Genomic DNA, 142883 nt, shown 5'->3' with positions numbered 1-142883 from the left:
TTTCTGGAACTCTCTTGCTTTTTCCATGATCCTACAGATGTTGGCAATTTTATCTCTGGTTCCTCTGCCTTTTCTAAAATCAGCTTGAACATCTGAAAGTTCACGGTTCATGTATTGCTGAAGCCTGGCTTGGAGAATTTTGAGCATTACTTTGCTAGCATGTGAGATGAGTGCAATTGTGTGGTAGTTTGAGCATTCTTTGGCATTGCCTTTTTTTGAGATTAGAATGAAAACTGACCTTTTTCAGTCCTGTGGCCACTGCTGAGTTTTCCAAACTTGCTGGCATATTGAGTGCAGCACTTTCACAGCATCATCTTTTAGGATTTGAAATAGCTCAACTGGAATTCCATCACCTCCACTAGCTTTGGTTGTAGTGATGCTTCCTAAGGCTCACTTGACTTCACATTCCAGGACGTCTGGCTCTAGGTGAGTGATCACACCATCGTGATCATCTGGGCTGTGAAAATCCCTTTGTATAGTTCCTCTGTATATTCTTGCCGTCTCTTCTTAATATCTTCTGCTTCTGTTAGGTCCATACCATTTCTGTCCTTTATTGAGCCCATCTTTGCCTGAAATGTTGGTGTCTCTAATTTTCTTGAAGAGATCTCTAGTCTTTCCCATTGTTTTCATCATTAAAGAAATGCAAATGGAAATTGAAACCATAATGAGATACTACCTCATATTCATTAGTATAGCCATTATCAACAGAACAGAAGAGACGTATGGGTAAGGATGTAGAGAAACTGGAATCCTTGTACACCACTGGTGAGAATGTATGATGGTACAGCCATTATGGAAAACAGAAATTTTCCATAACACACAGATTATAGAGTTTCCTCAAAAAATTAAAAAATAGAATTATCGTATCATCTATCAATCCCAATTCTGGGTATATATCTAAAATGATTCAAAGCAGGATCTCAAAGAGCTGTTTTGCACACCCATGTTCATCACAGCATTATTCACAATAGCAAAGAGCTGGAAGCAGCCCAAATGTCCATCTACAAATTAGTGGATAAAGATAATGTTGCTTATACATACAATGGAATATTATAAAGCCTTTAAAACAGATGAACCTCAAGATACTATGCTAAGTGAAATAAGCCAGTCACAAAAGGACAAATTCTGTATGATTCCACTCATAGGAAGTATCTAAAACAGTCAAAATCATAGAAATTAGAAAGACAGTTACCAAGTCAGGGGGAAAGAGAGAAAAATAGATGAAGAGGAATTAGTGCTTGGTACATTTTGGTTTTGCAAGATGAAAAAGTTCTAGAGATTTGTGCACAACAATGTAAATATATTTAGTACTACAGAGCTGTACTCATAAAAATAGGTAAGATGGTAAATTTAAATTTTTTTAATTACAATTTTTAAAACTCAGTATGGAAATAGTTAAATTAATAATGGTGTGTTTTTATGAAAAAATGCTATTCAGCCTTCAAAAATATTGTTTAAGAATTATTTTTAATAACATGATACAATACTTGTGATATAGGGCAAGTATTTTTAAACATATACAGTAGTACTGACCAATTAATTAATTCATGAATGAATAAACTATGTTTAAAAAACATGAAAAAAATAACTTGAAGGAAATATCTCAAGGTATTAACAGTAGGTATCTTTGGATGGGGGATTATAGATGACTTCTATTTTAGTTTCTTTTCTGCAGTCTTCCATACTTTATAATTGCTTACAAATAACATATTTTTATAATCATATAGAAGTTAAAAAATTAAATTTTTATTTTTTACTTTCATTTTATTATTATCTTAATAAAGGTTTTTCTTTTTTAATTTCTATATGCTTATAAAGTACAAAGTCCTGGGGAGCAAAGATGAAAAACATAAAGAATATAAAACTGGAGCTCTCCATGGACACAGTCTAGCCAGATCATAAACTCCTTCCTTTTGGCCTCAGTAACTAGGCCAGTGCCCCAACCTGGACCTGAGCTCTGTGGAGTTGAAACCCAGGTCAAAGTCATTTTCTCCCATCCCAACTTGGCATTTTTATCTCTCCTCTCCCTCTGCTTAAGCAGCAGTCATCTCTACCCTGATTTAGATCAAGTCAAACTTGCTCTGCTGAGGTAAATTACCTTATCATGAGGTCATATTTAACAGACTGATGAATGGGTCATAAAAAATTATGAAGATCTGAACTATCACTCAGTGTCTCTGAGTTAGAACAAAAATGTCTGAAACCTGATTTTTAGAACCTTGAAACCAGCGCTGCAAATTTAATCCCTTTCATTGAATACTCTCATTCTGGCTCCCCTCTGGCTGCTCCCTGTCCCTACATAGCCCACCGTCTCCCGCTCCCACTGTCCCCTTCCCTGCCACTGTGTCCTCTGAAACCCTGCTCCACTGTGGATAGGCAGCTTTCCTCCATCAAGAAAATCCCTGGTTGCTCTCTCCACATCCTCGCCTTGACAGAGCTCCAGCTTCCCCTGAGCACTCCACTTCCTCATGCTCCTGTCTTTCATATGCAGGCTCTTTCTTTTCAACCTCCTGTGAACTTCAGAGCCTGGTAAGATCTCAGGACTCCCTTTGTTCTCCACCATAACTCCCTCACCTTCACATATATAAAGTGTTTCCTTCAAGGTTTATGCTCTGACCTTCTGTTTGCTGTTACCAACAACGTGCCAGTTGTTTATCCACATTCTGTGAGTTGTCTGGAATCCAACCTGAGGTACTGATGACTTTTGTGCTCAGGTAATGAGTAATCCTACACCACATCCTCATACTAACTTGATGTTTACAGTTCTTTACAGTTCTATAATCCCTCCCTGACAAGGACACACCCTGGGCCCCATCAGCAGTCACAACAACTCCACCTCATTCCAGGACCTTTTATTTTCTTCACAACTGTTCAGCTCTGACCTTGACATCCGTTCCTTTCCCTTCCAGTTTATACCTCATGATCCCTTCATTATACTCACACTGCTACCCAAGACATACTGTTTACCCATCTCGCAAAATCTAAGCCCAAGATAAATCAAAACCATTTTACTCTTCACTCTCAATCTGCTCCTGAATCAAGATGAAGAAGGGGAGGGGGGGTCACTGATGGACTGGAGGAACATGTGGGCTGGAAGAATAACAAGTGGGGCAAAAGTCCACCTGTGATTGAAACAGTAAATTTGTAGAGACACCAATTCACATAGTTGTGTGATCTTCTCTACTGTCCCAGGGTAGGAATGAAATACACAAAGGGCTGGATTGAGGGTTTTGCAGTACAGGAGAGGAGAATGACAAGACAGTGGAGGAACTGAGACTGAAGCAAAGTGAGCGAGTGAGAGTGAAAGTCGTTTAGTCATGTCCGACTCTTTGTGATCCCATGAACTATACAGTCCATGGAATTCTCTAGGCTAGAATACAGGAGTGGGTAGCCTTTCCCTTCTCCAGGGGATCCTCCCAACCAGGGATCAAACCCAGGTCTCCCGCATTGCAGGCAGATTCTTTACCAACTAAGCTATCAGGGAAGCACTTTTGAAGCAAAGGACCATAATATCTAGGTAGAAGATGAAAGGGAGTAAAAATGTGACAACTTCTGTTGTTTCTAGTGGCTGTGTCCATCAGGTTTTTTTCTTTTCTTTTTGGTGTATGAGAACCTGGCACAGTTTTAAGATCCAGAGTGTTCAAAAGAAGACCCTACAGATCAGCCTAACTAAGTTGTCAGGATTGGTTCCACCTTGCCTGGACCATTCACCACCAACAGAGATGTGACTATAGTGATATGAAACCTAAGGAGACTGAATGCAGTCAGTTGGTAAAGGGCGGGGGATAGATCTCATTTTTCAAAATAATATGATTAATAATTAATAGTGTAGACTTGAGGTAGACCAACCAGAGTTTTAATTTGGCCCTGCCACTTAACTAACTGTAATAACTAGGTGAATTACTCACTTTGATTTCTTTATCTGTAATGTGGGGACAATAAGAATATCTTAAGCAGTCACTGTAAGGACTAAATGATATCTTGGGCTATTGTTAGTATTATTATTGTAATAATACAATAGCAAAGAGGGTTGATACTTTTCCAGGAGTTTCTAATTTCTAACCAGGCATCTAGCTCAGAAGATTAAGATCTTCAATAAACTCATATTACTCAAATTTAACTCAGTCAAAACTTTCTGATATTTTCCTATGAAACCTGACTTCAGTATGACTGTATCCTATTAGGAGACCTATGTGTTCCTATGTATCTTCTCTTCTGGTTGGTCTCATATAGACCCATGGTTATAAATACCATCCACACATGGATAACTCTATACCTCATTCAGACCTCTCCTATGATCTTCAGACTCATATGTCCAACTATCTTCAAATTTTACACTTAAATATTAGTTTACTTTTATATTTAAAATAAAACTCTTTTGCACAGGCAACAAAATAAAATATAGATAAAATTGAACTCCATCAAAACTTAAAACTTCTTAACATAAAGGGATCTAATCAACAGAGTAAAAAGGTAACCCATAGAATGGGAGAAAATATTTGGGAACTCTACATCTTATAAGGGGTTAATACATAGAACATAAAAAGAACTCCTACATCACAATGACAAAAAAATCACCCAATTAAAACTGGCAAAGAATTTGTATAGACATTTCTTCAAAGAAAACACACAAATGACCAATAAGCATATGAAATGATGCTCAACATTACTAACCACCACAAATCGCAATGAGATATCACTTTGTACCTTATTATTAATAGAATAGCTACTATTTTTAGAAAAGGGGAAAGTAACAAGTCAAGGAGGATCTTGTTGCACTGTTGATGGAAATGTAAAATGGCGCGGTCCCTGTGGAAAACAGTATGGCAGTTCCTCCAAAAATTAAAAATAGAGTTACCATATAATCCAGAAACTCCATTCTGGATATACACTCAAAGAATTGAAAGCATGGACTTGAAGAGATATTTATACACCTATATTCACACAATACACGACAGCCAAAAGATGGAAGCAACCTAAATGTCCACTGACAGATGAATGGAAAAACAAACTATAGAATATCATACAAACAACGGAACATTATTCAGTTTTAAAAAGGAAGAAAATTCTGACACACGCTTTAGCACAGATGAACCTTGAGGACATTATGCTTACTGAAATGAGCAGTCACAAAGAACAAATACCATATGATTCCATGTAAATGAGGTATATAGAATGGCCAGATTCACAGAGACAGAAAGTAGAAAGGTGCTTACTAGGGGCTGAGAATCCCAGGGACGGGGGAGCCTGGTGGGAGGCCGTCTATGGGGTCACACAGAGTCGGACACGACTGAAGTGACTTAGCAGCAGCAGCAGCAGCAGGGGCTGAGGAAGGTGGGGAATGGGCAGTTATTGCTTAATGGACACAGAGTTTCAATTCTGCAAGATGGAAAGAGTTGGTGATGGTTGTAAAACATCATGAATATACTTAATGCCACTAAACTGCACACTTAGAGTCACGATGATAAATTTTACATTATGTGTATTTTATCACAATAAAATTTTTAATTAAAGTAAATTCTTAATTTCACAAGTCTCCCACCCCACCCAATTTCCTCATTCCAAAAACTGGCACCAGGTTCAGTTCAGTTCAGTTCAGTCGCTCAGTCATGTCCGACTCTTTGCAACCCCATGAATCGCAGCACGCCAGGCCTCCCTGTCCATCACCAACTCCCAGAGTTCACTCAGACTCACGTCCATCGAGTCAGTGATGCCATCCAGCCATCTCATCCTCTGTCGACCCCTTCTCCTCTTGCCCCCAATCCCTCCCAGCATCAGAGTCTTTTCCAATGAGTCAACTCTTTGCATGAGGTGGCCAAAGTACTGGAGTTTCAGCTTTAGCATCATTCCTTCCAAAGAAATCCCAGGGCTGATCTCCTTCAGAATGGACTGGTTGGATCTCCTTGCAGTCCAAGGGACTCTCAAGAGTCTTCTCCAACACCACAGTTCAAAAGTATCAATTCCTTGGCACTCAGCCTTCTTCACAGTCCAACTCTCACATCCATACATGACCACAGGAAAAACCATAGCCTTGACTAGACGGACCTTTGTTGGCAAAGTAATGTCTCTGCTTTTGAATATGCTATCTAGGTTGGTCATAACTTTCCTTCCAAGGAGTAAGCGTCTTTTAATTTCATGGATGCAGTCACCATCTGCAGTGATTTGGGAGCCCAAAAAAACAGAGTCTGACACTGTTTCCACCGTTTCCCCATCTATTTCCCATGAAGTGATGGGACTGGATGCCATGGTCTTTGTTTTCTAAATGTTGAGTTTTAAGCCAACTTTTTCACTCTCCACTTTCACTTTTATCAAGAGGCTTTTTAGTTCCTCTTCACTTTCTGATAAGGGTGGTGTCATCTGCATATCTGAGGTTATTGATATTTCTCCCGGCAAGCTTAATTCCAGCTTGTGTTTCTTCCAGTCCAGCGTTTCTCATGATGTACTCTGCGTATAAGTTAAGTAAGCAGGGTGACAATATACAGCCTTGACGTACTCCTTTTCCTATTTGGAACCAGTCTGTTGATCCATATCTAGTTCTAACTGTTGCTTCCTGACCTGCATACAGATTTCTCAAGAGGCAGGTCAGGTGGTCTGAGTCATTCTTAATTCCTCCTCTTGTGCCCATATCCAATAGTTAGTAAGTCACGTAACCTTTTGCTTCCAAATTGTATTCTGAATTCACCCACTTATCTCTTCCACAGATACCACTCCACTTCAGGCCATCCTCCACTCTTGCCTGTGATGCTCCAAAAGTTTCCTAACCAGTCGACCTGTTTTCATTCTTGTCTTCTATGGTCAGTTCTCCACATAGCAGCCAGAGTACTCTTTTTAGGATAGAAACCACACCTTATCCTTTCTCTGCTTAAAAATACTCTGATGGTTTCTCATTGCACCAAGTATAAAATTCAAACTCCTTGACACCGTCTACAAAGCACTAGATGGTCTGGCCTCTTACCAATGTCTCTGACCATATGTCTCATCAGTACTCACTTTGATCACTATGTTCCAGTAACATAGGTTACTGGAACTTCCTATGCTGACCTTCCCTCTGTTGCTCAAACACCCTAAGTGCAGGTCCTTACCTCACAGCCTCTGCACTTGTTCCTCTGCTTGGAAAACTGTCTTCCAGTTCCTCACATGATAGACTCCTTCTCACCCCTGCGTCTCAGCTCAGATATCACCTTCTTAGAAAAATATTCACTCACCATTCAGTCTAAAGTAGCCACCCACTGACTGTCACTCTTTACACCCTTATGCTCTTTTATCTCTACTTGGCACTTAACCACTATTTGACATTCATACTTATTTTCACAAGTTTACAGTTGGTTTCACCATCCTCCAATTATCTCACTATCTGAGCTCCCTGAGAACAGTGTCTTTCTCAATTCCAGAACAAGGTTGGGCATATAACCTAATTTGCTGAATGAATGAAGAAGTAAATAACATTAACAATCCAATTTTCTTTCTATGTCCCAGATGCTCATAAAATCCTTTGGGGTAAATTTGTATTTCTAATATTAGCTGTCACCAAGGTCTCTTCCATCTAGTCTAGAATGTGCTAACCAGCCTTTAAAATGCAAGCAACCTATTTCACATCTCATTCTCTGTACGTGTACCTGAAGGGGAAAAGTTTATATTTCTACCCCCACTTTTGTGGCAGTGAAATTTTTAAACTCTCTTGTGTTTCTTGAAGCTAGATTGTGGGTTTTTGTATTGGAAATTACACTCATTAAAAAAAAAAGTCTGGATATCTGATACGTCCTTTGAAAACTGTTCAAAGTATTTGATTATATAATTTTTTTGTCTGCAGAATGTTTCAAGGTCCATTCTCTTCATGATTAGCTACCTATCTGTCCAGGACAAAATAGTCTAGCACAAATGTGATTTCTCTGGCCCTTCTATTTGTGAAACTCCAATATCCAACCACAGTTGGGCTCATGAACATAGACTTCTCTTTTTTTTTTCTTCCTGAGATGTGTCTGTAGTAGACACCTGGATAACAGCACAAAAGTGCTGATACCCACTGACAGCTGAAGTCCTGCATGCCAAGCTCAGCTGCAGCTGCTCTACTGTGCCCCAAATGCTGATATACATAGGTGATGACATGCCACTTGGGATGGTGTCTGATGATGTGGATAGAGTCCTGTTCCTTCACTCGAGTCACACTCTGGTGTTTTGAGGCCAAGGCAAACAATGTCTCACAGAGATCTTGGGCAAAAAATAGCTATTTAAAATTTTACTCATGGTCCCCTTTCTATAAAATCCATACACAGTCTAGGGGATCACCTGAAGAGGCTGGACAGACCTTCTGCATCCTCCTCTATTCTGATGCAGAAGCTCTAATATTCGTCTAAGCCTGGACCCTCTACTCTGTTTTTTCTCAAAGGAGTTCTTTAGAGCTTTCCTCTTCCTCAGGCAAGTAAGTACTGACTGCTTCATCCCACACAACCCACAGACACATCCAAAGGTGTTTCTTTAAAGTCAGTTATCAAAATAAAACCATTAGTTATGGCTAATATTTATCTCACACTTAATGGGTCCTAGGCGCTGAGTTAAGCACTGCCCGGAGTTAAGCACTATCATCTGGGAAATTGAGGCTTGGAAAGCTTTAAAAACTTGCTAAGCTAATACTTGAAGGAGTCAGCAGTTGAATACTGATCTTTATTCAGAGGTTATGCTTTTAACCAATACACTATGCTATCTCTTATCAGGGAAATAAATTATAAAGCTTATCTGTAAAATTCTATTCTGTCATTTAGAAGGTAAAACAAATCAAGGAGTTACAGATGTTTATTCTTCCGTATTTTAAGTCAACATATTGTTCAATAATCTATGTATTAGTTATATATTGCTGCATAACAAGTACCTCAAAATTTAGCAGCTTAAGACAATGAACTTTTATCTCTTACAATTGATGAGGCTCAGGAATCTGGGAGCTACCTTAGCTGGGTGGTGCTAGCTCACAGTTTCTCATGAGGTTGCAGTCAAGCTATTGGTTAGGGCTGCAGTCATCTAAAGATTCAACTGATGCTGAAGTTGCCCCTCACAAGCTCACTTATATCAGGTCAGAGTGCCTTGGTTCCTCATTGGCTGCTGGCAGGAGTCTTCATTCTTTGCCATCACTTGGGACAGTCAAAGGGCTGTTTACAACATGGCAGAAAGCTTGCTTCTCCCAAAGAAAAAGACAGACAGAGAAAAGGGTGGGAGGGGTATCTAGGAGGGAGATCACTTTAAAATGTAATCACTGAAGTGATGAAATATCACATGTGCTATATGCTGTTGGTCACAAAGACCAATCCTGGTACTAAGTGGGAGAAGCCTACACAAGAATATGAATACTGTCAACAACAACAACAAAAAATTAGAGGAGGCTATAAATAAGAATATAGTTTACCTGGGTCTTAAGAATTACAATTCAGGAGACACAGATTACGGTTACCCTGAAGGAGTGTTCCATGGAAGAGAAAGAGTCAGGGACTTATAAAGATAAAAAGGCATGGAAGTTGTTAAAAGTTGCCTGGCAAAAGGTGTAACTGACTCTGATGCAAGTCAGAAAGCAATTGCCTTTAAGGAACCATGAGCTGTTTTAGGGTAGGAGTCTGAAAAGTAGATAGCTTATTACAAGTTAAATCAGAGTAAGGGTCCCAAACCGATCACATGGACCACAGCCTTGCCTAATTCAATGAAACTATGAGCCATGCCATGTAGGGACACCCAAGATGGACGGGTCATGGTGGAGAGTTCTGACAAAGTGTGGTCCACTGGAGAAGGGAATGGCAAACTACTTCAGTATTCTTGCCTTGAGAACCCCATGAACAGTATGAAAAGGCAAAAAGATATGACACTGAAAGATGAACTTCCCAGGTCGGTAAGTGCCCAATATGCTACTGGAGAAGAGTGGAGACATAACTCCAGAAAGAATGAAGAGATGAAGCCAAAGCAAAAACAACACCTAGCTGTGGATGTGTCTGGTGATGAAAGTAAAGCCCGATGCTGCAAAGAACAATATTGCATAGGAACCTGGAGTGTTAGGTAAATTGCATGTGTCAAGGTATGTATCCATGAATCAAGGCAAATTGCAAGTGGTCAAACAGGAGACGGCAAGAGTGAACTTAGACATTTTAGGAATCAATGAACTAAAATGGACTGGAATGGGTGAATTTAACTCAGATGACCTTTATATCTACTACTGTGGGCGAGAATCCCTTAAAGAAATGGAGTAGCCCTCACAGTCAATAAGAGTCTGAATGCAGTACTTGGGCGCAATCTCAAAAACAAAAGAATGATCTCTGTCTGTTTCCAAGGCAAACCATTCAATATCACAGTAATCCAAATCTATGCTCCAACCAAGTAATGCTGAAGAAGCTGAGGTTGAACGGTTCTATGAAGACCTACGAGACCTTCTAGAACTAACACCCCAAAAAGATGTCCTTTTCATTATAGGGGACTGGAATGCAAAAGTAGGAAGCCAAGAGATACCTGGGGTAACAGGCAAATTTGGCCTTGGAATATGGAATGAAACAGGGCAAAGGCTAACGGAGTTTTGCCAAGAGAACACACTGGTCATAGCAAACACCCTCTTCCAACAACACAAGAAAAGACTGTACACATGGATATCACCAGATGGTCAATACCAAAATCAGATTGAGTATATTCTTTATAGCTGAAGATGGAAAAGCTCTACACAGTCAGCAAAAAAGAGACTGAAAGCTTACTGTGGCTCAGATCATGAACTCCTTATTGCCAAATTCAGACTTAAATTGAAGAAAGTAGGGAAAACCACTAGACCATTCAGGTATGACCAAAATCAAATCCCTTATGATTATACACTGGAAGTGACAAATAGATTCAAAGGATTAGATCTGATAGAGTGCCTGAAGAACTATGGACAGAGGTTCGTGACATTGTACAGGAGGTAGTGATCAAGACCATCCTCAAGAAAAAGAAATGCAAAATAGCAAAATGGTTGTCTGAGTAGGCCTTAACAATAGTTGAGAAAATAAGAGAAGTTAAAGGCAAAGGAAAAAAGGAAAGATATACCCATCTGAATGCAGAGTTCCAAAGAATAGCACGGAGAGATAAGAAAGCCTTCCTGGGTGATCAATGCAAAGAAATAGAGGGAAACAAAAGAATGGGAAAGACTAGAGATCTCTTCAAGATAGTTAGAGATACCAAGGGAACATTTCATGCAAAGACGGGCACAATAAAGGACAGAAATGGCATGGCTCTAACAGAAGCAGAAGATATTAAGAAGAGGTGGCAAGAATACACAGAACTATACAAAAAAGATCTTCATGACCTAGATAACCATGATGGCGTGATCACTCACCTAGAGCCAGACACCCTGGAATGCAAAGTCAGGTGGGCCTTAGGAAGCATCACTACAAAGCTAGTGGAGGTGATGGAATTCCAGTTGAGCTATTTCAAATCCTACAAGATGATGCTGTGAAAGTGCTGCACTCAATATGCCTGCAAATCTGGAAAACTCAGCAGTGGTCACAGGACTGGAAAAGGTCCATTTTCATTTCAATCCCAAAGAAAGGTAATGCAAAAGAATGTTCAAACTACTGCACAATTGCACTCATCTCACACACTAGCAAAGTAATGCTCAAAAACCTCCAAGCTAGGCTTCAACATACATGAACGGTGAACTTCCAGATGTTCAAGCTGGATTTAGAAAAGGCAGAGGAACCAGAGATCAAATTGCCAACATCTGCTGGATCATCGAAAAAGCAAGAGAATTCCAGAAAAACACCTACTTCTGTTTTATTGATTACACCAAAGCCATTGACTGTGTGGATCACAACAAACTGTGGAAAATTCTGAAAGAGATGGAAATACCAGACCACCTGACCTGCCTCCTGAGAAATCTGTATGCAGGTTACAAAGCAACAGTTAAAACAGGACACGGAACAGCAGACTGGTTCCACATTGGGAAACGAGTACGTCAAGGCTGTATACTGTCACCATGCTTAATTAACTTACATGCACAGTACATCATGGGAAATGCCGGGCTGGATGAAGCACAAGCTGGAATCAAGATTGTGGGAGAAATATCAATAACCTCAGATATGTAGAAGAGACACCCTTAGGGCAGAAAGTGAAGGAGAACTAAAGAGCCTCTTGATGAAAGTGAAAGTGGAGAGTGAAAAAGTTGGCTTAAAACTCAACATTCAGAAAACAAAGATCATGGCATCCAGTCTCATCACTTCTTGGTAAATAGATGGGGAAACAATGGAAACAGTGAGAGACTTTATTTTGGGGGGGCTCCAAAATCACTGCAGATGGTGACTGCAGTCATGAAATTAAAAGATGCTTGCTCCTTGGAAGAAAAGTTACGAGCAACCTAGACAGCATATTAAAAAACAGAGACATTACTTTGCCAACAAAGGTCTGAATAGTCAAAGCTATGTTTTTTCCAGTAGTCATGTGTGGATGTGAGAGTTGGACCATAAAGAAAGCCGAGCACTGAAGAATTGATGCTTTTGAACTGTGGTGTTGGAGAAGACTCTTGAGAGTCCCTTGGACTGCAAGGAGATCGAAGCAGTCCATCCTGAAGGAGATTAGTCTTAAATATTCATTGGAAGGACTAATGCTGAAGCTGAAGCTGCAATACTTTGGCCACCTGATGTGAAGAACTGACACATTGGAAAGGACCTTGATGCTGGGAAAGATTGAAGGTAGGAGGAGAAGGGGATGACAGAGGATGAGATGGTTGGATGGCATCACTGACCCAACGGACACGAGTTTGAGCAAGTTGCAGGAGTTGGTGACGGACAGGGAAGCCTGGCATGCCACAGTCCATGGGGTCGCAAAGAGTCGGATACAACTGAGTGACTGAACTGAACTCAACTCAACTGAAGGGTCCCCAAATCAGCTTGAGTTTCTGGTAGGTGTTTTGGATGACTTCATCAGGTCAAAAGGTCAGATTCCACTCAGATTAAGACGTTCATAAATCACACTTCTTTAATGGCCTCTGATTCAATTTATAAAGCTCTCTTAGCAATACTGACTCTGTTTTGATTTTTGTTTTGTAATAACACAGGACACAACAATCATTGTGTACTATCCTGGAGACCAACTACCACATCTGCTAACATTTTAATCCATTTAATATAGGGTTCTAATCCTGAATCTGCTATCTATCAGAAAAATCAGTTTTATTTTCTTTTATTTATAAAGTAAGAACATCCTAATTCAGAATCTTGAGGGTTAAAGGAACTCAGGTAACTGATTCAGAGTTCAATCTCTTTTGAAAAGATGCAATTCAAATAATAATAACATTCAGAGAGTAATCCCTGCCCCACCAAGAACTGGAAGGCCCTGAGTTGCTCTTGGCTTTGTGCATTTGGATAAGCCATACACAAGAAATGGTTTTTCTTTTCAAGATCTGCAACCTCTTTGGTAGCCTATTGAATTGTTTCTAAACCCTTTCAGGTCTGTTTTCTGATGCCCAACTGATTATTTCTTAAATAAGACTTTTTCACCTCCTTTGGTCTGGACACAGGTCAGCATTTTTCTCACAGAAGCTTTCATTTATTTTGCAATATTAAAACAATTCTGAAAGTTGATTAAAAAAAGTTTATGTTCAAGAAGCATCGTTTTCCTTTCTGTTAGTTCCAGCAAAGGACTGTTACTTGAGATAAGATGCTGCTGCTAAGTCACTTCAGTCGAGTTCGACTCTGTGCGATCCCATAGACGGCAGCCCACCAGGCTCCCCTGTCCCTGGGGTTCTCCAGGCAAGAACACTGGAGTGGGTTGCCATTTCCTTCTCCAATGCAGGAAAGTGAAAAGTGAAAGTGAAGTCACTCAGTCGTGTCCGACTCTTAGCGACCCCATGGACTACAGCCAACCAGGCTCCTCCATGAAAGGATTAAGTACATTTAATCCTAGCCAGGCATCTTCAGGAGGCAATAACAGTAGTAGGTTACCAGTCGGTGTAAACAAGCAAGACCTGTTTAGTAAGACTAAAACCTGTATTAAGAATTTGAGCCTAATTTTTTAAAAAATCCTTGCATTTTATGGAAATGTTTATTTCTTTGTGTAAAACATCCTGTCAAGGATAGCTTCTCCTCTATTTTTATTTTCAATGTAGAATCCATCACAATTGGTTTATCCAACAGGTTATATTTAAAAGTGCAAGTTTAGTTCTCTATCACTAAGCCACTATTATTACAAAAAGGAAAATGCCCCAATGTTAAATTTAACAACCCTAATTCTTAAAGGCCTTAGAACAGCTCTGTCCAATAAAATAGCCCACAAGCTACATGTGGCTACTGAGCTCTTAAAGTGTGGCTAATCCATACTGAAATGTGCTATAAAATTACACACTAGATTCTTATGATTTAGTATGAAAATTATAAAAATATAAGATCTTATGTAAAAATGTAAATTATTACAATAATTTCTATATCGATTACTGCCGGGAGCCGGCGAGAGACATTCCACTCGTGACAAAGGTCATGAGGAAGTAGGCTCGGCATACGCAAAGGCGGGATTGAGCCTCAGGAGTCCCCCCGGATATTCTCGAGCATCTACCCCCCAAAAAACCAGAGTCTGCCTACTTTATTGCTTTGTGCTCTCACCTCTGACTTTACTGGGGGCTGTCCCCTACCACCATCTCGCTCTCTCTGTCAAAGAGTTAACTTACAGCTCCAATTAATAAAGTTCCTGGGCAATTAGGAGTGTTTAAATCCAAACCCCTCAGATGGCTCTCTAACTCGCCTGACAAGTTTACCCGGACTCCTGCAGCTATGCATACGATTGTTTACAGTCTCCCAGCCTTGAGAGGCACGGGAAGCTTAAGATATTCAAATAGCTTAGAGCTTCTCAGAGAGTTAGAAACTGTCAGAACAAAACTAGTAAAAGATTTCATTGATGAGCCAATGCTTGCTGCCAAGTTTTCACATCCCCTGAATTGTATCCTTGAATATGTATTAATTAATAGTTGGTATATAGAAAAAATAAGTAGTGGCCTTGGTGTTAGTAACTTTAGATCCTTAAGGTAATAAATTCTTTCCTTTGTTGTAAGCCCATTACACATCCGCCCTATAGGAATGCAATTTTATCTTCGGAAGATGGCGCCAAACCTTAAAATAATTACTCTTAGAGAAAATAAGTCTTTGTTGATAAGTCCTTGTCAAGAGTCATAAAATGTTAATAAGCCTTCTGGCCAGAAGATGATGTAAATCACCTAAACCATTTGTATATGATAAATTTGCAGGAAAGAAACCCTGGTTTTTGATAAGGATCAAAGACTGCTGACTTTGCATCCCCTATTATCCTCTATGTGTACCTTAGGGTATAAAAACCCCTGTTGAAAATAAAGCTACGGGCCTTGCTCACCAACGCTTGGTCTCCCCATGTCATTCTCCCCCTTAACTTCCAGCTGAGTCTCCATCTGGAGCGTGGATATCCTCTGCGACCATTTATTTGCCTGGGCTTCTAAGACCCACTCGAGAAGGTGTCTAAGGTGGGGCACCTTCCGCTATTCGAGAGGGCACCTGCGGCCTCCGTGGTCAGAGCTAACCTGGTGTCATGGGTTATATTGATTTTCCACGTTAACCAAGCTACTCAGCTTCTTTTCTCCACTGAATTTTCCTACTGAGCTATCCTTATTCTATTACTCTTTATATCTTTGATAAATAAATAAATAAATAGGTCACCGAAGCCGTCTCTCCTTCGAATACCCTGGATCAGCCGGGGCTGGACCCCAGCAGATTACATGATGAAATATGGGTATATTGGATTAAATAAATGTTATTAAAGTTAATTTCACCCATTTCTTTTGACTTTATTATGGAGGTTTGCTCTACACAATACATTTGAATTTCATATGTCCCTGTGCACATTTTATTAGTTTAAAATTATTCATTGTTTGCGAGTTCTCTAGTGGTCCAAAGCTTAGGATTTCCAGCTTTCACTGCCGTAGCCAGAGGTTCAATTCCCTGATCCGGAACTGAGATTCCACAGGCTTCACGGTTTGGTCAAAAAAAATTTCTTGTATATAAGAAATTCAAATTTTAACTGGGTGTCCTACACTTTTACCTGCTAGATCTGGTAACTTAATTAAAATGACTAGAAAACTTTAAATTACAAATGTAGCTACTTATTCTATCGGACAGCGAAGCTTTAGAATCACGTAGTTGCTTTTTAAAATTACCCTCCAACTCTTAACTCTGCAGAAATAACTGATCTGAGGAACATTTAATCCTAGACGGAGATCGTCAATAACACTGAAGTTAAAATTTTACATTTGCTTGAACAAGTTAAAGGACAACAAAAAGGGCTTGTTACAGACCACAGTGTGAAAAGCGCATGTGGATTAGAATTAGGTCCTTGTTCCCAGTCTCTCCATTGGGGTAGTTAACGGTTCCGGTTTCAAAATAATCACGGTCTCTTTTACAAAAATGGGCGGTGTCAAGGGCAGTATAGTAACTACGAGACCCTGGGCTAGTCACCCACCCCTTTAGGCCTCTGTAAAGGGAGGGGTGGGGAGAAGGGACGTTGCAGTATTTTTAATACCTGAGCCTATCAGCCGGCTCGCCCACTCGGGCGCTCCCCGGGCTCTGCGCTGGGCCAGCGAGCTTGGCCTCAGACGCCGGCGAGGTCACAATTCTCGCGGCCTTCCTCCGCTCAGCCAGGGCTCCTTCGGCTGTAACCTCAGGGCTTGGCCTACAGAGGCCAGCGGAGACCGAGAGCGCCCGGGGGCAGGGACCAGCCGGAGCCCCAGGTGCGCCGGCGGCCCGAGCCCGCCCACCGCCGTCACGCGCGGTCCAGCTCCACCCCCGTCCGCGCCGCGCCACCGGCGGGCTGGGCGGGCTTGGCGGCTCAGGCTCAGAGCCCGCCCCGGCCTCGCGCACTATGTAAGGCCAGTCGCTTCGGCCGCGGCGGCGGCAGGAGCTTGCGAACCTGTTCAGTCAGCTGGCCGTCCCCAAGACCCTTGCTCGGTCGCATTGTGGGGATCCGCCGCGCAGGCGCGCAGGCTCGCCACGCTCCGCCCCCGCGCGCCGCCGCGTCCTCCGACCCCCGGCCGCGGGCCGCGCGCCGCGCGCCGGCAGCTGAAGGCAGCATGCAGGACTACGACGAAGTGACCGCCTTCCTAGGCGAGTGGGGGCCCTTTCAGCGCCTCATCTTCTTCCTGCTCAGCGCCAGCATCATCCCCAACGGCTTCAATGGCCTGTCGTCCGTGTTCTTTACGGCCACCCCGGAACACCACTGCCGGGTGCCGGACACCGCGAACCTGAGCAGCGCGTGGCGCAACCACAGTGTCCCCATGCGGCTGCAGGACGGCCGCGAGGTGCCTCAGAGCTGCCGCCGCTACCGACTCGCTATGATGGTCAACTTCTCGGAGCTCGGGCTGGAGCCGGGGCGCGATGTGGACCTAGAGCAGCTGGAGCAGGAGGGCTGCCTGGATGGCTGGGAGTTCAGCCAGGACATCTACCTGTCCACCATCGTCACCGAGGTGGGTACCAGCTCCGCGCCCAGGGCCTGAGACCTAGACGTAGGCAGGACCTTCACTGTCTTTAAAGTCGCGCACTCCACCCGCCAAGGTGCGTGCTGGCTACTGTCACTCCCTCGCCGCGGACTCACTACATACTGGTGATGGACATCCTCCAGCCAGGTGGCTCGGGAGCCCTTTTCGTGGTGACTTCCAGAGAGATCGTGGCCATCGCAGCACGGTTGTCAGTCTTGCCACCCCTCCTTGTTAGCTACCTTGGAGAGGAAGCCAAGAAGGACCTAGCAATTCCTTGTAAATACTCATTTACTTTCCCCATAAAAAGTCAAAGTCATTCCCCATAAAAAATTGTTTACTTTTTACTCATGGTCAGTTATCATTAGTCTTTTAGGATTCTGTGCATCTGAAGATCCATTTGGAGTGACTTCTTGACTTGGAATGTTTTAGGGTATTCTAAGGAAATGTCTTTAGCCAGATTTAGTTAAAGCATACAGCCTTAGTTCATCGGAAGCAGGGGGAAAACCTTTCTCATTCCCCAGCCCCTTGGATTTTCCTTTTGGGTGGCCTTTTCTATCCCCGGTGACCTTGTAATTATTAAAGCTGGATGTATGATGTGGTATTTATGGATGCATGCGGTTCTGCTTTGCATCTTACTCCAGCTCTGGCACTCTGACTCTGTGTAGTCTCAGCAAAACTGAGCAAGCAGGACATTAAAAAGAGCACTTCTGGAAAGACTCTCGGGTGCCCAGGTTCACTGTGTGTCAAGAACAGGGGTTTGAGGAGTAGGCAAGGCTTCTTGGAGAAGGAGGATTGTCGATGAGTCTGGGGTGTATAGCTCAACAGAGACAAAGTCTGGAACAGTAAGACACAGCCTGGCATAAGGTCAGGATTCACAGGGAAGAGGCTGAAGGGAATGGTCCATAGTTCCTGTTATGGCATCAAACCCTACTGGAGCCTCAAGGAGGCTTACATGGGTTCTGGAGACTGTGTGTGTATGTTGCTTCTGGGGGTTGTCACCCTTCAAGGTAGTCTGAGTGCTGCCTCAACAAACGTGTGTGTGTGTGTGTTGTTTTTTGTATATTTGGACATTTGATGTCCCCAGCATCTGTGCCTCCTTACTCCACATGTGTGTAGTAGGAGTGTGAGAAGAGCCCCACTGGGATCTCAGCGAGTGACAGCATTCCGGTGTCCTCAGGCACTGCTGCGTGAGAGGAGAGGCGCTGGTTGGAGGTAGTTGACTGTGATCTGTGGCCGAAGCGTGCACGGAGTATTAAAACTTACAGTCATCACAAATCCTCTATCCCAGCCTCCCGAGCGAGTCTGTCACCCTCCTGGAAGCCAGTGAGCATTGTGAAAGTAGAGGCTGTCCCTCAGATTGCAGGCAAAGACCACGGAGGGGAAGCCATACTCCATGACCTAGAAGTCCCTGCAAATTCTGCATCTGGCTGCCTGCGGAAGGAGAAGGCAGTGAAGTCAGGAGCAGCTCGTGGCATTTCTTAAGACTTTGCCCTAACCCCTATGTTTCTGGCTTACTCTAATCATTTGCTCTTTCTTTGCTGTCCCCATCCTGCCTTTGGATGAGAGCAGTGATGGCATTGATGAGCTCCCAAAGGCAGACTGTTCCAGAAGGGTCCTTGAGCTATGTTGCTACCAATATCAGCCTTTCCTTTTGTATATTTAGGCTGTTTCTTTAGCTGTCTAAACAGTTTCGAAAGAGCTCTGTGCCCTTTCACCTACTTCCAGGTTGTCAGTCTTTGCAGGGAGGCAAGATTAATACATTACTTAGCTCTTTGTTTGAGGATGCTGGTATGCCAGACTTTTAGGTTCAAGGCTGCTCATTCTCTTCTGGTGAACAGTCACTGTTGGAAGCTGTTACATTAACATTCTGATGGCTCCATTTTTCTAAGGCCCGTTTTCTTTCAATCGGACCTGCCCGGCTGACCACTGCAGCTAGTCCTGTGCCTGTTAAATGACTTCAAGCCCGCCCTCTGCCCCAAATCATGCCTAGAGGTATTTGTAAGTACACTGGTATGGAATTCCTATTCATGGTTTTCAGCAGAAGATGAAAACCCCCAGTTTCCTGTTTGATTTTTTTTTTCTTTGTGGAGTTGAGTGCACACAGAGTACTAAATTTTGTGGTGTACTTATATCTTGCAAGTCCTGACATTGATGCTGGTTGCAGATTGAGTACTCAGGAGCATTTTTGTTGAATGGATTAATGAATATTTTGAAATCTTCTCCACCGTGGGAGAACTGAAGAAGAAAAGGACAGGTTTAACTCATAGAAGAGGAACTCAGGGATGGTCAAAAAGCATTAAGTGGAATATTTCAAAGTAAATGTAACCCCGCACTCCAGAGACTGGGGCTTGTGCCCGTGTGGATCTGCAACAAGGTGTTGGGATTGGCAGAAAGAAGGGGACACTGTTTATGAGGTGAAAGAGGTTGTTCTCCCATGTTTCTGGAATAGGTGGTTCATGAGCTTCTAGGCTGAACCCTTCTGTAGCCCTTCCGCCACCCCAGGGGTGCGGGGGCATCAGCCACTCCACTATGCAGTGGCGCTCCAATCCCTGAGTGTTCCTTGGCCCAGCGTTGCCTCCTTCTCTGGGAACATGGGTGATTTTCAGGCTGCCTGGGTCACCTGCTTTTTGGTGTTGCCATAACACAGCCTGTGGCTGTAGAGTTTTCCTTTGGAAATGTCTAGCTACTCCAGCACTCATGAGTTAGGGTCTCTTCAGCCAAAAATCCAGCAGTTCTCTGTGTCCCCTTTTCCTCTGCTTCCCAGAAGCCCCCTGCCCTGGCCTTTGGCAACACTCTTACTCACTCCCTGTTGTCCTGGAAAGCCTCTTTTTCTCGACCAGCTTTTCCATCAGCCTTATCTCGTAAGTGCATAGTCTTAGAAAATAGGAGAGCACCCACTGTTATCTCCGCATCCACCCAAAGAAAAAGCTGCATCAACTGGGGAGGCAGGCCCTGGGCTGACTAAAGGGGTGGGGAGACCAAAAAGACCTGGAGCCAGGGCCTCACTGCTCTGCCTTTCTGACTCCCCTCACTCTAGGGAAGTGCGGACCCTTTTCCCTGCCCCTGCAGCTCATGGCAAATCCCTGAGGGCCCCTGTGTACATACAGTCACAGCAGACCCATCTGACCATGAGCGGTCAGATTGAGACTCTAGCTAGCTGAGAACCAACACCCTGGGTCAAAGTTCTGACAGTGGACCCAGAGAAGGGATGAGGGAGAAAGGAAAATAATCTGTTCTTGAGAATGAAGTTCAGGGTTCATCTGGGCTTTGGGCAGCCAAGCCCAAGGACGAAACCCAAGGGATAGTATGGTTTGGAAGGTTAACAGTCCTTTATCCATCGAGTCACTCACTCACCTAGGTATCAAACAGGTACTGAGTCTCTCCGCTGCAGGGCTCTGCCAGGCTTTTAGAGGATGTGGTCGCAAATTGTTCTCCTTGCCCTGACAGCCTTGGGTCAAGGATTCACCATTAACTGCAACAGGAGGCAGGATGAAACGTGTGTAGGACTGCATGGCCTTCAGTAACAGATAGTGCTTACCAGTGTGTTTGACCACTGATGCGGTCAGGCTGGGTGCATCTTAGGAAAGAGCTTCTGCCCTGTGGGCACAGGCTCTCTCACTTTTTTCTCCCAGTCAACTCACAGGTAAGAACATTTAGTCCCAGGGAACTACATCATCTCTGTACTTCCCATAACTGAGAAGTAGCACCAACTACGTGCTGCGTTCAAGAGACACAGTTCTCTTTCTTTTTAAAAATTTAAACAGCTTTATTGAGGTATAAATTACATAAAACAAACTGTGCCTAACTAAAGTATGTAATTTAAAAAGCTTTGTATATATAAGCTATCTCCAAGAAGCCATCACCGCTAGAAAGGCACATTTCTAACCAGGAAGGGTAGCAAGCCTAGGCCCTTTGCCAGGGTTACTCTCAGATTTTTTTTTTTTTCCTAAGTTTGCTCCTGCTTTTATAGCTCACCCAGCTGAGGAGTAATGATGCTAGACTCATGACATAAATCTTAAACCTACACATTTAGTTCTAAGGTTAATACCTATTATCATCAGCCAATACAGTTCATCCTTCATACCAGGTGGCGTCTTCAGTGAGCTGGTCTGTAGCTGCCTTAGTCACGGCTGCCAAGCCAGGAACTCAGTATAGAAATACTAGATTCCTTTTGCTGTAAAGACAGCAAACCTTGGGTCATAACCTGGACTCTATGGGCTTCTCATCCCACCCCTCCTTAGGGGGGTCAGGCCAAGTCCTAGAGCCCGCTGCAGTCCATCTGGTGGTTGCCAGGTGGGTGGGTTGGGCTGGCTGGGTGGAACCCAGTCCGTGCTTGCCCTTCTGTTCATTTGTTGAAACCTAGTCCCTTTCCTGACCCTATATACAGGCCCCTTGTGGCCAGTAGGAAGGAACTGCTAACCCTTGCTTGCTTTTGGAGGGCCCAGAGCCAGGCCATGAGGATTGTTAAGACATGTCGGTAGTAGATGGAGAGCCCAGTTACTTCAGGTAGTTACATGCTTGCCCAGAGTAAGGACACTGAACCAAGTGGAGGGGCTGAGGCTGCTGGAGCCGGAGAGATGCTCTGGGGATCCACTTGATGAGCACTTCAGTCACCTTATCTCCTACAGAGCATTGTTTGACCTAGTTTCAGGTAACATCTGGCCTTGCCAGTCGAGAAGCCCCTAGAAGCCTATACTGGGAGACCCGACATGAGGTGGGGGTTTAGAGGTGCCACTCCAGAACTCATTGAAAATGCCCCTCTGGACTTCTAGTCTGGCTCAGCTGTATCAGACCCCAGCTCTCATGAGAGACCTATTGAGAAGCAGCTAATGACTCTATTCAGTCTTTTTTAAAATCTCTGTCACTACAAAAGTAGTGCCTGCTAGCTGGGAATAGATCCCATCATATTCAGTTGTGACCATAACCATAATCTAACACCCAGAGGCTGGCACGCCCTCACCGAGTCCCTCAGCTCTAACTCCCTGCCACTCCTATTCTGACTTCAGCAGCCGTGTCTGGATGGCAGCTGCCCTAGGAGCACACACCCTCCTAGAAGGAAGATGGTATCTGGGTGCTGGCACCACTGAGACTGCAGAGATGAGAAGGCTGCCATTGCCTGAACCTTTGGGCCTTAGTGCTCCTTGCTTGTCCCCTGCTAGTCTGGGCTTCCTCTAGACTCAAGAGTTGGTGACCCCCAACTCTTCCCTGGAGTGGGGATCACCACCCATTCTCAGTCCATCCAAGGCACAGGCTTGCTCCAGAGTGGAGAGCTAGCTTGCGGCTGAGTGAGCCTTATCATCTTCTGCAGGGGTTCTTGATCCATCCTGCTGCTGCTGCTAAATCGCTTCAGTCGTGTCCGACTCTGTGCGACCCCATAGACGGCAGCCCACCAGGCTCCGCCGTCCCTGGGATTCTCCAGGCAAGAACACTGGAGTGGGTTGCCATTTCCTTCTTCAGTGCATGAAAGTGAAAAGTGAAAGTGAAGTCGCTCAGTCGTGTCCGATTCTTAGTGACCCCATGGACTGCAGCCTACCAGGCTCCTCCATCCATGGGATTTTCCAGGCAAGAGTACTGGAGTGGAGTGCCATTGCCTTCTCCGATCCATCCTGAGGGCTGCCCTTCTACCCATTCTGAGGTGCCTGGAGGCTTTCTGCATGCACTGCCCAGCAGGGCTGAGAAGCAGACTTGTTTTTCCCTCTGACCTTGACCTGGAAGAGATGCTTTCTTTTTGGAAACCGTGTACTTCCCCAGGAGCCAACAGGATCCATGGAGGGCAGGCATGCAGCCTGTCACCAGGCAAGCAAGGGGCTGAATTCCCTGGAAGGTGGCCTTCTTGGTTATTACAGAGTACCATCTCTCTGTTTTGGGAAACATTTTTCTGGGAACCAGCAAGCTTCCTATTTTGGTTTCTCATCCTTCTCTTGGCCCTTGTTAGGCTGGAGCAATCTCATGTGTGCTTCCCTGTGCCCGCAGATCTCTTCCCATGCCAACTGTGGGTGAAACTCTACACCAGGTTCCGGGAACCAAGCACTGCAACCTGTTCCCACCCCCAGTCACTGTTTCATAAATGGGGAGATTAAGGCACGATGGGCTTGGGTAGCTAGTTAACAGAGTAGGAGCTACAACCCAGCTTCTTGGCTCCCAGCTCAGTGCTCTTGGCTGTACTCGGGCCTTATGTTGGCACAGCATCAGGGATACCAGCTCTAACTGTCAGCAGGAGCCAGGAGTCATTGGCCCAGAGTCAGGACCTGAGCAGAGCTGAAGGAACAGATCCAGAAGGTGCATACTAGGCCTTCTGGCTGCATCTCCTTGCTGGATGCCCTGACCCTTGGAGCTGCAGAGCCCTGCTCCGGAACCACTCATATGCCATCCGTGCCAATGGCCTGGACCCCACTGAGAGGTTGCCTGCTCTACTCACAGTCCCAGCCTCAGCCCAGATCCTTAGAAGTGACCATGTGAAGCCTCGCCCTTCCTCTTTGGTTGGCATGTGGGCAGAGTACTTGCTCCCTGCCTGTCTCCCCTCCTGAAACTGATAACAAAACAATGAGGCTAAAAGCTATGAAAAACAAGATGGCCAGTCTCCCCATTGAGGGGAAACCTGTGCCATGCCTTGCTGCCCAGTGGGCTGTCACCTGCCTTAGTGAGCTCACACACCCTTGCAGTCATGTAAACAAAGCATGCAAGGATATGGGATGTTCTGATTTCATTTTCCAAGAAGCTTAACATTTAAAGCACTTTGAAAAAGAAGTAATATATCCTTCTCTCCTCTTTCAGTGGAACCTGGTGTGTGAGGACGACTGGAAGGCCCCGCTCACAATCTCCTTGTTTTTCGTGGGTGTGCTGATGGGCTCCTTCATTTCCGGGCAGCTCTCAGACAGGTAAGGTGGGTATCTGTCTCCTGCAGCTGCTGGGGCCCCCAGCATAGAGCCAGGTAGTATCCTCTCAGCCTGGGCTGTGTGTTTGAAAAGAGGGAAGGCACATCAATACTATAGACTCCATTCCAAGTAAGGAGAGTCAGCAGCCTCCTCTCACTGATGCTTGCTGAGCAAAGCAACCTCAGCTGAGTGTATCCATGATCCAGTTGACCAGGAAATATGCCTTGATTCACTTCTGTGGCTCCTGGCTGGCCTTCCCTAGGTAAGCATAACCCTTTGGTGTCTTCACACATTAGGAGAGGGAGACACCACACACAAGCACATGAGCTGTATTGTAGATCTTTAGTTCAGTTCAGTTCAGTCGCTCAGTCGTGTCTGACTCTTTGTGACCCCATGAACCACAGCACACCAGGCCTCCCTGTCCATCACCAACTCCTGGAGTCCACCCAAACCTATGTCCATTGAGTCGGTGATGCCACCCAACCATCTCATCCTCTGTCGTCCCCTTCTCCTCCTGCCCTCAATCTTTCCCAGCATCAGGGTCTTTTCAAATGAGTCAGCTCTTCATATCAGGTGGCCAAAGTATGGGAGTTTCAGCTTCAACATCAGTCCTTCCAATGAACACCCAAGACTGATCTCCTTTAGGATGGACTGGTTGGATCTCCTTGCAGTCCAAGGGACTCTCAAGAGTCTTCTCCAACACCACAGTTCAAAAGCATCAATTCTTCAGCACTCAGCTTTCTTTATAGTCCAACTCTCACATCCATACATGACTACTGGAAAAACCATAGCCTTGGCTAGACTTAGGGCGTTCCATAGACAGTTGCCTCTGTGTTCCCAAAAACCATCACTCTTTCCTCAAGGTAAGAGGAGGTCTCACTAGCCAATGGCAGTGTGATGGGCAGAACTCTTATGCTCACAGGGCTGATTCCCTTTAGCTAACAGGCTTGTGGTTATCGTACTTCACAGCAATCAGGAAGTGTGCTGTTTCAACCCATAAGCAGGTTATTTGTATAATTCCAGGGCTCTTGACTCAAGGTCTGCGGCTTAGGGAGTTCATCTCCGCTGGAGATTACCTACAAAATTTTAGAGGTTGTATGCGAGCATTTTTCTGGAGAAAGTTCCAGAGTTACCACAATATTCACAGAGGGGTTTATGATACTGTGTCTTTTTATCTCAGGACTTCAGGGTCTGTGAGAGAAGCCTGTGGCAAGGAGAATAGCCTTCAGCAAGCTCCTTGGCCACACCGGATCACCCAGTGGAGAGGAGTCCCAGCATCCTCCCAGCAGGGGGAGTCTCTCATAGAGAGGTTCAAGCTGAGGATGTCGTCCTGCTTTGAGCACACAGCCATCGTACCCTGTAGCTTTCATGCAGAGGGATGTTCGGGCATATTGCATCTATGGATTAATATCTTTACCTGAGGAGTCTTTCCTCATAAGAAATATGTGCGTTTTTCACTAGATTTGTCTTTTCCAGTGTGTCATCTAGTGATTTTTGAAAGGGACAAATTCCCACAGTCACCTGTAAGTATTAAAGAGTTCAGTAGGCCGTGACCACTGACTGTTGATTCTAGATGAGCCTGAGAAACTTGCTCCTTTAGGGGAAAGGCCTTTGCTTCCCCAGACTCTTAACCTAGCAGCAAGTATCAGTTAGTTACTTACATTTATTTAATAAGCATAGAGGATCTGAGAATTCCTTGGTAATCCAGTGGTTAGGACTCTGTGCTGTCATTCCCAAGCTCACAGGTTCAGTTCCTACTGAGGGCGGGGAACTAATATATCTCAACATTTACATACTTAAATACATATTTTAATGAAACTTTTTTTTCCTGTTTATCCTTTATAAATACACTTAGAGCATAGCAGTATTTACTGAAGGTGAATATACACTTACTATATGACTCAGCTACCCCACCCAAGAGAACTCTTAACCTATAGCAAGCATCAGTTAGTTACTTACATTTACTTAATAAACACAGAGCATCTGAGAATTCCCCAGTGGTTAGGACTCTGCACTTTCATTGCCGAGGTCACAGGTTCAGTTCCTAGTCGGGGCAGGGAGCTAAGATCCCATAAGCTGCACAGCACAAAGTAAATGAATAAATAGATAAATACATACATACATACGGAGCTTCTAATATGTGCCGTTCACTCTTACAAGTACTGTACAAATAAACAACAAATAATTTGATCTTTGTAACCCTATGATACAGGAAGTATTATTCTTTTCATTTTACAGATGGGAAAAATGAAGCCCAGAGGGATTAAATGACTTGCCCAGAGTCACACAACTGGCAAGTGGCAGAGCTAGGATTAGGGCCCAGAGAGTCCTGATCCTGTTTCCTGTGAACTACCGTTCCAGGTGCCCACTCTTCTAGAACTTGCCTTCTAGCAAGGCAGAATGTATTAAACAACGAATTGAGGGAAGTACTTATTACCCTTTGTGATGGTAGGTGATACAGAGAAGTACAAGGTACTCAGAGAGGGTATGACAGAGGAGGCCTGAGATGATGAACCATGTGCTAGGGGTTGAAAAATGAGTAGGCATTAGCCAGCTAAAGGGCTGGAGAGAGGAAAGAGTGTTCTGTGCAGGAAAGCTGAGAGTGCTTAAGCCTAGACTCAAGAAAAGGCATGGTATACCGCAGGAGCTTGGAGACAGTGCTCTGGAGTGGTGTGGAGAGTGGAATAGAGACACCACAGTGAGGCAGGCTGAGTCCCAAGCAGAAGAGCAGCCGGGCTGAGCAGGTGACAGGAGTCTGGGCTTTCAGCACGTAGCAGAGTGGAGCTTTTGAGAGTGTGACATCATCAGCTTTGCATTTTTTAAAAAGTTGTTTGATAACTTGGTGGAGAAAGGATTGAAAGGAAGCAAGAGGGATGGCAGAAAGACCAAGTGAGAGGTTATCACAATAATTTATACAGGAAATGAAGGTGACTTGGACTAGGCTGAAGGCAGTAGACACGGAGAGGAGTGGAAGGAGGTAGAACCGACAGGGCTTAGCTCTGTGTGCACAGGAAGTGAGGGGAGGGAGACTCCTGGCCTGCACAACTGTGCAGGTGGTGATGCCCTTCCCAAAGACAAAGCCCTGTGGAAGAGGACAAAGTTTGTAGGAGAAGGTACTGAGTTCCATTTGAACATACTTAATTCAGGGTGACTATGAGACTTCGGGTCTCATAGGAGTAATTGAGTATGGAGTTGGATGTATGGATAGGGTGCTTCATGAGAGGTTTGGGCTAGAGAAACGCATTTGGGAATTGTCAGTTCACAGAACCCTCATCAAAGCCCGGAAAGTGGATGGGAACAGTGTAGAGTGAGAGGAGGGCATACCGTGGACTGAGCTTAGAGGGCCTCCTGGAGCGGAAGTGGGAGTTCCTCCTCACAGGGTGGGGTGGCAGCTGAGACTCAGAGTAATTACCTTGATGTGAAAAACTAGGAGGAAGTACCCTAGTTTCAGAGTTGAAACCCAGCGCATTTCTCTGGTCAGCTGTGTCATAGAATAGATAGATCACTGTGGGTCAGCTTCGGAGCCTGATGACCACGTAACACCATGATGATCTGAGGAAAGTGTTCAAGTTTCAAAAGGTCTGCTCCCAAGGAAACAATAGAAACAAAGTTAGTGACTGTGTTGAAGGCTACCTTATTCTTCAGAAGGGCTAGTACAGTGCTTCTCAAACCTTTAAAAAAATTTTTTTGCTAGCAGACGTCTTCTTTTAAGTAGGATCCTTTAAGTCCAGTAAATGAAATAGCCAAAAATGTGGCTGTTCTGGCTGTGGCACCTGCCTTCAGCTCCTTGTACCACCCAAGCTTGTCTGCACCCTGTTGGGCGGCCCCAGGGCTCTGTGAGGTGGACAGATTTCTCCTAAGTGAGCCAGGTCAAAAACCTTAGCCTAACAGATTGCCTTAGAGCAGTGCATTCATGCCCTCCAGTGTTGTCTGTGATATCAACAGTAACTTTTTATATAGGACTCCTTTCAGGAATATGAATAAGCCTAAAAGTCAAGAGCAATAACGTAATCCTGGGTTGCCAAAGCATTTTATCTGATGTCACTGAGTTACCTTTAAGTGCAGAATTATAAGGGAGGCACAACCCTAGGGAAGAAGTAGCTGATATTTTTATTTTTGTGGACATGTGTATGTTTAACCTTGTGTTGACAAATTTTAAAAGTGAGCCTTTCTTGCAAATCAAAACTACAGTGACAAGTATCACCTCATACCAGTCAGAAGGCCATCATTAAAAAGTCTACAAATAACAAATGCTGGGAAAGGGAAAAAAAAAAATGCTGGAGGGGGTGTGGAGAAAAGGGAACCCTCCTACGTTGTTGCTAGGAATGTAAGTTGATGCAGACACTGTGGAGAACAGTGTGCAGGTTTCTCAGAAAGCTAAAAATAGAACTACCACATGACCAACAATCCCACTCCTGGACAAAACCGTAATTCAAAAAGGTACGTACACCCCTGTATTCACAGTAGCACTGTTCACGATAGCAGAGACATGGAAACAACCTAAATGGTCATCGACAGGCGAAAGAATAAAGACGATGTGGCGCATCTGTACAATGGAATTCTACTCAGCCATAAAAAAAGAATGAGACAAATGCCATTTGCAGCATCGTGGATGAAACTAGATACTATCATATTAAATGACAAGTCAGAAAGGAAAGACAAATACCATACAATATCACTTATATGCGGAATCTAAAATATGACACAAGCGAGCCTGTCTACAAAACAGTAACAGACTCACAGAGAGAGCAAAGTCGTGGTCGCCAAGGGAGAGGGAGGTGGGAGTTTGCGGTTGGTAGATGCAAACTATTATGTTTTGAATGGATAAACAACAATATCCTATTGAATACCATATAGCACAAGAAACTATATCCAATCTCCTGGGATAAACCGTAATGGAAAAGAAGAGGAAAAAAGAATGTCTGTATGTATATAATTGAGTCACTTTGCTGTACAGCAGAAATTAGCCCAACATTGTAAACTGGCTATACTTCAATTTAGAAAAATAAAGAAAAAAAATGTTAGTGGCTGTCAGAGAATATAGCTGATTTTTATTTTCTTCTCTGTGCTTTTCTGTATTTTACAAATGTGCTGTGTACACATAAATATAATATCAAAGAATAAAAATAGACAAATGTTTCTTTTAAAAAGTGACTCTTTTGAGCCCCAAACCCAGATTGCCAAGGATTGTTGCAGTGGAAGGGCTCCCTGAGTTGTCCTCTTCACTACTCTCCAGGGAGCCCTTGGGAGGGGAGAGCAGGGTAGGGAGGCCCCACCCCTTGGTTGGCGTGCAGGGCGCTATTGTTCCGAACAATGCAGGGGAGTCTCCTTTTAGGCCAGGGTTGCTCGGCACTGTTGACATTTTGCCCCAGAGACTGCTTTGTTGTGGGAGACTATCGTGGGTATTTTCAGATGTTCAAAACATCTCTGGCCTCTATTTACTAGATGCCAGTATCATCAAAAACAACAAACCCCTGTTGTAATGGGGAGAAGCACCAAACTCTACCATGGCTGAAGGCCTTGTGCACTGGCCCCCTGGCACCCTCAGCAGTCTCCTCCTGACCAGCTGCCCCTCGCGTGCATTCGTCTTGCCCCTCCAACCACAGTTGTACGTGCTCTTCTCATAGTCACAGCAAAACATTCCCGGACCCCCATCCCCATGCCACGGCCTTCCTTGACCACACAGGTGACCTCCTCAGGGTGTCTGGTTTACATTATTACACTGGTTCCTTGTGCCTTGCCTTCACATTGCCTATCAGAAATAAATAAAAGATTTTATCATAGTATTAATGTTGACTTCCCCCACTGTACTGTATCATCAAAAGCTTGGTCACTCTCCCCTACCCCCTCTTGTCAACAACTACTTTACGTTTGGGTCTGATCTTGGTGCCCCATCTTCAGGGAGACCTCCCCTGAATGCCCAAGTCCCCAGCCTCTACCTGCAGTCAGGATAGGTTCCTTCGTTGGGTCCCTTGTGGGTCAGGATGCTGATCCTTCAGCGCTCTTGTTTCACTGTGTGATCGTACATTGAGCAGAGTGATTAAAATATGATGACTGTCTGTCTCTACTACACACTATAAGCTCCTTGAGGGCAGAATCCATGTCTTTTTTTCTTATTCAAATACATTTATAGTGACTAGTATATAATAGATGTTCAAATAAATATTCATTGAATGAAAATGGGTGTCTGCTAGCCCTGGCCAGACTCAAGCTGAATCTGCTAGGTTGAATGAACTAGGTTGACTTGTTCCTACTTGTTGTAGCACTGTCTTTGAAACCAAACAAATCCAAAAAACAACATTTAAAAAAATTTTAAATTGAACATAGATATAGAAAACCACACAGAACAAGTGAGGTTTAATGAATTATTCCAGGGAAATAACCATATAAATATCAAGTCAAGAAATAGAACTTTGCTGGCCACCAGGAAGCCCCACTCATCTGTCCCATCCCAAGGACAATAACCTCCCTCACCTATCAGTAAACACTAGCCTGACTTACAATAATCACTTCCCTGTGGGTTTTTGGTAGTTTTATCATCCAAATGTGCATCCTTAAACACAAGTTTAGTCTTGCTCACTTAAAAATTTTTATATGTCTGTTAGTCTGCTTTAACCTAGGGGTTCTCCATCCTTTTCTTTGCCTGGGCTATTCTACTTGTAGAATTTCCCAGTCTGAATTTTGCTGAGGGTATACTTACAGTGCAATTGAACATATTGCTTTTTCCTCTGCATTTCTTGCAAATTGCAGCTAGATCCAGAGACTTCATCAGATTCAGCCCCTTTGGCAAGACTGTAGGAGTTATACAGTGTTCAAGTGTCTCTTTTTATGATGTTAGCAGTCATTGAAACATGATACTCGTATCTGTTCATTCACTGGAAGTCATAAAAGGATGATGTTCTAATGGTATCACTTTAGTTTCATTTAATAGTTGGAATACTTTTATGAAATGATACTTTCCCTCATCTGTTACTGGTTACTGTTCATATAGTTTACATAGAAAAGTCAGGACAAATGTCTTCCCCTTTATTTAAACAGTTTTCATCTATAATGAATTCTTTCTCCATTATCCTCCAAAGTAAACCAACTCTTGAAAAATATTAATTATGAATGTATAAACTTAAGTATAATGAGTGTGTTCAGTCCCTTGTGATCATTGTGTTAACTCTGGCACTACCTCTTGGGCAACGCCGGTGCCCAGGCTGTGCATTAGTAACAGCCTAGGGACCGAGAGACCAGGACGGCCCCCTCACCAAGTGCCCTGGCAGCACTGTCTGCAGCCCCTCCCTGAATGACCCCGGGGAAAGCCCCCGCTTCGGGGGGCCCGTTCATGCTGCCTTCTCCCAGCTGGTTCTCTGTCACTCTCCTTTCCTTCCCAGGTTTGGTCGGAAGAACGTGCTGTTTGTGACGATGGGCATGCAGACAGGCTTCAGCTTCCTGCAGATCTTCTCGAAGAACTTTGAGATGTTTACCGTGCTGTTTTTCCTTGTAGGCATGGGCCAGATCTCCAACTATGTGGCAGCATTTGTCCTGGGTATGGCCATCAGTTTGGAGTTGAGTACTTGATTCTGTTTCACCATCATCCCACCCCCCACTTTCTGGGGACAGCTGTGATGTCCCTTTGGGGAGGTGGTCTCTGGCAGTGCCAACCAGGGATCCTTGGTGGACCCAATTAGTAGGCATGGAAGCTGAGTCCTCCAAGTGCCCACCCAGCCTCTCGTCCCCAGCAGCAAGATAGCCTAACTGCTGATTTCCAGTTCTTCTCTGGCCCCCGACCTGTGGCACCTTGGTCTCATTAGTACTTGATGGCCATTTTGCTAGAATTCACCTAAACATCTTCTGTTAAAAATAGGGCCTGCCATTTCCCAGGGCTGGGGTAGCTAAGGAAAGAGGAAGGCATGACATGAGAAGCAAGGGCCATGATTGGCAGGCTCACCAGGGAAGAAAACTGCCTCTTCTGAAACGCATAGTGGCTAGTGAAATTGACTGGCAAGAATGAATTGAGGGACTTCTTGGAGGTCCAGTGGTTAAGACTTTGCCTTCCAATGCAGGGGGTCAGAGTTCAATTCCTGGTTGTGAAGCTAAGATGTCACATGCCTATGGGCAAAAAAAAAAAAAAAAAAACCCAAAACATAAAACAGAAGCAGTGTTGTAAAAAATTCAATAAAGACTTTAAAAATGGTCCACGTTTGTTTAAACATCTTTTTTAAAAAAGAATGAATTGATAGGGGTGGGCTTTAGTCACGAGACCTTCAGGGTTTTAATTCATAATCCACAGTGCAGGGCTTTGGCCTGCTCTCACTGAGAAGCTGCCAGTTTCACTGTTTGGAGGACTCTAACTCTAGCTTTTGGGTCATTAGGTTCCTTGGTTTGATCGTTGAAAGGATTGTTTGTTTCTCTTCACATTTAATAGAAAAAAAAATTTTTTAAGTGCAATAGCCCATGTGGCTATAATAGCAAAATTGCCTTCAATGAACCCTTCCTCAGTGAAGATTTAAATTTGAGGCCCCACATGGCATCTTTAGCATAGGGTTTCAGAAAGTGATGACAGTGTCAGGAGAGAACCCTGAGGTACCCGCAGCAAGTGGTCAGAATCCTGTCCCTCCCAAAGGCTTGGAAACTTTGAGATAATTCTTCCTGATCCCTTATCTGTATGTTGAAAATTACACAAAAGAAGATGAATAAGGAAATGACCAGAATTAAAATACTAACCTGACTCCTCCCTTGTTTTGAACAGGAACAGAAATTCTTGGCAAGTCAGTTCGTATTATATTCTCTACGTTAGGCGTGTGCATATTTTATGCGTTTGGCTACATGCTGCTGCCACTGTTTGCTTACTTCATCAGAGACTGGCGGATGCTGCTGCTGGCGCTGACGGTGCCGGGGGTGCTCTGTGCAGCGCTGTGGTGGTGAGTGTGCCCTGTGCCTGGTGGTACCCACTAGCAGGGTGTCTTCTGTCTGGCTTTCACTAGGGGGCAGCAGCAACCCACACATCCTAAGTTCTTTCAGAATGTTTTTCCATCCACAGAAAAGCCAAAAACAAAACAACTTCAGGAAATCAACAGACTTGTTCTCAGCCCTGTGCTGCGTTGATCGGAGTGTAGACAGAGGAAAAAGCAGTAACTGCGAGATGATAGTCTAGCATGACCTCCAGGAAGCTGTCAGACCGCAGGACAAGACAGCTGAGGCCCTGGCTCTGGTTGCGTGTTGCTACATCCTCGTGCCACAGAACTGAGAGAAGAAGGAGCACATTGTGAGTGAGAGTCCTCCAGGTAGCAGGATGGAGGAAGCCAGGCTCCATCTTAGCCTCCAAGATAGAGCTGGACAAGCAGAGAGGAGGCTATTCCATACTAAGAGAGAGAATGAAGCTGAGGCGGGAACCCCACTTTGCACGTAGGGATGGCGAGGTCCCTGGCCCATGTGGATGTGAGAACATTGCAGAGCACAGTGGGAGAAGAGACAGATGAGTCCTGGTTAGGACCCAAGGGCAGAGGCCAACTGGTGAGGTAGAAAATAAGGTCCACAAAGTCTCAGAACGCCCAAGTGCCTTATAGACAGTCAAGTGGAAAAATCAAGGAGGGAGGGATGACAATAAACTAGAGGCTGTCAGAGGTCAGTGCAAAAGCTTCTGGGGATGCCAGGAACAAGCAGGGGAGTACAGCAAGGGGAGGTGTGTTCCCCGGCCCCAGCTCAGCCCATGACAGAAGCCAGGCTGCAGGAACCCATGTTGTGCCTGTCTACTTAGTGTCCAGCAGGTGGCACCACCACTCCTCAGAAATGGGAAGTGGCCAGCCAGGGAGGAATCCCACCCATCAGGGTGTGTCGGTGCCTGTAAATTCTGTGTACTCCAGTGTAATCAGAGGCTCACACTTACTAGCTGCAGCACAGTGCATCTCTTGGCTTCTGGCTTGGAAGTATCAAACATTCCTCAAACCTCGCTCTGGTTCTGAAACCCCATTTCCCACCTCCACGTGTGCTCCACCTGGTCTGAGGGACAGAAGGCTCAGTGAGACTGCTTCTTGTACTTCCAGGTTCATCCCTGAGTCCCCCCGATGGCTCATCTCTCAGGGGCGATTTCAGGAGGCAGAGGTGATCATCCGTAGGGCTGCCAAAACCAATGGGATCATTGCACCTTCAACCATCTTTGACTCCAGTGAGGTGAGCGCTGTGCAGGGGCTGCTGGGAGGGTCCCGGTGACCACAATTTTAGGGCAGCATCACACAGCCCCGAAGCCCTCCCTTTACATAACAGCCCAGCCCTCTCCATGCCTAAGCCCCAGCTGATCCCAAGGCAGGTCCTGTTAAAATTCAGAAGTTGAGAAGGTGCCAGCTGCCTCAATTCCTTTACCTTCCCTGTGGATTTTAGATTTTCATACTTTGTATAAATCTTCTCTTTTAGGTGATCATACAGTTGAACCATTACTTTTCATAATAAAAACTCTTTATGTGTAATAGGTCTTCCATGAAGTTGGCATTCTGGAAAATCTTTGTTTCTTATACCTTGGCAGTTTCTAATTTAAAAAAAAAAATGCACTGCCTAAAATATGAAACAAAAATAGATTTGGAGTTAAAACTGTCTTGTCTCCTTCCGCCTACCAATGGGGAGTGGTTGAGTATCGTCCTAGAGCCAGGTCCTTTTTGACATCCACCCTCCCCCAACCTCACACCTTTCTGCAAACCCTGTTCTCCCGTGCAGTGAGTAATTTCCTGGCTCTGCCTGATTCCTGGATCTTGTTTCTCTTTGCTGTTCTTTCTGTTTCCACCCTGTCTGTAACAAGCAGTTTTCCTCAGTCCCGTGGCTCCCAGAAGAGCTTAGACCTTGTCATTGTTGGCTGATGGGATTCTGGAGTGTGTCTCTTCTCTGACAAAGACGAGGGCCTGGCTGTGAGAAGAGCCAGCAGGCGCATATTGCTGTGTGCAAAGGCACGTTCAAGCCAGTCTGACTTCCGATGCAGAGTTCAGGGTTGGGAAAGAGAGACCAGTTACTAGAGGTGGCAAAGAAGCCACTGGCCACTGACAGCCCTGCCAGCCTCACAGTTAAGAAGTGGCCCAGCACTAGCTCCCACTCAGGATGTCCTAGAAAGGACTCGGTCAGAGTTCAGTAAGGGGTAGATGGCAGGGAAGGCTTCTGAGTGAGGTAGCCTTGGGAGCTTTGCAGAGGTCAGTCTGGTGAACCCATGAATCCACTGGCATTTTTATAGAAATGAGGCTATTTCAGGGGATCAGTTAGGTCAAAAGTTGACCTTTTGTTGAACTGCTAACTCAGGAAAAACAGACTCCAAAGCTGGGTTTGCTTAAGAAAGCAACATCAGTGTGTTTAGACGTGTGGTTTATTAATGTCCTTGGCCGTGCCAAATTTCATAGGAAGTTACACTGGGTGAAGCCAAGGTCAATTTTCCTGTTTTTCTATCTGAAATTTTTTTCCTTGGAAGTAGACCAGTAACTACATGGTAGGAGGACCAAAAAACATTAATTCTTTAAAAAATATCATATCAATAAACTACACAGCCAGTTTCTCTCTGACCCAGAGGGCTGGGAGCCAGGCTTGGGAAGGAATGCTCAGAGGCCTCCCTGGAATGTGGCCATTGACAGGGTTCGGGGTGGTGCTCAGAGAGAGCAATCAGCTTAGGCCTCCTCCTTGGCTGCATTGTGTTACAGCCTGGTCACTTACTTTTATTCCTCTTTCTTGTTCACAAATTTGTTATCGACAAGGCCTGGTGAAGCCTTCTACAGCCCAAGACACAGCCTCTATACCTACTTTTCTTTTCAAGCAAGAAACACGAACCACTCCCCAAGTCAGAGACACAGAAAGCTAAGATGCCAGAGTTTCGATGTTCTGGGGTCTCTAAGTCTCCAACACTCTCTCCCTCCCATACCCTTGCCCTGTTGTCCGCAGCTACAAGACCTAAGCTCCCAGAAGCAGCAGTCCCACAGCATCCTGGATCTGATCCGAACCCGGAACATCCGGATGATCACCGTCATGTCCATAATTCTGTGGTGCGTAAGTGAGACCTACCCGGGGCCTCCAGACGCAGCTTCTGGCAGTAGCTCTCAGGCTTCACATTTGCAGACATGTCTCAGACCAGAATTGAAAGCCTGTGTCATCAGAAAGTGGCACAGATGTGCCTTGCAATAAAGTGGGCGTGTCCTGGTTCTTAACGGAATCTCAGAACAGGACTACGAAAACTGTTGTGGGGGCTCTTGAGGAAGATACAGGGTCTTTGGGGATCCCTCCGGGCCATAAGGTGAAGAGTTGCTCATGTTGGGGCCCTAGTTGAGTTGTTCCTGTCGACAGTGCATCAGTGCAGGAGGACTGGTGAGGGCTTTAAGAAGTTCTAAGTGAAGGCTCCACCGGTTACAGAGGCTGCTATGTACATTCCGGAAATGTGGAAGCAGGACGTCTTCCCTCTGGAATGTTTGGAGACTGTCCTGGAGGCAGAGCCATGGCCTGCATGTCCTCTTCAAGTTCCTTCTCACATGGCATCTCCCCAAGTGTGTCAGGCAGGGATTTGTGACTTATCAGAAAGAAGGAACACATCTGAGTGCCTAGAGAGTGTTTGCTCGGTGGCCAGACACTTGGGATTACAGGTGACTACCTGAGCCTGCAGTAGGGGAGGAAGGCAGGCTCCATCTCAGAATCCTTGTTGCTGGAGTCAACAAGCCTTGGCAGCCCGCTGGGTTGCTCCCTGGGGGGTACTGTGAGTCACTCATTTCCAAGGAATGGCCCGGGATCCCTCGGGGCAGCACACGCCCCTGAGTCGGCCTTGGACAAAGCCAACCTTCAGCCTGCGCCACAGACTTGCCAGCCTGCAGTGAGTCACCCGTCCTGAGGTTCACCCGGGCTCTCCGCCTGCTCTGGATTTCCCAGGGACTCCTGTATGAGCCCTCTTCCCTGATTATAGCGGCTGTGGCTTCAACCTGCAGATGAGTTAGAAAGAATCTGATTCATGTTGGTCTGGTTTGCCAAAAAGTGCTGACCGTCAACAGAAGGAATGTCTGCTGGAGACAGGCACTCAAATGGCCCACTGGGAGCTCCCTTTCCTCCTCACAAGTCTGGGGGGGTTAGGATCAACTGCTTCTGACCAGTCTCTTGGCTCATCGCCCCAAAGGGTCTGCCAGGGATCTTTCTCTAAATGTTTGACCAGTGAGTGTTCCTTATTTTATGTTATGTCACCAACCTTACCATACCCCACTTAATAGCTGCCTCTTTACTCATTCCTGAGCTCCTTCTGCAGTTGCTGGATCTGGGAGGTTCGGAGAGTAGGGAGGTAGGCTTTTGTGAGTGCTTCAGCTTAGGATTCCTGGGGGGCTCAGTGGTAAAGAATCTACCTGCCAGTGCAGAAGACGCAGGAGAAGAAGACGCAGAAGACTGGTTCAGTCCCTGGATCAGGAAGTTCCCCTGGAGGAGGGCATGGCAACCCATTCTAGTATTCTTGCCTGGAGAATCCCATGGACAGAGGAGCCTGGTGGGCTACAGTCCCTGGGGTCACAAAGAGTCAGACACTGCTGAGCACACACAGCTTAGGATTTGTAAAGTCAAAAGGCCTGTTGACAGGTTGTTGGGTCTTGGTTTTTTTTCCAACACAGGAAATCTGTCTGAATTATATGTCTTTGCTGGGACACTTTGGAATACTTTGAAAGTGCTCTGACTCAAAAGGTACCCTTGTCTGGGGGAAGTTATCTTTGTTTCTAAGAAGCAGGACTCAAGGTTAAATCTGCTACCCTCCTGGTGAGGATAGTTTTGAATTTCCTGCAGTAATGATATTTTAAAAGTCACCCAGGTAGGGAGACACCTGGATGCTGCTTCTCCAGCTTTCCTCGGCACTCTGTTTCAGGCTGACCATATCAGTGGGCTACTTCGGGCTCTCCCTGGACACCCCTAACTTGCATGGGGACGTCTATTTGAACTGCTTCCTTTCGGCCGTGGTTGAAGTCCCAGCGTACGTGTTGGCCTGGCTGCTGCTGCGGCACCTGCCCCGTCGATACTCCATGGCCACCGCCCTCTTCCTAGGTGGCAGCGTTCTTCTCTTTGTGCAGCTCGTGCCCCCAGGTAGGTCCCATACGTGTCTGCGGTCTGAGATATCCACTGAGTCACTCAGTTTCTATGACTGTCTCACCCAATTAGTAAAGAGCATGAAGTGATGCCGTTAGAGCTTGCTTGCATATCTGTGTTCTCGTCCAACAAATCAGGAGAAAGTATCTCTTGGAACCAGACAGTCATCATGGCCTGGCTTTGGGGGCAGGAAGGACAGCAGCCATGTGGGGCTGGCAGTTGATGGTACTCTTCTACCCAAGTTAATGTGTGCGTGTTTGTTTTTGCAGAGTGAGGGGGAGGGAAGAGAGCCATCCCTGTGTTTTTTCAACCTGGCCCTGTCTTTGTCATTTATTCATTCAATAAGCAGCTGCGCAGTGTTAACTGTGGGAGAGGCACTGTGCTTGGGGCTAACGAGCAGAAGTAAACTAGTTGGGCAGGGCCCCAGGTCTTCCTGGAGCTCACGTTCCAGTTGGGAAGACAGACAGTGAACAAGTAAATAAAATGCTGAGTATAGTACAGACAGTGTTACCTTTTATAATGACAATGAAGGACATTGGAGAGCTGGTTTATATAGAGTGGTCATAGACAGTGTCCCTGAAGAGGGGACAGTTGAGTAACAACAGATGAAATGATGGAGAAACCCACGAAAAAGTCTAGAAGCAGAACATTTCAGGCCAAAAAAAAAAAAAAGCAAAGGCCAAGACCCTGAGGAGGAATGAGCCTGGACTGTTTGGTAAGAGGTGAGGGGAGGGAAATGGGAGGGTCCGTCCACAGCACGGTTCTCACAGGCCAGCTGCAGGAGTTTATTTGTAAAACCTTCTTTGTATCCTCCAGAAGGGTGTGAGGTCTTTGAAAACTCACAAAACGGTTTACGGACCCTCATGTCCATGGTGGTACCCTGAGTTGTTATGGATCGGGGGACCTCTGGGTCCCTGGGGCTGGCAACACTCTGCATAGTGTGGCTGGGAGCCCAGGGGTGTATGTGGAGGCTCACACCGGAGCTCAGGGAGACCCGCAGGGTACTCGCAGTATCTCCTCATTGGCACTGCAAGCAGGGGAGATCAGAGGGTCATTCCTGAAGGCCTGCTGGTCTATGAAGTGTTAAGTAGAGTGAAAGTGTGAAGTGAGTTATGATTGAACTTCCCATTTATACACAAATCCTTAGCTAATTCCACAGTGCTGGCAGCATGAGGTTCCATGTCTTTAGTGACTTTGTGATTGGGGAGCAAGTTTCCTTTGGATTATCAAGGGGCTCACTCTGGTGGTCTCTAGGCTGAGGAGAAGAGTATGTCCTCACACAGCTGCCAGTCCCAGCGTCCTCTCAGTAAGCAACTTGGAGGGACATAAGTGCCTTATCCCACAATAGGAAGTTATAGAAACTTCCCTCCCCATCCCTTCCCAGAAAGAAAGGGAGAGAATTTGTCTGTTTCAGGCAAAAAAAAAAAAAAAAAACCACTCTCAGCAGCAGTGTACCTTGGGTTGTTGCCTCTTCCTACTGGCCTCCCTTTGCCTCTCCAGAGCTGTATTACTTGGCTACAGTCCTGGTGATGGTGGGTAAGTTTGGAGTCACAGCCGCCTTTTCCATGGTCTACGTGTACACGGCCGAGCTGTACCCCACAGTGGTCAGGAACATGGGCGTGGGAGTCAGCTCCACAGCGTCCCGCCTGGGCAGCATCCTGTCTCCCTACTTCGTTTACCTTGGTAAGTCCCTTGGGGCAGAGCACACACGGGAGGGTTGGGGTGGAAGCACTGATTGGCTGTAATGTGGGCTGGGACTGCTCAACAGGAAAACAAGTGTACACACAGCCAAGACTGGATCTATGCCTGGAGAAGGTTCCTATGGAGGTGCACTGTGGTGGAAGCACTCCTGTGGAAAACAACCTGTAGACAAGCTAGAAATTGACAAGAGCGGAGGGTTTTGTGCCTGTGTTAGCCTTCCTAGGCCTTCCGTCAGAGAACGTAATTCCCCAGTCCTAAGAAATTGCAGTGTGTTTGGGGAGCCAGTGTACTTAATTGGGGAAATCCCTTCTTGGAATTTAAAAGGAATAGGAATAGGGAGTTTAAAAGGAATAGGAAGGGAAAGATGTCCACTGAAGAGATCTGATGAACAGAGAACCTCTGTAACGTGAAGCACTCAACGCAGCAGTTCTACACTGTGCAAAGATCTGCGTTATGGCATTTTACGTGACAGGGCCCCAGTTTTATCTTTCTCAGAATTATTTCTTCACAGCAGCTGCAGTCCCCCTGCATATTCCTAGCTGACACATCTCTGGGGAGGGGTGGCCCCACCTTGGGAGCACTTTGTGAATATGCTGCAAAGATCTGACAAGCAGAAACACCTCCTGACCTGGCCTGAAGACAAATTGAGTGGGTTGTGACACGTCTGGAGAGGTGGAGTTATTCCTGTCCCTAGATAAGTACCTCAAGTTCCTTGGAAACCCAGCATTAAGAAATAGGAATGGAGGGACTTCCCTGGTGGCCCAGTAGTTAAGACTCTGCAATTCCACTGCAGAGGGCGTGAGTTCGATCCCTGGTCGGGGAACTGAGATCCCGCGTGCCACAGGGTGTAGCCAAAAAAGAAAGGAAATACAAATAGAAATGGCCCAGCCCCATCTTTCCAGTCTACACCCTTCCCCACACCAAGGTACTGCTGGTTTGTGCCAACTCTGGGTTCTGTGACCTGCCTAGGTGCCACATTCCAATATGGCAGCTCAGACTGGGAGATGCCGAGGCTGAGAAGCCAGGTGATACCCATTAGAGTCCCAGGGACATGAAAGGAGGGGGAGAGACCACGTCTAAGCACCCCCAGCTTGGGACTCTGTCTGCTTCGCCACAGGTGCCTACGACCGCTTCCTGCCCTACATTCTCATGGGGAGTCTGACGATCCTGACAGCCATCCTCACCTTGTTCCTCCCAGAGACCTTCGGCACTCCACTCCCAGACACCATTGACCAGATGCTAAGGGTCAAAGGGTAAGGAGGCCTCCTTCTTCACAAAGTTAATGCGCCTGGCAGAGAGTTCCCCACGAACTCAGAAATGCCATGGACTAGTTTAGCCGTAAGAGGATCAGACGTGGCCAGGTGCTTACCGCCTGTTCTTTCTGGCTGGACCCAGACCACCAGGTCATCACTCACCTCTCCACAGCAACAGCAACTCTGGGATAGTACAGAGACAAGGAGAAACCTTTCAGAATCTGCTGTATGATTTTTTTTCCCCCTTTAGTGAGATAACCTCAGCTATGGCAGTGGCGGGGGTAGGGTTTGTTTTGAGACTGGTAGATAATCTTTCTAAGATTTGTTACTAACTTTTGTTTGACTTGTCTTTATAGAATAAAATACAGGCAAACTCCAAGCCACACAAGGATGTTAAAGGATGGTGAAGAAAGCCCCACAGTCCTTAAAAGCACATCCTTCTGACACAACCTCCAGTGAGAAAGTGAAGAGGAAAGACTGTCTTGTCAGAAGTGGCTTGTGCAGACACTGGTCCTTCAGTGGCAAAGGTCTTTGCTATTGATTCTATGGATTCCGTGTCTGCCTTGCTCGTGGATGGACACCCAAACTCAGCTGCTTATGGTCCTAGACACTACCTTTCTCCAGGGACTCTGGCTACTGACAGACAACTTTGGATAAATCCTAACCATTACAATGATGGACTTGGCACTTCCTAAGAAGTTAACCACTAACTGGAACCAGTAGGATTTGGAAAAAATAGGAGAGGCATTTGCTAAATTTACATTTTAATTTCAGACTACCTAAAAAGGCCTCTGATAGACCTGAAGGTCTAAGTCCTCCCCTCCCCAACCCCCACCCCACGAAACATGTTTTCCCCGTTTCCCTCTAATGGTGCCCTTTAGAGGAAGAGAAGTAATTTCACAGGAAGTTTGATTTCTCATACTTTCTCAGATACAAAGGATATTGTTGCTTCCCCAGGGCAGGAGAACACAGGTCTGGGGAAATCGAGAAGAATTTAATATGGAGGAAACTGAGCAAATACAGAACACAGACAAGTGCGTTGACTTACGAGCACTTGGACCACTCCGAGTGGCTACTGGGTAGACTTGTTTACATCTGATCAAAGCACTGGGCTTGTCTGGGCCCACAAGAGATGCGTCACTGAAGCTACTATACTTGTTTTCCACTGCTGTGTGAGTCAGGTCTCCTAGCTACTATGGTCTCTGACGTATGGTTTGAAGGAAGTAAATCAGTGAGAGAGACAAGCAAACTTGTCTCTTCTCCCAAAACTATAATGTGGATTTTGATTGATTGTGTTTTGTTCGTTGTTTGTTTGTTGTTATGTCTTTTTTCTCCTTAAGTTATTTGCCCTTCAGAATAGACGTAGGAAAGGCTGGTTCCTCAGCCTCCTGGTTTTGTCTTTTGTTTCGTGGTTTGTTCGTTTCAACCCAGAATCACTCTGGCAATGTTTTGCAGTTGCCACCTCTGCAAGGCCTCACCAGCCTTAGCTATACTAGCACTTCTCTGAGTGCCAAAAATGATGTCATTGTGTGTGTTCCTTTTGTGATACTTAATCATGGGAAAAAATTACAAAGAAGAAAGTTAAGTTGTGCTCACGGTCTTTCAGAGTTGCTCACTTCAGTGGTTTAACACTGGGAGATACTCTGTGTTCAATGTAAAATTGTCTTCTCTTTTCTGAATATGTTACCATGGTACTCCTAGAGCATATGCTTCACCTGGTTTAAAAAAAAAAAAAAAGTATTTTTGTGAAAGCTACTGAAGTGCCTTGGGAAATGAAGATGTTTTAATAAATGATTTTTTAAAATAATAACTGCCCACAAATTTTATTTTCAGTCTGGTAAGTCATACCACACCTTCACGTGACTTTTCTCTGTGTCAGCTTGAACTAATTCTAACAGAAGTTTATAATTAGTTTCTAAAGCTAAGATTTAATCCCCATGTACTAGAGACCCTCGCTCTGTTGACTATGGACTCAGCCAGAATTCTTGCACAAATGTCTTAACTTGGGTTCCCCTGCAAGTGGAGCATAAGACCAGCGCCTCTGTGCAGTTGTGTGTGTGTGTGTGTGCTCAGTTGCTCAGTCATGTCCAGCTCTTTGAAATTCTCCGGGCAAGAATACTGTAGTGGGTTGCCATTCCCTTCTGGGTATCTTCTGGACTCAGGGATTGAACCCAGGTCTCCTGCATTGTAGGCAGATTCTTTACCACAGGGAAGCCCATAGAAATACGAAAGACAGAGCAAAGGAAGTGGAGGAATAATTCAGATATTAAAAATAATAAGTTTTCTACCACAGATCAAAGTGAAAACAGGAGTGTACCCTGTAATATTTTCCTATTCTTGGCAAACAGTTCCTGCCTCCAGACTTCCCTAAACACTCTCCTAAATTCCAGAAGCCTAGTATTTGCCAAAGAGAATTAGTCTGCTTAACACCTAGAATAATGATGGTGAACATGTTGGGCAGAGGATCTTCTCTGTCAGGTGGTAAGTAGCACAAGAAATCTTTCTCCTGGGTGTTTGTCACTTAACTTATTTTCCTAAAGGACTTGTAAAATATTTATTTTAGTTGGAGGCTAATTACTTTACAATATTGTAGTAGCTTTTGCCATACATTGACATGAATCAGCCATGAGTGTTCATGTGTTCCCCACCTAAAGGACTTTTTAAGGTGACAGAAAGAGGCATGATGCAATTCAGAACTAACAATACCTTATGTTGTGTGCCATTGCTATAAAAGCACTTTGGAAAAATACATCTATGTTTTCATTTGATTCTCATAAAAGTCTTATGAGATTGAAAAAAGATGCCCAGGATGACACATCAGAGGTTTCTCAGCAGAAATCATAGCTACCTGGAGTCTCAGGCAGACCCACCCCAGAAGGTCTCACTTTGGGAAGAAGGGGCCTCATTTTAAGCACTTCTCTAGTGGCTCAGAGGATAAAGCATCTGCCTGCAATGCGGGAGACCTGGGTTCGATTCCTGGGTCTGGAAGATCCCCTCGAGGAGGAAATGGCAACCGACTCCAGTATCCTTGCCTGGAGAATCCCATGGACGGAGGAGCTTGGTGGGCTACAGTCCACAGGGTCGCAAAGAGTCTGACAGGACTGAGCAACTTCACTTTCACTTTCTTTTCATTTCAAGCACAGGTGTGCAAGAGGCTGCCAGAGACATTGGGACATCATCTCTCTGCTGGACCAGCAAGAAAGCAACAGCCAAGAACCAAGAACCGGACTGATTCTTCACCCCAGGAGTCTCATATGAGAAACTCTTTTCATGGATGCGTAGAGAAGGTGTGGAAATACACCTTATACATCAAGGAGAGTTTGCTGAATGCATGCAGCGGTATCAGTATTTCCCAGGCTGATCTACTGAGCCTTCAGAACTATTTTATTCATAATCATGTAACCTTTGATTATGAGCAAAATAGTTCTGAAAAAAAAGAAAGAAATGTCATCTTAAAATTGCCTTCCCCTAGATGAAACAAAAACAGCATTAAAATGTAAAAACCTATGAGGTTTTTTTTTTTTTCACCAAAATGAACCAAACAAGAAAGCAGCATAACTTAATACACTTTAGAAACTGGTGGAAGGAAATAAATAGAAGATTCTAATATTGCCCCTCAACTCTTCAGCCATACTATGAATAAAAAGTCATCAACATCTGAAATAGTCTCTACTTACTCCCACATCTGACAAATAGCAAACTGGGTGAAGGTCTCTACTTCTCTATTCAAAGATTTGTGGCAACTACCATAGAAAACAAATGGATGAAATGGAGAAGATGGACAACAAGGCTAATCACTGAAAAAAGTGAGACCTGCTTGGGACTTCCCTTGTGGTTCCAGGGCAGGGGACGTGGGTTTGACCCCTGGTTAGGAACTAAGATCCTGCATGTTGCCAGGCATGGTCAAAAAAAAAAAGAAGTGAGACCCGTTCTATGAGAAATGCTAAAGGGAGTCCTTCGGGCTGAAATGAAAGAACAACACTAACACAAAAACATGTGAAAGAATAAAGAATACAGATAAACTGGAACTAGCTAATAAGTATAAAAGACCGTGTTAATGAGAGTGAGGAAATCACTACCAATAAGAGAATACTATAAACAATCATATGCAAACAAATTAGATAAGCTAGATGAACTGGACAAATTCCTGCAAACACACAGATTATGAAAATTGTCTCAAGAAGAAATCGGAGCAGACTGTGAATTAATAAACAGCCTCCCAACAAAGAAAAGCCCAGGATCAGATGGTTTCACTGGTGAATCTACCAAGCATTTAAAGAATTAACACCAATCCTTCTCAACTTCTTCCCTAAAGTAGAAGACACTTCCTAATTCATTCTATGAGGCCAGCATTATTCTGAGACCAAATCCTGACAAAGGCATCAGAAGAAATCTATAGATCAATATCCCTTATGAAAATAGATGTAAAATATTCTACACAACACCAGCAAACCAAATTCTGCAGTATAATAAGAGGATTACATATTTGACCAAGTGGGATTTATCCCAGGAATACAGGGGTAGTTTAATGTACAAACATCAGTCAACGTAATACAGCACATTAATAGAATGAAGGTTTTCAAAAATGATGATATAAATTGATGCAGAAAATCATTTAACAGGGAATTCCCAGACTATCCAGTGGTTAGGGCTCCGTGCTTCCACTGCAGGGGGCATAGGTTCAATCCCTGGTCAGGGAACTAAGATCCCACAAACTACACAGCTGAAAAAACCCCAAATCATTTGATAATATGCAACACCTTTTCTTGACACACAGACAAAAAAAGGACAAAACACTCAACAAACTAGAAATAAAACTCCCTCATAATGATAAATGACCTCTATAAAAACCCCATAGCTAATCCCATACTCACTGGTGAAACTGAAAGTTCATCCCCTAAGATCAGTAACACGACAAGGATGTTCATCTGGCCATTTCTGTTCAACACTGTGCAGGGAGTTCTGACCATAATAATAATTAGGCAAGAAGAAGAAATAAAACGTAGCCTAAGTGAGAAGAATAAAATGAAGCTACAGTATGGTTTTTCCAGTGGTCATGTATGGATGTGAGAATTGGACTGTGAAGAAATCTGAGCGCCGAAGAATTGATGCTTTTGAACTGTGGTGTTGGAGAAGACTCTTGAGAGTCCCTTGGACTGCAAGGAGATCCAACCAGTCCATTCTAAAGGAGATCAGTCCTGGATGTTCTTTGGAAGGAATGATGCTAAAGCTGAAACTCCAGTACTTTGGCTACCTCATTCGAAGAGTTGACTCATTGGAAAAGACTCTGATGCTGGAAGGGATTGGGGGCAGGAGGAGAAGGGGACGACAGAGGATGAGATGGCTGGATGGCATCACTGACTCGATGGACGTGAGTCTGGGTGAACTCCAGGAGTTGGTGATGGACAGGGAGGCCTGGAGTGCTGAGATTCATGGGGTCGCAAAGAGTCGGACATGACTGGGCGACTGAACTGACAGTAATGAAAACACTGTGGTACGGGCAGAAAGACAGATATATAGACCAATGAAACAGAATAGAGAGCCCCGAAACAAAGGTTCACATACATAGTCAAAGGATTTTTTTAAAAGATGGCAAGACCATTGAAAGGGGGAAGGACAGTCTTTTCAACAATGGTGCTTCCAAAACTGGATGTGTGTGTGTGTGTGTGTGCGGTGTGTGCTCAGTTGTGTCCAATTCTCTGCGACCTCATGGACTGTGTAGTCCACCAGGCCCCTCTGTCCATGGAATTTTCCAGGCAGGGATACTGGAGTGGGTTGTCATTTCCTACTTAGGGGATCTTCCCAACCCAGTGATTAAGCATGTGTCTCTTGCATCTCCTGCATTGGCCAGTAGGGTTAACTTAGTGAAGTGAAGTCGTTCAGTCATGTCAAACTCTTTGCTACCCCATGGACTGTAGCCTACCAGGCTTTTCCGCCCATGATATTTTCCAGGCAAGAGTACCAGAGTGGGTTACCATTTCCTTCTCCAGGGGATCTTCCCGACCCAGGGATTGAACCCAGATCTCCTGCATTGACAGGTGGATTCTTTATCACTGAGTCAGCAGGGAAGCTTGACATTTGATGGTATGGGCAACAAAAGAATAGATAAGTTGGACTTCATCAAAATGAAAAACTTTTGTTGTATGTTGATTATATTTCAATCAAGTTGGGGAGGGTAAGTTTTGTGTATCGCCCAATATTTTGTCCTTGGTATATGAGATTACCAAGAGATAAAAAGGCAACCTACAGAATGGGAAAAAATGTTTGCAAATCATATATCTAATAAGGGGTTAATATCCAAAATATATAAGGAACTCCAACAACTCAACAACTAAAAAAAATTTTTAATGGGCAAAGGATTTGAGGAGACATTTCTTCAAACAAGATATACAAATGGCCAATAAGCACAAGAAAAGATCTGTTAGGCATGAAACATGTGTTAGCACATGAAAAGATTTGCATTAGGGAAATGCAAATCAAAACCACAATAAGATACCACTTCACACCCAATAGGATGCTGCTGCTGCTGCTAAGTCGCTTCAGTCGTGTCCAACTCTGTGCGACCCCATAAACAGCAGCCCACCAGGCTCCCCCATCCCTGGGATTCTCCAGGCAAGAACACTGGAGTGGGTTGCCATTTCCTTCTCCAATGCATGAAAGTGAAAAATGAAAGTGAAGTCGCTCAGTCGTGTCCGACTCTTAGCGACCCCATGGACTGCAGCCTACCAGGCTCCTCCGTCCATGGGATTTTCCAGGCAAGAGTCCTGGAGTGGGGTGCCATTGCCTTCTCCACACCCAATAGGATGGCTGTTATTAAAAACAAAACAGAAAATATTAAGCATTGGTGAGCAAGTGGGGAAACTGGAACCCTTGTGCATTGCTAGTGGGAATATAAAATAGTACAGCTACTATGGAAAACAACATGGCCATTGTTCAAAAAAAAAAAAACCCCAAACAGAATTACCATATGATCCAGAAACTCTACTTCTAGGTATGAAAGTGACAGTGAGAGTCGCTCAGTCACGTCCGACTCTTTGCAACCCTGTGGACTATACAGTCCACGGAATTTTCCAGGCCAGAATACTGGAGTAGGTAGGTGTTCCCTTCTCCAGAGGATCCTCCCAACCCAGGGATCGAACCCAGGTCTCCCATATTGCAGGTGGATTCTTTACCAGCTGAGCCACAAGGGAAGCCCACTTCTAGGTATAAGCCCAAACAAAATTGAGAGCACACAGTTAAACATATTTGTACAACTATGTTTATAGCAGCTTTATTTACAATAGACAAAAGGTGGAAACAACCCAAGTTTCCATTACCAGATGGGTGGATAAGCAAACTGTGGTATGTATACACAACATAATACTATTCAGCCTTAAGAAGGACTGGAATTATGAGACATGCTATAGCCTGGCTGAGCCATAGAAACACTGTTAAGTGAAATAGAGCAGGTACAAAAGGACAAATACTATATGAATTCATTATACTAGGCACCTAGAATAGTCAAATTAATAGAGACAAAACACAGAATAATGGTGACCATGGGCTGAGGAGGAAGAGGTAATGGAAAATACTGTTTAATGGGTAAATAGTTTCAGCTTGAGATGATAAAAACACCATCACCATTCTGGAGATGAATGGTGGTGTTGACTGCACAACAATTTGAAAGTACTTAATGCCACCGATTGTACACTCAAAAATGGTTAACATGGTAAATTTTATGTTACATATATTTTACCACAATAATTAATTTTAAAAGAATTGTTCAAGTATAATGGAAATAAACATTCTCAAATACAAAATTCAAGCAATAAAGTATCCATAAATCCTTTTTGAAGGAAATTATTTAAAAGTTAAATCCAGCCCATTGCTAAAGGAATCCACTTACAACTCATATTTTGTTGTTGTTCAGTCACTAAGTCATATCTGACTCTTTGCAACCCCATAGACTGCAGCACGCCAGTCCTTCCTTCCCTGTCCTTCCCTGTCTCCTGGAGTTTGTTCAAACTAATGTCGACTGAGGTGGTGATGCCACCCAAACATCTCATTCTCTGTCATCTCCTTCTCCTCCTGCCCTCAATCTTCCCAGCATAAGGGACTTTTCCAATGAGTCGGCTCTCCACATCAGGTGGCCAAAGTACTGGAGCTTCAGCTTCAGCATCAGCCCTTCCAATGAATCAGTTCGGTTCAGTTGCTCAGTCGTGTCTAAATCTTTGCAACCCCATGGACTGCAGCACACCGGGCTTCCCTGTCCATCACCAACTCCTGGAGCTTGCTCATTCATGTCCATTGAGTCGGTGATGCCATCCAACCATCTTGTCCTCTGTTGCCCCCTCTCCTCCTGCCTTCGATCTTTCCTAGCATCAGGGTCTTTTCCAATGAGTCAGTTCTTTGCAATAGGTGTCCAAAGCTGTTGGAGCTATTGGAGCTTAAGCTTCAGCATCAGTCCTTCCAGTGAATATTCAGGGTTGATTTCCTTTCGGATTGACTGGTGTGATCTCCTTACAGTCCAGGAGACTCTCAAGAGTCTTCTGCAGCACCACAATTTGAAAACATCAATTCTTCAGCACTCAGCCTTCTTTATGGTCCAACTCTCACATCTGTACATGACTACTAGAAAAATAGCTTTGACTATATGGACCTTTGTCAGCAAAATGATGTCTCTGCTTTTTAATACACTGTTTAGGTTTGTCATAGCTTTTCTTCCAAGCAGCAAGCGTATTTTAATTTCATGGCTGCAGTCACCACCCACAGTGATTTTGGAGCCCAAGAAAATAAAATCTGTGACGGTTTCCACTTTTTCCCCATCTCTTTGCCATGAAGTGATGGGAAGGGATGCTCTGATCATAGTTTTTTGAATGCTGAGTTTTAAGCCAGCTTTTTCACTCTCCTCTTTCACCTTCACCAACAGGCTCTTTAGTTCCTCTTCACTTTTTGTCATTAGAGTGGTATCATCTGCATATCTGAGGTTGTTGATATTGATTCTAGCCTGTGATTCATCCAGCCTGGCATTTCACATGATGTACTCTGCATATAATTTAGATAAGCAGGGTGACAATATACAGCCTTGACATATTCCCTTCCCAATTTTGAACCAGTCTGTTGTTTCATGTCCGGTTCAAACTCCTTGTTGCTTCTTGTCCTGCATACTGGTTTCTCAGGAGACAGGTTAAGTGGTTTGGCATTCTCATCTCTTTAGGAATTTTCCCCAGTTTCCTATGATCCACATAGTCAAGGCTTTAGCATATCAATGAAGCAGATGCTTTTCTGGAATTCCCTTGCTATCTCTACGATCCCACATGTTGGCAGTTTGATCTCTGGTTCCTTTGCCTTTTCTAATCCAGCTTGTAAATCTGGAATTTCTTGGTTCACATACTGCTGAAGCCTAGCTTGAAGGATTTTGAGCATTACCTTGCTAGTATGTGAAATGAGCGCAAGTAGACAGTAGTTTGAACCTTCTTTAACATTGCCTTTCTTTGGGATTGGAATGATAACTGACCTTTTCCAGTCCTGTGGTCACTGCTGAGTTTTCCAATTTGCTGGCATATTGAGTGCAGCACTTTCACAGCATCATCTTTTAGGATTTGAAATACCTCAGCTGGAATTTCATCCCCTCCACTAGCTTTGTTCATAGAAATGCTTCCTAAGACTCACTTGACTTCACTCTCCAGGATGTCTGCACCTCATATAACAAAGAGCTAATTTACCTAGTAGAGAAAGATCTACTACAATAATAGAATAAAAAATAAGAAATCAACAACCCCAATGGAAAATTGCTCAAGAAATAAAAACAATCTGTATTGACATACAGATGACATTTACTTTTATTTTTTGGCTGTACTGGGTCTTCAATGCTGTCGGGCTTTTCTCTAGTTGCAGTGTCCATTGTGGTGGCCTCTCTTGTAGCAGAGCACTGGCTTGAGGGCACTGAGGCTTTGGTAATTGCAGCTCCCGGACTCTAGAGCACAGGCTCAGTAGTTGTGGTTCATGGGCTTCATTGCTCCATGGCATGTGGGATCTTCCCGGATCTGCATTGGCAGGCAGATTCTTTACCACTGTGGCAGATGCTAAGTTACTCCAGTGTGTGCTAAGTTACTCCAGCTGCATCTGACTCTTTGCAACACTGTGGGCTATAGCCTGCCAGACTTTTCTGTCCATGAGATTCTCCAGGCAAGAATACTGGAGTGGGTTGCCATTTCTAGAGGGAATCTTCCCGACCCAGGAATCAAACTTAAGTCTCTCATGTCTTCCGCACTGGCAGGTAGGTTCCTTACCACTAGTGCCATTGGGAAGCCCCTAGAGATAACTTTTACACCTACGAGAAGATTCTGTACCTCTCTCCTAGTAAGAGAAGTACAAATGAAAACTATTCTGTCCATTCGTCCCTCTGTCTGAATAAGTGCAAAACTAATAATATTTTCCTAATATTAGAAGCAATCTTTTTAGAGAGAAGGATTTGTGGAGCTTTTAACACATTTATTGTTGTATTTGCTACAGCATTTATATTTCTTATAACGAGCATGTACACATTTTCAAGTAGTTTTAGTTAAAAAACAAAACTGGAAGTAAATGTGCAAGATGAAAATGAGGATGGATTATTTTCTTCTGTGTACTTTTCAGTATTTTTTGAATTCCTCCCACCCACTCCCAAGCTTCCACAAATTTTAATGTATTTCAACTCCTGATAGGACACACTTTCAGTTTTACATTTCTTTTTGTCACTCCTGCCTTCATATATACATTGTCCTCCTTCCTCTCTGATTATCCTAATTCCACCCATGTTCAAGGTTTACTTTAAAGCACATCCTCTCCTGGGAGGCACTACAGCTACAGCTAAGTGTCCACACCAGAGCAGATATGTGGTCCCTGAGATCCAAAAGTAGGCCTCTCCACTTACTAGTTCTGTAAGTTTGAGCAACTCACTTAACCATTCTGAGACTCAGTTTCCCCAGTTTTTGAATAGGTGGTCAATTTATCCTATCTCATTAGGTTTTTATAAGGATTCAACTGGATCATGCATGTAAAGTAAGTAGCAGAACTAAATTTGTGCTGATAACAATATTGCTATTTCTCCTCCCTCCAGTGTAATTTTTGAGTCTACAAATAATCTTTATTTTCTGTTTGGTTTCATGAAGGGAATTATAACTACCTTTGGGAGAAAAAGACAAATCTTCTAACCCTAAAGTACTTAAGTAGTACATTCACTTTACATTTGGTTGTTTTTCAACAAATGCTTTTACTCATTCATTCCTTAATGAGGGACAGACCTCTCAGGAAAATATATTTCAAGAAATACATATACTTCACACAGACTTTTTTCTTTTTAGTCCAAGCAGACTAATGGTATCTGGGCTTCTCAAAAGCTAGGTAACAAAACATGTAAACTTATTTGCTGTCAGCCTCCACATTTCACAGTGAGATGGGTATGGCTTTTCTGGGGTCTGGGATTAGTGAAGGAATTGTTTGTCCTTTGAGAAAGTGCAGTAGTAGTCATGATTTGTGTTCAAGCCTGCTTCAGTAGGATAAGCCAGTGCTGGACCTAAAGAGCTCTGCCCTCTGACAGGTGATTCACTCCAACAGGCATTCTCAATGGCCAGGTCATCCTATGCCACCAAGCTCTCCAAGGGAAACTTGCTCAGGGAGAAAGATATCAGAGCAAGAGTGACTTTTGGTGTGCTAACTTATTTTTCGCACAGAATGAGAGAGATTTCCATCTGTACTGCCAAATATATGTCTTTCCCTTTGGGAACACTTATTAAAAAGACTTCTTTTTCCCAGAAAACCAGGGTCACCTATAGAAAAACAATTTACCTTAGATTGTTCAAGACTAATTGCTCACTTCTTTCTATTTTTTGATTCTTGCCTCCTCCTCAAGAAGTTTGAAAGATATTTTTGCTGTTGGTTGGTCAGATTTCTGTAGAGACCAATAGTTACAGGACTGAGTTCTAAATTGAGGTTTGGAGATTATCCATGGAATAAACATTTTATAAAGAAGATACCAGCTCACACAGAGGACACAGCTGATAGTTTAATAGTAGAGTAAAATATATCTTATGAATGGAAAAGTGGAGAGAGAGGTCCCCTGCCCACTTGACACCTCACCGGACATGGGCAGAACCAAAGTCCTCCAAAATAGGGTCCTTTTCCAGACTCTCCAGCTCAGTGAAGGGCACTGTTGTATCAGTTTGAGTCCTCCTAGAGCAGATGGCAAGATGGAATTAAACGTGTGAGCTTAACGGGGAAAGTGCTCATGACGGGTTAAGAGGAGAGGGAGCGAGAAAAGGCAGAGAGACTCAGATGACGTGCAGGTATGTCACCTTATGAAAGAGGAGAACAAAGGAAGGAGAACTAGGTAGAAAGAGCCTCAGACTGCAAAGCAGTTCTGGGAAAGTGTTGGCTACACTTACGGGAAGTCCCAGAATACAGATTTGTTGTTGAAGTCCCACCTTGGGCAGAAATGGCCTGGCTCTGGAACCCGCCCTGTGATGGTTCACTGACTGCAATGAACCATCTGCATAGCAACCAGAGTGTGAGGCCTTGTGTGAACACTTCAGTGGATCTGAAGGTGCAGTGGTTGCAGGCTCACAGCTATGTTTATCGTAGAAGGGGGCTTTTTTTTTTTTTAATTTATTTTTAATTGTGCTGGGTCTTTGTTGTTGAGAGGGCTTTTCTTTAGTTACAGGGGGCGGGGGCTACTCTCATTGCAGTGGCTTCTCTTTATGCGAAGCACAGGCTCTAGGGCACCCAGCTTCAGTAGCTGAGGCATGTGGGCTCAGTATATTTGTGGGTCCTGGATTCTAGAGCACAGGCTTAGTTGCTCTGCAGAATGTGGGATCTTCCTGGATCAGGGATCAAACCCATGTCTCTTGCACTGGCAAGCAGATTCCTTACCACTGAGCCACCAGGGAAGCCCTAGAAGGGGCTCTTGAAGAGAGAGCTGAATACTTACATGGCTGCCAGAATCATTTATTCAATTATGCAACCTGAGAATCATGCCTGGTGTCTCCTTCTCTCTTATCTCTGTGACCCAATCCATTGGTATATTCCTAGACCATTTTATCTACTAAACAGGTCTCACATCTGTCTATTGCTCTCCATCTCCTCTACCACTACCACCATCATCTTGCTCCCAACTGGTGACCATCTTTCAACCCATTCACCACACAGCAGACAATCTTTCCAAAACACAAGTCTGATGATATAACTCCTTGCTTAAACAACATCAGTGCTCATGGGATAAAGACCTAAGTCCTTAGCATGACCTTCAAGGCTCTACTTGATATGGCTTCTGCCTTGCTCTCCAGCCTCCTGGGACTTGGGTTCTCCTAACTGCTCAGTTGACTCTTTGGGGTATCAGATAGATAATGGTTCAAATGCTCCAGGTTGGTTCTTTCCTGCCTTGGGACCTTTGCACATGCTTTCTTTCACTGATTATCTCTTCTCCAACCCCATCCCCCTTTACAGTTAACTAATCCTCATTCTTCCTCCCAGTTCAAACAACCCTTCATCTAAGCAAACTTCTCTGACTCTCTCCCTCCCCCTAGGGAAGTTCAAATCCTACTCATAGAATCAAATTCCCTTTGTAACATTTAGGACAGTGTTCTATAATTGACTGACCATTTGATTGTCTGACTACCTCACTAAACTGTGTTTCCTGAGGGCAGAGACTGTCTATTTTCACTCATTATTGAATCCCCAGGATTAGCAGAGTGGCTGCATTTTGTAGTTGCCACAAAACACTTTTTGAATGACTGAAGTATCTATAAGATTAAAAAAAATTTTTTTCACTTTTTATTTGAATCACACACCAGGTATTTTCTTTTCTAACCATCTATTTCCATTTATATTGTTCTCTAGCTACATATGGAGAAGGCAATGGCACCCCACTCCAGTACTCTTGCCTGGAAAATCCCATGGACGGAGGAGCCTGGTAGGCTTCAGTCCATGGAGTCGCAAAGAGTTGGACATGACTGAGCGACTTCACTTTCATGCATTGGAGAAGGAAATGGCAACCCACTCCAGTGTTCTTGCCTGGAGAATCCCAGGGACAGGGGAGCCTGGTGGGCTGCCGTCTATGGGGTTGCACAGAGTCGGACACGACTGAAGCGACTTAGCAGTAGCAGCTAGCTACACTGCATTATCTCCATCCCCACTTCCATTCATACTCTCTGACCATGATAAAATTTCTGAGCTCTCACCTTGGACTTAGATTTTTGGGTCTTCATTGATGAGCACTGCAGGCTTGGATAAAGTGCTTATTACAGAACTTGCTATTGCATAATATTTTATTCTAGATTTAGAAGGTCAGGGAGGGTAAGAAAATAAAGTGAGTTACCCCCAAAGAGTTGGAACACACAATTAGATTATAAGTCAAGTCAATCAGAGCAAAGATACGCTTCCATAAAAAGAAAGGAGGACTCCAGGACCTAAAAGGCCTACCAATACTGTTATTCAGTAGGGCCTTATTTTATCTAAAAAAGGAACATGTGCATCTGCGAAGGAGCAGCCCATGAAGCATAAATAAAATTTGAGGGTCAATCGGGCACCATCCCAAGGAGAAGGGCCAGCCAGGCCAGCAGGAATGAGTGCCCAGTCCTCCCAGCAGGTCATATGATCTTTCATGTGGACGAAGACATAGGAGACTACCCAAGGCTGTTATCATCAAACATTTAAGGCAGATAATTCACTCTTCTGATTCTCTGTCAAGCTCTTGAACCCACTTTCTAATGATTAGGCTCCAAATTGCACACTTAGGAGAAGATAATGCATTCATTAGGAAAACTCCAGAGTCCAGTTCTCTGGACAGTTTTGCTTCTTACAGGAACAGTTAGGCTCCAGATTTTGGAATCAGATGACCTTTATTTGAACCCTGACTCTACCACTTATATACACCCTAACTATGGGATCTTGGGGATTTCCTTCATCTTTTTTCTCCAAATGAAAAAAGATCACAAGGTACCACATGACTGTAGAGAGAATTAAATTAAATCATTTAATTATACATTATATTATATATAAGTATACATTATATTAATGTATAATGTAATGTATACATTACATCTATAGATGTAATGTACTTAACATAAGTGTCTAGCAAGTAGTTAATGAAATCAGTAAGTTTGCATTCTGATTTTATACTTCACTGATTTTTAATCAACGCTGGAACACTGAAAAGATGAAAGTTTTGATCCCACAAGGTCAAGGACCAAATCTAGACCTTGGGAAATCACCAAGACTCCAGGCTAGCCCTCACCTCCTGGCACCTCCCGGTTTCCATGGGTAACATCTATAAAAGGTAACCAGGATCTCTGAGTGTCTTTTCTTCTCTTTTCCCTGCCCCCTATCTCCCAGACATATTTCTTATGCAGAATAAGATTTAGGTCTACTTTGCTGTTACAGAGTCAAGAATCATTGCCCTTTAACAAGGGAGAGGCTCCGAGGCTGTTTTTGTTTTTTTTTTTTTTCTTTTTGCTTCATACTTCACACCAAAGGCAATGGCACCCCACTCCAGTACTCTTGCCTGGAAAATCCCATGGACGGAGGAGCCTGGTAGGCTCCAGTCCATGGGGTAACTAAGAGTCGGACATGACTGAACGACTTCACTTTCACTTTTCACTTTCATGCATTGGAGAGGGAAATGGCAACCCACTCCAGTGTTCTTGCCTGGAGAATCCCAGGGACAGGGGAGCCTGATGGGCTGCCGTCCATGGAGTCGCACAGAGTCGGACATGACTGAAGTGACTTAGCAGCAGCACACACCAAAAGCATCATCTTCTGGAGGCAGATGTATGTTTTTCTAAGGTCATCATTTGGCCTGCCCCACTTCCCCACATGCTCTTGAGGGAAACACTGCCAGGACACATAAAAAGCCACAACATCAGTCACAGATGAAGGCCTCCGTGCAGGGAACTGCCTAAATTACACACAGGCAAACCAAAGTGACTCTGGCAGATTAAGCAGTTTGTTTTGTTTTTCTGTTCCAGTTATCAGACCACTCTGTGACAAAAACACCAAAGAAACCCATGGTAAATTGTGTTTAGCGTATGGAGTCTTGACAGTGTTTTTTGGTTTCTATGGAAGTGCCTGCTGCTGCTGCTAAGTCGCTTCAGTCGTGTCCAATTCTGTGTGACCCCAAGACAGCAGCCCACCAGGCTCTGCCATCCCTGGGATTCTCCAGGCAAGAACACTGGACTGGGTTGCCATTTCCTTCTCCAATGCATGAAAGTGAAAAGTGAAAGTGAAGTCGCTCAGTCGTGTCCGACTCTTAGCGACCCCATGGACTGCAGCCCACCAGGTTCCTCCGACCATGGGATTTTCCAGGCAAGAGTGCTGGAGTGGGGTGCCATTGCCTTCTCCGTCATGGAAGTGCCTACAGAATTATTTTTCAGATGTTAGTGGCTGATGCTGGACAAAGCTGTAGAGACTTCTGTCAAACTTTGTAGCAGTGGCATAACTACAGGGGCTAATTGGCAGGCTCAGTGTGAGGTGCCCTCCAAAAAGACTGCAGTGTTCCCCCTCCCCCTCAGTTCTTCTAAGTCAAGATAACACGGTTCAAACTTTGAAAACGATCGCTTTTCAGCTGACCATTAGAGAATGTCTATCAAGCATCCAGAAAAACAACTTGATCGCTGCCCTCACAGAACCCACCTAGGGCCTAATAGAAAATACCAAGTATTTTCTCCCTTATATCATTTAATTTAATTCCCACAACCCTGAGGTAGGTATGGTTTTTATCCCCATCCTACAGGAGAATAAACTAAGGCTAAAAGGAGTACATATTTTGCTTCAAATCACACAGCCAAAAAGTGCCAGAATCTGTGCTTGACAGAACCTGGAATCTCTAAATCCTCGGGTATTGATGGGCACCACTTAGGCCAGGGGGTCCAAACCTTAAACTTGCGGTTTCAGTTTTCCTTATCAAACGAAGCGTCCCTCATTTCACAGACATCACTGACTTTTCGTTCTCCGCTGACCCAGGATGAAGAGCCTAGTCCCTCACGGTCAGGACCCGGCTGTCAGCCTTGCTGGAGCCCCCAGCTCGGCCGAGGGACCAGTGCGCATGTCTGGGCTGGGGAGCGCCGGACCCCTGGGGTCTGCGAGCGAAACCCGCCCCAGTTCCCTGAGCGCCTCCCACGGGGACCCCTCAGGGACGTGCTCCCGGCCACACAGGCCGGCACCCGCCTGCTCAGGGCACAAACCCACGAAGCGCCGCGGGCAGTCAGGTTTCGGGCCCGCCTGCAGCCGCGAGGCCCCGGCGGGTGCTGAAACCAAAGGCAGATGAGGCAAGCAGCGCCAGGGGACCGAGGCGCCGCGGGCCGCGTAGCCGGGCGAGGGCATGCTGCGCCGCCGCGACGAGCGCCATGGGCTGGCTTATCGGCGTCTCAGGTGGACGCGGCTCCAGCCTGAACGCCGCCGGGACCGCCGTGCGCAGACCCGAGGCCTGGGGCCCCCGCTTCTGGCTGCCGGCCCGCGCTCCGCGTTCTCCGCGCACTCGGGCCCGCCTCTCGGCCGTTTTCGCTTTCGCTTTCTTGGCGAGAGCGTTGAGGAAAATGAAAGTGGCAGTGTCCAGAGCCTGCGCGGCAGCCGTCGGGGCGAGGGGCGCACCGTGCGGGGCGGCCAGCCTGGAGCGGGCGAGCCGGAGCCTCAGCCCGCACCCGGCGAGGTAAGCGCAGCCCCTTTCGCGGTCGCCTCGCGGGCTCCTCCTTGCGGACCGCGCGGGCGGGACGCCAGGAGGCAGTTGGACGTGGCGGGCCCGGCTGGGGGTTCCTGCCGCGGGGTTGGGAGGGCTTGAGATGCGGCACCACTGGGGCTTTCGGGGCTCTGGTCCTCCAGGCCGGGCTGGAAGACCTGGGCGAGCCTCGGACTAACGTGCCAAGGATCCGGCAGCCTGAGGTCGAGGTGGGGCGGGTGCAAGCCAGGCCACCCCTCCCAGCACACATTTTCTTTTTTGTAAAATGCCGCCCCGACCCTCCCCCGTCCCGCCCCACCCCCACCCCCACAGAGTTTCGATGAAAATCAAAGTGGGAGGATGTATATAAAATGCTGAGAAGAGTGTCTCACCTGAGCCCAGCAGGGAGGAATTCATAGTTTACCCTTTATTACCTATCAAACTCCTCTGTTTCCGCACGCGGCCCCAAACCTCGCTTGTCTGGCCAAGTTTTTCATATCTGGTGCACTTGCACGCACTTGGCAAGCGTGCCCTGAACCGGGAAGCTTGCGACTAGTCTCTTTTCGTCGTAGGTATGCAGAGGAGCTAGGCCAGGATGCCACCCACTTCCCAAGGCTCTGTCCAGGTGAAAACAGGGGCTGACTCTAGAGGAGCCCCTATCCATGGCTGGCAGAAACGGTCAGGGATGCGTGCACGGAGGAAGTCAGTGCATCCCAGACAGGGACGCTTTCTGTGCAGAGTCCGCCAGCAGAAGGGTGAAAGATGAACGCCCAGATCTTGTATGCCCGCTCAGAATTGGACTCCTCCTCAAGGCTGTTGGGACAGTCTCTGCTTTTGGGTGCCCCCCATTCCCTGGCAAGACAAAATATATATGCAAAACCAGTTGTGTAGATGAGGGAAGACACTAAATGTTAGGAGTAAAGTGACTAAATCTGTAGGCACTTGATTTAACATTTGAGTGAAGATGGTTTCTGTAGGCAATACCAAGAACACCACCCCCATTTTAGTCAACTTTTGTCTAGTCTAATCACATGTATCTGATCATAACACCCATTACTGAAAGAAAACTTGAATAACCTTAATTTTGAAAACAGATATAGGTCCTTCCTAATTTTTAAAACATGGAGTTCCTCTTTTGTACTCTGCTTCAGGATGGTGGTGAGAATTCACCACCTTTTAGAAAATACCACCTTTATCATGAGCCAGAAAATCAGATTCTTTGATTTGTGCGATGTACTTTCAACAAGCTGTTCCTTTTCTTCGGAATTCCATAATGTCTCTCTCTCCTCTCTCTCTCCTGTTAACTAAATTTAAGCTGTAATGCATGGTTCTCTCCCTTTCCTCTTCTGTCTGTGGCTGGAGAGGGAGGGGGTTGTAGTAGACACCATCCACAGCATTTTCACCATGCCAGGTTCTTGCTTCCATGATGGTGAAAACTGAATGACTCCACTAAAGATCAGGCAAGCCTCTGTCTTCCCCACTGCCTTCTTTCCTCCTGGCTTTATTACTCATTGGTTTAGTATGCGATGAACTTCATTACATTTTTCAGAAGAAAATAAAGCGTGGGATTTTATTTTCCATAGGATGTCAGGACTTCAGAACTAAATTGCTCATATTCTTCAGTTAATGGTGCACACTATAATCCTTGGTCTGTTTAGAGTCATTTTGTTTTATTTTCTTTCCTCCTTTTATCTTCCATTTCTCAACACCCTCCCTCCCATGCTTGCATACTTGGGCAGGCATGGTGACACATTTGTTCTTACATCTTTCCTTATATCTTCTCAGAAAATGTGTGTCTTTGAAAGGTATGTCATGTTTTGCTCTTGTTGTACTTATCTGAACAAAAGCCATCGTGCTATAAATCTCATACTGTTTCTCTCTTTTCTTTGGCCACACGTGTGGCTTGTGGGATTTTACTTCCCAAGAATCGAACCCAGACCCTTGGCAGTGAGAACGAGAAGTCCTAACCACTGGACTGCTATAATTCCCTCATACTGTTGATTTTTTTCCATGTTTTTAATTCAAACCATCTTGATATATGTGAGTCTAATTCATTAGTCCTGGCTGTTGTGTACTTTTCTATCAAGAGTGTACACCACAAGTTCTTAACCAGTCTCCTGGGAATAGACGTTAGGTGATCTTCATCTCCTTGCTTCCACAAACAGTGCTGCACCAGAAAGCCATGTGTTCTCCAGCAAGAACTTCTCTGAGACAGATAGATGGAGAGATAGATGCTAATTTTGGAATACGTGTATGATGTCATTTACTAAAAACTGCTGCTTTGTGCTGCAGAATGGCTTCATCAGTTTTCTCCCATCAGGAGTGCCTGTAGGCTCCCTTTTCCATCATCTGCCAGCACTTGCTGCTGCTGCTGCTAAGTCGCTTCAGTCGTGTCCGACTCTGTGCGACCCCATGGGCTGCAGCGCACCTGGCTCCCCATCCCTGGGATTCTCCAGGCAAGAACACAGGAGTGGGTTGCCATTTCCTTCTTCAGTGCATGAAAGTGAAAAGTGAAAGTGAAGTCGCTCAGCCGTGTCCGACTCTTAGCGACCCCATGGACTGCATGCATCCAATCAGGTTCCTCCATCCATGGGATTTTCCAGGCAAGAGTACTGGAGTGGGGTGCCATTGCCTTCTCCATCTCTTGGGTATATATCTATTAATAAAAGTGGAATTGCTGGATCATATGGTATGTCTGTGTTTAAACTTCCGGTTCATGCGTGCAAAGTCACTTCAGTCGTGTCTGACTCTCTGTGACCCTATGGACTGTAGCCTGCCAGGCTCTTCTGTCCATGGGATTCTCCAGGCAAGAATACTGGAGGGGGCTGCCATGCTGCCATACTTTTCCAAAGTAGCTGCAACATTTTACATTCTTACCAGCAGTGATGAGTGTTTCAATTTGTTTGCATTCTCATCAACACTTGTGTATATTTTTTATTATAGCCATCCTAGCAGGTGTAAATTTCTAGCTTATTGTGGTTTTAATTTGCACTTCCTGGATGACTAATGATATTGAGCATCTTTTAATGTACTTATTAACCATTTGTATATCTTCTTTGGAATAATGTCTGTTCATGTCTGTTTGGAAAATTTGATTGTATTTTGTTACTGAGTTGTGTTATTTATATATCATTTCTTTTTTCTTATGACATCTGAAATCATCAAGGTGTCTTTGGCTCCATTCTTTCCTTCCTTCATTTCATTCAGTGACTTGGAATTCTGTATCCTATTAGGAGCCCTAAGCGTAGGTAAACATTTTCCTACAAATGCTAAAAATTAATTAAAATCTCCAATTTCATCCCAAGCATAAGCAACATTTTAGCATGTTTTTAATTCTCTTCTTCTCCCACAGGCACATGTGTGTGTCTGCCTGAGAATTATTGAAATAATCTGGAAGCCTCTGATTGTTATTAACTCTTCATGCTTCAAAATACATTTTTATTTTTCTATTTTAGAAGTCTTTTCTTAAGAATTGCATTAATTTGTAACATATTTGCAATTACCTATCACACCAAGATAGGAAGGCTTGACCATATATTTATTTTAGAGTTTTGATTGACATACTGAAAATTTTTAGTGATTTGTGTCTCAACAGTAGTGCCTCTCTGGGTCTCTGTATTTCTCAGAAGTATTATGTGAATCCATGTTATTCTGATCCTTATTTGACCTTTGCCAGAACAAAAGCATTCTAAAATATTTGCAAATGCTAAAGTCACTTCCTCATATTTTACTGAGTTTACTTTAGCTTGGTTAAACCAAGTGCAGTATCAGTTTTGCAATATCACTAGCTGAAGGTTTATATAATTGCCTTCCCCGAAGCGTCAGAAACTAGCCAGAGGAATATGAAAATAGCTTTGAAAATTCAGCTGCTGAATATCTTACACTACAAAGCTTAACATTTTTGTTTATGATAGTATTTGAGGGTGAAGTAAATCAGGCACTCTAATAGTAAAACTATGGTAAAACTAACTTGGATGGAGTTTATCAAAACCTTCTTAAAGCATCCATATGTTTTTATCCCAGTAATTCTACTTTCAGCATGTATCCTAAAACATGTTTGCCTTTGGGCTTTTTTCAGGTGGTACAGGGTAATTCTAGGTAGGGTATATTTGCAGCATCACATAACACTGACTCCCATGGCAAGAAAGTTATTCCTCTGGTCGATTCCTTTCCAATCTTCTGATCAAGGGAAGGAGAAAAATCTCAGCTTGGGACTAGTATGTCTTTAACACCGTGTTAAGCCTTCCTAATCCCACTTGATATGAAAGGATGAGCAAAGGGATAGCAATATCAACTATATTTTCATGACACCATTGTGTTTTCCATTGTATTTATTCTTATGACTGTCTTCATTTATGACATTTAATGCTAGCTTTCCATTTACAGTAGTAAATAAGGTTTGCTTTTAAAACATTTATTTAAGGGTAGAAATGAATTGATTTAAAGAGGAATGTTAAGTACAGTATATATGACATTTAATTATGGGAAAATAATAGTGATGTATGGATGGCTGAAAGGTGTGAAACATGACCCTAAGAAATAATCTGAGCTTCAGACACAGATTTTAAGTGAGGAGGTTTTCTTATAGATGGGGCTGTTCCTCCCAGTCTGACTTCTGTTATCATGAAGTTAGAAACCAGTTAGTTGTCCAGCAATTAGGGATTAATTAAGAGATTTTTATACCATGGAAAAATAGTGATAGAATACTGCCAACTGTTAAAAGTATATTTAATGACATGGAAAAATTATATACTATTAGATAAAACAAAGCTGGTTGCAAAAGAAAACTGTGCACAGTATCCTAATATTGTTAGAAAGTGTATGTTTGTATATATGTCTGTGTGTGAGAATCTCAAAAATTATTGGAAGAAATATTTACAAATAAGTTACCTCTGAACCATTGGGACTACAGGAAATGTTTGTTTTTTTCCGCTAATAAACATGTCACTTTTGTCAATAGAAAAAGTTTATACAAATAACTGTTTTAAAATGAACCCATTGGAACGTTCCCGGGACTGCCTGGAGTTCTGCCGTCTGCAGGCGCTCCTGCGTCCTTGTGTGAATGCTCCAAGCCTCCAGCCGGGTCTCTGGCCTGCAGAGCCACAGCAGGTTGGCAAGACTTCCTTGTCACCACTCAGTGTCCTCCTAGGTCCTTCTTCTTAGTGTGTCTGTATTTATACTTTTGGCGTAAAATAGAATATATCTAAAATTCCCTCTTCTCAATAGCCCTATTAAGTTGGGCCAAATTAGAATCCCACTTTCTTAGCGGGTCTGAATCATTAGATAGGAATGGAGGAGATGGTGAGAGAGGGTCTCTTAGTTTCTCCTTTATTCTTTTTCTGTAACTTCTGCATTATTCTACTGACCATGAAATTTCTACACGTTGGGTAAAACCATGTTTGTGTTTCACCTGGGTTTAAGATATGTGTATTTAAATTTTAGATGCCTCCTTTCCAGGATTACAAAATCTCTCTTAGGAAGAAAAAACGGTTCACAGCAAGGCCTCATGTTTGGCCGGAACACTTGCTACTTTTTTCCTGGTAGAAATTCCTAGGTTGTTACTTCTTAGAGCATGTTCCTGGAAGTCCCTGGACTTCTTTGTGGGAAAGGGGTTGACAGGTCCCTGTCAAGTGAGCAAATGGTGTCTGTGTCTGGAGGTGGTCTTACCCCCCTGTGCAAACTTCCTCCTTCTGCAGAGGGTGGTGGGCTCTGCCTAGGGTGAGCTGGGCAGGTCCTGAGCCTAAAGAAAGCCTGCTTCAGCATTCCAGTAATGTCTGGAACTTGACTGGCCAATACCTCCCCTCCCGAGGTCCTTCTGTTCCCCTTCACCTCTCTGCCACTGCTGTGGTTCAGGCTCTCACATCTCTTGTCTGGGGGACACAGTGACCTCCAGCTGGTCCCTGCCTCCACTTCCCCTTACTTATAATCTGGATTTTACAGAAGCCAGTGTGTAGTAGTGTATTGTTGCTATAACAAATGAACACAAAATTAGTAGCTTTTAACAATCCAGATTTATTATATTACCATTGCAAAGTTTTCAGAAGTGCTCTTTTCCTTCTGGAGCTCCTGGAGGAGAACCATTCTGTTGACTTTTCCAGCTTCTGGAGGCTTCCTGCATTCCTTGGCTCATAGACCCTTCCTCCACCTCTAAAACTAACAAGTGTTTCTCACGCTGCAACACTCTGACACTCATCTTCTGAATCTCACTTTGCCTCCCTCTTACAGGGACACTTGTGATTACATTGGGTCCACCTGGATAATCTCCCCATCTCGAGATCCTTAATCACATCTCCAGTGCTCTTTTTGTCATTGTAAGGCAATATAGTCATAACTTCCGGGAATTTAGATATTGACTTCTTTGGCAGGACCATTATTCAGTCTACCACACAATGTAATCGTTTAAAAACACACACAGCCAACCATGTTACTCCTCTGCCTAAGGCCCTGGTGTGGTGCTCTCCTCAGAGGATAAGGACCTCCTGTGGCTGGAAGTGCCGTGCAAGGGCCACTCCCCTCCTCCCCTCCTTCTGCTTCCCATCTCCCCACTCTGCCTCTGGCCTGCTGTCTGTGATCCAGCCTTTGCACATGGTCTACTTTTTACCAAGGATGCTTCTCCTTCTCCCACTCCATCCCAGGTTCCTGAGCTCCCTAAGATGCTCTCACTGGGACCCGTGCCATTCTGCTATCACACCTACTACAGGTCAACATCTTCGCTTTTACTTAGGTGATCAGATGCTTCTCCCATGTGAGTAAGTAACCCCTACAGTCAGGGGTCATGTCTATTTTCGTTCCATCAGTGCATCTCAGTACGGAGTCTGCTTGTGGCAAATGGTTAGTAAGCACTTGGAAATGAATGAATAAACGAATGAATATTAGCAGCTTGGTCATCACCCTCTATCCCCTTTACCCTGCTTTTTTCTTCTGTACAACATTTATCACCTCCTCTGTTGTGGCTTCCCTCCACCAGAATGGAAGCTCTTTGAGAGCAGGGACTTTCTCTTTTGCATTCATGCTGTTATTCCCAGGTCCTAGAGCAGCGTCTGCTCCATAACAGGCATTTGATAAATATTCAGGGGATGGATGATCTGGGGATGTTCAGAATCGGTCCCAGAGTTTTCTTGTCTGACCCTTCTTTGAAATCAAGTATTACCAAGTTTTTCATTTTAGTTATTCAGCCTAACTCAATAATCAGGCAAATTGGCAGAGACCTCCTAAAACATTCACCCAATTTTTATGAGGATTAAATGAGCTAATAAATATAAGGCATTCAGAGCAGTGTCTGGCACATGGTGAGCCCCGTATAAGGGTTTGCTGATGTTGTTAAGATGTACTTGAGCCCTTGATTGTTTAGAATTTTTGCCATGTCTCAACTCTGTTGTGGGATCCCAGATGCAGAGCTGAGTGAGCTCTTCTGTTTCTTGCACCTGGACAGGACCCAGGTGTTTCAGCCCAGGCAGGAGGGCTTCAGGTGGGTGATTTGAACCATAACTTGTGTTTTTTTCTGTTTTGCCTGCAGATGGCGGTAGGCCCTGGACTTCCCTGCACTGCAGGCAGTGATGAGGCTGGGCAGCAGAGAAACAAGAAAATGGACTCCCTCCTCCTGAAGACAAGAATGGCAGCTACCAGTCATGGGTGAGCTTCCAGCTTGACCAGAATTTTTCTCTTATCTGTTCCACATTATTTGCTGTTGTTGTTATACAGGATTGGTGTAGACCATACTTGTTTGATTTTGGGGTAGTTTGTTGATTTTCACAGTTTGTTTATAAAAACAGAAAAGCAATAGCAGTGAAACCAGAAATATTACTGGAACGTTACTGAGGGAATCGAGGGCCAGGTGCTCATGCTCTGCACTGGGAGTGTGGCATCCCCTCACTTATGCTCCTTGGGCCTGTCCCTTTTGTCGTCCTAGGGGATGGTACCCACCCAGGCAGTCCCTTTAATTCAACAAGTGTGTGGTAAGCTGGAAATACGAGGTGTTCTTTGCATGGACATTGTGGTCCTTCTTGCAGTTGCTCACTGGGCAGACTGTTCCTGTGCTGCTGGAGAGACACCCCTGGCCAGCAAGGCCCAGGGCTTCTTTCTACTCACCCTGACCTTGTTGCCCCCACAGAGGGCTTCTTCCCCTGATCTCCCCGCTGATCCCACATTGGGTAATTTCACAGCTCTAGTTTATTTGTCCTAAAACCACCATTAGTGTTGTAATCTGAGCAGTTTGAGTAGAGATTGTTTCTGTTCTATTTTAACCCCATTTGTGAGATTTGTCCTCAGCAGGCAGTAATTCTAAGTTTTCTATTTGGTAATAAGAATACTTTCTGTCCTTAATGCTAAGGACAACTACACCGCTTCTTGGCATTCTGATGGGGTCTAACAAAGGCCTTCCTTGATTTTCAGCATCTGCCTGGTATGCTGGTGTCCTTCCCTTAGCTACAATCCCTTTAGGGCCCTGCCCGACAAGAATTCTGGGACATCTTCCCTCTCAGTGTCACAAGTCCTTGGGAGGAACTTGACGTTCCCTCGACCCTCACCCCAATCTGTGCCAGCTTTGCCTCAAGCCTCTATGTGTTGGGCACTATGCCCCATGGTTTACATCTTATTCAGTCTCCTTGCAAACAAACAAAAAAAATAAGTGATACAATTCATTTGTTTCAAATATGGAAGCCAAGACTCAGAGATTAGGTTACTTTCAGAGCTAAAATGTAGCAAGCTATAGTGGCAGCCCAAGGTCTCCGAAGCTCTTGCCTGTTAGCAGAAACTTAGGCTGCGCCTTCCCTGATAGCTCAGTGATAAAGAATCTGCCTGCCAATGAAGGAGATGTGGGTTCCTTCCCTGATCTGGGACGATCCCATATGCAGCAGAGCAACTAAGGCCGTGCACCACAGCTACTGAGCTATGTGCCACAGCTACTGAAGCCCACGTGCCCTAGAGAGTAGCCCCTGCTCGCTGCAACTAGAGAAAAGCCCACACAGTGACAAAGACCCAGTACAGACCCCCAAAACATAAATAAAATTATTATTTTTCTAAAGTTAGACTGGCCACTTACAGGTAGAAGATGAATTCTATTTGCATACATGTATCTGTAATACACTTCTTTTTTCATATTTTATTTAACCTGAACTGTTGGCACACACTGGTAAAATTTGCCCTTATTACTGTTTGCCTTATGTGCATCATTATGTGTGCCAGTTGATGCAGGGTAGTCCAGTAGTTTATCTGAAGAACCTGTAACCTCCGTAAATTGGCAAGGTTTGATTTCAAAAATCTGAAGTCTTCCTCTGCATCTGGGAGGTTTAGTGACCTGTTTGAGGAGGAACAAACTGGCAAACTCCAAGCGTAAATCTGTTTCAGCCTAGTTCTAGTAAAACTGACACAACCTCAGTTTAAATTGTTGTCAGGATCAGCTGTTTTATAAACCAGGTCACTAATAAGTACCTGCTGATATCTGAATGTTTTAAAATATTACAGTTAAAACTGTGGTCAGTGAAAGAAAAGCTGTCCTTTGTCCCCTGGGACTGCTTTAGGGCACTTATTCTCAGGCCACTCAGGACAAGGCACTAACTTGAGATTGTGGAGTAGTCCACAATCTCAAGTGGAGTGGAGTACTTTTTCTGTGTCCTCTTTTTAAAAAATTTTATCGAAGTATAGTTGATTTAAAATGTTGTGTTAGTTTCTTCTGTACAGCAAAATGGGTTATACATAGATATATCCAGTTATACGCATCTATATTATTTTCATCTTCTTTTCCATTATGGTTTATCATGGGATATTGAATATAGTTTCCTGTGCTATAGAGCAGGCCCTTGTTATTTGTATATTCTGTATATATTAGTAATCGTTTGCATCTGCTAATCCCAACTCCCAGTCCTTTCCTCACCCATGCCCTCCCCCCTCGGCAGCCACAGTCTGTTCTCTGTATCTGTGAGTCTTTCTGTTGCGTAGATATGTTTATTTGTGTTGTATTTTAGATTCCACATACTGTATGTGGATATGTGATACTGTATATTATTTGTCCTTCTCTTTCTGACTTATTTCGCTTAGTACCATAATCTCTAGGTTTATCCATGTTGTTGCAAACAGCATTACTTTATTCTTTATGACTAATACTCCATTGTATAAACATGGTACATCTTCTTTGTCCATCCAAATGTCAATGGACAGCTAGGTCGTTTTCATGTCTTGGCTATTGTGAATGGTGCTGCTGTGAACATAGGGGTGCGTGTATTGTTTTGAATTACACTTTTGTCTGTATATGTGCCAAGGAAAGGAACTGCTGGATCATGTGACAACTCTATTTTTAGTTTTTAGAGGAACCCACATGCTATTTTCCTTTGTGTTTGCACTAATTTACATTCCCACCAACAGTGTCAGAAGGTTCCCTTTTCTCTATACCCTCTCCAGCATTTTATTTGTAGATATTTTTAATGATGGCCATTCTGACCAGTGTGAGATGGTACCTCATTGTAGTTTTGATTTATATTTGTCTAATAATTAGCAACGATGAGCATGCTTTCTTTGGAGAAATATCTATTTAGGACTTTTGCCCACTTTTCAGTTGGGTTGTTTGGGTTTTTTTTGTTATTGAGTTGTATGAGTTGTTTGTATATTTTGGAAATTAGGCTTTTGTTGGTCATGTCATTTGCAAATATTTTCTTCCAGTCTGTAGGTCATCTTTTTGTTTTGTCTGTTATTTCCTTTGCTGTGCAAAAGCTTATGTTTGATTAGGATCCATTTGTTTATTTTTGCTTATTTCCATTGCCTTGGGAGACCGACCCAAGAAAACATTGGTAAGATTTATGTCAGACAGTGTTTTGCCTGTGTTCTTTTTGAGGAGTTTTATGGTGTGATGTCTTCTTTATGGTGTTGTGTCTTCTTTTTAAGAAACAGCTTTATTGAAATATATTTCTCATACTGTTCAATTCACCCATTTAAAATGTACAGTTTAGTGGTTTTTAGGATGTTCATGGAATTGTGCATTCATCACCAAAGTCAACTTAAAACATTTTTCATTACCCCTAAAAAAAACTCTGTACCCCTAATTATTGCCTCCCCAATCTCCCCATTTCCCCCAGCCCTGAAAACTATGAATCTACTTTCTGTCCCTATAGATTTGCCTATCCTGGATCATATGAATAAAACCATACAATATGGGGTCTTTTGCGTCTGGCTTCTTGCACTTCAGCTTTATGTTTTCAAGGTTCATCCACATTGTAGCATATGTCAGTATTCCATTCCTGTTCATTGCCAAATAATATTCCATTGTATAGGGATACCACATTTTATTTATTTGTTCATCATTTGATGGATGTTAGGGTTATTTCTATTTTGGGGCTATTACAAATAACGCTGCAGTGAGCATTTTTGTGTACAGGTTTTGTGTGGACTGTTTTGTGACTCTGTAAGTGTACTGACCAAGTTCTGTTTTTAAAAATATGATAAAGGAAAAGAACTAAGTTGACATTGTTTGAAATTTAAAGGGACAGTTTCTTCGTGTCGATGTAGATTTGCATTCAAAAAGATTATCTAATACCAGGTTAAAATCAAAAGATATCTTGATACTCTAATATATCTCTTGAGTTTTCTAAGTGGTATCTTTTAATATTCTTTAAAAAAACACAAGAAAGAAATATACATTGGTCCTTAGGTCTTACTTGAAACAATGTAGAATTAGTTTACCTGGGGAGTTATGCAAGTACTTTTTTCCAGATGTATTTAGTAGATGAGTGGGGGAAGCGGAGGCATGGGCCAGAGAGAGGAACAAGGCAGGAGGGAAATCTCAGGCGGTGTTGCTCAGCTTCCCCAGGGCCCACCCCTGTGGCCACAGGCGCTGGCCAAGTCATTCTTAGTGTGCCTATTGCTTGCTCTCTGGGTGTTATGCTTCACAGCTGAGTGCTTCTGTGTCCAGTTTCACTCTGCTTCTGACTCACAGCTTTGGTGTTGAGCTGTTGGTTTTTAGTAAAAGCAGATGTTAGAAAGAATATGCTGAAGGGTGAATCAGCCCCTAAGGGTCTTTGATAGACATGGTCCTAAAACACACTTCCTGTCTGTTTGTTGTGTGTTGTTTTTTTTTTTTTTTTTTTTTGAACACCAGTTAACAGTTTTCAGTTTAACTGTGTTTTCCTTCCTGAAATCTTGAAGTGAGACTAGTCCTTGTGATTTATTCAACACATTGTTTTTAGGGAGTTCTTTTACTTGTCAAGTCTGGGTTGAAGGTAGAGGTGGTTTTTTTTTTCCCCCTTCCCTTGGGTAATAGAGGTAGTATTGGGGAGCATTTTAACTGAATTCTAACTTCAGATGAGTCAGCAAGAATTTTTATGTATTATTTAATGCCTGGTAAGGAGGAGGCATCATAAGAGAAGAGACAGTTGCCCTCAAGGATCCCACATTCTGGTTGGAGAGTCAAAACTTTGTTCCTATCTGTTAACATGCAATACTTACACCAGTGAGTGCCCAGAAAAGCCCATGTTGGGGAGACTTCGTGCTGCCTGCCCCTGGGCTTAGGTTGACTCTGGTAGGAGAGAAGAAAGTGGGTGGTGGCCCCAAGTGCGCAGGTATGAGAAGGAGCAGGAGTGTCGGAGGGAGTCAGAGGGACCATACCTGGTACACTGGGTTGACCGGATTTTGGTGATGGTGGGATTTGATGATCAAGCCAGGGAGTTTGACTTAATATCACGAAGAGTAGGAAGTAAAGACTTTTGAACAGGAAGACAAGCTTACTAAAGGGGGGACATTTATTTCCATTTTGCACCTGAGAAAAGCAGTGTTTTTCAAATGTTGTCTTTTCAAATGACTCTCCAAAATCACACGGCTGATGGAGGCTGGATCTGTCAGACCCCAGAGTTCACACACACACACTTGCGTTCACGCTGGCCTGCGTTATCTGCAGAGCACAGACTGGTCTCCAGTTCACGAAGGCTTCCCCCAACTCTGACCTCATGTGACCCTCTGAATCTATACATGGCTGCATTTGTTTGTGTCACTCCCTGGGCTGACCTAGTCTAGGGGGGAAAGGAGACTTTGGGCAACTCACTTGCCAGCCTGTCTGAGGCCCTGGGAAAGCAGGGACAGGAACCTAGCCAGGCCTTCATGGTCTGCACAGCAACAGCCCAGACAAGTTCCAAGAGCTGCGAGACTGACGGGGGAATTTTGGAGGTACAGGCCCCCAGGCATGCCTTCCCTCCACAGTGGGAGCCACAAGGCTGATCAAGATCTGGGCAGGGCGACAGCACAGCTGCAACCACAACACAAGTTGACTCTTGCTGCTACCTTAATCCTCCAACGCAGGCCAGAGGATGTGAGGACGCGTGTTGACATTTTCCATTCATTCCTTTGTTTATTCCTTCATAAAGTATTCAGCAAATAGCTAAGGACCTTAAAGGTGTCAGTCTGTGAGCTTACAGCAGTGAACAAAACAACCTGCCTTCCTGGAGCTTGCAGTCTGATTCTGGAGACAGGCAATGCCTTTTTGTTGTTGTTGTTGTTGGCTGTGCTGGGTGTTCATTGCTGTGCGGGCTTTGCTCTAGTTGCCGCAAGCGGAAGCTACACTCTAGTTGCAAGGGTTTCTCATTGCGGTGGCTTCTCTTGTTGTGGAGCACCACTCTGTGGTCGTGGGGGCTCAGTAGTTGCGGTTCGTGGGCTCTAGAGCACAGGCTCAGTAGTTGTGGCACACAGGCTTAGTTGCTCCATGGCGTGTTGAGTCTTCCCAGACTAGGGATCAAACCCATGTCTCCTGCACTGGCTGGTGAATCCTTTACCACTGAGCCACCAGGGACGCTCAGACAGGCAATGGTTTATACAATGTTTGGGAGCAGTAGATGCTGTGAGGAAGAGTCAAGCAGGGAAAGGACTTAGAGTGAAAAGGTAGTCCAGGAACACTTCTTTAACGGGGGGGTCTGTGAGCAGAAGTCTAGGTGAAGTCAGGGAGCAAGCGAAGTGAATGTCTGTGTTCCAGGCAGAGGGAACAGTAAATTCATAGCCCTGAGTCGGGATTGTTTGCACAACAGGAAGGAGGCCAGTGCACAGAGAGCCCTCTCCTCCTGCCAGGGAGGAGAGGCAGCAGCAGGAGGAGGGGCTCGCCTCGCAGGGCACTGAGGGAAGGTAGGATCTTGCTCTCCTCCCAGCTCTAAGGTGTGGTTGAAGCATTGTTCCTGGTTGGTTGGCCTCCGATCTCAGAATTCTGTTTAGACCCTTCCCTGGCAGTATTAGCCACTATTATTAGTTCTGTTGTCTGCAACTATGAGCCCTGATACAGAGCTTTGCCAGGAGAGGGAAGACCAACCACGGTCAGAACTCAATATTGACCAGCTTTGTCGTGAAATAAAATTTGCTTTTAAGGTTAGAAAGGGTGTACTTGAATATTATATTAAAATGTTTAAGTTTTGGTTGGAGGGGCTCTACCTTAACACAAATGGAAATCCTAGTTCTGTCTTCCTCTTAATCTCCCGGCGGAGGGCCTAAGTTGGTCAACTTTGCTTAACCTTTCTGCTGTCATCCATAGAATTTGGCTCGTCGTGGCATTCTTGCCCACAGGGAAGGAAGAAGGGGGAAAAAATGACTTATTGAGGGTTTTTCCCGTCTTGGAGGTCTCTGATTCTGTGGACACATTCTGCAAAATGTGCTGCAGGGGACTAGGGTTATACCTTAAGTGATATCCAGGGGGTTGTGATTTTTATTTATATTTTGAAGCCCCTCTTCCCTTTTTTTTTTTTTTTGCTTTGAAACAATTTTACAGGTGTCCTTTATAAAGTAACTCTGTATGTCACAGTGGGGAACAGCTTAGAAAACACATGATCCTGAGAGCCAGAGCCACCCTTTCTAACTGTGTGGCTCTGGGCATGTCTCCTAACTTTCCTGTTCCTCCACAGTTTGCTGCAAATGGCAGGGAAAATAATAGCTACCTCAAAGGAGTCTCTGAAGATGAATGTGATGATGCATCCAGCATAGGGCCTGGCTCAGAGTAAAACCTCAGTGAACGTCAGCTGTGATGACGGTTAGACCAGGGAGGTTGAGTGACTTGCTTAAGGTCATGTGGAGAGTTAGGAGCAAAGCTGGAAATAGGAGCCATGGCTCATGGAGTCCCAGGCTAGTGCTTTCTCCCCAGGATTCACTTTGGTGTCCCAGAGAAAATGGTAATGTACAGGAACAGCTCTGAGTCTAATGCTCTGGCAGCTGGTACTGGCTGTTGTAGGGGATTGAAGCACAAGGCCTTCTCAACACACGGGGCCCTCAGCCTTGGGCCTTAGGAGCCCCTCATAGAAGGGCATCCATGGTAACAGATGCTGGGAGCCTCCTTTGTTTTCTGAGAGGCAGAACAGGGCTGGGGGCAGTGTGCTTCCAGTTCTCTTCCCCATCCCCCACCAGACCAAACCAGACCTGCACCACCCTTGCCCTCTCCCCAGGGCGACACAGACTAAACCTGGAGTGTGGGGGTCCTGCGCAAACACGCAGGGGGCAAGTGGGCACTCTAGAACTCTCTGTCCTGAGCAAAGCTGGGCCCTTACTCCTACAGCAGGACCCTGTACCTCAGGCCTGCAAAGTGGCTGTGGGAGGAGTCTCCTAAGACCCTCTGGGAAAAGCAGCCTGACTTGCCCTATGGAGGAGGGATGGCAGATGCCCTTTCCAGCTGCCCTGGTCACCCTGCGGCCCGAGGACTGCTCCCACTGGTCTGAGGTACACAGTTGTGGCCCTTGCTCCTAGAAAGGAATTTTAAGGTCTACCCAAGTGGGTTTTACCAGGATATGCACAGCTCTTAAAATGTTGCTTCAGCTAGTGTAGCACAGTGGAGAAGCCCACAGTCAGTCAGGCCTGGGCTTGAATCCCAGGTGTGCTTCTTTGAGTGTGTGCACAGGTGAGTGGAGGTGTTCAGCTTCTTCACCTCTCACTGTCTACATCTGTAAAATGGGAACAAAGAGTGCCTACCTCACAGAGTTGCAGCTTGAATTAAATGAAATAACCTGCATACACTGCTTAGCGTGTACATGGCCCATGCTAGCTATTTTTATCATCATTGTCAAGCGCATGGGTAGGCTCCACTAGTCTGTGGGTGGAAACAGCTTTCTTGTGTGGTTCAGTCTGTTGTAGGCTGTACATGAGGAGCCTAGAATGACTGAGCCAAAGAGCTCAAACCTGTCTTTGCTGTACTGTTATTTGTAGTCATTTCTGTTATCCAAGGCGGGTAATTAAGTTTCTGCTAGTGTGTAATGCCATGCCATTTAATTCCCTGTTTCTCTTCTGTTTAGTTCATTGTTCTTGAAAGAAAAAATAGTTACACAGCTAAAATGTATTGAGTGTTTTATAACTAAAAGTTTTATGCATTATCTCTTTAATTCCCGTAATAACCAAATGAAGAACCAGAGGTTAAATGATGCCTAAGGCTACTCTGCTGTCATGCAGCAGGGCCAGGCCTCGAAGGTCCAGTTAGAGTCCAAGCTCAGCCCTGCACCGCCTCCCTAAACAGGGCAGTGGTTGACCTTGGTGGCGTTGAGGAGTCAGGAGTCTGGTCTGTCCCCCAGCCCCCTCCCTGTGTGTCACAGAGGGGAGAGTGAGAGTCTGTCCCTGAGAACACTGTGACTCTTCCTTTGGTAGCCATTTCAGGGTCTGCAGGGGCAGTGGCTTCTCTCTTAGTCCCCTTGTAGCGTCCCCTTGAGGCCAGTTGTCCATCCTTAAGGGTCATTCTGTCGAGGGTGTGCTCTGTCGTCAGGTGGACACGCTGACAGTGAGGGTGACCTTCCCCTGGCATGCTGAGGGTGGGACCTTCTGCCCCTCTGACCGCGGTGCTTGGCATCCAGTGCAAATGTGGCCACTCTTCATGCCTGTCTGCCCTCCAGCCAAGTTGCTTGACCACAGCTGACTCCTTCCTCAGAGGTCTGTAGGACTCCTGGCTCTGTGAGCAGAGAAAGTGGCCTGTGGGCCCGCTGGATCTCTTGAGGAGATGAGAGGCCGTGTTTAGCATGGCCTGCAGTCCCTGGGTTGACCCAGGTAGTGGTGGATCTGCTCCAGCCACAGCAGCCCTTCCAGGGCTACCCAAGGCGCCCTGAGGCCTGAGAGCCAGCGTCCACCCTGGGGGATTCTTCGTTCAGCAAGCACTTATTGAGCACCTATTTTGTGCCTCCAGAGCCCACGTGAAAGAGACATCAGGTGTCAGTTGGTGTAGGGCTGTGTCCAGCCCAGCGGGCAGGGCCACCGGTGGCCACCAGGGAGCACCACCGCTCTCAGAAGGACCTGAGGCTGGCAGAGGAGCCAGGTTGGCTGTGTTGCTGTTTATATGAGCAGCTTCCATGACAACCGGAAGATAATTACCTGAGGTCAAGCAAATCCTGGAGCAAGACTAGGGTGTCTGGATAGGGTGGGGACTGCACTGTGATTTGGAGACCCTTAAGTGACCAGAATCTTTTGGATGGTCTATTCAATATGTTTAACTAGTTTGTTAATTAATTAATGCCCCACTGTATTCCAGAAAGGATTCAGAGTGACTTTCCATTCAGCAGGTTTCTTAGAGGGAAGAAGGTATCCTCAGCTTGCTCTGAGCTAAATGTTAGGGTTTAGACCTCACAGGGGTCATTTACCAGCTCAGCTCCATGCTCCCAGGGCTGGCTCCCTGGAAAGCACAGCCTTTGCTGCCAAAACTGGTTTGCAGCATTTCTGTGCTCACCTCCTGGTTCCTTTGCAACAAGTGGCCCCGACGTCTTCCTGCCTTGAAGCAAACCACGTGACTTAAGAGAAGCAAATCTGACCTCAATTACCAGGTGCAAATATCAGTCACTGGGAGTAACCAGGAGGCCAGTGTCCCTGGTCGTTTCGGCCTCTGGCGTTAAACATTAAGAGTGCACTGTTCAGGATGTGATAAAGCCTGTCTCTCACAGTTTATGGTTTCCAGTAAACCAAAGGACTTCAAGGAAGGGCCAGGGGCAAGGGAGAGACTCAAGGTCTGGCCCGCCGCTGAGCTGGCAGAGCAATTTCTGCAGGAGCAGAGGGGCAGGAGGGAGGCTGCAGCTTCTCAAGGCTGTTTCTGTGGCAAAGCCAGAGAGACCTGCTGCCAAGCCACGTGAGGCAGGGCCAGCTGCTACACCCAGCCAGGCAGCTCCGTGCAGTCTCAGGGTGGTGATATGGGAAAGGAAGATTTCTGTTCTCAGTGTTCTGGACACTGTGCTTCCTTCCTGCTGGGTGCCAGCCCAGCTGGGAGCCCTGAGCATGTTCCTCTGTCAGTCTGAGCAGTGAGCATCTGGAGCCACTCTCACAGAAAGCTGGAGGAACATTCTCAGCATCTGGAGCCTGCAGATACATGGGCCAAGATTCCTCAGCCTCTGGTCACAAGGATGCTGTAAGCAGGCAGCATGTCCCACCTTAGCCTAGGAAGGAACCGAGGTCCCCCTCCCGGCCTCCAGGGCCATGAGGGAGACTCGTCTCAGTTTCTCTGGACCACCTACTCCAACAGCTAAGAGAGAAGATATACATCAAATTAAATCAAAATACAGCAATAGTTGCATGCATCATTCATTTGACAGATGTTTCATGAACACCCCACTAAATGTCACATACTTTACCAGGTGCCAGGCATACAGTTATGAACAAGGTTCCTGCTCATGTGGACCTTAGAGTCTAGTGGTAGAGATAGAAAATAATTAAAATAAACACATAAATAAAGTGTCAACACAGTAAATGCTATATAGCAAATTCAAATAACTGATGTGGAATCAGGTGACTGAGTGACTGCTTTGGATCAGGGGTCAGAGGCAGCCTCTGAGGACGTGGCATTTAAGAGATTCCTGAAAAAGAAGACTGAGGAAAGAGCAGGCAAACAGTCATAAGGTTACCTGTCCTGACTGCTGTTGGTGCAGGAGAGGCAGGGTGACAGGAGGAGAGGAGGAATGCTCTAGAACATGTAAGTAGGTTAATTTGTGACACGTGTATTTCTTAAACATTCTTTCATTCAATATCCTTTGTGTGCCAGGCATTCTGCTGAGTGATGATAAAACCAACATGAGTATAAGGTCCCTCAAGAGGTTTTCAGTCTGTTGGGAGAGTTAGGCCAGGAAACAGGACAGTGTAGTATGTACTGTGAGACGATCAAAGAGGGTTAGTGAGAGCATACGGAGGGCTTGCCAGCCCCTTTGGGTGTTGAGAGAAGCAGACAAGTTCAATAAGGCTTCCTTGAGGCAGTGACATCTGGGAGGGTCTTGGAGGATGAGGTGAGATTAGTCAGGTGAAGAAGACAGAGTGTATGTTCCAGGCAGAGAGGATGGCCTGTGCAAAGGCCTGGAGAGTCAGCACATGTGAGGAGGAGCAGATAGACAAGAATGTTCTGCTCTGTAGCCTATACCAGACACTCAAGAGTAGCTTGTAGAGTTAAGACAGATTCCTCAGGGGTCACGTCAGCAGCAGGCCAAGGCTTAAGGAAAGGATTCTGGGGTTCAAGAGCTCAGACCACTCTCTGGACCTCCCTGCCTACTGGGAGTCATCTCATGAGAGGACCAACTCACTCCAAGCAGACACTTCCCAAATCAAAATATAAGATTCCCTTGAACCAGGCACATAGATGCGAGCATGCATGAACATCCATGTGAACAAATTTGACTACTTCATTTTTGGAGGAAAGAGGGTACTGAGATAAAACCTATTAATCTATGGGTAAGAACAAGATTTGAATTTAGGGTAGGAATACTTCTTTGCATCCTTAGAAGTCTCACTAGGCTTTCTGGCAAGTCTCACCAGGCTGTAAAATTGCAAAGGCGCTGTTGTTACATCCCAGTAAGTGCTTAATTTGATCACAAACTAGGATAATCCCATGTCCACTTCAGCCTGATAGGGAACATACAGCTTTCTCCCATCCTTTCCTCCTACCTTCTCCCCTTATTTTGTTTCTCTCTCTCTTCTCCAGCCCCCAGAGCCCCTGGTTATCTTTTTTATGTACTCATTGTACCCTCAAAACCCTGTAATAGTGATAACAGCAGTTTATTACTTGTAAGACACCTCAGTCATTCGTGACCTATTAAAATCCAGAAAGCAAGCAGTAAATTAAAAAGGCAGCCAGAAAGAGAGCAAGTGAGAGAGAGAGAGAGAGAACCAAAGTTCAGAATGAATTAACATTTATTAAGGACTTGTGGACTTACTATGTTCAAGGCCTTCTGCTAAGCTCATCACATTCTCTGTTTTGTTTAATCTTTCCAAAAGCTCTTCCTTTGTGCCTCCATATCTGTTCTCCACCATCTCCACCTGCTCTGTGGCGTGGAAGACTGACTTGTATGCACTGCATCACCATCTGCCTTGCCTCTGACTTCTGGCTAGGTTTGGCTAATAGGGAGTACTGGCCAGAGATCGGTGGACACAGGAAAACTAGATCAAGAATTTATTCTCCTGGTTTGCCATCGATTCACTGCAGGCCAGTTGCATCCTCCACTGAATCCCACAACTCTAGTCAGACACCTGTTCAGACAGCAGCCTTCTCTGGGTTCATTTACCTCCTCCCTTCCTTCACATCTTCAGGCTAGAAGTAGTAACAGCTCCCCATTGTCGCCAGCCCTAAAGTGCTTCACTAACCGTTGTTGATTTCCTTAAACCCTTCCAGTGTGAGTGTGCCATCTGTTTCCTCCAGGACTCTGACGGTACGATAAACTTTTTGAGGGAAGCACAGTTCAGTTCAGTTGCTCAGTCATGTCCGATTCTTTGCGACCTCATGGACTGTAGCAGCCAGGCTTCCCAGTTCATCATCAGCTCCCACAGCTTACTCAAACTCATGTCCGTTGAGTCGGTGATGTCATCCAACCATCAAGTCAGTGATGTCATCCAGCCAAGAGGGAAGCACAGTATTATCCCGTTGTAAGATAAGGAACCTGAGGTTAAGAGAAATTTAGTAACTTGTTCAAGTGTTAACACACAGCGGGCAAATGGTAGAATTAGCACTCAATCCGGGTGTTCCTGATACATGTGACTAAACACACATATGTTCAGTCATATGTCACATTGCTTCCCAGGACTAAATACCACCTCCCCCAAACTCCACTAAATATCAGTTTGCTCTTGTATTTTGTCTCCCAATCCATAGCCATTTAAAAAGAGTAGAAATTATAAGTCAGTGCTAAAAGCAGGCTTTCAGTTAAATAGTGAGAAGTGATGGTGACAGTTTGAGATGGAGAAAAGGCATAACTGCTGTTAAAAATAGGCCTAAAAGCATAAGAAGCTTTCAGAGTCCACAGTTGGCTGTGTCTTCTCCACGTTTTGAGGGATGGTAGTGCTGACACTATAGTCCACTGGAGCCCAAAGTAAAACTTCTCAGTTGGCCAGAAGAGTTAAGCTGGGGTTGCCCAGTTCTCTCTCACGCTATTCCTTATCATAGTGGCCAGTTTTCATGCTTGGTTTGTGACACTCCAAGCAAAGGGGCAGAGGTTCTTTTTAGTTCTGAAACTTCTGATTCAGTTTGCATGAGGATATTACTTTTTAAGGAACTTTCAAAAACACCTAAAATTTAATTGTAGCCATAGTTGAGTTAGAGAACCCCTGGGTATACAATTTTCTCCACCTCTGGTGTTTATAGAATCTGACATCATTTGGGTTTGGAGGGAGACTCTGGGGAGAAAGGCCAGGAGACACTCAGCAGGTGGAAGGGCCTTTACCTTGGGATTCTTATTGATGGGCAGCTGTATGGAAGTTGTTATAAAGACTGTCAGCTCCTGAGTGTCCTCTTGATGGCTTGTCTGGCCAACCCTTCAAGATCTTAGCATGAGAAGACTATAAGAAGGCTTCTTTACATTTATTTATTAGTAAAGTTGACCTTTTAAAAACACTTTACATTTGTATTTCTTTTGAGAATTCTTTTTCTTCTTTTCAGCCATATCATGAGGCATGTGGGATTTTAGTTCTCTTCACGTGTATGTTAGAAATTGCTAGTTGTTTTCCAATTTCCATCCCCACCCCCTTTCTTAGTAACCAATCCAATTTTTTAGCTGAGCCCTTTGCCACATGATTTAAAGTCTGTGTTTCCTTGAAGCTCGGTATGACCATGTGACCGAGCTCTGGCCAATGAGATGTAATCATTATGTGGGATTTCTAATAAGTTCCCTTAAAAGGAGAAGAGTGTACTGTTCTACCCACCCTCCCTTTCTCCATCCTACCTCCTTAAATGAGGGCGTGTTGACTAGAGCCCTAGCAACCGGCATGGGCTGAGAGCTGCACCCTAAGGATGGGGCAGAATGAGCAAGATGCCTGTCTCTCATGACTCCTGGAGTTACTATCCTAACCCTGAACTGACTGTGAACTTTTTTTTTAATGTAAGAGTGAAATAAACTTACATCTTGTTTAAGCCCCTATTGTTTTCTGTTATGTGTAATTGGACAAAATTCTAATCAATACAAAATGCTTGTTTTTGTCTGAGCCATTTTTTTTATTAGTGGGTTTTTTTTAACATATGAATGATATTTCTTCTCTGTAAATGTTGTGAATATTCACCCTGGTTTTGCTTGCCTTTTGATTTTGTGTTTTGTTTTTAAAGAATAGGTGTTTATTTTTAATATTGTAAAAAGTTAACAGACTTTTAAAATGCTGTTTGCATTTGTGTTTAAAGTCCTTCTCCATTCAGATCAGATAACATTCACCAATATTTTTTCTAGTTTTTTTTTTTTTTTAACAGTTTCACTGTTTATATTTAGCATTTTAGTCCATTGGTAAGTGCTGCTGGTGAGTTGTGACTCTTCCATAGGTCATAAGTTTCTATCCCCAGCTACCCTCCTAGCTGTGGGGCAGAAGCCAGCATCACTTCTCATTTACACCACCTGGCTTGGCCCAAGCCTCTGCACTCAGGCCAGCACACTCAGCACACATCCCCTCTCCATCTCCTTCCTCCACCCGCTCCTCTGCGGGTCATGTACGTACTACCCAGGACAGCACTCTGGGCTTCTTCTGGACCTTCTGTTTTTGCCACCCTGCATTCAGCTCTATTCCCGATCATCTCTAATTACTGTTTACCTAGACGAGGCTATTGACATTGACAGACCTCCCCAATATCCCAGAAGCTTTTTGTTATATTTTCCTCTGGATAAGAGATATGAAGAATTTTTATATATTTTTTCCCAGGAGAACATGGAGCTTTTTAAATTGCGATTTTGTTTTAAGAGAGATTATCTGTGTTTATCATCTTAAAAATTGGAAAATACAGAAAAGCACCAAAATCAGTAAAAATAAAAGCCTGATTCTCTCTCTCTTAATAGTACTTTGTAAAAACATAAAGTAAAAAAGTGAAAGCCCTCTACCCTGAGAAATAACCTTTATCAACAGTTGATGTATCTCCTTCCAGACTTACATATATAAGCACCTTAGAAGATATGTATATGCACACTTTTGTTCTTGAAAACTGGATCATGCAGTACATTTGTTCAGCAACAGGCTTTTTACAAATGGCAGTATAATGTAAACCTCTTTCTAAGACAGTACAGAGAGGCCTGCTACATTCTTTTTAAAGACTGCATAGTATATTATTTTATTGTGTGGATGTACCATTTTTATCTTCCTTCTTACAGATGAACATGGAGCTTTCTAATGTCATGCTAATGTATATAAGGCTACTATAAACATCCTCATCATTATATTTTCATGCATTTGTCCTAGCATTTCTGTCAGATTTCTAAAATTGGGATTGTTGAGTTAGAGTATATACATAGTAAATTATACACGCTGCCAGTTTCTTCATGTCAAAGTCTTGTACCCGTAAATGCACTGTCCTTTTAAATGGCCCTTTCACCACCACGTTCCCTCCCTACTGGTTCATTCCTCACTCTGTTGCTAGATAACATTTATAAAATTCATATTTGATCATGCTTCCCATATTTAAAAGACGTCAGTGGCTCCTCCTTGCCAACAAGTCAGAGTCCGGACACTGAAGATTCATCCAGGATCCTTCTCAGTTTGGATCTTCTGGGTAGCAGACACCAAGATGGAATTCAAAGTGCAGGAGATGACACGGGGGCTGGGGGATAATGCCTATGAAAGATAAGAGGAGGACTTCCCTGGTGGTCCAGTGGTTAAGAATCTGCCTGTCAACACAGGGTACATGGTTCCACCTCTGGTCTTGGAAGATTCCACATGCAGCTAAGCCCATGTGCCGCAACTACTGAGCTGGTGCCCTAGAGCCTGTGCTTTGCAGCAAGAGAAGCCACTGCAATGAGAAGCCCGCAGAGTGCAACTAGCGAATAGCCCCTGCTGACCACAACTAGAGAAAACCCACAGCAGCACTGAAGACCCAGTGTGGCCAAAATAAATAAATCAATTGAATTCTTTTAAATAAATAAAGGGCAGGCAGCAGGAGTCGGTCAGGAGAAGGCAGCCTCCAGAGGGGAGCCCAGCAGCCGAGGCCGACCTCCTGGGGAGGGAGAGGGGGAGGCAGCAGGGTTGAGCAGGAAGACCCTCTGGCCCTGACGCAGCTTTGAGAACCTCTCAGTCGGCTCACTGGGAAGCTCCAGCACAAAGATTGCCCGTTAGAGGAGTACCACTAGGAGCAGAAATGGACAGGCCCTAACACCCCTGCCACAATCTGCTCCTGGCTGGGAACTTCTAGGAGGCAGTGGGGCCTTGACTTGAATGGTTGGTATGGCAGATGCTGAAGCTGCAGGTGGTCACTCCACACAGCAGGTCCTCTGAATGGCACTTATCCACGGCTATCATAAACTGCAGCCTGCCTTTTATTTTCTCATTCCCTGCCCCCAGACCTCAGGCTCTGGTGCCGCTGGCCTAACTACATGATGTTCCCCATGCAACCAACTGTCCACTCTCTCCCCAAACCCTAAGCTTTGTTCTCTCAGTTCTTTCTGCTTGGAATGCCACTCCTTCCCAGCTTTACCCATCAAAGTCCTAGTATGTTTTCAAAGCCTAACTTAAATGTCACCTCTCTAGGTCACCTTCCCTGATCCCACCATGCAGAACTAGTTGCTCCTTGCGCCTGAGGTGCCATTTGTAGATTAGTGCTTCCCAGGTTGGATTATTCCTAACTACTCTTTTCTCAGATTCTTGTCCCCTCAAACTTTAAAACCTAGCTCAGTGTAGGTATACAATAAATGTTGACTGAACTGTTTTCCTGCTCCTCCCAAAATGCCCAGAGATTGCGTAACTGCAGCTCCTAGAATGGTAGGATGCAAAGTCAGTGGTCAATAAATGTTTGCAGAATTATCCGGGACCTCATGTGGGTGAGGCAAAGTGGGCTGAAGGGTGCTGGGGAGAGGTTGTTTACTGCTGTTAGGGAACACTTGCTTTGGTACCAAGTCAGAGTTTTAAGACTAGAGCATGTCTTTGTCTGTTTATATTTTCCTCTGTGATTTGGAAAGACCCCAAAGGTTTTGTGTGTGTGTGTTTTTAAGTCATTATTTTATTGCCTCTGGTCAACAGATGGGAACTTTTGGGGGGCTTCCCTTTTTCAAACACATTTTTATGTGTTGGGATTTTGCATTTCTTCATCAGTCATTCTCTTTATGGATGTAAGAAGAGCCATTAGGGTACCTGGCATGAGATCTCCAGTTATTTTCTAACTGAGTATATTTAGAGAGTGGAGGGAATTGGGAAGCCATAGAAATATTTTTCCTCTTCCTCTTTCCCACACCCACCAGTTAAAGAACTTCCCTGGGAGGGGACCTGTGGGAAGTGGCAGAGGGTTTTCAGGGTGGACATAGTAGGGCTGACATTAGGGCTTGGTGTGGGGGTAAGGGTGAGTGGAGAGAGCAGAGAGGAAGAGCTGCTGACCCCGACTCTTCAGCCTCCTTTATGTGTCCCTTGGCCACTGTCCCTCATCTGAAGGAGGTTAGGGCTGGGGTGGCCACACTCTCCCTCCTCTCTTCAACCTCTCCAAGCTGTGGGGCCTGAGGAGAAACACGAGGGTTTTCTGTCAAGGTGGGATGGTCCTGTGCCTCTGCATTCTGTCCAGGGTGTTCAGTGCAAGTGGAGGTAGGGTCCTGGACTGAGGCCTCAGCTGCTGGTGCTTGCTTGGCGGAGGTTAGGAATGCTTAGAGGCTTTATGTTATCAGAAAGCCCCTCCAAGGCTGAGGTTCTTATCTCTAGGTTCACAGGCTCATCTTCGTGGGCTGTGAACCCATTCTCTCCCCCTCAAGTGGTATTTAACTATATTTGGTGGAGACATAGCTCTCATCAGATTCTTTTTTACTGAAAAAGTCCGTGATCCAAACAATACTCTAGCTCAAAGAAGAATAGCCTTTCTAATTTAAAACAACAACCAAAAAAAAGGAGATGTTTTTCTGTAAAGGCTGGATTCTAGTTGGATTGCCAACTAGGCAATCCCAGGGTGATTCTAGAAAGAAGCCCAGACTGTCACCTTCACACTGTGAATGTCCCTCAGGAACTTTGCATTTCCCCTGTAATCAAGGTTTGTGGTTTAGGGACCAGGACCTTATGGGTTCTGTTGGTAGGGATCCAGAGAGCTGAACCCCTGAGAGTTGTGCCAAGTAGTCTGATGTCCACCTCCAAGGAGACCAACCCAGAAACACAGCAGCCCCTGCAGGTGTGTGGAGGGGGACAAGGGAGCCATGTTGACTCTGGTGGGCACGGAAATGTTTATGAGAATAGAGTGTTCCCAGACTTTTAAATGAATTCCAACATAACCATGCTAAAATCCCCTAAAAACCTGAATTCTGGGCAGATTCTGGTCTCCATATTAGGGAAACAGTTCTGATGCTGCAAAAGCACAGAACTTTAATATGACAGCGTCTGCAATTTTGACAACCCCCCCTACTTTTATTTTTTAAGTCTTGGCCACAATTATAAATAGGGAACCATATCTGTTGAGACTTCCCAGGAATTACATAAACAGTTTTGGGATGGTTATATTTTTACCCGACAGTTTCTGAAAACACTGGGAAAAAATCCCACTTATTTAACAGCGTGATGCCTGAGCCAGCCCTGGGAGTCCCTGGGAGGCCTTGCTGCAGAATCACTTCCTCCTGGCCACAGCGGGGGCAGGGCCCTGGTGTGATCACGAAGCTCACTGACCAGGCGGAGAAGGACAAGCAGGGCATGGTGGGAGGGGCGAGGAGGCCTCAGATTGCTCCTCCTCAGGACAGCTGCTGTGTCTTATCACCAGCAGAGAGTAGGGAACCAGGATGCAGCAGCCATAACTTTTCTGAAGGTTTGGCCCTTTTGCGAAGGAGCATAAGCTTCAGGTGTGTTCCTCCCACTTGAGGACTGCTGTGATCATAGAAACAGGGTTCCTGGGCCCCTAAGTCACAGTGAGAACCTTCCCTTCTTTCAAAGGCCTTGGCAGCCTCAGTGGCCTTGGAGGTGTCTTGAACCTGAAGGACTGAGCTTCATCTGAGAAATTCCTATGTCTCTTTTGACAACGCCTGTCTTTCCTGTAGTAGCCTTCAAGAAGCCATCTAGACAGAAAAACCGATCTTCTGCATGGGTGGGAGTAGCTGAAAGGATAGCAGGAAGGCCTCTTGCCTCAGTGTCATCCTCTCCACCTCAGGTTTCAACTGTACTTCAATTTTGCCCTTTAGAAATACGCCTTCAGTTAAGCATTCTCCTTCCCGAGGTGTTGTTTTGAAAATCCAATTAGCTAAAGATGCATATAAGTCATTAGTGTAATTTCACTTTATACTGTAAACTAACTTCATCTTTAAATAGAGGGCTTGGTCCAGTCGTTCTCAGCATTTTTTAAGTCACACACCTCTTTCAGAACCTAAGGAAATAGATGGACCATTCCCTCAGGAAAACTCATGAACATGCAGGATTTTGTATACCACTTGTGGATTTCAAGGAGCCCTTTAACCTTACCCTGGAGTTGTGAGTTCTTATGAGAGGTTGGTAAATGGGAGAAGGTAGTGGTGAGGGGTAGGAACTGGGACAAACAAGGAAATTGGGTGCTGCTGCTGTGATCACTTTGTGGTTTTCCCCAAGACCCATCATGTGAATACGTCAGAAATGAAGTCTGTCACCTGGCTTGTGCTTCTGTGGGTAGTGATGCTGGGGACTTGTGCACCACATCTCTGAGCTCCCAAGACCATGTATGTGTGTCTCTATGAAGCTGCATAAGGAGAAAACTACCCTGGGGATGCTGGACTGGCTTTCTGCTGGAGGAGCCTTGTGTCTCCTCCAGTGGGCCAAGGTCCTGTTGGCAAGGTGATAGGGGCCAACAGCCTGCTACCACCACCCCCCAGCAGAAGAGGTGGTGGCTTGGTCATTCTGGATTACGTGCTCATAACCTTGAGTCTGAGATCTCTTTTATTTTCTTTGGGGAAGTCAGCTTTACGAGGCAGCTTGTGATTCTCTGGGTATTGTTCAAACTGGGGGAAACATGGGGGAAGTTTTTGGATCTAGACTTCATCTGAAAGCCTCGCAGGGGATTTTGGAAGTGATGCAGCATAGTGAAACAAGCATGCAATCATTTGTAGTCCCATGCTTGTGATGTGAAGCTCTTTCTGTTTGTGGTGACTCGAGGAAGGGAGAATTCCCCCATTGCGAGCCAGCTGGACAAGTGTCAACACTGCTCTCTCTGCAGGTTCCAGCGTGGAGGAGGAGGAGCAGGGCATGGACTAGGGGAAGCCGCCAGGGTTTGCAGAGCTGGACCTGATTTAACACACATGAAAGGGGGTGGTCCTTCTCTTGAGCCAGTCAGCCAGGGTCCCCCTGCCCCCACAGAGCCATGCTCAGACCTAGCACAGCACCCTATCCAAACTGGACATCAACACCTGCTTGCTGAACTGATCAGAGGCTCACGTCTCACCTACATCACATCCTAGAGTGAAGCACAGGCTTTGCACGTCACACTCAAGTGGGCACACCCTCATGGACAAATGCAGTCTTTCTCCTACTCAGTCAGACTTTGTCCTTTCAATTCTTTGTATTTTTAAACATTAGCTTTTTGTGATTATTTCTGTGTTTACTGGATTTATTGATATTAAAATAAATATTTCTTTTTTATAAGAATTTATTTTTATTTTTATGTTTATTTATTTATTTTTGACTGTGCTGGACGTTTGTTGCTCCGTGGGCTTCACTGTAGTTCTGGTGAGTAGGGGCTACTTTCTCGTTGCAGTGCCTGGATTTCTCATTGCACTGGCTTCTCTTGTTATGGCTCCCAGGCTCTAGAGCACAGGCTTGGTGGTTGTGGCGCTTGACCTTACTTGCTCCTGGCATGTGGGATCCTCCCGGATCAGGGATCGAATCCATGTCTCCTGCATTGACAGGTGGATTCTTTACTACTGAGCCACTAGGAAAGCCCCTAAAATAAAGATTTCTTAAACTGTACAAAAAGCAATAGTCATCGATGAGAAAATAGATAAATTGAACTTTCATGGTCTTTGGTTCGTCAAAAGATACCATTAAACGAATGAAAAGGCAAACCACAGGCTGGTACTTTCAGTAACATACCTGACGGAGAACTTGTAGTCAGAATATACGAAGAATGCCTGTAGGTCAATAAGAAAAAGACAGGCAAGATCAGCAAAAGCCTTGAGCAAGAACATGTTTAAAGTGGATAGCTAAATAGTCACTTTGCAAGTTAGAACTTATAACACTGTATATCCAGCCTAAAGGACCAAAACCTTAAAGATTGATAACACCAAATATTGGCAAATCCTCATGTGTTGGTGGGCTTCCCTGGCGGCTCAGCTGGTAAAGAATCCGCCTGCAATGGGGGATACCTGGGTTTGATCCCTGAGTTGGGAAGATCCCCTGGAGAAGGGAAAGGCTACCACTCCAGTTCTGGCCTGGAGGATTCATGGACTATGCAGTCCACGGGGTCCCAGAGAGTCAGACACGACTGAGCGACTTTCACTTTCACGTGTTGGCGATAGGAGTATAAATTTGAGCGTTTGGAAATTTGGAAAACTATTTAGCAGGATCTACTAAAGCTGAGATTACACTCATTCCATAAACTCTCAGTTCCACTCCTAAGTATGTACTCAGTAGGAACGAGTGTGTATATCCTCCAGTGTTTATAGTGCTCTTATTCATCAACTGGAAACAGCCCAAGTGGCCGTCAGCAACAGAACGGATAAGTAAATTGTGTCATATGCATACAGTGGAATACACCACAGCAATTTGAAGAAGAACAAACTACATTGGCACATAGCAATACAGATGAATCTCAGGCGTGTTGAGTAAAAGAAGCCAGACACCAAAAAAGTACATATTGTATGATCCTGTGTTCCTGGAGAATAGGACCACACCTTTTATCTCTAAAAGTAAATATTTGTTGACAGAGTGAGTAAAGGAAGACGTGGCCTTTACTCTCGTTTTCAGAGTAACGTTTGGGTGTGTGTGTTAAGGTGAAATTAGTTCGGGATGCAGTTAACAAATGCTCAGTTTGCTGTAAAATGAAGCAGAAAATACATGCTAAAAAAAAAAGAAAAAGCAGAAATGAATCCATTTTACCTTAATGGGGAAGGGAATAACAAAGGGGCCGTGGGATTCAGGAAGAGGCATTCACCGATGCTCAGGGGACGAGGAGGGCTTCCTGAAAGGAACAGTATTGAGCAGAACTTTGGCAGGGGTTGAGATGACAACAAGCAGAGAAGGCCTGAGAAGGACACCCCAGGCTTAAGGAATGGCACATCCAGGCGGTTCTCAGGCTTTAGCACGTGTCAAAATCATCTGGAGGACTTTTGAAAACACAGGCAGCTGGGCCCCACCCAGAGATCTTGGTTCAGTAGCTCTGGAGTAGGACCTGAGAATTTGCATTTCCAACAATTTCCAGCTGATGCTGATGCTGCTGGTCGGGGAACCACACTTTGGGACCCACTGGCTGGTCCAGGTAATTGCATCTCACATGAGTCACATTCACTTGCTTAGGTAAGTGAAGTGCAAGATGGGAGGGTGTTTTTAGGCAGGTAAAGTGGGCCATAGCCTGGAGGCCTTTGGCAGTGTCTGAGCTTAGACCTAATCCTATAGACTTAATTTAGAGCCACGTGGATAGATGTGTGTCACATCTGATTTCCAGGGTGTCCCCCTACAGGATCTAGATACCTTCAGCCTTAAAGCTTAAGTCTTTAGCTTAAGGCTGTACAGTTGTGCCAGTGATAAAATGCATCCCGAGTTTGGCCTTGTAGAGACGAGCCCTGCACAAAGCACACCTTCAGAGGGCAGCACAGTTTACACTGATGGGCTGACAAGGATTGAAGAAAGGCATTAGTTTAAGTATGCAACATCAGGATTATTTGTAGCCATGTAACACATGCATGCAGGGGCTTCCCAAGTGGCTCAGTGGTAAAAAAATCCACCTGCCAGTGCAGGAGCTGCAAGAGACATGGGTTCAATCCCCGGGTCGGGACAATCCCCTGAAGGAGAAAATGGCACCCTGCACCAGTATTCTTGCCTGGAGAATCCCATGGACAGAGAAGCCTGGTTGGCTACCGTCCATGGAGTTGCAAAGAGTTGGACACGGCTGAGCACGCAAAAACAACAACACATACCATGGGAATGGCAGGTGGAAAAAGAACCTACTGATCTGACCATTCAGGCCAAAGCAGCAGTTTTACTTTAAAGAAGAGATAATTGCTCTGAATGTTTCTTTCTCATGGCCCACAGCCCTCCCACATTCCTCAGGACAAGGATGTTACACCATACACCCCATACACCCATAAACCCCCAGAGGCCTGTGGTTTAGCTGGCCTGGGACAGGTTTCCGTCACCAGAGAGACACACAGAGTCAGGAGATTCCCCCCAGATGGTCTTTCTTTGGCTCGGGAAAGGAGTTAGTCACCTGGGTGGGATTTGGGGAGGGAGGCACACACCCTGAATAGCCCAGCTGAAGAGTCCCTGCCCCTCTCTGGGGCCATCCTGGTCAGGACACTGGACTAGCAGGACTGCCCTTTCCAGGATGACCCCGGCACAAAGAACCAATGCCATCTGTCCTCCTCTATACTGGCTTCCAGTTATACCTCAGTAAGCTACAATTCAGTTGCTATTACCGAATTCCAAAGTATTCTACTGGGTGTGGTAGAGACACAGATGAATCAGCCACAGACCTGCCCTCCAGAAACTACAGTTTAATAAAGGGGAGAGGAGACAGAGGTTGTTCTTGGTCATTCAAAGCCCTCCTGCCTGGTCCCTTGTTTCCTCCCTCCACATCCCTGGTTTAGGTCTAACGGCTCCCTCTCCCTTAGTCACCACTGTTGGAGGCTGGGGGCTCTCACTCATTCAGTAGGATCCTGAGGTCACAGAGATGAGTAAATCAAGATGCTTGTGGTCTGATAGGGAGCTCATCCTACACCACAGTTGAAGCCAGGCCATCCCTGAGCAGATACCCTGAAGCTGCCACCCCTGTTGCTGGGGCCAAGACCTTCAGCTCTGGGCTGGAGAAACCTGTCCCCTTACCAGCTGGGTTCCACACTGATAGATGTTGCCTGGAGTCCCCACCTTTGCATCAGCCTGTCCCAGGCCAGCTAAACCATAGGCCTCTGGGGGTTGCAGCTGTTGCATGCATGGTGATCCACAGGAGGATAAGAGGGGGCTCCGGTGACTGCTGGTGCCCTGACAACTCTCCAGCTCCCTGAAGACCCCACTCCTCTTGGAGTTCTGCTGGCCTTTTCCCTCAGGGGCCCTGGGAACCAGCTTGCTTCCTCCTTACCCCCACATTATTTGTAAGAGAGTCACCTAAAAGTGAGCAGGGGCCCAGAAACCAGAACTGGGTCTAGATCTTGCTCTGCCATTCCCTGTCTGTGCACCTAGGGCAAGGCACCTAACCTTTCTCAGCCTCAGTTTCCTCATCTGTAGAATGGGAACAACAGCCTTGCTTATTACTTGATACTGTTGTTCAGAGACACACAGGATACAGACAGAATTCTTGTCCTTAAACTGCCCTAAGCCTAACGGGGTAGTTGGACAAGCACACACAGTGTAATGTGTACCACACCAGAGGCATGTTTGGGATGCAGTAGTGAGCAGAGTAAAGGTAAACTAATTCTAGCAAGGGTGAACTGCAGAGCCTCATGGCAGCACCGTGTGCAGAGCATGGTGGAAGCACCTCTCCAGGGCTTTGGCCGCTAGTGTTTCTTGAATACCTGACACTGTGTTAAGTATTTACCCGTGTTTTATTTTTTAATTCACAACAAACCAGTGAGGTGTTATCACCCCATTTTACAGATGAACAAACTGAGGCTCCAAAAGGAGCATATATTGACCTGGCATAGGATTTATTGAGCACCTACTACATGCTAAATTTTACAGATATAACAGTAAACAAGAGAGATCCAAGTCCCTCCCTCCTAGAGCTTACATTCTGCAGGTGAAGTCACTTGCTCAAGATGAGGCTGAAATGTGCCAGAGTACAGATTCAAACCCAGGTCTGAGGACCTCCTGGGTTTGTGCTTTTCCCACTCACTCCAGAACTCACTGTGTCTGAGGACACTCCTCTCATGGGAGGCACAAACTGTCCCTGCCAGCTCCTCTGAGGAATTCAGGGATTCGGGACCAAGGCTGGATCAGGAGTAAAAGAGGAGCTATTTCTGTAGAACCCTGTCTTTCACAAGCACTCCCCAGCAGCCCTGCCCCAAAGAAAGACGGCCGGCCTGACCCCTCAGATATTTTCCCCAGGGAGAGGTGGACGGAGGAGCTTCCCCAAGGGGATTTCAAGGGAGGGGTGGTGCTGTCTATGCTCAGGTCAGAGAGAGACACCCCCTTCCTGGCTCCCGTGGGGAATCCCTTTGGATTTCACTTGGCCTGTGGGAGGGGCCTGTTATTTTCCTACTCCTCAGGTCCTCTAGGGAGGAAGTCGGGCCTGGGCTATGTCAGAGGATTAAATCAGGCTCTGGGGCTCTTGGGTGCAGGCCCCAGCCCCGCCCTCCCTCTGCCCTTGGCCTCAGGCTGCCTCTTGATGCCTGAGATCTGTGGCACTCCCACTGGGCAGTGACATTTTCTCTTAATCCAAGGAAACAATGAGAAATTTGCAAGCCTCTTCCACTGAAGAAAAAAGACACATATAGGATTACTCATTATAATATTTACTCATAGTAGCAGTCACCTGGAAATAATCTAAATGGCCAGTGTTTTGGAATTAAATAAAATATGATAAAAGTATGCCTTCAGTGAAATACTATGCAGCCATTAAGAATCAAATGGAGAATAAAATTATATGAGTGCTTATAATTTAGTCACAACTCATGACTAAAACAGTGTACACAAAACAGAATATACAACATGATCCCATTTTTTAAAAATGTGTATATATGTGCATAGAAAAATGTCTAGAAAGATGCACACCAAATGTGAACAGTAAAAATAAAAAGTGTGAGCAATAACGATCTCTGGGTAGTAGAATTGAAACTTCTGTTTTCAGTATTTCCAAATCTTTCAGTGAAAGAAATATGTGTGTTTTCTAATTATGGAGAGAAGAATCCCCACCATATGTATTAGAGAGAGAAGAGACTATCTCTTTTTGGACCTGTACTTAGCTGGTTCCAGTCCCTACCTAGCCTTGGGAGATTTGAAAGCTCAAGAGTAGTGTAGGATTGGTGACAGCTCAAGGAGAATGAGCTGCCCTCTATTCAGTTCAGTCGCTCAGTCATGTCTGACTTTTTGCATCCCCATGGACTGCAGCACGCCAGGCTTCCCTGGGTCTCATCTGAAATGTCGTCTGCCAGAAAGTCCTCCTAACCGCACACCCGGGCTGAAGGAGGCCCCTCCCACATTCTCTCTCCCTCCCTCACCCCATTTTATTGTCTTCATTGCACTTAACTATGTCTGCAGTGACCTGCTGCTCATCTGTTCTGGGCGGTTATTTGTCCTCTCCACCAGAAGGCAGGCTTTGTGAGAGCAGGACCCCTGCCATCTTGCTCCTCTGACTTCCCATCAGGAGAAGAGACCTGAGCAAAATCTTGGTTTATAAGAAGCAGACCAGGCTGTTCAGCAGCCCTCTAAAGTTGTGGGCATTGATCCTAAGGCTCCAGGTGACCTGGAGAAAATGGGATTAACATCTTGGGAGTCTAGAGACAAGCTGATTACTCTCTCTGGGGACCAGAACTGGTTGAAGCTCAGCAACATGGAGAACCTGGTCCAGCTTGGTAACAGCAGCTGCCAAATTGTTACGTGTGTTGTGGAAGTGCCAGCTTTATGCTTTACAGCTTATAAATGAGTGAAATAAAGCTAGAAGCAGTTTATCTGATCATCCCTTACCCCTTTGCTTCCAGAGCTCCTGAGGCTGCCAGCCCCATCTGTCCCCTAGCTCACAACTTGGGCTCCTCTCTTTCGAACCTGTTCCAGTCAGGTTCTCATCCCAACCATTTCGCTGACTCTGCCCTTGACTGAGATCGCCTGTGCTTCCAAGACACTAAATCCAGTTATTAATTCTCTGTCCTCATATGACTTGACCTATCACAGTGAATTGCTCCATCTCCTCAAAACCCTTTTTCCTGGTTTCCTTCCTATTGTACTTGCTACTCCTTCTCAGTCTCCTTTGCTGAGCAATTGAATGGAGCTTAGCCTTCATGAGGGCTTCCCTGGTGGCTCAGATGGTAAAGAATCCGCCTGCAATGAGGGAGACCTGGGTTCAATTCCTGGGTTGAGAAGATCCCCTGGAGGAGGGCATGGCAATCCACACCAGTATTCTTGTCTGGAGAATCCCCATGGACAGAGGAGCCTGGCGGGCTACAGTCCATGGGGTCACAAAGAGCTGGACACAACTGAGCAACTACATATACACACAGTCTTCATGAACTGAAGGCAGCTTGTATATTGACAGTTACCGCCTTGGTGACCTCCTCCTACTCCATGGCTTCATAAGAACTACAAGCTGAGCACTTGCAAATCTTCACTTCCAGTCCGGATCTCTCTCCCCTGAACTCCAGACACATATATCCACCTGCTTACTCACCTTTCCACTTGAGTGTCTAAAAGTCATCTCATGCTTAATAAAAACTGAGTTCCTTATCTCCCTGCCAGACATGCTCCATCATCAGGCTTCTGCATGTAAATAATGACTATTCCTTCTTCTCATTTGCTCAAGCCAAAATCTCAGCGTCCTCTTTGACTCCTTTATTTCATATTTCTCTTCTAAGTCCATCAACATATCCTGTTAGCTCTGCTTTCTAGTATCTGACTAGATCTCAATACCGGTCCCCCGCCCCATGCTACCTCTCCAGTCCAAGCCACCATTGTCTCTTCCAGGATTTCTGCAGTATCCTCCCAATTGGTTTGACCTGTGCTCCCCAGGTTACTCTCAACACAACATCCAGAGTGACCTTGTTAAAGTGTGAGACACATCGTGTCCCTTCTCTGTGTAAAACTTTCCAGCGGCCCCCATCTTGAGTCAAAGCTCAAGGTCAGTGCTTGATGAACTTCAGTGCTCTGCACACTCTGGAGCCTCTCACTGCCTCTCTGCTCCCCTCCCTTACTGCCTCATCACTCACTCTTCCCGGGCCACACTCCCCTCCTCTCTGATCTTTACCATCTCAGACAGGCTCTTCCCTCCAGGCCTTTTCACGTGCTGTTGCCCCACCTGGGAAGCATATTCCCCTCTTATTCTCAGGGTGCATGTCCTCATTTTCTCAGGTCTTTGTTCACAAGTCATCTTCTCAGATGTCTGGGCTTCCCTGGGTGCGATATTTACAGGTTTAGCACTCCTTTCCACCTTCTGCTCCAACATTTGCTTCTACCATCTTTTACTTTGTTTTTCCTCCAGAGCAGTTAACTTTTCTGATTACTATTCAATTAATTAATTTGGTTGGTTGGTCTTCAAGTTCCACAGGAGCAGAGTTTTCATCTGTTTTGTCTCGTGCTATATTTCTAGAGCCCAAGGAGAGTACCTGGCATATGGTAGGTGCTCAGTAAATATTTGATGAATGGATATATGAATAAAAATGTATGGTGGGGACTTCCCCACCATACATGGTCCAGTGGTTAAGACTCCACACTTCCACTGCAGGGAACATGGGTTTAATCCCAGGTCAGGGAACTAAGATTCCATATAGCACATGACATGCCCACCCCCACCCACCCCCCACCCCCTGCAAAAAAAAAGTATGACAAAACCACTTACTGTTTATATAAGGCCTTGAGACGAGGGGGAAGAAGTTTCTGCCAGCAAAAGAGTGTTAATGAGCTGAAGGAGAAAGAACTGCCCTGGGCAGGAGAATACCCCTGTGTGGACGTCAGGGGCCTGTTTCTGCCTTGGGCCAGCATGCAGGCAACTCACAGCTGAGTTGCTGCAGATGAGCACTCATCACTTCCATTCAGGTTTACTTTGCCCCAAGGCTCCCCCTTAGTGCTCTCCCTTAATCACTTACTTTCCTTTTTACCTACAGGTGCCAGTTTGCAGCCTGTTGAAGGAAAACAACATCAAGGTAAAAGAACAATAAGACTGTGTCTAGTTTAAAACTTCTCAACTTAAAAGGCCTTGAAATGTATTCAATGAAGACCCAGAGGGCTGAAAGTGTTGGCAGCCAAATAAAACGAAGGTGCGGGAACTCGTGTTGACTTCTTGGTTAGAGTGAGAGCTGGGGACAGTGAGGAACAGCTAAGTGTTGAGGAATGGGTCAGCAGAGGTGGCTATCCAGTCTTCAGACCCAGGAAGACAGTGCTTCCCTTGGAAAAACCTGGCAGCCTCCCCCACGACAGACAGTCATGGGCCCACAGCCTGGTCCTCCTCCCCTGCTTCCCTCCCTCCAGGCCGCTCCTCTTCTTTGGTCTCTCTGGAGGTTCTACCCTGTCTGCTGAAGTCAGAGCAGACCTTGGCAGAGTGTTTGGGCTTTTTGTATTTTTTTAAAGCAAGAATGATTTGGTTCTAAATCTAGAGCAATATATAGGATGCTTCCAGCATAGAGGGGTCTCTGTTTCTGTGTTAAATCACAGTCCAAATTTTAAAAAGTGAAAATTAAAAAGTGAAAATAACGAATGTGGGGGGAATGTGCAACGATGTGTACTGCTGACGTGATTGGAAAAGGGGCCACTTTTAAAAACATATCTAGCTTTTGTCCAAGCAGTTCTACCATCTGGAATTTATCCTCTGGAAATAAACACATTTTTGCAAAGGTGGATGAATAAAGATATTTATAACTGCATTGTGTATAATAGAAAAAAAGGAAACATTGGAAAGCCCAACAAAAAGGAGTTGGTTGTTTAAAATCTGGCATATCTACACAAAGACATGTCATGCATGCGGCAGCATCACCTAGGGGTGTATATAAATTAATAAGAACAATGTTTGCATATATTGCTAGGTTTAAAAAAAAAAAAGTGTATGTTCAGGCCACTCAGAAGAGCTCTTCTCTTTTTTGTTTTGTTTTTTAAATATAATTTTATTTATTTATTTTTGGCTTTGCTGGCTCTTCATTGCTGCTCAGGCTTTTCTCTAGTTGCAGAGAGTGGGGTCTATTCTCCATTTGTGATGCAAGGGCTTCTCACTGTGGTGACTTCTCTTGTGGGACACGAGTTCCAGGGCACACAGGCTTCAGTAGCCGCGGCACATGGGCTCAGTAGTTGCGGCTCCCCGGCTCTAGAGCACAGGCTCAGTGGTTGTGGCACACAGGCTTAGTAGCTCATCGGCATGTGGGATCTTCCCGGATCAGACATTGAACCCATGTCTCCTGCATTGGCAGGTGGATTCTTTACCACTGAGCCACCAGGGAAGCCCAGAATGGCTGTTCTCTTGCTCTCAGTACATGCCCTGCTGGATCAGTGCCTGCTTCACCTACACCCTATTCACATGACTGACCTTCCTATTTACTTGCTTGCCACAGGCCCCAACTAGAGATTGTTCTTGTCCAAGAGGCAGTGAAGGGCGTGCCCCTCTGCTAGTTTCCCTGGTAACCGATGAGCCAACCTGCCATCTATTCCCCCTGTAACAGGCAGTCTCCCCTCCCCAGGAGCGAAGGCTGCCTCCTTGTCCTGCTCACCATCACATGGTGAGGTGTTGCTCCAGGACTTTGCTTTACACTTGTAAGATGAATCCTCCTATCCATTATGTCACTGATGTCTCTTTCACTAACTCCAGGCTCTTTTTTCAGTCTTGAAACTGGGTAAGTACAGGCCTTATAGGCCTGTGAAATGCAGCCCAACAGAGAGAAAAAGAAAAATCTTAACAAAACATGTAAGGAAAGTAGCTTTGTACTCAGCCTAGTGGGTTTAAATCGAGATCAGTCTCTTAACCCACATGAGAACTCAGGCAAGTGATGTGATCTCCCTAAGCCTCTGTCTCCTACCTATAACATGGGCATAGTAAGGCCTGCCTCACAGAGTTGTGAGGATTTAGTGGGATTAACGCCTCTAAAGCCCCAGCTCAGAGTCCAACATGTACTGAGTGCCGGTGGTATTCAGATGAGACATGAACTCTTCCTGGGTACCTGTGAGGAAGCCTGGAAACATTCTGCAAGTTCATAGACAAATATTGATTTTATTTGGCCGGTTAGAATTATAGATGATTTTCAACATTTTAAAATTTTTCTGCAAGGAATACATGTTACTTACGTTGACTGAAAAAAAAAAATATGCAGCCTAAATGAGAATTGTGTTTTATTCCATGAATTTTATGAGGACTTCAAGCCTAGGAGTCAGCCTTTCAGATAGCTCTGAGGGACTGTACTCAAAGAGGTAAGGTAAGGGAGGAGCCAGGATACAAAGGAGTTTTGCCAAAAAGAGCAAGTAATAAGAACATCCAAAAATTACTGTTAATTAAAGAAAACCAGACACCTCAAGTTAATGAATTTAGCGCTTTTCTGTGTATGGGAAGATGTAAGAGTTTGGGCTCATTGAAATCCTTCCTTTGATATGGACCTTAGCTGTCTAAGGTCAGTATTCTGGCCAGTATCTCAGGCTCACTGTTGGGAGTGGTGGTTAATGACTGATGGCTTGATGATCGTAGCATCCCTTGTTTGCTGATATGGCAGGCAATATTTTTCATCCACACTTATGTAATGATGATGTAATTTTTAAAAAGGAAGTAACAGTTGAAAAGGCTTAAAAGAGAAAACAAACTTCAGGCAGGCCAACTGAGCAGTCTCCAAGGCAAAGCTCCTGAGGATTGAGGTAGAAGGTAGTGGAGAAGGGTAACAGGCAGTGGGTGAAGGAAAAGGATGGTTAGGCTTGAGGGCTGTTGCCCACTTAGATGTACCTCAGAGGTAAGGCTCCGGACTTCACAAGCACGTTCCCCACTTTGCCACCCCCGCCACCACCACCAGCCAGGGAGCCTCTGGTAAAAGATATGGTGACCCATCAGATGATAATGGGTGTATATAGTCACCGTTGGCTGCTGAGACAACCTGACTCGTGCACCTGCAGGGAGGGATCTGTGGCTCCAGCCATGGGCTCAGCTCTTGCCCACCCTCAGAATCCACACTCAAGGGCAGGGTCTCCCAAGCAAATACAACCTGCTGGGAAAGGGATCTGGTGATGACTGCCCAAGGGCTGCTCTGCCGTCCCCTGTCCCCACCCCTACTCCCACCCACCAGCTGCTGGCCAGTGATATCAGGAGACTTCTTCCACATGAATGAGCTACGTGCTGCCCATGCCAGTTTATTGAGCATTCTTAGGGCATGGCTTGCCCACCTGGGTGAATTTTCCAAATAATTAAATTTAATCCCATCATACTGCAATTTGTTTATTGGATTCATTTTTAATACATTTTTATTTTATCAAATTTATCAAAATAATGCACATACATGGTTTAAACAAAATAGAGGCTTATAATATTAATAAAAATCCTATCTCAATGTTTTTCTGCCCCACTCTATTCAGAGAATAGAGTTAACCTTTTATTATTTTCTGTTTCTATTTATGATGTTATTTCTTGATTTACCAGTTTTAGACCTCTGTGGACTTCTTGTGGTAGCTGAGAATTGAGCTCACCTACAAAACCACCTCCAGTTCTTCTTCCATTCTTCCAGTAAGACTAACAAGATTTTTGGTTAACTCGATACATAGTGAATGTAGACATTCTTTACTGCTGTGCTAAGTCATGTGTGATGTATCTGTCCTTGAGTTCTGGGGGGAAAAATTAATTCTTTGATAATTTTATCCCCTCTCTTTTACCTGTTGAACCTAATGGATTAATCATCTAATTTTCTTATGTTTTCTTTTTTATTTCCCCTCCATTTGCCTTTTGGAAATACTTTCTTGATTTTAAAATTTTTTGGCTTTTATATTTTTAATATACAAGTACTCATTCTTGTTTCGGATTGCTTCTTTTTCATAATATTACAGTCTTGTTTTATGAATACACTGTCTCCCATTTATTTCTCTGAAGGTATTATTTATTTTTCATTTGTCTGTTGGTTTTATTTTAATATTTTTCTATTCTCTAAATTGTCTTTGTTTCCCCCGGCTTCTTTTTATTTTCTCTCTCTCTCTTCCACATTGAAAGTTTTCCTCAAATACTAGAAATATCTATTGATATTTATGAGTAAAGCAATAAAAAGCTGAATTAAACTGTATTTGGGGAAAACTTGACTGGGGCATCACTCTAGGCAGCAAGCCAGTCTTTTCATTAACAAGCCTCTAAATGTAAGACTTGTCTCTCTAGAGCTGGCTTTCTCCACCTTGGCGTGTTGACACTTGAGGCCAAATAATTTTTTATTGTAGGATGTTTAGTAGTATCACTGAGCTCTGCTCACCAGGTGCCACTAGTAACCCCCCTCCCAGAATTGTGATAACCAAAAATATCAATAAACCTCACCAAATGTTCTCTGGGGAGCAAAATTACCTCCTTAAGAACCATTGCTCTAGAGCTACACAGCCTCTCAAGAGAAGTATTCTAACTCCTGTTCCAATTACTGTTACTGCCTAACAACCCTCACCAATACTTAGCAGCATAAACAACAACCACTTTGCTGTGCTGCAAGTCAGGAATTGGGAAAAGGCATGGCTCTTCTCTGCTCGACAGCGTCTGAGATGGCTGAAAGTTGGAGCCAGCTGCGGCTGAAGGATCCACTTCCAAGATGGGTCTTCACTTGGCAGGGAAAGCTGGAAGACTGGGCGCAACAGGACTAGAGACCAGGCAGACGACACATGGCCTCCCCAGAGCGACAGCCTGGTAGTTGGACCTCTTGTGTTGTAGCTCAGGATTCTAGTGTGAATGTTCCTGCCAGCAATATGGAAGCTGCAGGGCCTTTTATGGCCTGGCTTTGGAAGTCACATAACATCACTTCCCCTGTAATACATGCCCACCCAGATTAAGGAAAGGAGAAGAGTCCTCCCTCTCAAAAATTTTTGTAGCCATGTTTTAAATTCACTATACTTTGTTACAGGACGATACACGCCTGGGCAAGGTGGGGTATGCAGACTTGCCATCATTCCTCCATTTACATCCTTGTGTTCATCTGCCCTCTCTTCTGCCAGGGTCTCTCCCATTTAGTGTCTTCAGTCTCCTGCTGTGTTGGACAGAGTATGACGTGTGATCTGGGAGGATTCCAAACAATTGCCCTGGTTTCTTTCCATACGTTCTTTGTACTTGACCCCCACCATCATAATACCTGGGCTCCCCAAGGTCTGAGCTCCCCCACAGTTCTGAGACAGGAGTGGCTTGCTTCATGTCAGTCTCCCACTCTGGGAGCCCTTAAGAGACTAACTTTTTCCATATCAGCCCTCCTTCATTCTTCCATCTGCTTCCCAGTTTCCCAGAGTTTGCTGAGATCTCTCATCCACTAATGTCTCTTTACCATTCTGTTTGCTCTTGAGCATATAAACCATTTTACTTCTTGTCTGGCATTTTTAGTGACACTTCAGGAGAGAAAGGAGGTAGAGACATGTGAATAACCTGATATGTTTAATGGTTATACTTCTTTTGAATGGATGTGTGTGTGTGTATGTGTGTGTGTGCGCTCAGTTGTGTCCAGCTCTCTGCAACCCTCTGCGAGGCTCCTCAGTCCATGGGATTTTCCAGGCAAGAATACTGGAGTGGGTTGCCATTTCCTTCTCCAGGGGATCTTCCCAACCCAGGGATCAAACCTGGGTCTGTTACATCTCCTGCATTGGCAGGTGGGTTCTTTACCACTATGCCACCTGGGAATCCCCTTGAGTGGATATATGGTATCTCTAAATTGTGTTATAATCTTCCCTTCCCTGTTGGAGCTCTGTTAAGTAGTACAGTGACCACATTTAATGTGTTATTGATAATTTAGGATCTTCTTTATGAACATACATGTTTACTTCGGAATTATTAAACTAAGTAAAGCTATCTGTCCCCCTTCATGTTGAGGATGACCAAAATTCCTTAAACCTATTTCATGAACATCTCTATCTCTGACTGCCTCTTTTCCCATTTATATGTGGTGAGGGAGCCACATTACAGCACATCAACTTCTAATTTACTCCTTTTAAATGGCTACTAAACTAGATGACTATGCAGGATATGGACTTCCCTGGTGGATCAACAGAAAAGAATCTGCCTGCCAAGGCAGGAGATGCGAATTCAATCCTTGGGTCGGGAATATTCCCTGGAGGAAGGCATGGTAACCCACTCCAGTATTCTTGCCTGAAAAATCCCATGGACAGAGGAGCCTGGTGGGCTACAGTCCATGGGGTCACAAAGAATCAGACACAACTGAAGTAACTGAGGACGCACACATGCAGGGTGTCCCCCATGAGCCTGCCCCTACACATTTTCTACCCTTTCCCATACCTCCCAGTATTTGACCTTTGTGGATTGTACCAACCAGGCTTCGTGCCCTTGTGCTTCCAGTTGGGTTTGGCCAGATGAAGGCCCCTGCAGGAGATAAAGAGAGTAATGTTGGGGTATATTAGGGTACTTTATCCACCCCTCCCCTCTGCCAGCTCCCTCCCTTGCCAGGCCTCAGATCAAGTCTGTGTTCTTCTCCTTAAAGCCACCGCAACTCTCCACAGCCCTTCCCTGCAGCTCTCTCAGGATCCTAGAACAGTCCCACCTCCTCCTCCCTCCAAGCCATGGTCACAGCTCCCCATTGTCACTGGCTCCAAGGTGTTTCTCCTTCCCTCGATGCTGCTCAGCCCCTTGGAAACAGTCCTTCCTTAAGCTCTGCTCAGTTACCTGTGCAGTGTGTGTGTGTTTCCTACCGGGACCCTGCCCAGACAGAAACTTCTGATTTGCTTCTAAGACAAGAATGGTCCCTGCCTGAGCCCTGAAGCATCCGCTTTGAAATGTTCTGTGTGAGCTCCCTGACATCTCTGGGTTACTCAGGGGCTTTTGAAAATTCACTTCCTAGTTGTTAAGCAGAATAGATAGTAGAGGGTACGGGATTAGTGACGTCTTCATATGGGGAAATGTTACTGGAGTGTTTTGAAAAGGAAAATAAGCATGTAAATGGAAGGAAACCAGGAGAGAGAGTTTATGATGACTTTTAGAAATTATAATGACAGGCTGGAAAATATCAGGGGTTTTAGAAAAGGATTAAATCCCTTCCTGCTTAACAGATCCTTGCTGGGTCTTAAGGTAAAGTGGGTATTTGGGGGACATCCAGAGCAATTCTGAGTGGGATTCCCCCAGTGTGACATTAGAAGTCCCTCAGTTCAGACCTGCCAGGCCTCTGTGCTTCCCGGTCAGTAGCTTCTCTGATGCTTTTGCTCTGAGAAGTGTCATGTGCTTGGCTGTCCACTAGAGCCCAGTGAGGCTCATGGCCCTGTAGCAGCATCAGAGCTCACACCATACAGCAGCCTAGCTCTCCTGTGGCACCTCTGAGCTCAGCCCTCACAACTCACCTTCTGGAATGCTCTCTGGATTCTCTTACCTCCTCACCTGCTGTCCAGTCAACCCTTGGTGAGTTTATGTACCCCTTTCAAGCAAGAACTCTTCCTGGGCATCCATTTCTGAAAGCAGAAAAAGGAAATGTATCATAAATACTTCTCAAAGATGATGACAGGAAGGGGTAGTGTCACTCTGGCTGGCCAAGGTTGCCACCGTGGCAGTTCACAGGCGGTGAGGTGGCACATGGGGGCTGATGTCCCAGCCAGGGGCAGCACAGGCACAGCCCTCAAGGTCCAACCTCCCCGACCTACACCAGCTGACTCCTGGACCCTCAGCCCTCCTGGGCAGGAGGGAGAGCCTGGAGGCATTACCCTGTTTCACAGGAAGGAGCCCAAAGCCAGGAAAGTCGAGAGTTGCAGCTTCAGTAGAGATACATGCTTATACCCTGGCTTCCTTATTCATGATTCTCTTACTTCTAAAGACTTTTTTTTATTAATAAATAAAATTATTTTATTAATAATTTGAGGAGTGGGGACTGGACAGTTGGAGAAGGGTTTGTTGTTTTCAGTGTGGCTACCCTCAAGTGATGTAGCCTTTTTCAGTTTACCTTAGTCTCTTTCAACCCACACGACTCTGTGTCCTTCAGCCAAGTGAGCCCAACCAAGGCCCCCAGCGTCCCACCCAACAGAGTTGCAAGAGGCCCCAGGCCCCATCCTGTTCATTCTTGCTCTGTAAACGTACCACTGGGAGACAGATATGTAGGAATGTGGCCAGAAGAGCCAGCCCCTGCCTGGAAAGTGGAGGACCCTGGAGAGCTGGGGGAGGTTTCTGGGGCCTCCCTGCACTCCTCCTATAGCCGAAGGTTCAAGGTCCATGCACTTCTGGGAGGGTGGATGGGCCCCAAGCAGGCATAACACTTGTGTAGTCTGTAAGCCCATGTCCTGTCTTGTCTTTTCCAAACTGCCCATAGTTTGCTTCCGTTCAGTTCAGTTGTTCAGTCATGTCCAACTCTTTTCGACCCCTTGGACTGCAGCACACCAGACTTCCCTGTCCATCACCAACTCCTGGAGCTTAGTCAAACTCATATCCATTGAGTCAGTGATATCATCCAGCCACCTCATCCTCTAGTCGCCTTCTCCTCCCACCTGCCATCTTTCCCAGCATCAGGGTCTTTTCCAATGAGTCAGCTCTTCTCATCAGGTGGAAAAGTATTGGAGTTTCAGCTTCAGCATCAGTCCTTCCAATGAATATTCAGGATTGATTTCCTTTAGGATAGACTGGTTGGATCTCCTTGCAGGCCAAGGGACTCTCAAGAGTCTCCTCCAACACTACAGTTCAAAAGCATCAATTCTTCGGCTCTCAGCTTTCTTTATAGTACAACTCTCACATCCATACATGACTACTGGAAAAACCATAGTTTGATTAGACGGCCCTTTGTTGGCCAAGTAATGTCTCTGCTTTTTAATATGCTGTCTAGGTTGGTCATAGCATATCTTCCAAGGAGCGACCATCTTTTTATTTCAAGGCTGCAGTCACCATCTGCAGTGATTTTGGAGCCCCCCCAAAATAAAGTCTATGTTTCCATTGTTTCCCCATCTATTTGCCATGATGTGATGGGACCAGATGCCATGATCTTTTAGTTTTCTGAATGTTGAGCTTTAAGCCAACTTTTTCACTCTCCTCTTTCACTTTCATCAAGAGGCTCTTTAGTTCTTCGCTTTCTGCCATCAGAGTGGTGTCATCTGCATATCTGAGGTTATTGATATTTCTCCCGGCAGTCTTGATTCCAGCTTGTGCTTCATCCAGCCCAGCTTAGGGTGTGCCAGAATTCAGCCATTGCTTGGGCGGCTGCCACTAACCACATGGAATAGAAGGAAAATTCTGAACCCAGGCACATGCACCAAGCCTGACGTGGTCCTCAGCAAGATGTCGCAAGTTGCTAATCTGGACGCAGAGGCCAGAGAGTTTGCTCGTCATCTAGAGCCCAGAGCGGGCTGTTACCCACAAACACAGACACCTTGAATGGAACGTACACACCCCGCCTTGCCTGAGGAGGGGCCAGGGCCCACTTGATTCCCATCATGCACCACTGCAAACTGATGCAACCAGCTTTCAGCAGACCCTGCCAGGGAAGAAACACATTACGTAAGCATACTGCAATACTTCCTCTGCCCAGGCAGGAGGCTTCATCGCATCAACAAAGTTGGACTTCTCACCCCAGCATCTCACTCCACCAAGCTGGAAGTGCCTTTTATCAAGACCATTTACAGCCTCTTAGTAGATCTGCTTCTCCTAAGAAATTAAACCAATGGCTTTCAATCCTGGCTGCACATTACAGTTATCTAGAATATTGAAAGTACTGATGCCTCAGTACTTGAAAGTACTCATCCTCACCCCAAAGATACTGACTGAATTGATCTGGGCTTTTATAAAAAAAAAAAATTAAGTCTTTATTGACAGATAATATATATGCAAAAAAATAAGAAAACAAAAAAACATGAGTGTAAAGCTTGGTGAATTTTGACAAAGTGAATTTATCCTAAGCTGCTTCCAGATCAAGAAATATCATTTGCATCCCCTGGTGCCCCAAAGCATAAACACCATTCTCATTTCTAATGGTAGAAATATAGTTTTACCTGTTTCATGCTTTATATTATGTAAGTAGAATCAAATAGAATATATTCTTTTATATCTGCCTTCTTCTGCTCAACATTGTATTTGTGAGGTTCATCAAAGCTATTTTACAATTGTTTGTAGTTGTTGTAGCTAGTTCATTCTCATTGCTATAGGTTGTTCCACCATGTGGATATTCCTCTGCTTCTCTATATTTGACTATCTGAGTTGTAGTTGGCCATTTGGGGGTATTATGACTACTGCTGCTATGAGCCTTCATTGGTGTCTTCGAGCACATTTGCTTGCATTTCTGTTGGGTCCATACTTGGACATGGAGTTGCTGGGCAAGTATGAAAATCAGTCTGTACAGCTTTATTACGTTATGCCAAATAATTTCCAAAGTGACTGCACCAATTTATACTTTCTCAGTGATGTGTGAGAGTTCTGGTTGCTCTACATCTTTGCCAGTGATTGGTGTTTTCTAACTTTTTCATGTTAGCCATTCTGGTGGGTGTGTGATGATATCAGAGTGTGGTTTTAATTTGCATTTCCTAAATCACGGCAGATGGTGATTGCAGCCATGAAATTAAAAGATGCTTCCTCCTTGGAAGGAAAGTTATGACCAACCTAGATAGCATATTGAAAAGCAGAGACGTTACTTTGCCAACAAAGGTCTGTCTAGTCAAGGCTATGGTTTTCCAGTGGTCATGTATGGATGCGAGAGTTGGACTGTGAAGAAAGCTGAGCACCAAAGAATTGATGCTTTTGAACTGTGGTGTTGGAGAAGACTTTTGAGAGTCCCTTGGACTGCAAGGAGATCCAACAAGTCCATTCTAAAGGAGATCAGTCCTGGGTGTTCTTTGGAAGGACTGGTGCTAAAGCTGAAACTCCAATACTTTGGCCACCTCATGGGAAGAGTTGACTCATTGGAAAAGACTCTGATGCTGGGAGGGATTGGGGGCAGGAGGAGAAGGGGACGACAGAGGATGAGATGGCTGGATGGCATCACCGACTTGATGGACATGAGTTTGGGTGAACTCCGGGAGTTGGTGATGGACAGAGAGGCCTGGCGTGCTGCAATTCATGGGGTTGCAAAGAGTCAGACACGCCTGAGCGACTGACCTGAACTGAATGACTCATGCAGTTGAGCACCTTTTCACACGTTAGCCATTAGATCCTCTCTTTGCAAAGTGCCTGTTGAAGTCTTTGGACATGAGTACTTTTAAGAAGTTCCTTAGGTGGCTCTAGTGTGCAGCCAAGGTTAAAAACCATTGAGCTAAACCACAGCTTCAAATCTGTTGTTCTGCTTCTCAGTGTTCTGCCTTTGAGCTTAGAGTATTTTAGATCTGAGGGACCTAATGGACATAGAGAAAGATGCCTGTTACCTGCCATGCCACAGTGAACCTCCCAGGAAAAAGCAAGAGATTGGAGCTAGAGTTCAGGCAGTTGAAAGTCTTTGGGAATGTGGTCTCCACTTCAGACGGGTTCAGGGAGGGCCTGTGGTGTCCACAGCTGCCACAGGCATTTCCTGACCACAAAAATCACCCCTTTCTGGTCCCCGTGGAGCTCTAGGCAGTCATGTGGAGGAAGTGGAGGGGCCCTGTGCCAGGTACTTCCCAGTTTCCAGGCCAGCATGAATGGGACACAGCTGGTGTGGCATTGTGGTCAGGCTGAGGGCAATGGAGCATGTGCTTCATGTGAAGCTGAGGGAGGCCTGCTCCCAATTACACCTTGCCTTTTATTAAGTCTTCATTGCATCATCTGTGCTCTTCTCCTCCCCTGCTGCAGCCTCATCCAGGACTGCTGGACACTTCTCTGTGCTCCCCAACAGTGGATTAAGTAGCAATTGGTAACTCAGTGATAATGTCCTCCAAATTGGAAAGGAAGATGCAAAAAAATACAGATTATACACAGTCCTTCCCTCAGCCTGGAGCTCCGCAGGTGTCAAGCAGTGCATCCCGTGAGGGCTCCGTGTTGGCACACGTGCCACTCATCTGGTAGAGGGCTCAGATGCTGGTGCCTGACTGGGTGTGCATACCCTGGTGGAGTTTACCACAGTGCCCAGAGCTGGCACCATGTGCCCTTGAAAAGAGCAGAGTCCACCTTCTGCTGACTGAAGTCCTGCCAGCTCTCTGACATGAGATGAGGTCCATGGAGACATATGGGCAAAGTTGACAGTTTGGAGCCTGGTGAGCACAGAGCCAACTATGGGCTCTTGGTTGTTCCATGTCCCCTGGATTCAGGCCCATCTTGGAAATTGCTCTGGACATAAAGTATTTCATGTCTCATAGTCCAAGTGCAGATGCTATGGTTCCCTTGATTGGCCCAAATGGTAGCCTGAACCAACCAGCAACCAGAGTGCTGTCTGAAGCTTGGAAGAGCACTTTCCCGGCAGTGTGTGAGAGCTCCAGTTGCTTCACATCCTTGTCAGCAACTTGCATTTCCTGTTTTCTTCATATTAACCATCCACGTATCATAAAGTGAGAGACCCCTCTCCTCCCATTGACCCTGCAGCCCTGTCTCTCCCATTTCACCCAGACTCCTATCCAGCAGTCAGGGCCTTCAGCTCTCTCAAACCTGGGTCTTCAAACTCTCCTTCTCCCCTGGCTCCTGGGGTGCAGTACTTGGCATGCTCCCATCTCTATCATCCCTGTGATGTTTCCCTCCACCCCCCTCCCCACGGAGTACAGCCGTGCTGTCTGCCTCTCATGGCCAAGATTCTGGAAGGAGACATCTCCTCTCCCCTCTTCCTTCTCCTCACCTGCTCATTTACTCAGCAAGTATTCATTTTATCCCTGTCTGCGCTGGGCAGAGCAGGTTCTGCCTGCTAGTCTTGTTCAACAGTGAACAAGACTACGTGGCCTTGCTCTCATGAAGCTTATAATCAAGTAGGGAAGAGAGGCATAAATCATTACCAAGTGCTAATGGAGGGGCTGCCACAGCACAACAGCACAGACCAGTTCCTTTCTGCCCTCACACACCTGCAAACGTCTGCTCTTCTTTTGGGGCACAGCTCACAAGCCACCTCATCTGTGCTGCCTTCTCCACACTGTACCTGAAGACAGTGTGGCCCACTGGGCCCACAGAAGCCTTGGGTATAACTACTTCCCACAGGGGTTGAAATCTGAGAGCAGAGACCAGACTACACTCACTTTAGTGCCTCCTCCTATCTGGCACAGAGCCCAGCACATCAGCAGTGCTCTAGATGAACGCACGTCTCGGCCAAGGCTGAGCCAAAGTGTGTGAACATCTTCAAGGCCTGAGGATCCACGTATTCCTTCTTCCTTTTTTTTTAATAGCCTTTTGGTTCTTCGAATCATTGTAAAATTTGGTCACAACAGTGAATTTACTTAGCAATATTGAACTGTACATTTACAAATGGTTATGAATGTAAATTTTGTGTTATGTGTATTTTACCACAATTTAAAAAACCGTAGTGCAAAGATTAAGTATTGCAAAAAATGAGGAAAGGTCCATATTATTAAGAAATAAAGGACAAATGATTTGATTCAGGCAAAATTGGATTAAAAATAAATAGTTTGGGACTTCTCTGGTGGTCTAGTAGCCAAGACTCTGTGCTCCCAATGCAGGGGGCCCACGTTTGATCCCTGGTCAAGGAACTAGATCCCTCCTGCCACAACTAAAAATCTTGATCTCCATGCTGAAACTAAGCACAGCCAAATAAATAAATATTTTTTAAACTTAATAATTAGTTTGGATTAGGGAAATGCAAATCAAAACCACAATGAGATACCACTTCACACCCTTTAGAATGACAATTATTAAAAAAAAGAAAGAAAATAACAAGTGTCGGTGAAGGTGTGGAGAAATTAGAACCCCTATGGAAGGACTGATGGTGAAGCTGAAGCCCCAATACTTTGGCCACGATGCGAAGAACTGACTCACTGGAAAAGACCCTGACGCTGGGAAGGACTAAAGGTAGGAGGAGACAGGGACAACAGAGGATGAGATGGTTGGATGGCATCACCAACTCGATGGACATGAGTTTGAGCAAGCTCTGGGAGTTGGAGTTGGTGATGGACAGGGAAGCCTGGCATGCTGCAGTCCATGGGGTCGCAAAGTTGGACATAACTGAGTGACTGAACTGAACTGATGCCCTGCCACTGTGGAAATGGTACAGCCGTTGTGAAAAATAGGATGGCAGTTCCTCAAAAAATGAAAAATAAACTTACCATATAATCCAGCAATTCTACCTCTGGTAGAATTAAAAAGAACTAAAACCAGAGTCTGAAAGAGACATTTGTATACCCATGTTCATATTAGCCTGAAGGCACAAACAGTTGACAAGCATCCACTGACAGATGAATAGATAAAATGTGGTATATACACACGTGGAATATTATTCAGTCTTAAAAAGGAATGAAATTCTGTCACACGCATGAGTGAAATTCCTGAAATTCATGCCGCATGGATAAACCTTGAAAACTAAAGCTATTTCACTTTCTAAAGTAGGAAGTGAAATAAACCAGACACAAAAGGGCAAATGTTGTATGATTCAACTTATATGAGGCACCTAAAATAGTCAAATTCATAGAGACAGGAAGGAGAATGGGGGTTACCAACCACCGGCAGTAGGAGAGAATGAGGAGTTAGTTTCCTGGGTTTGGAGTCTATGTTGAGGACGATGAAAAACTTCTGGAGTTGGATGGTAGTGATGGCTGCACCAGAATGTAAATGTACTTAATGTTATTGAATTGCACACTGAAAAATGGTTAAAACGGTAAATGTTATGTCATATGTATATTTGCCATTATAACGTAATTTGGGTACACTGTAGACATTTTAGAGACTATTGATAAGCTCAAACGGAAAAAATTCAAGTCATTCATAATCTTACCAGCTAGAGAAAGCCTGCTGTTAAAATTTCAGTGTGTATCTTCCCATTCCTTTCTCGTTCTCTCTCTAAAAAAAAAAAAAGTGAGTGTGTGTGTGTGTATCTTTGGAGACCACACTGGACCTATAGAAAGCCTCATCACGTGTCCCTCAATTGTCTTAATTGTTCCCGTTGATGCTGCTTGCTCCTTTCCAGACATTCAAAACGATGCTATCCCTGTTTTGTACAGCAATCCTTTGAACAATTTCTCACACTTGTTATAATTTCACCGCTTCTAGGGTTACTCTTCACTGAAAATGCCCATTTCTTCCATGGGTGTGAAATGTGGTTCAGAGCAGGCCTGGTAATATGTCTGAAGGGGTTGGAGAGAACGGCGAGTGCCTCTCCCACTTTCTCAGATACTGCAGGTCTTAGATGCGTGCTTCTGAGCACGTCAGCTTTCTTGGATGATGCAGTTGCTGTGGCTCCTGCAAAAGTCGCTGACAACTAAACGCTAAGCCTGTTGGGCCAGGCTGCACTTAGCCCAGATACACAGGCACTGCCTTGGGCGGGAAGGTCCTTGCTTCTTGGACCTGGTGCTGAGCCTCACATTATCGCTGCTGATTCTAGCTCCTAGATCCAGGTTCTGCAGCCAAGAGCCTGTAGCCCCAGGCCCCAGTGAGCAGATCCACCCTCTCTACTGTGAGGGAGCGCAGAGAGGAGTAGGGTCCCATAGACTCTACGCCTGCTGGGTCCTGGGAGAAGCAGCCACTTCCTCTCTTCCTCCCTTGAGAAGTGGGCCTTCTTCTTCACACCAGACACCACTCTGCCCTGCACAGCCCTGAGTCGGCAGGAATGAGCCCAGCTAAGAGATAAGGGTGCCTTCCACCACATGGGCTCCGTGGGCTTTGGGGGCTGCCTTCAGGCCTGGCCTCCAGAGCTGTGCCACAGCTGTAGCACCAGACCCTCGCATCTGGGCCCAGCTGCACCCTCCCCTCCCAGCTTTGCCACCTGGTCCAGGAGCCAGGACACAGCCAGCTTCACCAGCAGTGAGAGGTCAATCAAGAGGCCACCGTCACTCAGGTGACTAAAGTTCATGTCTGTGCCCAGCCTTCATTTGTTTCTAAATCCAGCCACAGACACGAGACTCTTCTCTCTTGGCTTTGAGGCCTCCACAAAAGGGTTTATTTAAGGTTTCAACCAAAACCTTTATAGCCCAGTCCTGAGAAGATTATCTTTTTATTGCAACTTTGATTAATGATTGATCAAAAAGTGATACTAGAAACACTGGAGAACAAATTTGCCCTAGAGATTAGCAAAGGCCTACATCTGCCGGGCTTGGGGACCTAACCACCTGCTTCCTCCATGGTCATACCAGGGCAAGGTACTTTGGAAGACCCACCCCACACACAGGTTTTCTCTCTCTCTCTCTGTTTCTGTTTGTCTCTCTCTCACACACACATAGGGGAAAATACAGATGTGTAAATGTTCTTAAATCCTTTCTGGAATTAGCAGGGACAGAACAAAAGGGCGTGAGGGCTTTTAATAGAATTTTTCTTTCTTTTGTTTCTATTAATGCCTATTTTAATGTCTACTACAAATTAGCATCTTAAAGGGAGATCTGGAGTGTGAGGAAGAAAGGAAGTTGTGTGAGGACCCACAACCTGGGCTTCCTCATATCTCCCCCTGAAAAGAACTGACATCTGAAACATGTCCAGTTCCAAGCAGGGAAGAGGCAGGGCATGTGGAACAAAGCTTCACACGCAGATGTGGGAAGAGCCTTGGGGAGTGATTGGGCTCTGCTCAGCTGAGGTCTGGCTGTTTTGATGGTCTCTGAGGCCGTGAGTCCTTGTAGGGTCCAGAGGCCACGTCAGAATCAGAAGGACCCAAATCTAGCACCTCGGAGACAGGGGAGCAGGGATCTGCATTTTAACAATCTCCCCTACCCAGGGTCCGCCCAGTCCCCACCTCTGTGAGCTCCATGGAGCAGGGTACTGACAGGAACATATTTTTTTTTCCTTCTGCCTCTTGGCCCCTCTGGTGCCCTGGGGCATGAGGAGTGGAGAGCTGGCAGAATAGCTTCTACATGAAAACTGAAAAATGAAACTGGAAATCACACCCTCACAGCCGAAGGAAGTGGGCTTTCTTTTCCACAGGGAGAGTCCCTGAGGGTAAAAGAAGCAGATGAGCGGGGAGAAGCATGTCTAGTGAAGGCCGCAAAGTGTTTCTTAAGGAGCCTGCCGGTGGGCACACTGAGGCAGGGTTGCAGTGGCGCCCTGCAGGCCGGGCGGTGCCAGCAAGGATGGCTCTGGGGGCTAGCTGGCTGACTGCTGTCAGCCCTAGAGGGCTTCATCTCCTGCAGAAGCTAATTTCAGGCTTTATGTTGAACAGCTAATTTCAGAGGTACTTTAGGAAGAGCCCTGGCTCTCAGTTAATCTGAAAATGTTTCTCAGAATTGAAAGTTTCATACCAGCACTTCATCCCAGCAACTTCTTGCCCCACCAGGCTCTCCCACACGCACACACAGGCCTTTGATGAGGATTGAAGAGGTCTGAGTTTAGCTGAGGATCAAAGATCAAGCACCCTCATCTGCCCGCCCCTCTGGTCTCCCACACCACACACACCTGAGTTTGTGCTCACCCAGGCACAAAAGCTAAAAGAGCTTTCACAAAGACACCGCTTGAGGCAGCCTTGAAGATACTTCGCAGAGCAGCCTTCCTGGAAACAGATTTCCTGAAGGGCCTGGAATGCGGGGGAGAGGAGGCCAGTGGGATAGGGGCCAAGAACTGTCCCTACCCACTAACTCCACACCATCCTGGCTGCCCAGCCCCCCATACCACAGACTCCTTCTTTGATTAGGACCTTGAGGGTGAATCCTCTCACAAGACACTGTGTTTTCCAGATATTTGTGTAATTACTTGCCTCATGTCTGTGTCCCTCACTGGAACTAAAGGCTCCTCAAGGCCTGGAACATGGCCTGTGTTATTTTCCGCTGAATCCTTGATCTTTTGCATAGTGTTTGACACTTGGCAGGGACACACAAAAATATACGTTCCATGAGTGAGGGCAGCCTGAAATGCCCAGCAGAAGGACGGTGCTCTAGCACACTGGCGTATCAGTGTCCACACCCACCCTGGCCCCTCAGAGCACCTTCAGCTGAGGAGGCGGTGGACAGATAGACGCCCCAGCTTGGCTGTCCACAGTCTCCAGGCCCGTGGATTGCTTTTACTGTCCCGGTGTGTACAGGAGAGGGCTTAGTGTTGGGTTCTTCTGTGGCTCATCCTCCATAGTCCCGGCTTTGCCTCCTTCACCTGACAGATAGGCGCATATACTCTTCCTAGCAAACCAGGACTTTGGCTCTCTGGGCTACCCCAAAAAACAAAGGCCACTTTATGATTATTTTTATTTTTGGCTGCGAGGCATGTGAGATCTTTCCTCAACCAGGAATTGAACCCGCATTCCCAGCAGTGGAAGAGTGGAATCTTAACCACTCTACCTCCAAGGAAGTCCCAAGAAAGGCCATGTTAGCATATAGGTCAGGAGGAGACAAGCTGGCGTTGGGTGTGGGGAGAGGGGGAAGTGTGACAGTGATTAAAAAAAATAAAAAAGAAGATGCCAGTGAATGGTCCTCCGGGAGAAGACGTGGACATGGAAGCAACTCTGATTTCAGGCCCCTTGTCTTTTATTCTTCTCAGCCTCACTTTCTCATCCAGAAATAGGATTTGTTCTTTTGAATATGCCTCGAAGCCAATATAACAGAAGATAATAGGGATTACTTTGGAATTGGGCCATCTGGGATAAAATGTCAGCTGTGCATTTACGGACTACAGGACCTTGAGCCGGTCACTGAATCTATCTTTACCTCATTTTTCTGTCAAATGGGAACAATCATAGTGGATTCTGTGCACTAATTCATGTTCCTGACACTGATTGAGGGTTCAGTCATTGTTAGCTATTATTACCTTACCAAGGCTTGTGAGGATCCAACAAGATGACAAATGTGAGCACAGTTTCCAGACCCAAAGGTGCTGGGCAAATATGAGAAAAGAGGGGAATATGTTGGAAATACTGAAGGCACAGCTTCTCTCCCACATTTTTCTGGGGTGGGGCAACAGTTAGCTTATTTAATGTTAAGTTAGAAGATGCACCAAAGGAAGGTGACGAACTGAAACCGCCAACCGTTTGAGCTGTAGGCTGCACTGAAACGTGTGGCCGGTGCAGATGGTGAGGGCCTGGGCAGGCCCACTTCCTCCCTGCGTGCCACGGGTCTTCCTCATACCAGCCGCTTCCCAAGGCTACAGGAAGTGAGGCCAGGAACACTTCAGGGTGTGTGTGGGGAGGCTTGGGCCGGAGGTCGGCAGCTGCCAGGGTGAGAACAGAAGCCTTCCGGGTCCTTGGTGGGTCCCAGGGCCACCTGTGCAGTAGACCCTGCCCTTTCCTTGCCCGGGCCTGTCCAGAGTGGGTTTGTAGCAGACTCTCCACCCAGGCTCTTCTCTCTTGAGGTTGCAAGCCACTGTACACGAGACGTCCAGCCCAAGAGAGGCAGGCCAGAGAAGAGAGCTGAATCTTTTCACAAAGGAAATGCAGTTGTGGTTTTAAGATGTTCACTTCACATCTGTGGTTGGCGTTTCCCAGGGTTCTCAGAGGTGAATGCAGGGTCAGCCCGATGTTGTCAAATAAGGTTCACCAGTGACCCTAGCAACAGGCTTCGCTGCCCATTGGCTGCCACTGCTGCTGCTACCCAATGAGACTTCCTGCAGGCCAGCGCTGACGCTTCCTCTTGAGCAGGGATCCAGCTGCTACCTGTCAAATCACTGCCCTTTGAAGCAGCACAGATAGGTAGAGAGCTCGGGGCAAAGGTGCCAAGACAGTAGGACTTGCCTGGGTGCCCACATTTCAGAGTCCACTGGGCCAGCGTGCCACTGAGTCTCTGCACAGCATTGGTCTGCATCCTCAGCTTAATGGCCTGCTCCCAGCTTGCCAGGATGAGTTGTTTCCTCCCACTCCCGCCATCTCCTAGCTTGGAACTCCGTAGTTCCTATTTCATAGCTCTGTCCATTCCTCATTTGCACCAGGCACTCTGCTAAGCTCCTTCTACTCATTATCTCTTTCAGCTCTGTCAATAACCCGGTGAGTGAATTAGCCCCATTTTACAGATGAGGAAACTGAGGCTAGTAGAGGTAACTGGCCTGGTGTTGCACCAGTAAGTAGGACAGCCACAATTTAAACCCAATTTAAACAAATCCAGACCCCACGCTATTAACTGTCGTACTGTATTGCCAGTTGCTCAATGTCTCTGACTCAGTCCCTCCTTCTGTGGCATGAGATGCTAACACCTACCTCAAAGGTTTGGGGTGAGGATTACGTGGCATAACTTATGTGCAGGAACCTAGTGCAAAGTGGTGGCTTGTCCAGTGGGGCACCTTGGCACCTGTGAGCTTGGAGCCTGAGAGGTGTGCAGCCTGCACGTTCCTCTCCCACGAGTGTGCTGCTGAAACGCTGAGGTTTGTGGGCTGGACTTCTCTGTGGCCCTCATATTTGGTTTCCACTTCCTCATTCTCAGCCTCCTCCCACCCTCACCCAACTGTATCACTGAAGTAGGGAGGCAGGAGAGGAGTCTGCTGTGAGAGGCCCTGACCTATGGGTGCCAGAGTGGATAGGATGGCTGGGCTGAACAAGACAAGTTTGGAGGACAGGAGGTGGGCCGGTCAGAAGCAAGGGCAGGAATCCTTCATTTCCTCTATGCCAGATAGAAACATTTTCAGAATTGAAAATACGTAAATGATCTGGTAACAATGAAAATACATGAACCCTATAACCCAGCAACCCCACTTCTCAGAATCTGCTCTAACCAGAGTCTCACCCGTGTGCAGCACAATAGTCACACAGCACCAGCAAGAGTCCAAATGCCCATCAGCACTAGAGAATGCAAATAAACTGTGGAATATTCCTGCAGTGAAAATGAATGAACCACAGTGACCCATGATACTGTAATATTGGATGATAATACCACAATAATACTGTGGCTCTCATCAGCAATGTTTAAGTGAAACCGCAAAAGAATACACACAGTGTAATTCCTGTCATGGAAAGTTTAACAGCTGGCAAAACTAAATTGTATTGTTTGTTTAAGGATATGTGCAGGGAAGGTAAAACTATAAAAAGCACAGAAATTACCACAAAAGTCAGTGTAGTCATGACCACAGGGGAGGGTTGAGGTTGTGATTTGAGGGTGCTGGCATTATTTTATTTCTTGACCTGGCAGTGATACAGGTATTTGCTTTATATTTTGTACTTATTAAACTGAACATGCGCTTTGTGCATTTTTTTCTGCATAATTATTGTTTTGCAATTAAAAAAAAAAGTGTGTGTATGTCAGTTCTAGCACTAAACCATGCAGTGAATGGACAGGGCAGCAGAATGAGCTCTGCCTGACGTGAGCCTTTTTTTTTTTTTGAAACAGCATGCAGGAGTTCCACACTGTTTGCTGAAGCACAGCTGTTAACTGCAGATGAGGAGCCTTGGCAGGAATTGAAAATAAAGGCCATTGTGGAGTTTAGGATTGACAATGATATATTCAATGGATTGGACGATGATATGTCCTTTGACGAATCATGGTAGCCAGTGGTTGTGGAAACAGGGGCTGGATCACACCATGGTGAAGACCTGGCTGCACTTGAGGGGATCTGAATGGGCAGAAGGACACACTCAAAGACCATAGCCAGGACCCAGACTGCTTGGCCCCCATAGAGGGTTGATTCAGCCAGAGCTCCCATCCCAGGCTCCCCTCTTTAGGGACGTGTGTATTTGTTGATTATCCGCTGTATGCCTAACCCCTTCAGGATCCAGGAAGACAGCAAAGAGTCGAAGGCTACAGGATGCAGCTTTCCCGACTCGACCTCTGGGGGTGCTGGCATTTCCAAGGTGGCAAGCTTGTTTTATTTATCCTCATTTCCCTACCGTGAAGTAGGCAATGAATGACTGTTAATAAACCTTTATATAGAATATATGCTGTAGAGAGTAAAGTCTCATCAGGCTCCAGAGGTGCAGCCTGCCAAGCAGCCTGCTTCTCTGGCCCATCTCTAGCCATCCCAGCCAGCTACAGCAGACTTCCTCAGGAGGCCCCAGGGCTCTGGCCCAACAGCAGCCCATTGGGTATCAAAGATAGCCCTCCGTTGTTTTTTTTTTTATCTTTCCAACCTAAATATCACCAGTTTCCACAATCATTTGTCTTATAGCCCTCAGTATTCTGGTTATCCAGTCTGGAGAGGTAATAAAAATATCCAGACATGGTCTGAACAGGCAGAAACATGCCTGCAGATGGAAGATTTAAGTTTGTGTGCTTTGACAGTCAGTGTATCGAATCTGTGATGGTGACAGCAGCTGGCGTGGCCTCGGACATGGTCGGAAGGTTCATGGTTACTGCTGAGTGTCTTTCTTTCTTTGGTATTCTCATGGCCTTTGCATGACAACTTTTTGATGTAAAGCCCCAAGCTGTAACCCTTGTCACAGTGTCATATTTCTCCTCAAATCTTGTGGAGGTGATTGTTGGCTAAAGGTAGGCACTCCATAGATATTAGCTCCTATTATTTACTTTACTATTTTCTTTATTTGAATGGACAGACATAACTTCAGTGTCATTTACTGAGCATGCACTATACGCCAGGCTCTGCTAGGTGCTGGAATATAACAGTAAACAGAATAGACCTGTCCGTGGCTCCCTGAGAGCTCCCAGACACTTTGGGAAGACTTGTTGATTGAATGGTTGAATGTGCTGTGATCCACACCACCATCAGTGACATTCAGACATTCCTTGGGCGCTGTCTGCGGGTTCAGTTCAGAATGCATCCTCCTTGCCCTCCAGTGATAGACTGTGAGAGTTATTGAGGAAGATACCACTGTGGGAGTAAAAAAACTCTGAAGCTGAACTGTCTAGAGATCAAGTCCTAGCTCTGCCACAGACCCACTGTGGGACCATGGATGAGTTGACTTGACCTCTCTGAGTGTCAGTTATCTCCTCAGTGAAATGGAAATAATCCATCCCTCAGAGACAAAGATGATCAAATAGGGTCCCTGCATGCACAACTCCAGGGGGTGCCATTCACATTTTAGTCTCTGCAGCTGCTGGTGGCCTAGGATTAAATGAGACCACTTTTGCTGTGTGACCTGAAGTTAATGGTCAATAAATGGTAGCTATTGTTATGTACAAGTTAGGAGGGGAGTAGGGTTCACTGCAGGCTGGCAGGCTGCTTGGGATTTGACCAGGCTTTGTTCTTCAAGGAAGGGCAGGGCTCTGAGAAGCACAGACTGTGATGCAGACAATTGCCAGGAGGCAGCGACCCTCAGGCAGATCTGGTGGAAAGGAAGCTGGTGAGGGAGGTGGTAAGGAATTCTCTAGAAGAAGCCCACTGGAAGCTGGGTATGGAGCAGAGATGGATGTGACTAAGATGAATGCTTTAATTATTGAGCTGCAGAGAATCCTAGAGCATCTTGTCCAACATCCAGTCTCACTGGGCCAGCAGAGACCAGGGAAGGAAAGCAGTTGAATCTCTGAGGTTCTGCAGCGAGGACCAGAGTCAGGACTCCTGCCTTTGCAGCACCCAGCTCAGATGACTTCCAGTCCAGCATGTGGTTACACAAAAGGAAGTACCTGGCATTTTTCATACGTACATATATATATATATAATTTTTTTTCTAACTGTAAAAGTACTTATAGGTCATTGTTGAGCATTTTTAAGTTATAGCAATATAAAGAAGAACTTATAACTGCCTACAGTCCTACTAACCAAAGATATCACCATTAGTATTCTGATGCATTTCTTCTAGTAGGTGTCCCATGTATAAAATTATACATTATATGTTCATTAGATTGGAACTGTATTGTGTAGAGTTTCATGTTCCACCTTTTCTCTGTAAAATTGTGTTTCATGAGAAAGAAGGACCATTTTTTATGCAAAAGAAATTCTAGAAAACTACTTTGCTTAGGAGAAAAAAAAAAATGTGCAAAGCCCCAGTCTGCAGTGGTGGGAGGACATCCGGAGGTACAGGGTGGCTCCGTCTCACGTCCGGTCTGAGCTCTGAGGCAGCAGCACCAAGAAAGACGAGTCCTTCTCTCCTCTCCTGCCCAGGCTGCAGCCTCCTGCCTGCGGGCAGGCAGAGGTGATGAGTCTGCACTCAGCCTCCCTTCCCTGACACAGGATGTGTCACCTACTCCATACAGAAGCCTGCGGGGCTGCGATCGTTACTGCAGTTACTGCTCGTGAATGACAACAGCATCTCAGTCTGCGCAGCACAGCGTTTCCTCATGCATTGTCTTTCCTGAGACTCACACACACGGTCAGGCAGATGAGACAAAGGCTGTCTCACCCATTGTACAGATGAAGAGGCAGTCTCCTGAGAGGTTTAGCACCTTATTTGGGGCCACACAGCCACTAAGTAGCAAAGCAGGGATTTTATGAAGATCTGGCTGACTTTAAATCACTTTGGTGATTTTTTTTTTCTCTCTAGTCCTAGCTTGTCCTAAGCTAAACTGAAAGAAAATCCCTTTAGTGAGGCCAAAGACCGACAGAGCTGTGCTCGATATGGGTGGAAAGGACACAGAATACCGCCCTGGGAGTGTTAAGCCAAGTGCTGTCGGCTCTGGCTGGATCCGCTGGGTGGCCTGACCTCAGGGCAGCTCTTCAGGACAACTCAGAGCCAGCACTGTTGGAGGTTTGGGGAGTGGATTTAGGCAGGCAGCTGCTTCCTGTAGGCTAGTCCCACAAAGGCACCACTCTTCAGGCATCCTTCTTGACCCACCCAGTCATGGGGCGCATGCCCTGCCCTGGACTCCAGAATCACAGTGTCTCCCAGGACAGTCAGCTCCTTCCCAGAGAGGCTGTGGAACTCTGTGAGGGTAACTCTAACCGAGGGATTCTGAGCAGTTACATCCCTCAGGTGGTGTCCCAGTACTACTTCTTTAACAAATTACCATAAACTAAGTGGCTTAAAACAACATAAGTTTATTGTATTTCTGTAGGTCAGAAGTCCAAAATGGGTCTCGCTGAATTAAACTCGAGGTGTCAGCAGGGCTGCGTTCCTTTCTGGGGAGCTCTAGTAGAGAGTCGGCTTCCTTGCCCATTCTGGCTTTTAGAGACCACTTGCATTCCTTGCCTTGTAGCCCCTTCTTCCATCTTCAAAGCCAGCAATGGTTGGTCAAGTCTTTCACATAATGCTGTCTCCCTGATGCTGACTCTTCTGCCTCCTTCTTCATTTAAAGACGCTAGGACACTTGCAATTACATTAGACCCATCCAGATAATCCAGAATAATCTCTTTATTTCAAAGTGAGCTAATTAGCAACCATAATTCCCCATTGCCGTGTAACAGAACATATTCACAGGTTGCATGCATTAAGATGTGGACGTCTTGATTCCACCATGGACCATTATTCTGCCCACTCCTCTGGGTTCTCCAAAGGCCCTGTTCTGAGGCACAGAAAGCAGGCCAGACCAGACCACAGTCAGGATGTGCCCACCCTTATGAGGAGAGGTCCTTTATGCTTAGGTCCTCTCCCTCAGCTCAACCTGTCCTTGATTCCTCTTTTCCCATCCTCTGCTCCCAGTCTTAGGTAGAGAGGAGTTAGGTAGGAAGCGCCAGGGAGGGTGGACATGGAGGAGGGGAGGTGCAAGGCTGGATGCAGCAGGGCTGGAAGAAGCCCTGGGAGCTGAGCACCTCCCATGCAAAGACCCTTGGGCTTCTAAGGACTGGGGCCTGAGCCTTGTCGCAGAGCACTCAGGCGCTGAGGTCTAAGGGTAGGTCCAGGCCTGGAGGGGCAGGCAGCCAAGTATTGAAGCCCCTCTGCCTCAGCATCTCTGACTGCCCTTGACAGCCAGAGCTTACCCAGCCTCTTTCCTTCCTACTTGTCTGCCTTTACTCATTCCCTTTTACCACTCCTTCTCTGGGCCTCAGGCTGGAACTTTGTGGGGGCCTGAGGGAGCCATGGGCCCTGTGGAGCCTCTGTCCCTGGGCTGCCTGCTGAGGTCCCCAGGGATCTAAGACCCAGGAGGAGGGCTGCCCTCCAAGTAAGGTGACCAGTTTACCCCAGTTGACAGGACTTTCTCAGTTTTAGCACTGAAAATTCCCATATCCCGTGAAACTCATCTGTCCTGAGCACACTAGAATACTTAGTCATTCTGCCTCCAAGGCCCTTTGCCCCTACTAATCTACTCTAGATTACCTCAGCAGCCTGGATGGCTGGCCCTTTGGACTCTTTGATGCCAGCCTCTGCTTGGTGTCTGGGAGCAGAGATCTGGGGGCTGGTGAAGGCTCCAGTCCAGTGCTGGGGAAGCATAGATCCTGGCTTGCAGTGTTCCCAGCAGAGGCAGCAGTCCTGGACCCATGCCACGTACCTCCATGGGACAGAGCTCCTAAATATATGGACAGGGGACTGAAAAACTGGGCTTGCACCTGGTCTCCAGACATTTAACAGCCCGATTACTTTGGGGTGGTGGATTGCAGGTGGCTTTAATTAATGTTTCTGTTTACTCATCCGTATTTCTTAACTCTGTGCAATTAAACCATGTTCTTTTTTACTTGTGTACATTTTTAATAAAAGAAAGTAATTAATGACTCAGCCTTCCATCTCCAGCAGTCCCGCTGAGGGACACAGATGGGTTGTGCCGCATGTCGTGGGACACAGTGGCCCTTGTTCTGGGGCCTCTGGCCTCTGGCTGGTCATGGCCCATTCTGCCCAAGGCTGCCCTGCAGGGTCCGAGCTAGTCACCGCTCTGTGCCCTCCCTGTCTCTCCGCCTGCTCCCTGCTCCCAGCCATGATTGTCCCCCAAGGAAGGACTCAGACAAGCCAGGTGCACTGTGGGTAGAGAACGGGAGCAGACGCTAACTGCAGGGCTTTGCTGGCCCAGCATTTTGCAGAAACGTTCTCAAGCGCCAGTCCTGCCTGAACAGAATCTCCTCCTGTGACAATATGGAGATGAGTTGCTTGCCTTGGTGGAGCTTCCAGTCTGCTCAGAGAGGTTGGGCACGTGGGGAAGTAACAGACAGAAAGGGAAGAGGCACTGGCTGGTGAGGTTTTGCCTGTGTGAACAGTCAGATCTGCGAGGGCCCCAAGACTGCATTGCATGTGTCTCAGTCTGGCCAGAGACCAAAACTGGGGTCCTCCTGAGTGTCCTGAGGAAGGCCCCTCAAGTGGGTGGCAGATGGTCTCCTAGGAGGAGAACTCAAGTGGCTTGCCAGTTCATGAAAGAAGTGTGGCGATGAACTGTTTTCAGATGCTGTTCTGAGTCCTAGAAGTTTGAACACCCTTCAGGCTCTCTCTGCCACACCCCTCCGCCTGGCAAGCTCAGCAGCAGCACTGGGAGGGGAGTTCCAAGTCCCCATCAGAGGCAACCACATTCCACCTCCCACAGGCAAGGGCAGCAGCCCCACCCCAGTTCACCATCGCCGTGGTATGGGCGACATGAAAGGACTTCTTGACTTCTCTCAGTTTTAAGGAAAGCAATTGCTCTTCTGGCATAATGACTCTCTCCCTCCCTATTCACTCTAGATCCCTGAAGACCAGCTCCACACAACCACACAACTTCCTCGTTCCATGAAGTCAGCTTTCTCAGAGAAGCCTGACACACAATTCCCTCCCCCCGATCCCCACCTGAGGACTCAGATGGCCTGGCCCACTTACTTTGCTCCTGAACTCTGATCCCAAGCATAGCCCTTCACCAGTCTGAGCAAAGGTGTGGCTGGAAATTTTTAACTGCTGTGCACCTGCCCTATAGCTCCAGGCTGATTTGGGATTGACAGTGTGAGGGAGAAGTTGCTAGTAGAACCACATACCCCACATCCCCTTGGCTGGTAAGGGAAAGGGGAGAGCAGAGACAGAGAAAGCCCCGGGCCAGTCAAAGGTAGACGGCTGGAAATGGAGATGAGCAGCGCCCAGGCTGTCTCTCAGCGGGGTCCGAAGGGCGGGGGAGGCCTTCCCTGAAGGAAGCTCTCCAGTGCATCTGAGAGCCCAGCTGATGTAGGGCTGCCAGAGGTGCTGGGTTTTCTCAGGGGTCACAAAGCCAGGATTAGACTCAAAACAGCCAGAGGGTGGCCCCAGCCTTATGTCTGAGAGTTAAGATGCACCATTGACAGGCTTGGCTCATACCCAGAGCCGGAGTCCAGATCTCTGAGGGCCCCCAAGGACTTAGCAAAGGCTCTGATTTACAACAGAACAAGAGAGACCTGGTTGCTTTGCTCAGACAGAAACGCAGCTGAAAAAGTCCTCTTGGATCCCTAGGGCTGAGCCAAGGCCTAGCAGGCTGGAGTTCCCTGGAGCTGGGAGATGGTTCACAGAGACTTGCAGGGTTGAGCCCTGCTCTGAGGCCAAGTTACAGGCCAGTCTGTGTTCCACCCTTGGGGGCCCCACCCACTGAACTGCAGGTGGCCTCCAGGGCATTTGCATCACTTCCCTTTAGAACCAAGTCAAGCCTCACCTCACTGGGCAAACCCCTCCCCCCCAACCCCGGGGCTGGTGGCCCACAGCCTCATTGCCTGGGGTGAGGGCAGAGAGCTGAAGAACGGGGTCCCACGCGGTGTCGGGGCAGCTGCAGCTTCTGCTGCCTTCCCTATGTCTACAAATGATTTTTGTGCATGAGATACTAGCTGCCCCAGGCAAGCTATCCCAGACACCTTCCCGAGGTCTCAGTTTCCTCCTCTGTGGGCAGCCTGACACTGTGGAACCAGTCTGGGCTCTGGGCAGACAGATGTAGGTTGGAGTCCAGGCCCCATGCTGATTAGCTGAATCATCCCGGACAAGCGCCTTGTGCCAGTTGAGCTTTGGTTTCCGTGTCTGTGAACAGGGGCTGCAGTGGGGTGCCAGAGCCATGATGCGTACAGGGAGCTTGGCAAGTACCGGGTACAAAGTGAGCACTCAGGGCATGTTGTCATTACCTAGCCAGACTCTGAGGTCCTTTATCAGTTCTGCTCCTCTCTGAGCTTGTGGAGCTGGATGAGGGATGTTGCAGTGGGCAAATGTCTGTCTCTCCGCTTGTACTCAGTCACCATGTCCTGGCCTCCTTGCCTCCAGTATCTTCCCAATTTAAATTAAACTCAGCATAGACTCCCTCAGCCTGCCTCACCGTTGACCTTACAGAAGTAGGGGGTTCTTCTACAACTCCCCACCCCTAGGAAATGGGCAGAAATGGGTCTCTTGGGAGCTGCCTAGAGCTGGAAAGACCATGTGGCCATGTGTACCCTCGTGCTGCCTTAGACTTGGCCTCCCAGGCGAGCCCTGGCTGACAAAGGCAAGCCTCACTCTGCCCTGTACTTTGACTCCTGGAAAAAGAAATCCATGAGCTCCTCATTCTCCCTGCAAGCCTCTGCCCCTTTGACTGGCACAAGTGGGAAAGGTGAGTGCAGAGTTCTGATGAATTTCAAATGTCATTGTCATGGGAGGGTTAGTTGTGCCCAGATTAAGACAGGGCACGACGTCTGACAGACAGAAGCTTCCTGGGTGCTCCAGCAGGGCTGCTGAGGAATCCCGTACCATGCTAACACAGGGATTTTTGGATGTGTGCAGACTATGTAGAAAAAGACCAAATGTTCCCAGAGAATGACAGACAGCCTGGGTGTGACTCAGCCCCACCAGCCTGGGGGCATCACTTCCAGGGGAAGGGACTCCACCTCCAACCAGGCGCAGGACTTTTTCCAAGACTTCAGTTCTGTCTTTGGCAGTCCCCACCCAAGACTTCCAGAAAGATCTGAGAAAGCGCTTATCTTGCACACAGCGCACTGAGATACTGCACACTGGTATGTCAAGAAGGGATGATTGGCAGGTCTTCCCTAAAGGTCTTCTAGGAAGCTAGCATATTAGCCTCTAGCTTTCTTTCTGTTGCCAAGTGAGCAGAATGAGTAACAGCCCAATTAAAGTGACACCTTCAGAGTAAGGTGAGGAAATTCCTTTTACTAACCAGAAATGCCCTGGAACATCTGTAGACTTGGCAGTTCTGCCTGGTGTGCCTGAATCCTACTTTGCTGGTTTATCCCATTGGAAGGTGGTCCTTCATGACAACGATGTTATCACAACCCCAGCAAAGCAGATCTTTCTATAAAATCCTAGCCCCTCAGCCAAGAGCCTCTACCATCAGTGCTTCAACTGAAGTTCTTGGGAGTAAGCCACAAAAGCACTGGCAGGGTCTTCGAATGAATTTAAATTATTATTCCCAAATCTGACACAGATTATACTGATGTTGCTCCATTTCAGATACTATTTGGCTAATGAGTTAGTATCAGCTGCCATCTCAGGCGTGGTGGGGTGTGGTAAGATAGCTCACCATCCTGGAAAATCTGGCTCCATCTCACACTACCCCTCCAGGTCTGGCCCCTGGGACCCAGCTCCCTTGTGATGGGGAGGGGGATATTTTTGGGGTCCCTCCTGGACATTCCAAGGAGCTGGTTCCAGTTGTCTCAGATGCCTAGGGTATGAAGAGTTGGAGACCAGGACTCTAGAAACTCCATCTTGGCTCTAGAGATTGGGAGCTCATTGCATTGATGGAATTCCTTTCCCATTTTGGAAACTTATAAGTGATGAACTTTGTGTACTAAAACTTGAGAGATTTCCGTACCTACCTGGACTTCAGCATATCCACTGCCTACTTAACTGTCAGGGATTAAGTCTGAGGTCCCTGCTGTTTGCTCTGGGTTGCATGCCTTCCCCGACATCCCTCCTAGGTCTGATCTACCTGGCTTCACACTACTTCCAGCCATCATTAGTTGGAAAAGCCACCCACTAGGCCTTGCCAAGCCCCCAGTTAGAAGCCACAGTAGGCTGGCCTCCCCAAATACTATTTTTCACAGTAAGGGCTGGGCCCTGGAAGAGCTGGGAAAGGCCTTATTCCTCTCCTTCTGTCGCCAGATGATGTTACTCTTGGAAAATCCAGGTGGATCTTCTGATGGGCAGGGCTTGAGACAAGTCTGTCTAGGCCTCCACAAGTAGAAGGCCCACCCAGCAGGAGGCCACCTGCCATTCAAGGAACAATACTTCCTAAGCTTTGCAGAGAACAGCTGACTGAACTTTTACCCATTTTCCAGTTTTTTCTTTATTTTCCCACTCAGCCTTCCCCCTCTCACACTCTTTCCAGACAGCTCGGCCCAACAAGGGGTTTCTTGGACCAAGAATATGGAAGATGTGTCCACAGGGCTTGATTTTCCTGAGCAACCCCTTCACTGCCATGGCCTCATTCCCTGGAGGATACTAGTGATGCCTGCTGGCTTTCCTGGGCCAGCTTGCCTACTACTGGGTGCTCTTTAGCCCCAGAGCCAGCCTGCAGAGAGAAATGAGAAAAGCCCATTTCCAGACCTCTGACTCTTCACTCTGACTTGGTCCTTCATTGCCTTGTATCAGTGATTCCCAACCTGCAGATTTCAGAAACACTGTCCTGATTCTTCAGATTCTGTGTGTGTTAGCCTAGCCAGAACCCTGAAAAGATGTGGAATAAGGATGTCTGCTTCATGTAAGTTTATCCAAGGTTTTCCTAACACATTTGTGCATGGAGCTGTTTCATAGTACACTGCAGGGCTGATTTTCAGCACCAGTTTTTATTGGCTGTCAAAACAGTAAAATACTTTTGAACAGTCAGGTGAATAGTCCCAAGCCCCAGTCCCCAGTGTCCTCCAGCCACCCCAGCCCCTCCCCCTCAAATCTGCTCCCAATCCAGTATCTACCTGTACTATTCAATATGGTAGCCACTGGCCACGTGTGGCTTTTTGAATTTTAATTAATTAAATGAAACTTTAAAAACCCAGGGAAATCCCTGGTGTCCAGTGATTAGGACTCCAGACTTCCACTGCAGGGGGCATCCGTTCTATCCTGGGTCCAGGAACCAAGATCTTGCATGTGAGCAGCACAGCCAAAAAAAAAATTTTTAAATCCAGTTCCTCCATTGTACTGGTCACATTTCAAGTGTTTGATTTAGCACACGTGACTACACCACTACCTATTGTAGTGGACAGCGCAGACAGAGAACATTCCCATCACTGCAGAAAACAGACAGCAAGTTATGCTCAGCATGGAAGGCCTCAGGGATCTTTATGGGGCTGGGGTCTGTTCTGATGGTGACCATGCTGTGCCAACTGATACCTTTGTGAAGTAGCACCTGAGTACACTTGCATTTGAGTTTATAGCAAAACATTGGAGTTTATAGCATGTTCGTCAGAAGAACTCAAAACCTAACACTCCTTGGGCCCCAGGCCCCAAGTCAACTCATAACTCTACCTATACAGCCAAGGGCAATGACTGTATTTACATGAACATATCCCTGTGGCACAACTGTCCTTTCTCCTGCCCTCTTCTCCATGACCACAGCTGAAAGGATTTCACAAAAGGTGTGTTACCACTCATCCCAAAGGTAAGCTCAGGCAGGATGCCAACAATGAATCCATCAGAATGTATCTATAAAAAGTAAAATCACCTATGATTTATCTCTAAATAAAAGGCCACAACCCTTATAAACAATACAATTTTTATAAAAAGACAAATGTACATATTTACATACATGTACATGTGTGGTCACACATGACTTAGTGGTCAGATGATACTTCCAATTTTAAATCACACCAAGGCGCTCACGCCTGCCTCCCTGGGCCTGCTGGGGGCTGCCGGGGCCTGCCTGAGGGGGCATGTGGTTGCAGGGCAAGGCACAGTATAAATAAATGCAAATGCCAAGAGCTTGGGAAAACGTTAGTGTACACCTCTGATCAGAAATGTGGCAAGGTCCACAAGAAAAAGTGCCAGGTTTTTTCACAAGCCCCTCAGCCTAGGCAGGGAGCAGGGCAGAGCTCCTCTGAGGCAGAGGGGGCACTGTCCCACAGGGACCCCATTCTTCCTTCACATTTCACTGGCGTTGGAACAGTCCCCAGGGCTCATCTAGGAAGGGAGGCGGTTACTTTGGGAACAGGATTCACTTAGTGCAATTGTCTCTTAGTGCAGAGCCAGCCCTGGAGGTGGTGCCGTTTTCTGAGGTCACTGGTCCGTTCTCTCGGGCCAGCTCAGGAATAGCAAAACCCTCTCCAGGCAGTGGGGCTCCAAGGGGAAAGCTGGAGGCTGACTCCTGTCTGAGACTGCCACCTGACACACCAGTCTCAGAACTCCATCTTCCCCAGAGGCAGGGCCAGCTTCACCCCACAAGATGAGTCCAGACCCTGCCCTGCCGGACTGCAAGAGGCCGCTGTCCCGAGTCGGAAAGACCCATCCTTGGTCAGCAGTGGGGTCACACTTCATCATATCAAGGGGCCGCAGCATTCCTGCTTCTTTGCACCACAGCCACCATGATGCCAGGCCCTGTCGCCTAAAGGAGTCAAAGGGGGTCAGGGGGCCCATCTATGGTGCGCAAGGAATGGCCTGGATGGAGGGCAGCCTGACTGGGGTGAGCAGGCTGTCCAACCAGCTGGGATCCATGTTCTTCATATCTGAAGATATCAGGCCAATATAACCTAGAAGATATAAAGAAGGTTGTGTGAGGACTTGGGGGTGAGGAGGCAGGTGTGTTCCCCAACCCCACCAACCCTCCAGCCCATTCCTGGAAGGCACAGACACAGCAGCTCCTGCTGTCGACCCCTCGGCAGCCTCATCTTAGGCAAACCTGAGGGCCTGGGAGCCACAGCCAGTCTGCAAGCTGTCTGTACCCAGATGGATTTAAGAAGGACGCTTCACCTCTGCTGCTATCTCGTCCTGCCCCCAAGTCTCCCCCACCACCTCCATGGGTTTCCCATCTTTGAGAAACCATATGGATCCAGGGTCTTCTTACCCCCAGGGCTGTCAACTTCTGGCTCCTCCTTGCAACTGAACTCTCCATAGACAGAGGTGGGCTGGGCCCCAGGTTCATTAAGCAGATACCCCTTCCCATCCACGCTTGTCTGCTGCCACCCTGTTTGCTCCAAGAGCTGGGGACAGATAAATAAGAAGCCATCAGGTCACTTCCAGTACAGACTCACCCTCTGGCCCTGCCCCCAGTGAGCCAAAGCTTCTCAGCCAGGATCAGGTCCTTGGCTATTTTCATATTCTCAGACAGATACATATGTGGAGTGCAGTTAGGATAAAGGCCTGGAGGTGAGGGTCTGCCCTGGGACCCTGGGCTAACATCCCCACATCTACCTTCTGGCATAGAATCTCCAAGATCTCCCTCTCTAAAGGGTAAGGACATATCAACTGGGAGGGTGGCTTACAGCAATGGTTAACATGCTAAGAAAAGATGCCTTGAAATTTCAGCTAGAGATAGGGAATTATGCCCATATCTCCATTTTCTGTGCTGAAGGAACACAGCCTGGGTACAGCTACTACAAAAACTTTTTTGTATTTATTTTAAAAACTGAAGCAGAAAAAAACCTGGAGAATAATTTGCTTAAAAAAAAAAACAAGCCATCATGTTATAGATCCCAAAGGGTGATTATTGAAACCTGATGTGCATTTCCCAAACTAACAGGACTGGGGCGTGTTGGGGCGGAGGACGCGGGCCAGGGACCCAGCACTGATGGGAGCTGAGTCAGAGCTATCTGAGGCCTGCTTTAGGACAGCATGTCAGAAACCCAGCCTCCCTCCTCCCCTCATTCCCACAGTGTTTCTTTCCCATCAGCCAAAAAGGTCAGTGGTCCCCAACCATATGGACGTGACACCTGTTGGACTATGCAAGCCAGCAGGTCACAACAGCAGCAGCAGCTGCCTACCCTCCAGTTTGGAAGCCCTCACTGAGAAGTAGCCACCTCTAAAGGGCACCAAAGGAGGAAGGAAGGGGCTTTTACCTTCATGATGTCCTCAGTTAATTTCCCTTCCTCGTCCTCATCTGTTGCAGCTGTGGATGGGGAACAGCAGAGAGGTTAGCTGAGGTCAGCCAGGCTCACCCTGAAGTGCTAGCCCACCCGGTCCCCCTGCCCCTTCCCACACGCGCACACACACACTGGCCTCCCAGCAGATGTCTGCCTGCCATGAAGATCACAGAGGAAAACGCTGTCCCGGTGACTCAGCCTCTTGAACCCTGAAGCCACACCTCTTCCCACCTCTTCCCTCTCCTCTCCAGCCCACCAGTCAGCTCAGTGCCAAGTGGAGTTCCAACCCCTCCTTGGACCCCAACAGGAAGGCCAGGCCCCAGAAGCACGAACCTTCAGAGGTGGAGGGCATGGGCGACACCTGAAAGTTGTACAGGTCGCTGGTGCTGTCTGGCACAATTTCCACCGGAATGGACCAGTTAGGGAGAGTGCTACTGACGCCACACGGTGACAGCGCTTCAGGACAACAGAAACCGAGGGTCAGAGCTGTGTGCTGTCTTAGTTTGCCAGGATACCCAGCACCCCCCGCCCCCACTCATAGCCTGCTCCAACAGGCTACCACCCACAAGCTCAGTGCCTGCTAGATCCAAGAGCAAGAGCCTTCCCACCAGTCTACACGGTCCCCTGACAGACCCAGCCCTCCTCACCTGGAGTGAGAGTCCGTTCGATGTCCAGGTCCTGCCCCATGTAGCTGCGAACTGTGTAGTTGCTGTGGTCATCAGGCAGGGTGGAGCTACTGAGTCCATCAGAGAAGGTATCAGGGCTGTATTCCCCATATGGCTGTAGAAGGAGAAAGACGCTTAGGCCCAGGCTTGCTGTGGCACTCCTTTCACTACCCACCCTGACCCTCAGGAGACCAAAGGCTAAGTGCTTAGGATCACACTCACCTTCTTCTTGGCCTTGCTCCTAGCGTCTCGGCTGGACTTGGACTTTCTCTCTGTGGGGCAGACAGGCTGTCAGCCCAGCCCTGGTACAGGCAAGCAGGCGGCCCCAGCTGCCCTTCCTCCTCCTTCCCTCTCTCCCTGAGGGCTTCCCCAGGACCCAGAGCCCTTTGGGTACCTTTCCTCTGGCTCTTGGTGAGGGGTGGGAGCATCCGGTACACCCTCACAGCTGAACTGCCCTTGTTCCTGCTCTGGTCCTTCACCTCCTCAATATCTGGCAGCGAGTTCATGGCGCAGCGAAAGTTGGCCTTCCAGGTCTTGGGATCCGGCTCCTTTTCCCCTGCTTTGTATCGGCCTAGTGGGCAGGAAAGGTGGAGAGGATCGTCAGGGCTCTAGGTGGGAATCCTCATTTGTGCCCTGGCTCGGAAGGACAAAGACAAGAGTACCCCTAAAGCTTGCATGCTGCCAGAGATCCACAATGATCAAACCAGCAGGTATTCCTGGATGACACTGGTGCAGGCCCTGGGCTTCTCAAATGCCCAGACTTGGGCATTTGATACACCCAGCAAGCCTCTGGGAAAGGCCTACCCAGAAGCACTAGAGAGCCCAAGCCCAAAGTGCTATCTTTGTCCCAGATCAAGGCAGTCTCTCTTTGGCTGTCAGCAGCCAGAATGAAGGGACTGGTGCTTGTCTGATAGTTCCAAACATGGGAGAGGACACAGAGTAGGCAACAAAGAATATTTGCTGATAGGTGGACTGAGTGGTCCAAGATGGGCCAAGAGCCCCTTCCTGGAAGGATAAAAGGAGGCTGCCAACCAGATGGGCCCATGACCATTAGTCAACATCAAGAAAAAGGAAGGCCTGGATCTTTTTCAGTGTCCATGCTTGCCACTGCTTTTGCCAGGAAGAACTTTAATTCAGCCACAAACTCCATGAAGCCATACTTTTAAAGATTTTGGCTTTATAAATTCCTTTGTGAACTTGCTGAAATGATGAACCTCTCCCCCAAAACAAAGACCTGCTCCCTGCCCACCCTGAATTATATACATCTCAGGGAACTCAGAGACCCCAGTGAAGATCCTCTGTGTTAACAGAAGTGCCTCCCTTTCTCTCTTTCCAGCTCCTCTTAAGCTAGAGTCCAGCACACTCACCTGTGTGAATGGCCCAGCTCCGAAACAGACAGGCATCCTTGTTGATGTCCCAGCCATGCTTCGCAGCGTGCTTCCATGGGATCTGGAAGATCATCTCCTCCTATACAGCACACAAGCACATGTACACACAAAGCTGTGTCAGCTCAGAGACCGCAGGTTTTTGGCCTTAATCTGCCCAGCCCCCCAGGTCTGGGAAAAGACTGACTTCCCTTTTTCACCCTGACATCTGGCTGGGGTTGACCCATCCCGACAATGGCCTAAACAGACTGGTCCATCCCTCTGGATCTCTGAGAAGAGGCTCTGGGTTCTGATGAGCTATGGCATCATCAGGTCAGCAAAGACCTCCTTCTGCTCATTACAGATGTGCTAGGACCCATACGGAGGACCCCTGGATGCTTCTCTCTGGCTTGTCAGCACCAACATGGAAGTGAGAACTCAGTCCATTATATGGGGCTTCTCAGAACAACTGTGAGCACTGGCTCCTACAAAGGGGGTTTTGGTCATATACCTGCAGGAGCCCAGGACCAGACTTGGATGATGACTACCTGTGTGACCCTGGCATTGACACTGTACTTCTTTATCCCTCACTAGTTTTCATGAAATGGGGGGAAAAAAAACCAACAACAACCCAGTAACAAATATAAAAGCTAAGGTCCCACTGTTCTCATTACTGGTGGTTCACAGTATGGATTTTTGAGTCAGGTTGCTCAGGTTCAAATGTGTGCTCTCATAATCTACCTCTCAGTGCCTGTTTCCTCATCTGAAAATGGAGATACTGGTAAAATCTTCCTCGCATGGCTACTTTGAGGATTAAATGACACAGTGTAAGTAACATACTTAACATGGTGCCATGCTCACTCCTAGTAAGTGAGCATAGTAAGCATTAGCTATTATTAGTAGTACTACTAAGCCTTCAGGGTCTGTTCTTTTTTGCAACAGCAAGAGACCTCTTGGGTCTAGACAACTGGTGCAAGGTTAATTCTTGGGTCACCTGCTGGGTCAGCCACCTCTTCCTGCCAGCAGTGCCCACTTCTCTGTCTCCTATCTGCCCAAGTGGAGCCCTCTAGAAGGCTGTGTGTGCCTGTAGAGGTCTCCCTCAGTACAGGCCAGAACTCTGGCTCTGCAGATGCTGGGAGAATCTTGCTGCTGGAAAACTGTCAGGTGGATGCCCCATGTATACCTCAAGAAGGGAGGTGGGCAGAAGGCAGCCAGTGGGGCCCTGCCTGGGCTGGGTCTTATACACTCCCTGCAGGATCCACTGGGAAATACATCTACCTACTCCCTATCACTTCCCTTTTTGAACTGCATCTGAAGCTTTGGACCCCTGAAGAACATAGGTTAAAACAGTGGCAGAAAAATCCAAAGAGTAACACTCACTTTATTAATCCAGATCAGCCCTGGGATTTGGTTGGAATTAATCTGCATCTCTAGCCAAGGTCTCATGCGCATCCGAGTGATGGGCATGTTGGCTGTGAAAAGAAGACAGAAGGCTCCTGTTTGGAGTCTGTTGAGCACTCCCTGGCCACTACCCAGCCCCACCCCAGGTCATTCAGTTACCCTCCCCTGCCCTCCTCTAGATACCAAGTACTACAATCATGCAGAAGGGGACTTTCTAATAAAACCTCCCTCCAAATCTTTTCAGCATCTTGAGCAACACACTCCTTCCCTCAGCCCCTCCTAGACAGTCTTGGGAGGAGACAGACATGCCAAGTGATACTTTCAAGATTTATGTTAAGGAAAAGAGAGAAAACACACAGATATCGAAATACTAGAACTTTTCTCCCCAAATTCAAATTATTTGGGAAGAGAGGGGCTTCTTTTGCTTGATGCCAAGAAATTTCCCTGTTTGAGTTGGTTGTCACTAGCCGTGCACCTTCCCTAATGGACAGTCACCCTGCATCCTCGTCACCACTACCCCCCAATCTATCTATGTCTCCCTGACAGCCACAGTGCCAAGGCCCGTACGCTAACAATTTCGCCCTGGTTGCCCTCCGTGGGCAAAGTGGCCCAAAGAACACCTGTGGCGCCTCTTCCCGCGGTCCCGGGAGGTCCTCCAACCACCCAGCGCAGCCGGCCCCAGCCCCGCCACCTGCAGAGATAGCCTGAAACCTGGGGGCTGGGCCTGAGCTGGAACCGCCGAAAAGCCGGCGCAGGGAGCAAAGGGCGCCCACGCGCTGATATACAGTCGAATCCCCCGCACAGCCCTTGGATGCGTGCAACCAACACAGAGGGCCACCCAGAGGCCGCCAGCGGCTTCGCGCACAGGTCTGAGACAGCGGCCAGGCACGGGCAACCTCGGCGGGGTGGGCGGTCCACGCCGCTACTCGCCCTCCCCACGGAGCTGCTTGCGGCTCCTCCAGCGCCCTCCCGAGCCCGCGCGGGGGCCCAGGCAACGCCGCGCGCCCGTCACTCTCCCGGCAAGGGTTTTCGTCCCCCACTTCCTGGTGCCCCGAGCGCGCCTTTGTCCGATGCCACCGTTGCCCACTGCGGCGAAGGCGAGCTCACCTCGACAGCAAGCGCTACCCGACGGCAGCAACCGAGGATCCCGGCGAGGACTGCTTTTGCGGGCGCTAGGAGCGCGATTCAAGTGGGAACAGGGAGAAGGCAGAGGATGCCCAGGTCGCGGAGCCGCTGGTCACGGCTGGCCTTGACTTGGCACGGCTCTCGCTGGCCTCTGCTAGCCCGACTTGGGCGCACGTCCTGCCTCGACGAAGGAGTGGCGCGCTCTGCCTGAACCGCGGCGCCGCGGAGAATCTAAACACTTAGCGGGATTCCCCCAGCCCGGGCCGGGCCCCGCCTCCTAAAGAGCCGAGAGGACGCCCATTGGCCAGCGCCGCCTCATCATTTCGGGGAAATCAGGCTGTTGTAGAGCTAGCGGCTAAGGGGAAGTACAGGGCGGCTGCCCCTCCCCACCCCCTCCGGCCTGGCGCCGCCGCCCCGGGGCGACCGCGGGCCCGCCCCGCCGGCTCCCACTCCACCCCCATACCAGTGCACCCGGGAGAAAGCGCTCCTGGAAAGTCGAACGCCCCCGGCCCGCAGTTGCTCCCCTCTCTCGGCGCGCACCCAGCCTGCTAGCTCCTGAGGCCATCTCCTTGCCCTTCTTTCCTGGGGATGCCCCGGGATCTCTGTCTTCCCAGCCCCGGTGAGGGGGTCAGCCCGGCACCTGCCGTCCTCTTCAGAGTGGACGCGAGGATTGAGTCCTTGAAAACCAACCTGCTTCCTCAAGCCCGTTAATGAGTGTCAAGCAGGGAGGGTTTCAGCCTTCAAACCTTCGAGGGGTGGCCCACCTCCGGGGGGTTCACCTTCCCCGGGGAAGTGAAGGAAAGCCTACCCTGCGTGGGGCTGCCAAGACGAGAAGAAATCCCAGTTTGGCAGCTGTAGTTTCCTCAACTCCAAAACAGTAGCCCTACTTTGCTGCTTTACCGTGACAGAGAGAGGATGTCTGTGAAACATCATGCCCTACTTGGGCAGCAGATGATGCGTGGTTTTCGAGGCCCCTGCCAGAGTCTGTGACCAGGGAGAGACCTCTTCCGCTTCTCCATCTACATCCTTGGGACTGCCCCACTGCTGGCCTTAGGGAAGGAGAGAAGGGTTTCAGAGAAGCCAGGACTGCTGAGTTGGGGTGGGGGTGGGGTGGCCTTGGTTCCTCCTAGCACTCCTGCCTTAGGCCACCTCCACAGACTCCCTTGGCCCTCGCATGACAGCCTTCCCTGGCAGCACTGGTTTAGTTTCTGGGGCCTCAGGGCTTGGTCCAGAGAGATTCTGGGCAAATGGGGGTAGTTGCTTACGTTGATCAAGGCCATGGGTCTAGCTAAAGGGTTGGGGAGCCCAGGTCCCAGGTGCTTTGGGAATGATAGCTATCGAACTCCTGTGCTTACAACTAGACCTTGCCCTACTTGTACACCTAGAGGCCGGGCTGAATGTTCATTTTTCTCTCCAGAGCTCTGGCCAGCAGGCTTCTTTCTTCATCTCCCCAAAGCTGCTGACTCAGAAGTAAATCTCTCTTCCAGGTCAGGTTGGTGTGTCTTTCCTGTCATCCCAGCTCTCCCTCCATAGCAGCACCCAGCTGCAGTGTTGCAGGCTATAAACAGACACGTGGATGCACCATTCACCTGTCAGTCACACTACAGCTTTCCTCCCACAGAGGAAATGGATGGGTTAATCCAATTCTGGTACACCAGAATCTGATGCTGTGACTAAGGCCACACTTGGTTCCCAGGAAACCCATAGGAATGGGTCAGAGCTGTCTCCCAGATACTGATGGGCGAGGGAGCTGAGAGGCAGAGAGACAGGAGAAACTGTGAGGAATGAGACTACCTGGGTGTTAAGCAGATGGAAGGTGCTGAGGCCCTGGAAGGGGGAGAAGGGTTGGGGTGCTTTAAATGACAGAAGGGAGTGGGAATGCACTACAGAAACCAAGACCTTTCGAGCAAGAAGAGAAGAAAACAAGTGTCTCCTGAGTTGCTAAATCTGTTTTCTGTGCAGCAAATGAGTGCTTGTCCTACCCCTAGGAAACTGACATAGCTGCTGGAAAATGCAGAGTGACATTGACCTTAGGAAGGCAACAGGAGAGAGTAAAGTGTGCTTTAAAATAAAAATTTTAATTCATAGATAATCATCTGTATGTATACATCTATAATGAGCATCTTTCTGTGTCATGAAACGTACTTCTACAATATCATTTGTAATGGGTATATATTATTCTACCATAAGGATAAATAAAAATTTACCCAATTAATCCCCTATTGTAGGACATTTAGGTTATTTCCATTTTTTCATAATACAGACAGCACTGTGTAGCTAAATCTTTGCACACACCAATCATTTTTTTGCTAAGGAGAAATTCCCCAGTGTTAGTATTTACCAGTGAAATTGTCATTTTACATTTTTGAAGTGATCTTTGCCTTTTTTTTTTTTTTAACTTTTAACTGTAGGGATTCTTTCATATTCTTGATGCTTATTATGATTGGGGGTGTTATACTCCAAATCAGTGAAATAAAAGCTAACCCCTGTTTAAGCATCTCACATTTTTATTGTAACTGTTCTTGATGAATCCAATTCTAAGATGCATCACACATTCCTTGGGAAGCTGGACAGATGCGTTTTGTCCTTTTTAGGTTTCTGTTAGTAATTCAGGGCTGGCCTTTCCACATTTCTGACTCAAAATACTCTTCTGTACTTCCAGCCATCCCCTTTGGGCAGGTGACCTCCAAAACCACACTGTGGCTGCCTTCTGGCTGCTCCCCTACAAACCTATCCACAGATTCCACACACAGCAAACAGAACTCTTGGCCTCCCCTTTCCACACTGCCCAGAGCAGATTTCTTCCTAGTTCCAGCTCCCTCTCTGATGAAGTCTTTCCCATCCTCCTCCCCTCTTGGCCTCACCTAGTCCTCTGGGTCTTTCTTCCGTACATCAAGTCCTGCTTTCACATTTGAGGATCAGACTCTTGTTGCCACAGCCTCCCCTTGGGAATGCCTCCCTTTCTGGCCTGCCCTCCAGGCACCTCTGCTCTAGGATTATTTCTGTAACTTTGATGATCTCCCTAACATTCAGGGTACACATGAGACTGCTGACTGTGGTCCCAAGCGTCCCATTCCAACCTTCTGTCCCACAACTCCCCTACCCTTGGACTATAGGGCCATGGAAAGAGAACACAGAATTTGAGTTGTGACGTTCCATTCTTGTGCTTTTTGCCACTTTGCTGTGTGACCTCAGGCAAGTTACTGTCCTCTGGATCTCAGTTTTCTCATCTGTAAAATAGAAGCACTCTCTGCACATCTGTCCTAATTGTTACAAAGATGAAAGAAATTATATAGACTATCAAACTCCTTTCTCAAGTGTAAGACATTAGTCAAATGACATGTATTCACAGTAATGCATGAACCTTTCACTGTATTTCCATTCTCTGAACACACTTTGTATTTTTCCCCTGTCTTTGCTCTTTCCATTTGCTCCTCATCCCTGACTTCCTAGGATACTTAGCATCACTCACCTTACCTGCTGCTCCCTCACTCCCCCCACTTCAATTTCAGTCTCTGTTTTAAGGCCCAGAGCAAATGCCTGGTCTTCTATGAAGCACCTCCAAAGCAGCCAACCAGAAATCCTTCCCCTCCTCAAAACCCCCTAGCCCTCAACTTTCGTGTTGTCTTTTCTCTTCTACTTATCACCTTCTGGGTGGTGACTTTCTGTAGAACAAAGTCTGCATTTGTTGTTTTGTTTTGTTTTTAACCACCCGAACATTATGCAAGATCTTAGTTCCCAGGGATCAAACCCTTGCCCCCTGCAGTGGAAGTGCAGAGTCTTAACCACTGGACCACCAGGGAAGTCCCAAAGTCTGTGGTTTTTCTGCAAGAGACCTGAGGGTTTTCTGCAGGGTTCCTCACATTGCAGCTGGAGTTAGATCCGGAGCAGGGTCTCATTCAAGGATAGCTTCCATCTATACCGTCACTCGATAAGGGTACATTTATTGCAGTTGTTCTGTATTAGGGTCTGGAGTTTTCTGGGCTGCCAGATGAGGCTGACTGGCTGGCAGAACCAGCTTTGAGATGGCCTCTGCAATCAGGCTGCTGAAGGCAAGATCACTTCTCTGGAAACCTTTTCCTTGATGGACCAAATCATGCCCCCAGTCCCCTCCCTCAGGCTCTCCGAGGCTCTCAGTGTTCACCACCCCCGGTGGGTTCTAGTTAGTCCTAAAGTACAGGACCCAGCAAGGCTTTAAGTAGGTTTTTGAGAGTAATGCAGTCCTGAGCCCCTGTAGGGCCTGCTACCCAGAGAAGAGGGCACAGTCCCCAAAGCAGATGAAACCCAGCAGGTGTTTCACCCCCCAGGTCCAGAGGGAGGGCTATCTTAGATGCTAAAAGTCCATCCCAGCCATCATCTATTTTCACAGCAACTTGGAAGCAGGGCAGTCCTAAACTATGAAGTGCAGAACACAAAGTCAGGCATAAAATAATCTAAAAGCAACCCAAAGCTTTAAGATAGAATCTAGGCATCATCACCCTAGCTGAAATGAGCCTAATTGGAGATGAAGAAAGTCGTTTCTTAATTCATTCAACAAATATGAATGGCACTCCTGCTCTGGGTCAATTACAGGTTTGGCCCTGGGGATGTGCTCAGGCACGAGACTAGCCCCTCCCCTCTCACAACTCAGGCAAAAATGGTGTATGACACAGCAGAATAAACGTTGTGCTGTTATAAAAATCCTAAACGCAGAGTGGGAGGCTGCAGCTGACTGGGAAAGCACTAGGGGTCTGGCGATGTAAGAGTGGGCCGAGGATTGCTCCAGCGCTCCGGGACCGGAACCCCGGAGGGGGAGCGGGTGTCAGTGTGGGCTGCCACTGATGCCCTCTGCAGTTTCATTTCTTATAAACACCGCGTTGGGAGGAAAAGCAGTCTCGGCACTCCAACCACCCCAAGGGGCCCCGAGGCGGGGCTGAAGCTCTGTGGCCACCCGGAGTGGGGCTGGATGGGACCAGCACCCTCCTCCACCCTTCCTACTCCCACTCCACCCCCGCCAATGGGTCTTGCACCACGGCCAGCGCCCCTGGCAGGCTTCTTGGCCTTGCTGGGGGCAACAGCACCCCTACTTCGTCCTGGGTAATCGAGTCCCGGTGTAGAGCCCCTCGCCCTAGGTGACCCAAGTTCGCCCTTCCCGAGGTCTGAGATGGGTGTGTTTTTGGAGGGGAGGGGGCGCAAGCTCTTCCGGCCAACTTCCACATTCCTGCTCAGCCCAGGCTGGGGGTGAGTTGGGGTGAGCGGCCGGCTCTGGGCTGGCCGGCTTCCTGGAAAGGGAGGGAGAGAAGGAGAAAAGCAAAGCCTCCAGTCCTCGCGGCCCGGGTGGCGGCCTGGGACCGCCCCTCCCCCTCCGCAGCTGGCTGCCCCGCCCGTGCCAGGCAGCTCACCTGCCGGCAGCCGGCCGGGGCACTTCCTCCTTCGCCCAGCCTCCCGCTGCGCGCCACAGGTTTGCAGCCAGCTTCTCAGCTACAGGCTGTGTGATCTCGGGCAAGTTGCCAAACTGCTCTGTGCCCGCCGCCCGCCCCCCCCCCCCAAACGATGAAGGGGTGCAGAGTCTTGGCACAGAGCTCTTTGAAAACGCCCCTGGCCTTCCTTCTTACCCCCCCTGCGCCCCTCCCCTGGTTTGGCAGACGCACAGTAGGCGCACACAAATGGCGCCCACCTCTACATTGTTGTAGGGGTGGCTGTGCTGCTTGCCACCCCTCGCTGGGCACTCCGCCATCGGATGTAACCTAAACGGTCGGGTTAGAATTGCAGCTTTCCCGCGGGCGGTGCTGAGCCGCTGGGGACGATACCCTCAGGGGGTGGGCGCCGAGCGCAGCCCTGGCACTCAGAAGGGGCCCCCACCTCCGCCTCCGCCCCGTCGATCCGGGAGGGGCTGCTCCGGCCGCCCAGTTCTGACCCAGCCCCGGGCGCAGGCCCCAGTTGCCAGCTCCCGGCTGGCGCGGGGGGGCGGGGCCTGGGTTTCGGTTTCTTGCAAACTCGGCGGCGACAGGGAAATCGAGGAGTTTCCGGGAACCTCGCCGGGAGCGCAGAGGCTCGCGAGCTGCGGATGCGGGAGAAGGAGGGGGACGGGCGGGTGTCCAGTGTCGGGGGCCGGTGGCCCTCTGGAAGTTCCAGCGGGAGCCGGGGAAAACCAGCCTTGGAAAAGCCCCACCTGCATGCACCTGCCCCCAGCCTCCTCCCGGGTGGCGTTCGTTCCTAAGGGAGCGTGGTGCTGTGTGGATGCTGGCTATATTTGCATGTGAGGAGCGTATGCAGGCTGGAGGAGTCAGGAATGTGGAGGTCCCCCTCAAAGGGCCGAGGTCCCCAATTTTAACACTGGCTTGTTGTATTGTCTTCATAACTCTTATCATTGTCTTCATAGCACTTATCACTGCTGAAATTATCCTTTGTGTGCATGTGTTGGAGGATTCCTCCTACCTATCTTGAAGCCCCTTGAGGGTGTGGCCCTGCCTGCCTAGTCCAGCCTGCTAGGTCCTGAGAGCCTCCAATGGGCCTAACACAAGAAGGATGTCCGGTGAGTGCTTATTGAATGCATGAAGAAATGGAATGAATTAGAGGCATTTAGGGTGGCCCCTGTGGCCTTCTGAGCTGCTCCCAGGGGACCTCTGGGCCCCCAGCTGTTCTTGTGCCCTAACCTGGTCAGGTCAAGCTGATGCCCCCAGCTGAAGGAAGCCCCACTCTGTACAAGAGGCCTCAGCCTCCTTGGGAGGGAGTCCCCTGTGACTTCCAGAGAACTGCCTTCCAGATGGGGTGGCTGGGCAGTGAGCATACTGTCGTCATCACAGAGGAATGCTGGCTGTGGGGGTCGGCCACTTCCTTCCCTCCCCAGGGCTTGCAGCTCAGGCCAGGGATAATTGGCGGTTGGGCCTGTATCTGAGCCAAGGAGGCTGAGAGTTTGGGATGGTGCGGCAGAGTCTAACACCCTACCTTGACCTCTTCAGACCAAAGTCATGCCTGCGGTTAAGGTGGGCTATGCACACATATTTCTTAAATCCTTGCTTTGGAGCTCCTGCATAAAGATCTCCCTGCTTGTAGCCTTGAGAACATGGCTCTTGGAAAGACAAATCAAACAGGTAGAGCTCCCTGAGTCCAGAGAAGCTGAGGGTGGAGCAGTGAGCAGCAGTGGCCACTCTGAGGCACCCAGCTAGCTGGTGGAGGGGCAGACAGACCCTCAAGCATTCCTTGTCCAGTCCAGCATTGGTTTCCTCTGGCCCAGGCTCGGGAGCAGGGTGGCTGGCCTGGGAGAGGGCCAGGGAAACTCCAAATGCTGCAAGAGTGGCTCTTGTGCTATGAGCACAGTCCCTGGTGACCCTGGTGACTCAGTCTGGGAATCCCAACTCCAGGGCCTGCCATGGAAATAAGGGTTAAGACATTGAGGGGGTGCCCCTAAGGGGTCCAGAGACCATGGCAGCAATTGAGTGAGGCTCCAGACCAAATAAGGTCTTGTCTCCTCCTTCTCTTGTGGCCCAAGTCTGGACCCACTGTTGCTGGTCCTCTGCCTAG

The 142883-nt window shown here is 46.5% G+C and overlaps 3 protein-coding genes across 7 annotated transcripts; 2 read left to right on the top strand and 1 right to left on the bottom strand.

The window, feature by feature from the left end:
* The first annotated feature begins 16872 nt into the window (after positions 1–16872).
* Positions 16873–43167, top strand: LOC109561819 (organic cation/carnitine transporter 2). Its single transcript, XM_019964564.2, has 10 exons — positions 16873–17464; positions 24251–24354; positions 31731–31885; positions 33089–33260; positions 34383–34509; positions 36247–36347; positions 38186–38400; positions 39904–40086; positions 41222–41357; positions 41714–43167. Exons 1-10 carry the CDS (start codon positions 17072–17074, stop codon positions 41799–41801), a joined length of 1674 nt encoding a protein of 557 aa, XP_019820123.2. The 5' UTR covers positions 16873–17071; the 3' UTR covers positions 41802–43167.
* Positions 43168–58367: 15200 nt separating this feature from the next.
* Positions 58368–133527, top strand: LOC109561818 (uncharacterized). Of its 5 annotated transcripts, none has more exons than XM_070793199.1 (4): positions 58378–59016; positions 66539–66654; positions 96240–96278; positions 99731–106042. In XM_070793199.1, exons 1-3 carry the CDS (start codon positions 58690–58692, stop codon positions 96259–96261), a joined length of 465 nt encoding a protein of 154 aa, XP_070649300.1. In that variant the 5' UTR covers positions 58378–58689; the 3' UTR covers positions 96262–96278; positions 99731–106042. The 5 variants fall into 5 exon arrangements, with proteins under 5 accessions (XP_070649301.1, XP_070649300.1, XP_070649299.1 ...); XM_070793198.1 differs by lacking the exon at positions 99731–106042 and adding an exon at positions 117496–122612 and having other exon boundaries at positions 58379–59016; XM_070793196.1 differs by lacking the exon at positions 99731–106042 and adding an exon at positions 132827–133527 and having other exon boundaries at positions 58403–59016.
* Positions 128508–135607, bottom strand: IRF1 (interferon regulatory factor 1). The gene is made up of 10 exons (XM_019964562.2): positions 135363–135607; positions 134235–134326; positions 132858–132957; positions 131885–132061; positions 131713–131762; positions 131473–131605; positions 131159–131281; positions 130802–130851; positions 129811–129946; positions 128508–129496 (listed from the first exon to the last, which is right to left on the bottom strand). Exons 2-10 carry the CDS (start codon positions 134319–134321, stop codon positions 129384–129386), a joined length of 969 nt encoding a protein of 322 aa, XP_019820121.1. The 5' UTR covers positions 134322–134326; positions 135363–135607; the 3' UTR covers positions 128508–129383.
* Between the last annotated feature and the right edge of the window lie 7276 nt (positions 135608–142883).

The sequence above is a fragment of the Bos indicus genome, chromosome 7 (genome assembly GCF_029378745.1).
Source record: "Bos indicus isolate NIAB-ARS_2022 breed Sahiwal x Tharparkar chromosome 7, NIAB-ARS_B.indTharparkar_mat_pri_1.0, whole genome shotgun sequence".
NCBI classification, from domain to species: Eukaryota; Metazoa; Chordata; class Mammalia; order Artiodactyla; family Bovidae; genus Bos; species Bos indicus.
This window is presented reverse-complemented; position numbering and strand designations above follow the sequence as displayed.

Coding starts and splice junctions, on each gene's coding strand:
- IRF1 (XM_019964562.2), bottom strand. CDS start 134,321: ATGCCCATCACTCGGATGCGCATGAGACCTTGGCTAGAGATGCAGATT. Junction 131,763..131,884: donor CACCAAGAGCCAGAGGAAAG/GTACCCAAAGGG, acceptor TCTGCCCCACAG/AGAGAAAGTCCAAGTCCAGC. Junction 129,497..129,810: donor AGAAGTTGACAGCCCTGGGG/GTAAGAAGACCC, acceptor TATATCTTCTAG/GTTATATTGGCCTGATATCT.
- LOC109561818 (XM_070793196.1), top strand. CDS start 58,690: ATGCTGCGCCGCCGCGACGAGCGCCATGGGCTGGCTTATCGGCGTCTC. Junction 59,017..66,538: donor CTCAGCCCGCACCCGGCGAG/GTAAGCGCAGCC, acceptor TTTTGCCTGCAG/ATGGCGGTAGGCCCTGGACT. Junction 66,655..96,239: donor ATGGCAGCTACCAGTCATGG/GTGAGCTTCCAG, acceptor TTTTACCTACAG/GTGCCAGTTTGCAGCCTGTT.
- LOC109561819 (XM_019964564.2), top strand. CDS start 17,072: ATGCAGGACTACGACGAAGTGACCGCCTTCCTAGGCGAGTGGGGGCCC. Junction 33,261..34,382: donor CTCTGTGCAGCGCTGTGGTG/GTGAGTGTGCCC, acceptor TTGTACTTCCAG/GTTCATCCCTGAGTCCCCCC. Junction 36,348..38,185: donor GTCATGTCCATAATTCTGTG/GTGCGTAAGTGA, acceptor ACTCTGTTTCAG/GCTGACCATATCAGTGGGCT.